The following is a 144,179-nucleotide window of genomic DNA, read 5'->3' on the forward strand; positions in this document are numbered from 1 at the left end:
TTTAGACATAAAGTATCACCACCCTGAAGTTCAAACCACCAGAGAAACTAGGATACAAGGAGAAATCTGAGAATTCTTGCAAGGTCCCTCACAGAAGGGGAAAGGAACAAGATCTCCTGAGCATATTGAGAGTGGGGGGGGGCTGTGAGTGGAGAGGGAGGTAGGAGAAAAAAAAGGGGAGGAGAGGAAAGCATGTTGGACTAGGAAGATTGAGTCAGGGGGATGAATAGACAAGAGAGAGAGATACCATAAAAGAGGGAGCCCCTATAGGCCTACAAGAATGACCCCAAGTAACAATGTTTTTATCAGTAGAAAGCCTATCTTAATTTCCTTTCTCTGATAATGAGATTGATAACTAAAGTATATGGCATCATAGAGACCTCAGCTGGTAGACGATGGAAACAGAAGCTGACACCCACAACTAAACACTGGGCCAAACTCTTGGAATCTAGTTGCAGAGAGGGAGGAGTAACAAGAAAATAGGGGCAAGCAAGACCATGTTATAGAAACCCACAGAGTCAGCTGACCTGAACAAGTGGGAGCTAATGGACCCCCAGACTGATAGGTAGAAAACCAGCATAGGACTGACTCAGGCCCCCTGAACATGGGTTTCAGAAATCCTGGGCAGTCTAAAGGATCTCTGACAATGGAACCAGGATGTATCCCTGGTGCATGAAAGGACTTTGGGAGCACATTCCCCATGAAGGGTTAGTCCCTTAACCTAGAGGCAGAAGAGAAGGCCTAGTCCCTACTCCAAATGACTTGACAGATTTAGATGACCCCTCCTTGAGTGCATCACCCTACATGTGGGGTGGGGAGAGGGGATGGAAGGGTGGTCAGGATACTTCAGCACACATGCACTACATTTCATAGGTCAGCAGGGAACTGAGAAGTGATGTGACAGATGCATGTTACGACATGTCAATGCTAATTGTTCACATCACTGGTTTTCTTTGAAGCCTCTGTTACTTTGTTCAGAATTATGATGGCTCCTTTTGGTTTAACAAGAGTTCTGTTTGGTTATTTTTGAAGCAGAATGCCCAACTGCTGAGGCTTCAAATTTCTTGTTGTGGGGTTTCCTGCTGCCACCTTCCTCCTCCCTCCCATCTTCTTTATGTGACCTGACCAAGAATCACACACTGTTTATCTACTGATGTGTAACCATTGCCACACTTTTTCCAGCACACCTTAACATAATGCCCCCAGGTGGAACCTAGATACCCCAGTCTGTCCCTTTTGTCCTTTCCCTGAGCTGGCTGCATGTTTATCACAAGGGGGCGCCCCGTAGCCGAGAGCGGCGAGGCCTGGCCGCAAGCCTTGCCGGTGTCTCTTTCAGTCTTTAGTTCTTCGATTCAGGTTTGCCTCGAACTCGTCATTCACTGGGCTCTCAGGTCTGCGTCAACACCCCAGCCTAAAATAGGAAGTCAAGAACGCAGCCAAGAACCAACTTCAAAGCTCCTGGTGACTCCGCCTCTCGCAAATCCGAGGGGAACTAAGGCTTCAACCTCTTCGTGGCTCCACCCTTTCCCTCCGCCCCACCCAAGCAGCAGTTTGCGCTCGCAGAGGCGTCACGTCGCCACTCCTGGGCGGGGCGCAGTATCTGGGAGAGGTGCGTCGCGTGACGGCCTCCGGCCAGCCAATGCACAGTCGCAACGGAGTATTTCAAATGTGGCAGCGGTATTTGTAGCCTGCGTGGCGGAGCAGGAGCAGGAGCAGGAGGACTGACGAGCTCGCCCGGTCGTGAATGCCCAAGGTACAGGGCCGGATGGGTGGTGAACACCAGGGTACCCGACCGATCGGACGAGGCCTTCAGCTCGCGGCGCGCAGTAGACAGGGCTTTTGTCCTAGCACACATCTTGTACGACTTTAGTTTGCTTAGTTACGGTAGCAAAAGATCTTTGCTTTTAAAGTATCTATTAGGGGCTGGGAATGTGACTCGCTGATAGAATTTTTCCTAGCGTGCACAAAGGTCCGGTTCAATTCCCTGCGCGTGGGGGCGCGCATGTACGCCCACGAGCTGTAATCAATTTTAACTCCATAATTTATTCATTCTGTATGACGCTCAGACATCTCCAGTGCAAATTTTAAAAACTTGTTGGTCATAGGCTGGCTTATGCAACCAATTTGTACCTTTAAAAAGTAGTCATATTTATTCTGTTAGACTCCCTCTCTATTGTACATACATTTGTTGAAATAAAGTTTTGAGATCTACAGTACCTGTTTATGGCCTCAGATATGCATGGAGGAAAATAAGTCATAAAGAAAATACTCAAGAAAGGAAAAGATTCAAGAAAACACTTAACTAAGAAGAGGTGAATGAGAATAGTCCTTTGTGGTGAAAATTATATGTACACATTGTGCGTGGCAGCAGTTTGCAATTTTGAAATCTGAAAGTTGTAGTCTAGGATACAAACTGAATGGAAAGTAGCCTAGCATATCTCTTGTTTGAAGCACATTGATGATTTAAGTACACGTGTTCTCTGCCCCAAATTAATAGAGAAAAGCTGCCAAACAGAAACCCAGATATCTATATAATTGCTTCTAAACTTATACTGCAATCCTAAACACTAAAAGTTGGCTGTAAACAGTGTAAGAAAAGTAAGCCAGGTGTGTGGCTCACATACATGGTTCCAGATACTCAGGAGGCTGGGAACATCAAAACCAGTGTGGATAACATAGCAATAGTCTGTGCAGATCTCATTGTGGTTAAAAAGTTGTATACCTCCAATGAGGATCTATTAGAAAATGAATAGTTGACACTCTCTAGAATTACTTACTACTTTCCTATGTCAGAAACATGAATGACATTGTAGGGAGGAGGAGGTTGGTTTTTTGAAGCAGGGTAGCCTTGGCTGTCCTGGAACTCAGTCTGTAGACTCAAACTCACAGAGCTCCACATGCCTCTGCCTCCTGAGAGCGCTGGGATTAAAGGTGTGTACTATTGTGGTAAATAAGGTTCAGGATAAACAAATAGGCCGAATAGATGTTTATTCAGGGAGAAATAACTTACAACCTAGACAGATGAACACCAGGAAATTCAACCCGATCCTCTCCTGTCCGAGTCACGCCAGAAAGAGAGAGCCTTTTCTGGCCCCCTCCGACCTCCTTCCACAGGTCACTTCCACCCATGGCTCCACCCCCCAATGGGTGTGGTCAGTGCCACAGAAGGACTATCTCACTACAGTGTACCACTACCTCCGCCTATTCAATGACTTGATTCTAAAGTCTGTTTTTGCTGATTTGTTTTTGAAATGAGTTGTATTAAGTAGCATGAATTCATGACCTGAGTGCCTTAGCCTTCTTAGTAGCTTGGATTATGCCACAACACCTGACTACTACTAATATTTTAAAGCTAAAAATATCAATATGATTGTCTTTTTAAAAGTAAGTTTACAATTTTAGTCTTTACTTAATTACCCCTTTTATGAACAGCTTGTTTTCATTCCTATTTTATATTTGAAAATATCTGAGAAATGGTAATTGTTTGTTTTTAATTCATAGACAAAGATGGTTAAGGAAAGGTGTCAGAAAAAGTCCTTTCAAGACAGTCTTGAAGACATTAAGAAGCGAATGAAAGAGAAAAGGAATAAAAACTTGGCAGAGATTGGCAAACGCAAGTCCTTTATTGTCGCACCATGCCAAGTACCCAGTGAGATTTTTGTGGTGTCTTTTTACAGCATTCTTATTCTGTGTGTTAGTGTGGCATTTGTTTGTGTAGTGTGCATTCTTCTGGGGCTGGGAAGCAATGTGTTACTAGAAAACTTAGAGAGCCCTGCCATTCCTCTGTTCTGTTCCCTGCAAAGGGTCTCTTACTAAACCACAAGCCCCAGAGATCCTCCTATCTCCACACCCCTCTAACACTTCACCTTCTTTCCTGCCCCTATACACACAGTAATTGGGTTACTTGTTTGCATGACTATACCTGGCTCTTTATATGGATTTGAACTCTGGGCCTCATTGATTGCTTAGCAAGCACTTTTATGCATTTAACCATCTCTCCAGCCCCTGTTTCACCTTCTATGTTTAGGTTTAATTGAAATTTTTATCTCATAGCTAACACTTCTACACTGCTGAAAACTTACCAAGATAACAACAGGTTTTTAGTTTTGGCTTTGGAAAATGAAAAATCCAAAGTGAGAGAAGCCCAAGATATCATCCTACAGCTGAGAAGAGAATGTTATTACCTTGCATGTCAGTTATATACAGTCAAAAAGAAGCTAACTTCCCAACAAAGTGGAGAAACTGACCAGGTATGTTCATTACAAAACTAGCCTATGTAGTTTTGCTGTATGAAGTGCAGCTTTATAAAACCCTTTATAAGTGCTCTTTGGAAAATCACTCTTTAAAAAATAATTTATTACATTCATTTAGATTGTGTTCAGACAACTTTTAGGTGTTAGACATGTGACATACATATATGTAACCTCACATGTAATATGTACATAGTACACAGTGCAGAAAATAATTGCGTTTCTAGCAGGTACTATTTCTTCCTGGATGTACACACCTGTGATCTTGTGATTCTAGAACTCGGCATGCTAAGTCAGGAAGACCCAAGTTATAGGCTAACCTGAGCTTTACAGTGAGTCTTTATCTCTAAAAGAGATTTTAATATTTAGATTACATTTTAAAGATTGTTTTCCTTCGTTTTTAATCTTTTTTCCCTTTATTCAATCAACTACTAGGGGATCAGCCTATCGGCATCTGAATCTCTCTGCTTCCCAGAGCTTTCAAATGATTCTTTTTGTTTTTAATCATATGTGGGTGTGTCTGGACATATGTGTGTTAGTGTGGATACTCCTAGAGCTATCGTTACAGGCAGTTTTAGGCCACTTGAAATGGGTGCTGGGAAACAACTTGGGTTTTTCCAAAGAGCATTCTCTTTTCCTGCTGCTTTCCAGAGTTTTTGCTGAAATTACAAAAACTGATATTCAGTGGCCCTAAAACACTGGGAAGAAAATTCTATTATTGTAGGCCCCCTAATGCCAGCTGTCATGCTTACAGTTATTATGTTGTTACTACTTGCTGATATAGTCTTAGTATTTAAAAGAAGGGGTTATTTTTTTTCTGTCACATATCTATATGTATCACTCGGTCTGAACCACTCTACTTGTTCTTCAGTGTTCAAGGGTTGATTTCTCACTAGTAGAAAGCTTAAAGTGCTTTTTCATTTGTTTATGATGGTCTCCATATATATACCATGCTGGGTTAAATGTGTACGTACCACTATGCCCAGCTTAAGATGTTTTAGTATAAGAACGTTTTCTTGGTCTGGGTCTATAGCTCAAAGGGTGGAAGGAATACCTGTCTAGAATGCATAAGGTCCTAGGTTCATTCATCTCCAATGCTGCAAAAGTAATTGTGAAAAACATGAAGATTTGGAGCCAGAAACATTATTGGGTAAAGGGTGTTTGCCACTTGATGAAAGCCTGACAAACTGAATCCAATCATTGGGACCCACATAGTGGAAAGAGAGAAAGACTCCCCAAAAAGTTGTCCTCTGGCATCCACACATGCCAGAACATGCCTGCCTACAAAATAAATAATGTTTTAAATATAAAAATGTAGAGACAAAGATGGGAAATTTTTAAGGCATTTTTTTTTCCTGTCAACATACTAACACTCCCTGTGCGTTGTAATAAATCTTTATATTTTTGAGATTTATTTTTAATTATGGATACAGGTGTGTGTGCACATGAATGCAGGTTCCCACAGAGCTCAGAGGCTTCAGATTCCCAACCCCCAGGGCTGGAATTGCAGGCAGTTATGAGCCACCCAACATGGGTGCTTGAGACCAAGCAGTGAGTGTATGGCTCCTAGCCACTAAGTTCTCTTTAGTCCCATAGTTAATATTTTAATTTTGCTGCTACTATACAACTAAATATTCTCTTCTCCTTTGTCTTGGATAATGTAACTACTTTCAATGTTAGCTATTTGACACCAAATTGAAAACTTTCTTCATAAGAACTCATTCTAATCATCAGTTTTAGCCTACTTGTTATTAAATCAATGTATGTTCAGTTATGATCTCTCACCACATAAGTCATGTGTTCCACAAAGGCCTGAAAGAAAAAGAAAACCAGTATTTGTTCATTAAATTCAGAAGTCAATTAAATTTATTAGAAACTCTTCTTAGTGTTCCATTTGGGACTCACCTTTTCAAAAGTAATGTGCAAAGCTATTCTATATGCTTGTATTTTTCCATTTTCTCCTGCTTTGGTTAACTCCCCACCCCCCAACACACACACACACACACACACACACACACTCACACACACACCATCATATTCTTCTCATCTTACCCCCATGAGAATGTGGATCTTCAGTATTTGTTTTCCTTCCTATGTTTCTGTATTGGATTACTATAGCCAGAAGTGTAATATCTACTAGTATCTCTTGCCTTTAAGATGAAACCTCTCCTGCTCAAGTTTCCATCCCTTTTTTGTTTTGTTTTGTTTTTTGTTTCCCCCTCACAACACAACTTAAAAAAAAAAAAAAAAAAAAAAAAAAAACAGAAAAAGGAAAAAGGAAAAAGAAAAAAGCTAGATGTGGTGTTCACACCTTTATTTTCTGCATTTGAGAGACAGAGACATCCAGATCTATGTGAGTTCAAGGCCAGCCTGGTCTGTATAGTAAAACCATGTACATATCTTCTGTCCTTACTATTCTCCATTGCTATGTGTCAAGATCACCAAAGCTTGCTCTTGTTTCTTAACTTTACAGTGATATGCAAGTCTCTTTACTTGAAACATTGATCTCTTAAGTTTCTTTCCACCTTGCCCACCCTGAGTTTTCTTCTTACTTCCTTGCTCTTCCCTGCTTGTTTCCTGTGTTGGCAGCTTCTTTATTGGTAAAGGCCAGTTGCCTTGAACACATGTGAAATCCTCTTGTGGTTATATAATTGTTTTTGGTGACTTTCAAATTCATATATCAAAGCTTGAACACAGAGGCAGATGTACACACTCAGAGCTACTACTTGATTTTAGAAAGCATCTCAAACAGACTTTATACAAAGCACAACACTTTGCTTTCCAGTTCTCAAGCATATTGTGCACCTTGGCCTTCTATTTATATATTTAGCTCTCTCTATATAGTCATACTAGCCCAGAACTCAGTCTGAAACCTGGCTAGCCTCATACTGATCTTCCTCCTTCCTCAGCACCAGAGTGCTGAGATTAATGTACTGCTGTGCTCAGATGCTGAGATCTTTCTCCAGTTCCTGCTACTCATCTCAGTAAAATAGCCTGTGCACTCACTCGAGCCAAACCTACTTCATCAGTGCCATCTCCCCCATCCATATTCAGGCCTTACACATGGAATTTTCTTTCCAAGTGTTCTCATTTAAGAATGACCATTGACAGAAACTCCATGGCAGGTTGCTTAACTCTGAATATGCCATAGCCCCCTTGGGTTATGCATGTTTTGCTAATAAGGCCATCCCACTGGCTTTACCACCATAGCCCCAGGCATTTGCTAACCTCCTAACTTTTTCCACTCTAAGTCCCTTTTAAGCTATGCTTTGTGTTGGCCAGACTCAACTTTTTTCTGCCTTACTTAATATTAAGTGAGTTTCCATCACACTTAGACTAACCTTTCCCTCATGGTCATAGGTCTCAAGGCTCTATGCCCACTGGCTAGTGTACACCTACCTCCCGCTGTTGTCAGTTCTTCAGCTATGGTGACCTTAAACACAGCTATGACTTTTCCTGTTTCACATTTGCTGTTTACACTGCTTTTTCTTCCTTCAGCTCCTCAACAGCTAATTAGTTCTTATATTTCAGGTCAGAGTCACTGTGTAATAGAGCTCTCCAGCTTAGCTGCTCTACATTCCCTCTGATAGCACCTTCATAGCACCTTGGAAATAAAACATGTGTCTCTCTTTTCATTGGAAGGAGGGGCACATGTGCTGCCACAGTGTGCATGTGAACATCAGAGGACAACTTTGATTCTTTCCTTCTACCATGGGTTTCATGGATCCAGCTGACATTATGAGGCTTGAACGGCAAAGCTATCTTACTAGACTATTTTTAAAATTTCTTTCTTTATACTAGATTGTAAGCTATAAGGGCAATGAGGGATATACACTAGAATGTAAGCTGTAAGAGGCAATGTGAGATGTACACTGGAATATAAGCTTTAAGAGGGCAGTGTGAGATGTACACTAGAATATAACCTATAAGAGGACAGTGAGGGATATACACTAGAATGTAAGCTCTAAGAGGGCAGTGTAAGATGTTTAGTAGAATATAAATTATAAGAGGGCACTGTGTGATGTTTCAACTGTTGGAATCCTAGCCCCTGAAACTGCATGGCAGGGCTGTTGACTGTCAGCAAGTATGTATTATTCTTGTTGTAGGCATATATACTTATTCAGCAATATATTCATAATGTAGAATGCATATACATACTTCATAGCAGTAAACAACTATAATGGTGTTTTCTTTTGATTTAATATATTAACAGAACCAGAAAGGATATCTCTCAGAAGTGGTCTCCTGTAGTGACAATACCATCGGTGAATTGTCTATGAAGACCTTACAGTTAGTGCCAAGTTCATTATTGTTTCTATTACTACTGATCCATTTGTAAAAGGAAATTGACATCACTTGTGTGTATAGTCTGAGGCTTTTTCTATTAGCAGTATACCTAAGAGAATTTGATATTAAAATACTGTTGTATGTGGAAAGTTAGAGCTTTCTATTTCTGTTTAGTTGCTTTAATGACTAGAGTTAGAAACTCACAAAGACTTTAAACTGTTTTCTTTCCATATGTTTTTATTGTATGTCATGATTTCATTCTGATAAGGAATCATTGTTAAAACTGTCCAATTTATTGGGAGGGGGTTGAACTATCACTTTTTAATACCTGTGTCTTACTGATCAGTTCTGATTCCGATGCCCCTTTTCCCTTCTTTTTGGCTATGTATTTTTTATGTTCTTCCATGAACTATTGAAATTTATTATGTATACCAAAATACCCAGCTTTTTTAATTAAATTTTCTTTCATTTTGATCATTTACTCCCCCCCAACTCCTAGATCCTCCCTTTCCAACTAACTTTGTGTTCATTCTCTCAAGAGGGGGAAAAAACATGAAACTCGAAAATGAAAATCAGAACAGTCAAAAGATCAATAAGACAAAAAATAAAAAAGCCCAAACAAAACAAAAAAATACACAGAAATACCACTGAATCTGATTTGTCTGATTTGTGTTGTCAAACTGCCCTAGAGTTTAGTTCATATAATCAGTGAATCTTCATTATAGAAAATTGATTTTCTCTTTGCCAGCATGAACGATTCTGCTCACTTACACCATTTAGTGAGTGTGACTAACATATATAGCTATAAATCCAAAACTTGGAAGGCTTGTGTAGGAGGACAGTCATTCAAAGATGGCCTGGGCTGTATGACTAAACCTTGGCTCATGACAAATAAAAATCTAGAAAAGCTACAGAATATGGCTTTACTCCACCTGAGTTGTGCTATGGATATCAGTGTTCATAGCCTCTTGGCCTGCACCACTGTGCCAGGAGCCACTCCTCCCCCAGTTGTGAGGACGAACAGTGCTTCCAAATATTGGCAGTTAGCCCCAAGTGTGGACTGACTGCCATAGACAGTGCTTTATAGTGCTTTTTACAGAAGGAGCCATAAATACTATAAATTTATAGCCCTTGAGATCATTGTTAAACTGTAGTAGTTTTAAAACTGTTGGATTTTAAGATCTGACATATGAAGTTAGATCAGATAAGGTAATCAGATTTTTAACTAGATTTCAAAGTAATCATTAGTTCTCTCTACTCCATTACCAAACCTATATTTTAATTTTTACAGCATAAACTGGAAAAGTTTTACAAAGAGTAAAATTGTCAATAACAGGTTTTGAGTGGAAGAAGTCTTGGTTAATGAAGCAAAAAAGAATGCAAGTTTAAAAGAAAACAGGGGGGGGGGGACACTATGCATTTTTAGAATCTATAGCTGGTATCATTAAAGCATCACCAAAAGCTGAGTGGCCAAACTTTATTCTTAATGATTTTGAGACAGTTTGGATTGACTGTTCTGTCTGTGGCATGAGGTTGTATTAAAGACCAGACCTCATGTAAGCAACATTTGGTTTAATGTGGTAGGGAACAAGGTCTGTGGATTTGGACTGGAATTGTGAAATGATGTAACAAGCTTATAGCCTGGGAAAACACAGAATTTTTACATAATTACTAAGATTCTGTTTTTCATTTTTATTCCATAAGGCAAACTGCTTTTAAAGACTGGCCATTCCAAACCAAAGGTAAGTTGAGAGAAAACTCTGATTTTTGTGAAGAAGTAACCTATGAAAGTTTTTCGTTTTCTTTCTTTCTTTTTTTTTTTTTTAACTTTTAAGACTGCTTATCTGTTATTCTGCTCAAAGTAACTTTATTTTACATACACTGATACAGGATTAAAATAACCCATGCAAAGCATGAGTGGTGGCTTATACCTATATTCCTAGCACTCAGGAGAGTGAGTATCCTAGTTAGGGTTACTATTACTGTGAGGAAACACCATGACCATGCACCTTGGGGAGCAAAGGGTTTATTTCATTCACAGTTCCACATAACAGTTCATCATCAAACACAGTGAGGTCAGGATCTCAAACAGGACAGGAGTTGATGTAGAGAACATGGACAGGTGCTTCTCATGGCTTGCTCAGCCTGCTTTCTTATAGAACACAGGACCATCAGCCCAGGAGTAGCCCCACCCACAATAGACTGGACCCTCCCACATCAAGCACTAATTAAGAAAGTGCCCTACAGACTTACAGCTTGATCTTATAGAGGCATTTTCTCAATTGAGGCTTCCTACTCTCAGATGAATCTAGTTTATGTCAAGATAACATAAAGCTAACCAGCTCAGTGAGGCAATGAGGTCGAAAGTTCAAGGCCATTAGAGTACATAATTGAGACCCTGTCAGGAAAAACAACAGCAATATACCTATTCATGGTATGTCTATAAGGAGTCTATAAAGGAGGAATTATGATTGTATCTGTAGCTGCAGTCAACTGCTATATGTTATAGCATTTTACATATGTTGTCTAAGTTGAACACTGCTGTAGCCTAGGAACACAATCCATTTTCTGTAGCCTCAGAGAAGTAAAGCATCTGACCAGAAGTAATTAACAGGGAGCGTTCACAAAATGAATGGAATTTGAGTAAGCAAAACCAGGTGAAAACCCTGCTGTTCCTATAGATACAGAAGATATTTATCTGAAAGGCCTAATTAGCAATTATCTAAATCTTAGTCACCTTCAAAAAATAATTTAATTTCTACTATCTTGGTATATGTTCTCACTTTAGAATTGGAAGTTCTCTTCTTCTGTGTCCTCAGAGATTAAACAGAGAAGTTATTCCTTTTTCTTTAAACCTTTGAACCAGAAACAAATAAAACCACTCTTATATACAAAGTGAGTATATATTTGCTTATGTTGGGGGGTGTTTTGTTCTTTTGAGACAGGGTCTTACATATAAAGACCTGGCTTTAAACTCAAAAGAGATCCTCTGTCTTCTGAGTGCTGGGATTAAAGGCAGGCACCAGACTTCAGACTTGTTTTATTTTGAAAAAGTGTCTTATTCTGTGGCCCAAGCAACTCTAGAGCTATGTGGCACATGCTGCACCTCACTTGATGCTCCAGCATCTGCCTCCTTATAGTATGAGCTACCACACATGGCTTTTCATTCCCACAGTATTTTTAAATGTTGATGTAAGCTATTGGTTGTTCAATGATGAGTAAACAGATAGTGATATTGAGCTTTCATTTTTATTTACTTATAGTAAATATAGGGAAACTATTGAATAACTGCTGCAACTTTCAATTCTAATGTTCTTGAAATGCAAAGTTCTGAAGCATAACACTGTTCCTCATTTGTTTCTTAAATGTTCAGAACCAAGTCCTGTTCCTCCAGACACACCGGGGAGTGATTTAGATTCAGGTAAAGTCAAGTCTACTGATGATGTCTTACCTAGGACTGTTTCTTTCCGTTGCCACTTAAAGAAAATTTTTAGCAATGTAAGTCACTCCACTGCTTTGGAGAACTGTGAAGCCAGTCATCAAGTGGGGCAGTCTTTGGAAGTTAGAAGTGGGTATAGAGACCCAACTATAACTCTGCACAGACTTGAAAATGTAGAACAAAATGGTTGTCTGTGGAACAAGGACCAAGTTAACTTATCCCCTAGATTGACTTACCCAGGAAAGAATGCTAAAACAAACGAAGTCATTTTACCATCTAAACCGGAACAAATGAAAAGCAAGCATAAACATGCACAAAAAAGAAGAGCAGAGCACAGAAGAGCCAACCAGAGATGCAAATCAAAACTCTCACTGAGGTGTAAGGGCAGCAAAGGCAAAGATGAGAACACTGCACACCCCACAAAGTTGAGTGGGTCTGCCGGCGCCAGTGATGCATATGATTTTAATCTGGAAGAGTGTGTGCACCTCACCCCTTTCCAACAAAAAGTGAGCAGTGGCTCCAGTGAAGAGATCAACAACAGTGAGTGGGAAGGGAGTGCTTTTGAACTGAGTTCCTCTGAGCATGAATGTGATGACTCCTACCTTCCTCCTTACAAGCACTTGGAAGACAATACACAAGATTCAGGCACAGCAGTTACCAGACCTCGGCCTAAAAGAGGAATCAAGAACAGGGATGAAAAAGATGCTGAGAAGGCTCTGCCAACCAGAACTCCTACCGGTAAGAGTGTGCTTATTTTCCTAGGTTTTGATGTTTCTGCTAGATGGTTGCCCCTGGTGCTGATGTAGTCTTTGATACTGTACCTGTCATATGTTACTCTGGGGGGGCTAGACTTCCCATATGTGCTTTCTGTAGGAGAAGTTATAGCCTGATTAAATAGTAGGGGTGGAAAATGGAAACAGCTGTGTTATTCTGACTTACTTTAAGCAAATAGGAATCTTACAGAAGTATGACTTCTCAGGATCTGATTCCTATCAGTAGAGACTTTTGGGCAAGGTGAAGAGAGGACAGGTTGTGGTTGGATTGAATTAAAAGATCTACTTTACACTTGTGATCACTTGGAAAATTAAAAAACAAAACAAACAAAAAAAGCCGTCATTTCAATGGACTTACTATATATATATAATTCAATAGGAACCATGATGTATTTTTCTAATTGAAGGTGTGTTTATGAGAGCTAGATATTCTTTTCTTATCTGCTGAAAACTATAGCTCAGAAACTGTTGTTTTTATTTTATCCAAGTGATTCAGCATTAGTCATCAGCCTGCACCTACTCAAAAAAAAAAAAAAAAAAAAAAAAAAAAAAAAACTCCATTAGGAATTTTGATTCTATCTTCAGAATGTCACATTGTAACAGCTCAGTCCGCATGCTTGATTTGCTTAACTAGGAAATTAAAGCCTGAAACAATTAATCAACTTTCCTAGTTGAACAGCTATACAGTATAGCTTGCAAATCTATTTTAAACTATGTATCCTGGTTATTCCTTCCAAAGGAATTCCTTCCACTTCCAGTAGCTGTTTCTCTTTTTCTTAATAAATCTGTGCTACTTCAAATAAAAATACTTTAATGATAGAATAAGTTGAGCAGGATTGGCAAACTGTTGATAATTACTGAAATTGAGTAACATGGGACTTAATTGAATTACAGTGAACACTGTTGTGTTCTTTTGAAACACTGAGATAGTTTGACCCCAGACTTCCACCAGTAGCATTACCTGAAAACAGCCATGATCACAGGTTCTGTCCTAGCCCTTGAATTAGAATTTGAATGTCTTTATAAGTTCCCCTGGGCCTTTATAAACATGGTTTGGGAAGCATTAGTCTACAATACAACAGCCGGTCTAATCCTGTTGCTTAGAGGTAGTCTACACTATTAATACTGGAATAGTTGTATATGTTTAATGGTGACAGGATAGTATCTGACATCTAGATACTCTGTAGTTTAAAAAAAAAAGAGAAAAAAGAAAACCCTGCTGGAGATTATTGTCTTTCAGTGTTCTTACTGTGCATAGGGTTAACATAGGTGGGAACACATTTTATCCTGCTTTTTGGGGACTGATTAAGAGTTCTTGTATGTTTACTGGAATGTACTGAAGGACCTTTGTAGTCAGTGGACCTCCAACAGTGTTACAAACTTTAGTCTTGAATGAGACTAGAGTCTTGATGATTCCAAGTATTAAAGTGTGACTAAAATGCAGTTTCCCACTTAAACCAACCCATGAATGACATCTAAGCTACTGAGGAAGAAAGTTAAGCTTTAGTAAGTAGTTCTATTGCAGCTAGCAATTCTTTACATCTGCCATAATTTCTACATTATCTAGTTTGAAAATAAGAAAAAGCAAGAGGAAGTTTTTAAAACACAGATCATGAAGTGCAAGGTATTTTGTGTGTTTAAAATATGTAATTGGAAAAAAAGGGAAAAATAATTGAGCATATCTTTATTTCTGTGGATTTTATCTCTTGAGTCCATATTCAATAAACATTGTATTGTAGATATTCCACCTAAGAATCAAAAGTCACCTGGTTGTAGCCTAAAGGATGTCACCAATATCCTGATGTGTCCTGTAGTGAGAATTAAGAAACATTCTCTGTCTCCGAGAAAGAATGAAGACTGCCCAGCAGTGCCTCTGCCTAAGCGCAGGTGCACCACCAACATGAGCTATAAAGAGCCTACACTAGCTTCGTAAGTACTGTGTGGACTCATCTGTAACAATCCTAATGGAAGGACTGAAGAAGGGCTTTAGCCTTGATTATATTTGAGACTAAGACTGGCATTTTTTAGAATAATCCTATGCTGAATTAATACTGCTCTCTTTGTAATCATGCCTAAAATCTCTTTTAACTGCTCTCTTTGTAATCATGCCTAAAATCTCTTTTACTTACAGGAAACTAAGAAGAGGGGACCCTTTCACAGACTTGTGTTTCTTGAATTCTCCTATTTTTAAGCAGAAAAAGGAGATTAGACGTCGTAAAAGAAGTACAAAGCTAACACAGTAACTCCTTTTGTTGGATGCTGTCAAATGTGATCCTTCTCTTTTGCTTAATAGTCTTTGAGACACTATGTAATGGGTAGAACCAACCCTTATTGGAATGTCCCTTGAACCTATTCTTTGTAATTGTGTGGATTGCCACCAACATCTAAAATTTCCCTGGCATCTTTACTTTTTCCTTAAGCAGGAGAATGTAGATCATAAATCCTTGATATCACAGTAAGATGTAAGTTGCTGATAGTCCCTTAATCTAATATCATTTTGATTCTTTGGATAAAATATATAGAGAATCATGATTAAGAGAATTGATGGGTTTGGTTCTGGGACAAAGTAACTGTTGTGAACTCTCAATGTGTGTGATGTCATTCCTCATTAGAATGATAACATGTTGTGGAACCCACACTAGCCCTTCATGTTGTCAAAAGTCTACAAATTTGTGAATAGTAAGGGTTTCTGGTTTTGATCTAGGTACAAAATGTAAATAACCCAGTTCAGAAAGTTTAACCTCTGCAGGTGTGTATGTATTTCTTTAAACTGAAATCACTGTAAGTGGTCCATGAAGTCCATGAAGTATGGCCATTGTGTTTTCCTTCTATTCTTAACTGTCAAGTAGTCTGATTACCTTACTTTCTGGCTTTTACCACTTCCAGCTTCTTCTGTCATTTTTGTCATGTCTGTCAACTTTCCTCTTCCCTTCACATTAGAATTGTCTTATCAACTTTTCCCAGAATCAAGACATTTCAGTTTGGGGCTCAGCAGTAGAACACTTGCCTCATCTGGACAAGGCCCAGAAATAAACCCTACTGCAAACAATAGATTTTTAAATATCAGAAGGGCCTTCTAGGCATCAGCCTCCCTGTGGAGTGGGGGGTGGAATGGGGAGGGTCGAGGGACATGGGAGAGAGGGAGAGGAAACTGGGATCAATATGTAAAATAAGAAAAAATAATATATATAAAAAAATAAAACTAAAAAAAGGGGGGGTTATATTAAGCCCAGAAAGGGGGGGGGGGTCCTTCTAGTGTTCATCACTGACTTTACCCACACCTTCATGACTTCCTCCATTTCCCATCACACTGAGAGCTCTTCACTGATACTCTTGTGCATCCTACTCTCCCATCAGTCTTATTTTCCCAGCCACTCTTTCTTAGTGCTGAAGACAGAGCCCAGGGCCCTGTGTGTGGTGGGAGCACAGCCATCCCTGCTTATTTTTTGTAGTGTCATAGAACCTCAAGAGTGACTGTTTTAGCCAAAAATAAATACAAGTTAAAAGTCCAGTTTCATCTCCGTGGACTTCACATGACTGTGATTACCACACTGCATCCTACACAAAGGTAGACTGTATCCTGGCCCACATTGAGCAAGCTGGCTTGTGGGTCATGTTTTGTACAATCTTAGTTTAGTTTTTTTATATTTAAAAAGTTGAAAGTAAATATTTGGATTAAATTTGTTATTTGGTCTGCAGCCCCAGATATTTATTTCCTGGTCCTTTTTCAAAAAAGTTTTCCATACCTGGTGTGATAGTGCATACCTGTAATATCAGCACTGTAGAGGCTGAAGGAGGAGGATCTTGTTTTAGTCCAGCTGTACTACATGATCGCAAAAAGCCAAAAAAGTATTTTTCTACTTCCTTTTATAGACACTTGTTTACTTCAAAGATCTGTGTGCCTTGTGTCAACCTTGATCCTCATTCAATGCTAGTCACTATTCTTCCAATTTTAGTATGTGTGCCGACAAAGCAAACACCAGTCACTGTTGTCTTAAAACTGCTATTAGACTTTGTCTTTTTCATGTTTCTGTATTCCTGGTATAGTGTTTATTCATAGGCTGCTGGGGGTTTTGTGTAAACATTTTTACCTGATAAGCACTGCACTGAATTGTGTGTGTGTGTTGAAGAGTTTGAGACTTACAATGTTGGTGGATATAGGTTATTTTTGTTGTACAGTATCTTAGATGTAAACCAGACTTAATGCCTTTTTTTTAGAAATAGTTGCCATTTTCTTGCTATTTTAAAGGTTACAGCTGCAATTACTATTCTGTAACTCTCCAGAGTCTTCTGTAAAGACCAGGTTCCTCAGAAGGTTGTTTCCTAATGTCCAACCAGGTCCTCTCACACATCAGTTTACAACCCAACCTCACATTAATAGCTTACCTCTGAATTCCCTAGTGTTCTATTCCTTTTCCAATAATAGTATTAAAAGCTGACATTTAACTATCCTGGTTTGTTATCATGTAAAAGCTGTTAAAAGAAGCAATTCTAGCTGGGTGTGGTGGTGCAAGCCTTTAATCCCAGCACTCAGAGGCAGAGGCAGATGAATGTTGAATTTGAGCTCAGCCTGATCTACAGAGTAAGTTCTGGGGGGTGGGGGTGGGGAAGAGGAGCAATTCTACAAGAAGATACATGTAACAAATAGCTTTGTTTCTAGAACAAATGGAGAGCTGTGGCTTGAAGGAGGATTTATTAGGTGTGCCACAACCATATAACAGCACTCAGTGGCTCTTGGCTTCAAATTCTGTTTGGTAATTGATCAATAAGGAATATCTGCCAAGAGATATAGAGTGGTAGAGCATGTGTGAGACCCCTGGCTTCACTACCCAACACCATACCAAAAGAATAAAACTAACATAGAGATGAGATGTATAACTTAAAAATAAATTATCAGTCAGTACATTGAGATCTGAAGAGGAGTGGGAGACAGTGAATACTGGGGACTGAAGCCAGTGAGATGGCTCAGTAACAGCACTTACCACCAAGATTAATCATCTAAGTTTGATCTACAGAACCCATATGGTAGACTCTACATCTCTACAACTCTACAAAGTTGTCCTCTGGCACCAAAAAATAAATATTTGAAAAAAAAAATCTACAAGGAGCCAGGCATGGTGGTTCAGTTCGTGTCTTAGTTCCATTATTGAGAAACATGAGCCAAGAGAACCTAAGTTTGGGACCAGCTTACACCATATAGTACAGTCGGGAGTCCTGTCTCAAAGATATGTAAGTATATTACCCATGGATAGTCCAGAACCAGAGAGTACAAATTCCGTGGTCTCATAAAATCAAAGTACAGGACTCATGTTTGGACTAGAAAGGGCCATGAGGAACTTTTCATCTGCCTTCTTTAGAGTAGTTGGTGCTGAGTTGGATACAGCAGTAAGATGGCATAACTGGTGAAGGTGCATGTTGCCAAGCCGGATGACTTCCTAATGCTATGACCCTTTAATACAGTTCCCCATGTTGTGGTGACCCCCTGCCATAAAATTATTTCATTGCTATTTCATAACTGTGATTTTGTTACTGTTAGGAATCATAACATAAATCCCTATATTTCCCAATGGTTTGTGGGGGTCATCACGCACAGGTTAAGAACTACTGCAGAAGCAGCTTCCATTTAGAGAATGTGAGATGGGCACCTTCAGAGAGGAGTGTGTGACAGAACATAGAGAAAGGAACATCAAGTGTGACAGTGCCAGATAACCACCATGAGAGAGGGATGTTTGACAGAACACAGAGAAGCTGAGTATAAAATGAGAGTTGTTAAGTCACAACACAGACTCAACATTGATTCTGTAAGATCTGTATGAACATACAGTTCACTCTGAGGAACTGTGGGTTTATGAGGCTTACTTACTGAGCATGGCAAAGGCAATAATGTGAAGGCCTCCAAAGCTGCTGCACTGGGAAGGCCTGCACTCATCATGGATCATGCCTGAACAAATGGAGGCCTTTCCACTAACCTTTCCAACCCATTTACCCTAGCATCTTAAAGATACATTCCCCACCTGGGTGCAGTTAGGGAAAAGTTGCCTACAATTGGCTGAGACAGGTACCTGAATATGCAGTCAAGGACCCTTCTGTAAGCAGTCCACAGATCATAGATTGGGCTCTTGGAAGCACACAACTGATCTGATAAAGATGGCTGCTGGTTTACTCAAACAAAATAGAGTTACCTGATTATATTAAAGGTGACTTCCTTTGTAGTTTGTAGATGTTCGATGTTCTTAATCTCTTTAAATTTTTTTTTTTTTTTTTTTGCTTTGTTGACTCTTACCTCCAAAGATAACCTAGAAACCTTCACATGCCATTTGTTCTAATTTCCTGCCTGTACTGTGATAAAACACCCTGACCCAAAGCTGCTTAGGAGAGCTGGAGAGCTGCTTTACAATTGCAGATTAGAGTCCATACCCAAGGGAAGTCAGGGAGAAACTCTTATCACTAGCAGCTTGCACATCTCATCCACAGTTGAGAGCAAAGAAAAATGCATGTACCCATGCTGCCAGCTTGCTGTTGCCCAATATTCATCCCTCCCTGTTCTTACACCATTCAGGGCTCAGCACATAAACTAGTGCCACCACAATGGCTTAGTAGGTCTTCCCACTTCATCCAATCAAGACAACGCCTCTCCAAACATTCTTATCCAGAGGAGTCCTCAATTGATTGAGGCCCTCAGATGATTCTCAGTTGTAACAAGTAGGCATTTAAAAGTAAGCATCAGGGCTGTTGAGATGGCTCACTGCAGTGAATCTGTTCACTATATACCCTATCCATTTTCTGCACACACATGCAAAAACACAGAGTGCTTTCTTCTTGAAGGCACAGTGGTAGTACACATCTCTAATCCTAGCCCATAGGAGTCTGAGGCAGGAAGACTGAGTTTTAGGCCAGGCTATGTATAGTGAAATTTATGGCAAAAACATGAATTAATTATCAAACAATCTTAATGTTCCAGCAAATGAAAAACTATGTCAAGTCAATTCCCATACCTTAAATAAAAGCTTGCAGTGATTTCAGTATCCCAGAATCAACATATTCTTTTTCTCTTGGGCATTTTTATTTGCCTAGAGGAGACTGATTAAGATCTAGAGCTCAGAACAATATGGAAAGGCAAAGGCCTGCAACCAGTCTTCATAATCTATTAAGTTAAAGGGAGGACATCTACTGTGAAGGACATCAGCTTCTAAACAGATTGTCAGCCTGTCCATGATACCTTAGTCTAATCTTCTATCTGCTTTTTCAAGAAAAATGTTAAATACCCAGCCATTTCAATTTGTTCTAATAAATGTAGCCATTTTCGCTTTTTTGTTTAATTGTTTTGTTTTGAGACAGGGTCTATGTAACCCTGGCTGTCCTGAAACTCTATGTAGATCTGTCTACCTCTGCCTCCCAAGCCTATACCATTGCAACTGGTTAAATGTAGCTATTTTCAATTATTAGCTGACTAATCAAAGCATTAGGGTAGGGGGTGGAGTGCAAGGTGGTTCATCCAGTAAAACCAGTTAAAGGCACTTGCTGCTGAGGCTGATGACCAGAGTTCACAGCCCATATCTTAGACTCACACATATATAAAATAATTAACCTTTAGGGAAATGATTCAGATGGTAAAGAATTTGCCATGCAAATGATAAGGGGCTTCATTTGGATTCCCCACCCCCACCCTGTATTGGAAACGGGGATGCAGCTGGGCACCTGGAGTTGGTTCATTGATTAACTAATGTTAGTAAGCCTAGGTTCAGGGAGATACTCTGCCTCAAAACATAAGGCAGAGAGTTATTGAAGATACCCATCACCCTCTGGCCTACACATACATATATGAATAAATGCACAAGAAATGGAGCTGTCTCCCACATGCTCCTCATCTATTTCTTACTTGGGAGAGACTCAACTAAGCATACTTGTAGATATGGGTTGATATGTCCATCTGCCCACTCTTCTCCCTCATTGGCACTGGTGGAGATGAACCCAGGGTTGTGAGCATAATAGGTGGTGCACAGCTCTCCTGCCTATGCTTCTGCCAAACCTGCCTTCACACCATTCATTGCTTTTAATACTATAGACAGCTTAAAGACCAAAGCCCTGTCCCTGGTTCAAATCTTTGAACACCACAGCTACTACTAGATCTTCACACCCACACAGTATATAATTCCTGTAGAATTTTAAGGATGGGAGATGTTTTAAAATCACATGTGTTTTGCTCTTACCTTCTTCTCTGACCACGTGCAAATTCTGTAAATGAATTTTCCTTAAATAGTGATGTTTTAGTGAATGACACAAAAGACAAAGAAGTGTCTTCCTCTGACACTCCAGCAGGATTTTTTTAAATTTTATTTTTAGTGATATGTATATGTTTGTATCTGTGTATGGATATTTGCACAAGTATGTATGGGTGCCTATGAAGAACAGAGGACATGTGTGGATATTCACACATGAGTGTGGGTGCCTATGGTGAACTGAGGTGTGTGTGTGTGTGTGTACTTGCATGTGAGTATGGGTACCTGTGGAGAACAGAGGATATGTCTGTATATTTGCATGTGAGTATGGGTGCCTGTGGAGAACTGAGTTGTGTGTGTGTGTGTGTTTGCATGTGAGTGTGAGAGCCTGTGGAGAACAGAGGACGTGTGTATGTGTATACATGTATATTTGCACCTGAGTATGGATACCCATGGAGAAAAGAGGATATGTGTATTTGCATGTGAGTATGGGTGCTGTGATGAACATAGGATAGCATCAGATCTCAAGCTGGAATTAGAGGCAGTTAATTACAAGCCATTAAATGTTGGTGCTGGGAATCAACCTTATGTCCTCTGGAAAAACAGAAGGTGCTTTTAACCCCAAGCCTTCTCTCTAGCCCCAAATACAGGGTTTGCTTTGTTTTGTTTATAAAATATCCTACAACTGCAGAATTCTACACATAAGCTTAAGAGCTAAGGATTAAGGGCATAATCAGTGCTCATACCAGCTGACACATTGCCCTGTTAACCTCAGACTGTTAGTGGAACAAAATGTAACACCAGACAGAGTTTTTCAAAATATAATTTAAAATTATTTTGTACCAGTACAATATATTAATTTTACAAATGTAAAGTTTTTATCGGCTGTTAAAGCATTTGCAAAAACCACACATTCTATTTTAGCTTTATTGCACAATATCTATAAGAAAATATTAATTTTAAATTAGAAAACATAAAAATGCTTTCAATATAGAAGAGACCATCTGATTTTAAAGACAACGCTCTATAACAATGTCTACCCAGGAAATACCAAGCTTTCACAGGATACCAAGCTGGACAGATGCTTCAACAAAATCCGGTTTTTAAAGTCTGAGATACTTAATGCAATTATTTCTTCATCAAGAGTCTAGATGCCACTCAGAGTATTCCTTGGAACTCTGAAAGTTGAGGCATCTTTAGTATGGTCTTCAGTGAACACTCTGAACCTATAGAATACCTTCCATGTCAGAAGCAGCACTCAGTAGCATTGCCAGGGTGTTTTCCTTCAAACACACTACCTCTGCAAGCTCTGTTTAATGGCTATTAGTAACCCATTATAATTTATGCTGATAGAAAACATACATTAAATACACTTTTAAAACCTCAGCCTTTACAAAAAAAATCAGTTTATAAATTTGCATCATAAAAATTAGTGTCGACCTTTGAGGTGGCCTTCATTTACTATGGTTGGTTTTCCCCAGAGCTGGGGTGGCAGGTGCCCCACTTCTTTATGTAGTGTAATCAGGAAATAAATCCAAGCCCTAAGCTTGAGTCCCCAGACAGATTGGTTGGTAAGATTGTACAGCGGTTGAACTGTAGTGGGATATAACTGTGGACTAAAGAAACGATGCAGGTGTTAAAATACTGGCATAAACTTTGAGAATTCATTTCAATTCAGACAAGCATAAATCTGGAAATGCAAATGGGAGATGTTCACACAGACATTGCTGATAGGGTTAAATGTTCCAGAAAGTACAAAGAATCCTTACCTATTTGGAGCAAGTATTTAGGACAAATGTCTTAACATTGACAAAACCTCCAATGTTTTCAATATGACACCTTTGTGGCCAGAGAAAGGATCTTTTAGAACTTAGAACCTGCCCAAGCATTAAATAGTGGTTGTGAGCTCTCAAGCCTGTGACAGTTAGATACTTATCAAAAGTCCAGTCCTTAGGAGTCAAAGCAGCTGCTGCTGTGGAAGTTGCATTTTTCAGAACTGCTCAAAGCACCTCATCTAACTGAGCGTTTTAAAAAATATATATTTGTAAAAGGTCTACAATGAGACTTCAAACATCACATAGTTCACCTTGGCAGGTGTACTGTGGACCCTTTTCTTAAAGTCCTTCAGAATAAAATAAACTCTCATGTTCCATTAGGGAAAAAATGGAGGCATTCATGGTCAATTTTTTTTTTCTAGATTCCCCTAAATCCTGGTACTGTGTACAATTTCCTCACATACAGGTTTTGAGGAAGCCCCTGATCACCTACCATGCAATAGTCAACTACTGGACATGCCAGAGAAAATTTACATGATAGTAGTAAATAAATTAAAATCTACTCCACAAAATAAAAGTTTTCTATGATTTCCATTTAAATACATCTCTGAAAAGCTAAAAGGAGGTTTTGTTTGTTTTTCAAAAGTGCTAATTATTACAAGTCTCTTCAACACATAATGTACAATTCTTAAAAACAAACAAAAACCCAAAACTTATACCACCTGCTTTAGGCACACTACTGTTGAGTGTCTAAGGAAAAGAAATCACTTGTCAATCAACCCTGCTTCCTTAATTTTACTGAAGAAGAACTTCTCCAGGATGCTGGCACATTTGTAGTACTCACTCTCAGGAGGGTTGTACTCTTTGCAGTTAGTGAACACTCTTTGCAAGTCCGCCATGAATAATTTCTTAGACACATAGTACCTGTTCCTGAGACGTTCACTCATGGTTTTCAGATCTGCACAGGAAACAACAACATTAGCAACTGTTGACTTCTACACAACAGCTGACAAGTGTGAGGTGAGAAGAAATGTACACACATTATTGATTGGCTTACATTTTTCTCACCCCAATGCCATGCTTAAGAGAAATTCCAGGGATTAAGAAAAATAATTCTTAAGTCTACTCTTCTAAAAAGGATTTGTATATAACACTACAGCCACACTAACATTAAAAGGACCATTAATACTCGTGTGCTCCCATCTCTTACTGTGCACCAGGAGGCTAAGGAACAGTAGAGGACCCAGGGATGCTGAGCAAGGCAGGCAGAACACTGTCACAGAATCTTTGATTGCTAAAAATCACAGGCTGAGCTAGTTTTACTAAAGCTATAGTTGTATTGGTGTGATACCAAGAAAGAAGGCAGTATCATATTTGCAAATGCATCAGAAAACTGCACATAAAATACTAAAAGTAAAACAAATTTTGTTCCAGGCTCCATCAATGAAATCAAACTTTAACTTTTGGCTTTCAACTTCACCAAATAATCATTTATTTACTGTTATTTTAACTGTATAAATACTTTGTTTATATACATGTCTGTGTCCCATATGCATGCCTGGTGCTCTTTAAGGTCAGCAAAGGGCATAGAATCTCCTAAAACTAGAATTACAAAGTGCTATAAGTGGCCATATGGGTGCTGGGAACCAAATCCAGATCCTCTGGAAGAGCAGTCTTAAGCGCTAAGCCATTGTTCCAGCCCAAAATAATCTGCACCCCATACACACACACACACACACACACACACACACCACACACACACACACACACACCCCAGGTGGAAAATGATGGGAAATCTTGTTAAGTAAGGTCACAGGGATACAAACTCTGGAGTTATCTTTTCTGTTGTACCTTCACATATGGCTGCTACAATCTTTCCCTAGCGGCTGTGAGAAATCTCCCTCTGCCTGTATTATAGTATGTTTATCTCATGAGTACATTCTGATCTACCGGGCATTTTTATCTGCAGATTATCAAGAAGATGATTCCTCCATAAGCTCTGTTATCTAATTGATATTAATGTTAGCTAATTCAGAGTTTTGATGAATGTCTTGGGAAGTGCCAGCTGACCTTAGCCTGAACTAGAGAATTGACAACACCTGAAGAGTCTCTTTGTCTAAAATATGGCACTCTGAGAAATCTGATAAAACCCAGAATTTACTACTCCTGATTACAGAATGTTAGTCCAAAATGTTTATATAACCATGGGTTAGTTTAAAATTTGCCTTTTCCCTACATGGAAAAACCCAGGGCAAAAGGACAAAATGGCTATCAGTCCTAACAACACTCAAAAGTATAGGCTGTTTTCTTACCTTCTTAGACTCTTCAGTAATTTATATTTATTTATAAGATTACCTCTCAAGATAAAAAGGTGATTGATTCTTTCTTTGCTACTGCAATTTGCAGCCTGCCAACAAAAGACTTTAAAAAGTAATGTTCCTTCTTTGCTCTGATATATTGAACATAAGTTGTCTGATAACTCTGCTTTTAATCATCCACTTAAGAAATGGAATGTGACTCCTTTGTGACACCTGTATTGTCTGATTCTGTTGGGGTATTAAAGCGGTGAGGGAGAGGGAACAAAGGAGAACAACATGAGATAATAAAGGAATTGTTGAGAGAATGAGACCCCCCCCCAACCTTCTCAGATAAAAAAAGTCTCAGTTCAAGCCAATGCTGCGGTTTTTCCCTTCAAGCTGTGTGCAGTCTTGAAGCTGGTCTCCCAGGCTGCCATAGCCAATAATTGTCTCCCACATCACCACCCAGTTTTATATCTACACTGAGAAAATTGTAATAACATTACCCATGGGGAACCTTATAACTTCATAATATCCTGGAGCTTCTGTTCTCTTCACAGGTTCCATGAAAGGCCAGGCGCTTTGATGGCTCTTGAATAAAAGAAATAAAAAAAGGTATCTTATGTGGAAATGCCATGTGGAAACCATTTCAAATGAGGTGAAAAACAGGCACCTACCTTAACCTGCTGCAGGATGTTCTTAAGGATGCTGTAAAGCTGCTCGGGGTCTTTGGGCTCTTTACTTGAAAGAAGAGAGAATAAAGAGGAAGGATTAGTGTTCATGCTCCAGGCTTGAACCACTCTGCTCAGCCTCTCAGGTCCCAGCCTAGGAACTGAAGCCCACTAATGCTATATACCAATTACATCACTTGGCCCTTTTCCTAGAAAGTGCTGGAAAGGGGGAAATCACTTCCATTAACATCCTCTAGCCCGGCTTGCTTACCTTTTCTCTTTTCCACTTGGTTTCCAGCCTGTCTCTCCTATATGTCAACAAAATTAAACACTAAATGAGAACTGCTCTGGGTCAAGAGAATAACATACTTACTACTTATTAAAAGCACCATACATGACAGCCATGTCTCAATAAAAGTCTGTTTGGGGAAACACTGAAATAGCATTTATTTTCTCTTTCCTATAGCTTACAACATAAAATGTTTTCCCAGACTGGCAGCTATATTAGTATATTTTGTTCTCTTAGTTGATTTATTAATTTTTTTTTTTTGTAGTACTAGTGCTAGAGATTAAAGCCAACACCTCACATCACTACTGAGGCAAATGTTCTATCCCTGAGCTATAATCTCAGCTGGTTAGTGTCTGCTAAGGCAGAAACTCTAACTCTTCAAACAATAAAAGAAAGGGGGAGAAGAAACCAGTACTACATTTTTAAACTGTAAGTCAGAAATCTTCAATTATCACACAACAAAATGCTGCTGTTATTTTAGCTCAGAACGGAGCTCTGTGCTGTTTTGTTTGGCCAAGACCCTGCTTGCAATGTAGATGGTTTATAGAGACCTGGTATCTGAGGGCTCTGGAGTTGATTCTTCCGTTCTCCTTAAAAAAGTCACTTTACCTCTCCCTCAGTTTACCTACCTACAAAACAAAACTACAGAAACTAGGTGGTATTAGCCCTTGTGACATTAGTTGATGTTTTTTAAAAAGTCCAAATAGCTAAACATTTGACAAAAGATGAAAAACTAATGATTTGGGAACAAATAAAAACAGAAGAATACCTGACACCACTAGGCATTCAACAACATAGGGCAGCTACTCTGCTATCAGCACTAACAACACAGGGTGAGACCCAGGGTTCAGCATCAAGAGTACTGGGATAACTGGGATAAGGCAGATGGAATTAAACAGCATCCTGACTGTTTCCTGGAGAATTTTATTTTTGTTGTTGTGTGCTGGGGTGGGAGGTGGGGTGAGTAGTAATTAGAAGGACTTAGGTTCAAACCAAGTAAGATTGCCAAATGATATTGTTTCCAGTCTACAAATCCCAATCATTTTGCATGGTTTAACCCAGCACAGTTTATTTTTAGCATATTAAAAGGAATTCCTAAGAAAGCTACTGTAAAATAAAATCTTGAAACAACTGATGTGACTTCCATCACACATGGAGAGGAGGAAAGAAGAGAAGTCAGGCCACGGGTTCATTCAGGTGACAGTGGGTTGTCCACAGCAGGCCATTTGGAGAGCAGAATGGATTGCTTCTTGTTCTCAACTTCTGCATGCTAACTTACACAACCATTTGAAGATGAGTTCCACAATTTGTTAACACAAAGATCCAAAGTTTCTATGTTATTTAATACATACTCCCATTGCCAAGCACTGTGTACAAGTGCTAGGCCTTAACAAATTATGTATATTAATAATAATTCTTTTAAAGGAACTCTGGGTTGAGTTAGGAAGAAAAGACATTAGAAAGTCTTTATTACTGCCCTCCCTATCCCCATGTAGTATCTCACTCTAGCCTAGGTTAACCTCAAATACTACATCCTCCTGCCTTAGTATCTCAATTCTGGGATTACAGGCAAGCACCCCACAACTACTTTGCTGCCCACTTCAAAGACCAGAAGTACCACACATGGAAAGGGGGCAGGTGAAAGCTTTTGAAATGACTGTACTCTGGTAAGATTTTGCTTTTTTTTATAAGTGTCTATACATACTGATTCCAGGAATGTTTTCTATAGGAATCTGCCGAACTCCATCTTTGAAACACGAAAGTCCCGGGTAGACTTTTCGAATCTGGGCTTGTTTTCTTTCTATCAGCTTTTTAATGATCTGAAAAGCATGAGGGAAAGTATGTTTAGTCAAACACACCCCACACCATAATTCAGGGCAGTCAGATAAACTAAGGAGACAACGCTCCTAATGCTGTACATGTGTTCTTGAGACAAAAATGGAGAGAAGCCAAATACAAATTACCAGATAAGAGGGAGAAGCATTTCAGGGCCTGTTACATGGCTCAGAAGGTAAAGGCACCTGGCACCAAGCCTGATGACCTGAGTTCAATGGTGGAAGGGGAGAGTTAACCCCAGCAAGTTCTTATCTGGCCAAAATACATGTCATTGAGTGTGTGTGTGCACCCCACATACAATATAATACAAAAATTTTAAATATATCTTTTAAAAGAAGTATTCTTTTATACCACACTCAATTAATGACATTAACACATATTTTGTGTGAGGAAAGAGAGGGGCTGGCTAGAGAGGTTAGCAGGACCCCTCCAAGTCCAGCCTCTTGTAGTCTCACATGTGAACTGAGATAGAAGAATCACCCTTCATATTAACCTACATATATGCACACACAGACAACTTTTACAGCTCCCTGCCTTCACCTTTTCTCTTGCCCGAGTCGTGCCCTTCTTTGTCATAGGACACATGATCTTACCTATTCTTGTGTCCATCATCTTATATATTGGAAGTGACCTGATCTTTGTTTATGCCACCCCAATTCATACAGGTATTCAGTGAGGCCACCTCACCTGTAGAGCAGCAGGCATTTCTCTCCGTCTTCAGCTGATTTTGACCAAGTACATATTCAGAGACTAGAAAAGTTCTCAATACACAGCTCATTCTCTGCTTTTATTATTTAAGGAGCTTTCCATAAGTAGAGTCTGGCATTTTAGAGTATTTCAGATTTTGGATTCTCTCATTGAATATGCTCAGTCATAAGTCAGTGGAAATAGTGGAGAAAAAGAAATAGATTCAAAAATGCTTGGGTCAGGAGCATTTTGGATAAGAGATACTTACCCTGTCTCTACAAGGACAGAATTTTGGTATGATGCCGCTCTTTTTTAGAAATGTAGTTCAGAACACTGAGCATAAGACTATGAAGGTAAAGACACAGATGGAACATCTTTATCAACATATCCTTGCCCAAAGGCTCAGAGAACATCAGTAGGAAGGGGCAGAAATAATTTAGGAGGCAGCAGACAGGGAGGAATACTGTGAAAGGGTGGCCTAGACACCATTCGGCTGGTGCAGACACACATGAACTAAGAGTTAAAAATCGCATCATGAACAGGGTAAGAACTCCAGATGCCCTGGAGAAGGGAGGGAGGGAGGGAGGAAGAATGGCTTTTCTTTGCTGCTGTGGCCATTGATAGGTTGCCGATGCCTGGGTGGATAATCCCCTCTCGTGCACATGGACAGCTCTAATTGGACTTAGTGATTTGGGGGTTGTTTCTTCAGTTATAAAGTTGGGAGTCAAATGGAAGATATATTGGGGTGATAATGGAGGGAATGAGTAGAGGGTGGATATGACCAAGATACACAGTATATGTGTGTGGAAAAAAAAAAAAAAACTAGGTTTACACTCTCACACTCCCATTTAATGGTATGTTTTTAAGAAAAGATGACCCACAAAGAGGGAGAGGTAAAAGAGAAAGGGGGAAAGGAAGGAGCTGAGAGGGAACAGAAAAGAGGAGAGAGAGAAAGAAAGTCTTATCTTTCAAAAAGTGAACCCTATTTTAGTCATCTGAAACAGCTCTGTGCTTCTGGCTTTCCCCTGGGTATTAAGAGCTAACATTCCCTCAGTGGGAATCCCTTCAGACCAAGGGATTCTTGACACTAGGGGCTAAACCCTTGTGGCTGGCAGAGGACTACAGAACAAGCAGGTGACAGCACAGTGCCAGGGTCATCTGGCTAGCAGCCACCAATAGACCAAAGAACTGCCAAGTCCAGACCTGTTTGTTAAGCCCTAGAGAACACTGAGGGAAGTCATCTCTTCAAAAAGGCAAGTCAGATGCACCTGCTGCATTAAGAATCCTTCCACAACCCTATTTGGAACTCCTTATTGGGTAGACATCTTTGACTATGCAATAGAGGTGGTTTGATTTTCTAACTTAAAATGCCTACTTGCTCACATCTATAGCAACACATGCCTGACCCAACTTTAAATAAAATACTCAGGGAATAACAGCTGTCACGCACAGTATAAACTTTCTGGATATTATATGGGTCACATGTAGTAAGCAAAAGAATTGGGCCTAAGAATATCAGTAGAAAGATGATGGATTTAAGGCAGATGTGTCTTGTCAATAGAAAACAGCAGATTAACAGTTCTGGATGGAACTGATGTCTTCCACATACCAACTCCCACGTCGTGGCCCTGACCTTTCCACAAAGGTTATTCATTTCATAAACAGTCCTTGTGGACTTTCTTCCTTGCCATTCTACCTTTTTAAACATGTTAAATCACTTCATACTCATATCTGAAGCCTTCTCTGTTATTACTACTTCTTATTTGTAAGCATGAAGGATGTCATACCAATACAGATAACAAATTAGTTATTACCTGGGTGGAAAGAGCTTGCAGTGTAAAGGGGGAGAATAATGGACATTAGAAGAAATGCCTCTATGATAAATGATTAAATGCAAGTGGATGGGTCAGACTAATGCCACAGAAGTTCAAAGGCAGCCTGGAACAGAATCTGAGTGACAGGGAATATGAGCCAGAGGGATAAAGCATCAGTGATATGGGGGATGAAAGCAAAGAGAAAAGACTGCAAAGGGGCCAGAATGCAAATGTCGCCAGTGAAGCTAAGATGTCATCGCACTGTATACATGCTGTATTTCACACAGTTTAGCACACACTGATACGGAACCCAGTGAAATACAGCCCACCCCAAGGCTGGCCTGGGCAGGAGTCAGTAGCTCACCTCCTTCTGCTTTTTAATGATAACAGAGAATTCCGTGTATGGGATCTGAGGATTCAGCTCACATCCCATCAAAGTGGCTCCTTCATAATCCTTGATGTACCCGACATATTTGGTTTTAGGTATTTTGATTTCTTTGGAGAAACCCTACAAGGCAAATCAGTTCACTTATCAGGATGCTGTGCAATAACACCGTCCACCTAGCTGCTAAATGCTGGCTCTGGACCAAGCCTGGTGCCAAGGATTAAGATGAACACTCTTCCCAGAATTGTTGCACTGCTCTGAACAGCAGCCACACAGCTGATCCATGACAAACAAAATCATCAAAAATTTAACAGTACCAACAGGAAACAAATTTAAATTAAGTGTCTGGAGGTGGCAATGTGTACACCACTTATTCCAGCTGGAGGATTGTAAGTTCAAGAGTGGAATGACATCCAAGTTACTAGGACTGGAATCCTTGGCAGACTTTGTCAGAAATGAACATTTTCCAGAAGTTGAATCAATTTCCTTTAATTTTTAAAAGAGATTCAGATTCAGTGAGAGATCCTGCCTCAAAGCAATAAAGTAGAAAGCAATAGAGGAAGATGCCCAATGTCTTGCTTTGGCTACCAAGTGTACACAAATAGGTGCATGCACCTGGACACACACATGAATGCACACATGCACAAACACAGGCTGAGGAAGCAAGGCTTCACTGGGAACTGACCTGCTTCTTGAAGTAGCCAATGGCATACTCATCTGCATATGTGAGGAAGTTCAGGATGTCATGCTTTATGTGGTATTCTTTGAGATGGTTCATCAGGTGTGTTCCATAGCCCTGGTGGAAGTAAAGATTCTCAAGAAATTCCAAAAATATGACAGGAAATGGTAGCTCACAGTTTTAAATAGTTTTCCACCCAGGGTCTTTTTAGAAGAAGCTATTATGTTAACAAGCCTTTCTTGAATGCTTAAATTTTGAAAAGGAATCACAAAGATAATTCAAAATTTGTGGTTCAAGACAAAGATCATCACTGGGAAATACTAGTTCCTGGTTCTTTGAAAATAATAAACCGAGACTCCAAACTCAGTCCTAAAATCCTTTCTTGCTGATGCCAGATGCTTTTAGAATGAACAATGATGGTGAATTTAATCTTGAACTTTTTAAGAAGCTGAGATAAAAGGAGGTAGGAAGATGAAAGGTGCTGACCCTCATCAGCATACCTGAGATATGTAAATAAGCCATACAGATCTTCACTGGGGTATGTACTGATCCATTTACCTGTGCCAGGCACCAACAACCCTTCTAGCAACTGCATCACAGTCAGGACTTACAGCTTGGTTTATCTGACCAACAAAAATCTAAGAAGCCTACAGTCTGAGTCAGTAAAAAACAGTGGAAACAAAACTATGGACAATGTTGAATAAATGAATGGTTTAATATATGAAAACAGGACCAGTGTTCTGGTGTACACTTGTGATACTAGCACTTGGGATGCTGAGGTGTGATGCTAGCACTCAGGATGCTGAGGTGAGAGGGTGTATATTTGGTATATAGCCCAACACTGTCTCCACAAAAAAAAAAAAAAAAAAAAAAAAAAAAAAAGGCCAAGCAGTGGTGGCATACTTCTTTAATTCCAGCACTTGGGAAACAGAGGCAGGCAGACCTCAGTGAGTTCAAGGCCAGACTGATCTACAAAGTGAGTTCCAGGATGGACAGGACTATTACACAGAGAACTCTGCCTCAAAATAAATAAATAAATAAATAAATAAGATTTAGAGGGGAAGGGACTGTACACATGTGTTAAATTCTCAAAGAATTAATAAAGATGTGCTTTAAAAATAAAGAAATGAAAACTGAGTGGTTTAAATAGGAAAAATACAAGTACTGACAGAACCTCATAAAAAGACAGGAATTAGAGCATCTGGGGTAACTGTCCTCACACAAAGACTTCATCCACAGAAACCACCACCTCATAGAATCACAGCACAAAATAAAGGATTTGACCCTCACTCTTATTCACTCCCACCCGTCAAGCCTCAAACTGAGCAGTATCCAGGCCAGAGTCGCTCTTTGCATGGCATGACTGGGGGACCCCTTAGCAATCTAAGCACTTTTCAGGACTTTCTCCAATATGCCCTGCTACAGCATGGCTTCCAGTTGGGGTGCTTTGTCCAATAAAAGTCAGCAGCAGCATCTCCCTTTTTTGGAAATTCCAGTGGTGTCACCCAAGGACATTTTCCCCACACTGCAATACCAAAACACTATGAGTCTGGATATAATACAACAAAAAAACAAGTGAAACATCTCTCCTAGATGAAATCATAGTGACACAGGAGAGAGAAACAGCACAGAATTATATAGTATGGACCTGCACTGTTCAGCATGACAGCTTGCTAGTGCCAGTTGTGCTGTGCTACAAGCATAAAATGAATATACATTTTATACTTCCATGTTGACATATCATAGCAATATTTTGGACATATTAGGTTAAATACAAACTTTAAACATTTAACTTCATTTATTTCTTTTTACTTTGTACTATAACTACCAGAAAATTTTATTTTATTTACTCATTTATTTATTTGGTGTTTTGAGATAGCCTGGCCCGGAACTCACAGAGACAGACCTGCCTCTGCCTCCCAAGTGCTGGGATTAAAGCCACTACATGTGACTTAGGAAAAGAATTATATATGAAACTTGTATTTCTATTATGCAGTGTAAATTCGGAACAATGTATTTGAGATGGGTAAAAGGAAAGGAGTTAGACTGATTAAGTGATGTATTAAAAAGCATTTGTCAAATGGTTGGGGCTAAAGAGATGGCTTAGCAGTTAAGAGCACTGGTTGCTCTTCCAACAAAATTTTTGCAGCCACCATTGACTCCTGAGCTGCTTACAGTTCATTATCACAAAATTTTATCGCTTCTGCAATGGTTCTCAGCCCGTGGGTCTTGACCCCTTTTGGCGTCAAATATCAGATATCCTGCATATCAGATATTTACATTATGATTCATAATGGTAACAAGACTATAGTTATAAAGTAGCAACTAAATAATTTTATGGTTGGGGGGTCACCACAACATGAGGCACTGTATTAAAGGGTCCCAGAATTAGGAAGGTTGAGAACCACTGCTCTAGAGACTGTACAATGCTAGCAATATAACCTTCAAAGCATGAAGCAATATCCTGATAGAAGTAGTGAAGAATATGACAGATTTCTAGAGATGAGCTCTTTCTGCCCAGCACATCATTCCAGGCAAATCAAAGGCAATCCTAAAAAAGCAGGCCTTAGCTCCCAGGAACAAAGGTCCTACGCCAGTGACAACATGGCACAGGGAAATGAGAACCCCCAGCAAGATGAAAACCCACATGAGGGTAGCAGTTCTACAGCAAAGTACTAGAACAGCATGTTCAAATCTCTTGGTTCAAGAGAATGCTCTGATCCAGTTAAATTTCTTGTAACTTCTTTCTGTTCCTTTATTTTTAGAAAGGCTATCCTGGAACTTAATAGGTTGACCAGGTTTGTAGTGAGATATTCACTTTGTCAGCACCTATGGCACAGACCACACCCATTGGGGGTGGGGACAGGGGCAGATGTTACCTGGGGGAACTAAGTCTGAGGAAGGGGCTCCGGGAGCCCCTTGCTTGCAGCACAGAGACAGAACATCTGGAGGCATTCTTGGGACCAGGAACCTGCTGGTGTTCATCTGTCTATGTTGTAAGTTATTTCTCCCTGAATAAACATCTATTTCTATCTGTTTCTCCTGGTTCTTATTAAACCTCAATATAGGTTGGCTTCAAACTCACAGAGATCTGCCTGTCCTTTCTAAGTACTAGGCCACCACACCCAACTCCTCCTAGAATTTCTTTACTACTTGTCTGACTTGATACACAAGGTCATGCTGAAGTATGAGATAACTATATATATACATATATATATATATATATATATATATATATATATAAAATCTGTCTGTGTCTATTACATGTAAATTAACAACAAAAATATAATTTCAAACCTGTATCTACCATCCTCTACCCTTGGGATACATGCTAGGATGTGTGGTGTTCATGTACTCTGCCTGAAGGCTGAACAAAGCCTCTATGTACTAGAGTACACATGTAGTGAGATAGTCCTTCTGTAGCACTGACCATGCCCATTGGGGGGTGGAGCGATGGGCGGAGGTGACCTGAGGAAGGAGGTCGGAGGGGGCCAGGAAGGCGCTCTCTTTTTCTGGCGTGACTCGGACAGGAGAGGATCGGGTTGAATTTCCTGGTGTTTATCTGTCTAGGTTGTAAGTTATTTCTCCAAAAATAAACATCTATTCGGCCTATTTGTTTATCCTGATCCTTATTTACCGCATTATCTGGTGTCAGAAGTGGGATATCTGATCAGCACGGGAGTTTTGACCTGTTCCGTTTGCGACCTGGGCCGGTTCACCCCTCCTTAGGCAACCTGGTGGTCCCCCGCGCCTGGCTACTTGGGAGGCTGAGACAGGAGGATCGCTTGAGTCCAGGAGTTCTAGGCTGTAGTGCGCTATGCCGATCGGGTGTCCGCACTAAGTTCGGCATCAATATGGTGACCTCCCGGGAGCGGGGGACCACCAGGTTGCCTAAGGAGGGGTGAACCAGCCCAGGTCGGAAACGGAACAGGTCAAAACTCTCGTGCTGATCAGAGCCTAAATCTTTTCTTTAGACTAAAAGGGGAATTGTAGTGAGATAGTCCTTCTGTAGCACTGACCACGCCCATTGGGGGGTGGAGCGATGGGCGGAGGTGACCTGAGGAAGGAGGTCGGAGGGGGCCAGGAAGGCGCTCTCTCTTTCTGGCGTGACTCGGACAGGAGAGGATCGGGTTGAATTTCCTGGTGTTCATCTGTCTAGGTTGTAAGTTATTTCTCCCTGAATAAACATCTATTCGGCCTATTTGTTTATCCTGATCCTTATTTACCGCATTATACACAAGCTGAGGCTCTGTCCCCACAAATACATTCGGCAACAAAAGACTTCTAGGGAAGGCCTGAACTTCACCTGGAACCATCTCTGGGCCCAGCCCAGAGGGATTTGCCATGCTCCACAACTTCAACAAGAAGGCTAGCCTCTGCTTTTGTGCTAAGATCCAGGGATTCTCTTACCTTGACTTGTTCATTTGAGGTAACTGCACAGAAAACAATCTCTGTGAATCCCTGGGATGGAAACATCCGGAAACAGATACCACCAATGACACGGCCATCTTTAATTAAAGCAAGGGTTTTGTGTTTCCTGAAAGAATAAGGTTAAGTCTGAGCTTTATCTCTCTTGGTATATAAAACATTTTTGGAGATGTTTCTTGTTGACTAAGAAGCCTTGGTGGGGCAATGGGGGGACGTTCTTTCATCTAGACACCAGATCACCAGACAGCCATTTTCCTGTACTCTTCAGGGCAAGCCTACTTCAAAGCTCTCACCAAAACAAAGAATTTCCTAAGAAGAGCCTGAGTCTGAAAGTATGTGCTTAGAGCAGCTCAGGAACTGGCCGTGGGAGCCAGAGGAAGAGCTCAAAGTGATCGGCAAGAGTGGCACACATTTCTGAAGAATCCACACAGCGATAGTAATGTTACAGCAAAGAACATAGCATCCACATGTAGGAAGTGTGGAATCCCCACCAGACTGTGTCACTCTGAAATCACATTTCACATAGGCTGTCTGGTTAACTAGCTTAAAGTATTGCCAAATGGAGAAGTTTAATTCCTCGTTGTGGTTTTTTTGTTTGTTTGTTTGTTTGTTTGTTTTAAGATTTCATTTTTGGTTTTGTAGTATTGTGGACTGAACCTAAGGCTTTTTCATGACAGGTGAGCCTTCTACCAGTGAGCTATATCCTCATACTTTGATTTTTTTTTTTTCCTTAAAGTATTGGATTGTCTACGTTAACCCATCCTAAATGCCAATAATTTTCCCAATGCTTATAGAGCACATTGCATGAATAGGTTGTGCTGTACTCTGTACTTTGCCTGAAGATCCAACAAAACTTTGGTGCAACCTTACCTGTGGGTATTTTGGCTACAGTGGTACCTAATTAATACAGTAAAACCAAGAATCTATTGACTGTGAAGTAAAACACCCTAGTATTCCTATATTCTCATGGCTGAAAGGAATGTGGTACAGAAGAGTCCTCAGCTTGTTATTTTTTATTTCATTCTTTCATTTGTTTATTTGTGTTTGTAAGCATGTATGTACGAGTGCATGCCAAAATGCCACTCTTTCCCCCTACCCCTGTGTGTATGTCTCTCTGTGTGTATGCCTTTGTGTGTGTGTGTGTCCACGCGCGAAAACGCATGCACACATGCGTACAAATGCATGCCACTCGTGTGTGAAAGTCAGAAAACATTTCAGGGGAGTTGGTTCTCTCCTTCGACCATGTGAGTCCCAGAACAGAACCCACTGAGCCATCCCACAAACCCCAGCAATTTGAATTATAAATCAGTCTAATAATAAGGACATTTAAGATTTATTGACAAATTAATCTTAGTGATTTTTGACATGAAAATTATATCAGTATGACTATGTGTCCATATCAGGATAAGAAGCAGCTAGACTCAAAGGACTAAGTGTCACTAAATAGATCTCCCTTGCATTAAAGACAGAATTAAGAATGAGCTGAACTTACGGGTCAAAGACAAGCCGTGTAATGTACTCCTTGGGCATTCGGGGCAGCTGGTGAGAAAACACATTCTGTAGGCCCACCAGCCACATCAGGATCTTCTTGTTTGGTCTCTGGTTCAGGGAATTGCCCACCACATGGAATTCAATGACACCCCTGCGCTCTTCCAGCCTCGCCGCCTCATCTCTAGCTGAATGTGCTGACAGAAAATTGGTCTGGGATCCAGGAGACAAGAAAAGATTTCAAAGAGCACATCTCTGAAAGCAGTGGACTGGAACACAAGAAAGCTTTCCCTCTTTGAATAAGATGCTGGTATAAATTTCAGAATCTTAAGCACATGTGCATGAGAACACCTGTGCATCCACCCCTAACACCCCCACATACAGACACGAACAGACAAACTAAAAACATGGATTAAGTGTAGACCACTCAGTGATTATGAGGGATCCTGTGCAATCAGGGAGACTGGAGTTCCAGAATCCATGCAACAAGCCAGGTGCATTCGCTGTACACCTGTACCCTAGATTCAAAAAACTTGAGAGTTATAGAAAAAGATACTAGTCACCCTCTTCTGGCCTTTATGTGTACATAGGCATGGGAAACCACACACACACACACACACACAAATAAATGAATAAAGTAAGTAGGTAAAGCATTATGAAAAGATAGCATTGTATGGATTAGGCATCAGCAAACTTTTTTTTTTTTTTTGGAGACAAGTCTTGCTGTGTCATATAACCTGGCCTTGACCTACCATCCTCCTGCCTCAGCTTCCCCAGTAATATGAGATGTATACCAGAACTTCAGGTTAGGAAAAATTTTAAAAACAAGAACCAATAGAAAATATTTTTAGAAGAGCTGAAGAGATGGTTCAGTGACTAAAGGCATTTGCCTCACAATGTGAGGACCAGGGTTCAGATCCCCAGAACCTACAGAAGTCAGAAGTCAAAACAGTCTGGTGGTCTACTTGCAATTCCAACACTACAGCAAGCTGGCTTCTTAAGAGTAGTCAAAAAGCAAGTTACATGTTTATTTGAGAGAATATGGCACAGGCACTCATGTGAACACACAGATGACTGCAATTATTATTTGTAAGACAATATTTTAGGGGGCTGGGAAAGTGGCTCAGCTTTAACAGCATGTACTGCTCTTAGAAAGGACCCAAGTGTGGGTCTTAGCTTGCATATTGGGTAGCTCACAACTTCTGGTAACTCCAGTCTGGAGAATCTGACATGCGTCTCTGGCACCTGCACTCACACATAGACACCCTCCCATATGTACATGTAACTTAAACAACCAAATATTCTAGACGTTTTAAATACTATAGTCTCTCTTAACTGCTCAATTGCTGTTATAGCATAAAAGAATAAATAGAAACACTGGTAAGAAACACTTGGCATGATGTTCCAATAAAACTTCAAGGAGGGGGAGTGTGCTAGAGATAGGTCTCAGCACTTAACAGTGTCTGCTCTTCTGCAGAGGACGCAGGCTTCATTCCCAGCACCCATATTGGGATCTTCACAACTGCCTTCAACCCCATGCCCACTTCTAGCGACACATACCTGGCCTATAGTCAGACACAAAGACATTAATAAAGAGAAATATTAAAATTCTGAACCGGGGGGGGGGGCAGCGAGAAGGCTCAGCAGTCAGTAAAGGTGTGTGTTGCCACCCTTACTAGCTAAGTTCAATATCCCAAACTGTGTTAGTCAGGTGTGGCAGGAGATCCTTGGAAGCATTGCTTCTAGCTTGCATTCTGGAGTGTTAGCATGGAGACTTTGAACTGCCTTTTTGTGATGTTACCTTTTGTTACTGATACCCTTTGAGGTTCCTGAACCTTATCTGAGTTCTTCCTGAAGCTGTGGTAGAATGTGATTTTAAGGTGTGTGACTGTTGTTTATGCTCCATTTGTTTAATTCAGTGAAGCTGTGATTCTTTGCCTGTCTAAAACACCTGCTATTTTACAGGCCAATGGTGAGGCAGGAGCAAAGATAGGTGAGGATGGCAGGCAGAGTATAAATAGAAAGAGAACAAGGGAAGGAGGGCAACAGGGGCCGGACACCCCGCCTGCTATGGACTAAATGGACTAAAAGTGAAAGTAAGGTACACAGGAATAGAGAAAGATAAAAGCCCAAGGTCAAAGGTAGGTGGGATAATTTAAGAAAAGCTGGCTAAAAACAAGTAATAATAAGACTCTGTGTTATTTATTTGGGAGCTGGGTGGTAGGCCCCTCAAAAAGCCCAAAAAGCAAAAGAGTAAAAATATTTCACACAACATGAAGCATTCAAAGCTTTTGTAAAACTTAGTTATGGGAGGACTTAGAAAATCCACAAGCCTTGTGACTGAGAACTGCTTTGGCATCTGTTTCCTTCAAGGAACTTCAGATAAAAGGTTTTGGTATGTGGAAATTGACTTGCTAATGTGTAAGCTGTGTAACAGTAAAAACAGCACTTTGCAAATCAATGGTCAGTCAGTTCACCAGAAGCTGACTACCCTCCCTGCTGTTTAGCTAAACCTAAAATTCATCCTGCAGTGAACCATCTCCTCCATTCAACCTTGCAAAACAGAATATTGACAGTCGGTTTCTCTTGAGTCACTGAACTTATGAATCTCAATCTCAATCTCTCTCTCTCTCTCTTTCTCTCTCTCTCTCTCTCTCTCTCTCTCTCTCTCTCTCTCTCATGTGCGTGCAGGCGTGCATGCATGTGTAGAGGGAATTTATTGGAATGACTTACAGGCTACAGTCAAACTAAACCAACAATGACTACCTGTGAACAAAAAGCCCAAGAATTTAGTAGATGCTCAGTCTCATAAGGCTGGGTGTCTCAGCTGGTCTTCTGTATGTGTTGGAAACCTGAAGAAGTAGGCTCCAATACCAGTGAGGGAATGGATGTATTAACAAGGTGAGGATAAGCAGACAAAGAGCAAAACCTTCCTTCTTCCATGTCCTTATATAGGCTTCCTGCAGAAGGTACTGCCTAGTTGAAAGGTGTGGCCCACTTCAATATCCCTATCAAAGGTGGGTGTGTTGTCTTCCTGCCTAAAGATCCAGATCAGTGTTACAGTGAAAGCTTCACCCCAGCCCTTGGCACCCATGTACCCAAAGAATCTAGGATGTTATGGTGGAAGCTTCATTCCAGCCCCTGGCATCCATATACCCAAAGAGTCTAGGATGTTATGGTGGAAATTCCACCTGAGCCCCCCTCTCCCTCCAAGTTCTGCTGCATCTCAGAAAGCCTGCCAAATGATGGCCCCTCCCCCAGAGGTGCTCAAGACCACTCCCACAGGATATTTAAACCGCCACCCAGAAAAAGGACTTGTGGTTTTTCTGGTCTCTCATCCCCATCTCCTCTCTGGGCAGCTTTAAGGCCATCTGGGAGCACTGTATTCATTAAATGTGGGCTTTTTGTAATTTGTTTTGATTTGGTCTGATTTGGATTGCAGCATCGGCTGAGAGGCTTATCTGGGTGTAGAAATTTTTCACAGAGGTGTGTGTCTTCCTACCTCAAGGTCTGAATTAGAAGTGTATTTACCCACTGCAGACCAAGCAGAAAATCTCTCACAGATGTTCCCTGCATCTCTGGGTTGTGGTTCATTCCAGATATAGTCCACAACCCAGAACAGCCATCACACATACCAAGGCCCATTTGATGGCAGGAGAGAAACAATTCCTTCAGATGGCCTCTAAACTCCATACTCATACCATGGCACAAGTGGTCTTGTCCAACATGGGGTAGCTTTGAGGGTAATCTGGTATCACTGTGCTAAAAGCTACCCAGATATTTAACAACCAGCTTACAAAGACGTCTGAAAATGTTGCAGCTTTCTGGGCATGCAAGTACAGTACTAACTGTAGCACCAGATTGTGAGATGGGTCACTACCTCCCCACTTTACATCTAACAGACATGAGAAGTTATGAGAACCCTAAACAGAAGGAGCTCAGCTTTAGGTCCCCACAGACCTGAGAGTCCAGAAGGAAAGAATGCAGCACCCCATTCTCTGAATTATCCTTGGTATTGATAAAGAACCACAGAAACAAAGCAGTGTGAAACTTACTGATTTAATCGAGCAGAGACATATGGAAAAAACGGAAGTTGTATATAAACAACTACTCAGGCTATGTCTTCATTTCATGGAAATGTCTGGAGCCTTCCCTCCCTGTTCCTTGATGTCTTGCAATAAGATGCCAGCATCACTTTCAAAAAAAGTTTTACCCAAATTGATCTAAACTATTATATAGATCCAGAGACATTATGCAGAACTAGTCAACAAGACTCCACAACAAAGGCAACATTGCAAGAGAAGAGGAAGAGCCTGGAGAGCAGTTTGGGATTAAAGGAGACTAGAGACTGGACCATGGCTCAGCAAGGTGCTTACTCAGCATGCAAGAAGTCTGGGATTTGAACCCCAGCACCACATGAATCTAGTTTGAGGGTTAGGGTTATAGTTCTGACTATATAGTGACTCCAAGGTGAGCCTCCTACATGACACCTGTCCAAAAACAAAAACAAACAACAAAAAAAGGACACTGAAGAGATGAAATGAAAACTAAGTTCCATGCTTGGTTCCTAACTGAGCCTCCAACAACAGCACAACAGCAATACATGTTATGAATGGTGTTATTTAGTAAGATGGTCATTGGATATAGGTTGCATATTAGGTCATGGGTCAGCAAATTTTTCAGTGAAAAGTCAAGTGATGAACATTTTGTTTTGCAAGACATACAGTCCAAGCCACAACTGTCCGATTTTTCTGATATATGCAATAGTGTACAAATAACAGTCCATAAGAGCTGTTACTAGCCTAGCCTACTGGATCAGCAAATTTTTCAGTGAAAAGTCAAGTGATGAACATTTTGTTTTGCAAGACATACAGTCCAAGCCACAATTGTCCAATTTTTCTGATATATGCAATAGTGTACAAATAACAGTCCATAAGAGCTATTACTAGCCTAGCCTATTGGGATCCACCTTTACTCCTGGCTAGCTGGGAGGCTGAGTCAGAAAATTTACTTCAGCCCACAAGCTGAACAGTAGATTTGACTGGTATGCTATAGTTGGCCAACCCTAAACCAAAGAACCTTGTAACAAAGCTAAATTTACTGAGTCCTAACTCATGTGATTATGCAAAAGAATTGCATTCAGGAATTCAGGAAAATGAACTAGGTGTGATTTTAAATGATTTTAAAAGGTCCACAGGAGAGGCAAAAGAAAATAAACAAAGGGAAATGGCATGTGATCACCACTGAATCTCCAGGTGAAGTCCATGGATTTTCATCACAGACTTACTGATGGAGGTTTGACACTCGTCAAGAAAAGGCTCCAACTATTTGAAACTGTAGTTTGTGACCTTGTAATTGATATTCCTCAAGGGGGACCATATCTTGATTTGCCATTCTGCCCTCCTTACAATGACCTCCAGTTACTGATAACTAGCAGTGTATACTCAGCACCCCACTCTCATGTCTGACAGCGGGTGTGGCTGGCCAGGAGGCCCTCCCAGCTGCCTGCCTGTTTCCCCCTGCTGACCTCTGGTCCAAGCATCACTGCAGGATCTGTGATGGTAGACATGACCTCATTGATCAGTTCCACAGGAATATCCCCCATCACTCGGGATCTCTTGGCTTCCTCTGGAGCATGAGGATTGTTCATTTTCCTCTTTTCTCCTGTGATGTTCAAAAAGTAAAAACAGATGGTTTGAAATGGAAAATACATTTTGATGAATCTAACTTATTTCGGGAAGAGGATGTGGGGGTGAGGCAGGCTCTTATCATGTATCCCTGTCTGGTCTAATACTCACTATTTATAGCTCAGGTGAGCTTCAAAATTGTGGGAGTCCTGCTTCTACCTCCTGAATGCTGGGATAGATAACAGGTGTATGCCTGTTGTAATAGCACTGATGGTGAAAGGATGGAAAATACAGCCTAACAGCCCTTGAGTACGTGATCCTGGCCTAGTAAGATAACAGGAAATGAGCTGACTAACCACTTATCTGACTTCGGTAAACTGCTTGTGAAACCCCTGCCCCAGTCCTAACTGCCATCTGTCACCCCACCCAGGAGCCCGCACAAATGCAAACCTCTGGGGCAATAGAAAACTGATTGATCTATAAAACGCGGACTTGGATGATTTAAAATGATTGGTCTAGAAACTATAGAATGGCTTAAATTGATTGGCCTGCACAGCATGGCCTCTTGATGCTACGGGATTATTGGTTTGCAATGTGTAGGCTTTGTTGTAAACCCTATAAAAGCTGTCTCCGTTCTGCATCTGGGGTCCTCAGTACTCTACCCCTGCGTGGCATATGACTGTGCACTTGGAATAAAAATGTCCTCATGCATCAAGACCGCTTCTCGTGAGTGATTTGGGGTGTTGCCTTTCCTGAGTCAGAGCGTGAAGGTCCTCGCTCTGAGGGTCTTTCAATGGCTGCCACCAGCTTTCTCTCTTCCTCTCTTCTTTCTTCTCTCTTTACCATATCTTCTCCTACTCTCTCCCCTTCCCCAGTAAACTTCCCAGGTAAGTTCTGCCTATATGATATATTTGTCTCTCACCCGCCAAGGGATCTACCAAGGTCTCCCTCATGCCACATACTGTAATAGTTTGGTCTGATTATTTCTCCTTATAATCCTACTTATCTCCATTTAAACACCACACAATAGGTGTACACATGCATGCATGTGTATTTTATCAAAGTATCTTCATATATATTTGGAAAATATTAGTAAATTGTTTTATTTTTAATAAACACAATATCTGGGGAAATGACTAAGGTAAAAGAACCTGCCTTGTCACAACTGGATGATGGTGTGTAGAAGACTACAGATAGACCCATGTCTATCACCATGCACAAAACTCAAGTCCAAATGGATCAAACACCTCAACATAAATCCAGCCACACTGAATCTCTTAGAAGAGAAAGTGGGAGGTACCCTTGAACAAATTGGTACAGGAGACCGCTTCCTGAACATAACTCCAGTACCACAGACATTGAGATTGACAATAAACGGGACTTCCTCAAACTTAGAAGCTTCTCTCAGGCAAAGGACACAGTTGGCAAGACCAAAGGACAGCCGACATACTGGGAAACAATCTTCAGCAACCCTACATCTGACAAAGGGCTGATCTCCAAAATATACAAAGAACTCAAGAAACTAGTCAACAAAACACCAAATACCCCTATTAAAAAATGGGGTACAGAACTGAATACTGAACTCTCAATAGAGGAAATCAAAAAGGCTAAAAGACATCTCAACATCCTTAGCTATCAGGGAAATGCAAATCAAAACAACTTTGAGATACCATTTTATTCCTGCCAGAATGGCTCAAATTAGAAACACCAATGACAACTTATGCTGGAGAGGATGTGGAGAAAGGGGAACACTCCTCCACTGCTGGTGGGAGTGCAAATTAGTACAGCCATTTTGGAGATCAATATGGCGGTTCCTCAGGAAAATGGGAATCAGTCTACCACAGGACCCGGCAATCCCCCTCTTAGGCATATACCCAAATGATCCACATCCTTGCAACAAGGACTGCTGTTCAACTATGTTCATAGCAGCATTCTTTGTAATACCAAGAACCTGGAAGCAACCTTGGTGCCCCTCAACTGAAGAATGGATAAAGAAGATGTGGCACATTTACACAATGCAATACTACTCTGCGGAAAAAAACAATGGAATCTTGAAATTTGCAGGAAAGTGGATGGAACTTCAAACCATCCTGAATGAGGTAACCGAGTCACAAAAAGAGGAACATGGTATGTACTCGTTTATATATGGATTTTAAACATAGACCAAAGAATCACCAGCCTATAATTCGCACCGCCATAGAAACTAGGATACAAGGAGGATTCGAAGAGATTCATATAAGGTCCCTCAAAGAAGGGGAAAGGGACAAAAGCTCCAGAGTACATGGGGGGGGGAAGAGCAGTGAGTGGAGAGGGAACTAGGAGAAAGAGAAGGGGAGGAGAGGAAAGCACGTGGAACTATAGAAAAGAGGAGAGAGACAGACAGACAAAGAGAGAGAGAGAATGAGAGAGAGAGGACATAAAAGAGGGAGCCATTATAGGTTTGAAGAGAAAACTGAATCTAGAGAAATGTTCAGAGACCTACAAGACTGACCCCAACTAACAATTTGAGCAACAGTAAAAAGGCTACCATAAATGCCCTTCCCTGATAATGAGATCAACGAATAACTTATTCACCATTATAGAGCCCTCATCTAGTAGCTAATAGAAACAGAAGCAGACACCCATAGCTGAACACTGAGCCGAATTGGAATCCAGTTGCAGAGAGGGAGGACAAGACCAGGCTGCAGAAACACATAGAGACAGCTGACCTGAACAAGGAGGAGCTAATGAGCCCCCAGACTGATAGCTGGGAATCCAGCATGGGACCGACTCAGACCCCCTTGAACATGGGTCTCAGCTAGAAGGCCTGAGCAGTCTAAGGGACCTAAGACAGTGGAACCAGGATGTATTCCTGGTGCACAAAAGGACTTTGGGGGCATATCCCCCATGGAGAGATATTCCCTTAACCTAGAGACAGGAGAGAAGGCCTAGTACCTACTCCAAATGACTTGACAGATATAGATGACCCCTCCTGGAGGGCAGCACTCTACATGTAGAGTGGGGGGTGGGGGTGGGCGGTGGGAGGGCATGAGAGGGTGAAAGAGAGAGAAAGAGGGAAGGAGGGAGGGAGGGAGAGGGAACTGGGATCGATATGTAAAATAAAAATTTAAAAAATTAATATATAAAAAAAAGAACCTGCCTTGCAAATGTGTGCATCAAAATTCAGATCATCAGAACCCATAAAAGGCAGGTAGGCAAGGATGACAAACTTAATTCTAGCTCTTGCAAGGAGGAGCCCAATGTCTCCACAGCAAGCTGCCTAGGTAGACTAACCATCTGTGGGCTTTGGGTTCAGCTGAGAGACCCTGCCTCAAGGGAAAAAGTGGACAGTGATGGAGGAAGAATGTTTTTGTTTTGTTTGTTTTCCAAGACAGGGTTTCTGTGTAACCCTGGCTGCCCTGGAACTCCCTCTGTAGACCTGGATGGCCTGGAACTCAGAGATTTACCTGCCTTTGCCACCACAACCACCTGGCAAGGGAGACTCTTATCATAAGCCTTGATGATCCATGCACATATGCACTACAAACACTCACATGTATACCCTACACATATACACAGGAAAAATAATAAAAAGTTAAATAAATCATTTTAAAATGGATTATTATACCTTAAAAAAAATTATACTTCACAAGGTTAGCAAGGCCTCTGGTTGGGAAAGACATGCAAAGGCACAGAGAAGTTTCTCCAATGTTCCTACTGAGAATGTGGAACACAGAAGCTTTTTCTTTCTTTTAAGGCATGTAAACCTTTCTCATGTGACCCTGCTGGAGGTTGACTTGCTATGTAACCTAAATTAATCCTGAAATCCTAATCCTCCTGCCTCAGCCTCCCCAGTGCTAGGATTATAGCATGTACTACCACACACAGTTTGTTGTGACCTTTTCTCCTTTCTATTCTCATGCTTGGTTTTCCTGGCCTTTTTTTTTTTTTTTTTTTTTTTTTAACTATTATAACCTGCATTTATTTTTTTCATAGCTGGTGTGTGTGTTGGTGTTGTTGTTGCTAGAACCCAAGGCTTTGTGCCAAGCAGGCACTCTACCATTGAGCTAAATCCCCAGTCCAATAACTAAAAGAAAAATAAGAATAGCAATTTAAAGTCAGGCACAGTGATGCATGCCCTTAATCTTAACACTACAAAGACAGGCATATCTCTGTGAGTTTGGGTCCAGCCTGGTATTCACAGCAAGTTCTAGGACAAAAAGGATACACAGAACTACCTGTTTTAAGGGGGTGAGAGGAGAAAGTGGAGGAGTAATTTTTTTAATGTCTAAATGTACTTTGTTCCTTCACTATGAAACGCAGTGACCACAATTTAACACACTCCTCAGCTTCAAAAAGCACTATACTTTCAAGTACATACAGAAAAGTCTACATAACACTGTGTCTGATCCACTGCATGGTTCCAATTGTACCATCTCTATGAAAGTTGGTTTTGGAGATGAATGAGGGCTATCTTTAGATATCTGACCAACAAGTCATCATAGTACATGATTTTCATATGAACTTCGAAGGAGTTGCTAATGGCATTTCTTTATTTCTCCCCAGATGTGATTCCAAGTGCATCCATCTGATTTGTTGTTGATAACAGAATGAGGCAGCATCTCCACCTCAAGACACTGAATATTTCCTTCTTCTCAGAAAGAAAACAGATTTATTTAGTGTACTGTAATGATTGTGGGCTGGGCAGCAACAAATGGTGCTGCCTGTAGACAACACTGTATATCTCAGACTGACCTGTGGTGATGCCTCTGTCACAAGAATATATTATATGAAGTACAATATCCCCAGAGAAGGAAGATAACACACATGGAGGACAGCTGTTCCCCCCTCAGTGCTTTGGCCAAGTCACACCCAGAATGAAGACCACAGAGTTGTGGGTCAGTCTAACCAAAACTGACTGAAACTAGTTGAAGTCTGAAGGCTGCCAAAGGACATACCACAAGGGTGCCGTAATAACAAGTTTTTTATTTGCTTATTGGTTTTTTAGTTTTTTGAAACAAGGTTTCTCTGTGTAGCCTTAGCTGTCCTGGAACTCACTCCATAGATGAGGCTGGCCTCAAACTCGGAAAGATCCACCTGCCTCTGCCTCCTGAGGGCAAGTTTTCTATAATTATGGTTCTGGCACTATGGGTTTGTTTATTTTCAGAGCAATACACCCTCAAAGTCTAATGCAAAGTAACATCCAGCCATTAAAGTCATGAGGAAACATAACTTTGTGGGTCTGAACCTAGCTCTGGGGTCCAGGTGATGCTGAGTTCCCAGTGTAAGCTGCAGCACTCTTATTCCCTCCACAGCTTACCTGGGTTTGCTTCAAGCCCAGAAAAGCCTCTGCAGCCAGGACTTATTCTCCCTCCATTGATCTTCTCATGGGAAAAAGAGTTTGAACTGAAAGATCCTGTCCCAGTAGCAGGAGGACTGATCACTGTTCCAAGAGAAGGAAAGGAAGGTATTAGTTGATTCTTTCTTAGACAACAAGAAGCCCTGTCCATGTGAGACCATGAGGCCCTCCTATGACTTCCCAGCACCATAAAAGCCATGCTAAAGTAAAACCACAGAGAATCGAGATACTAGAGTAATGGATTATAACTCACCCAAGGCTCGTGGTGCTATTTGGGGAGGTTATTTAATACTTAGGTGCAGTTTTGCTGAAAAAACTACTTCAATGAAGGCAGGCTTTGGAAGTTTCCAGCCTCATTCCACTCCCGTCCTGCCTTCTCTGCTTCCCATGAGAATAAAATGTAATTGGCCAGCTCCCTGCTCCTGCCACCAGCTTCCATACTTTCTCAGCAATGATAGGCTCTTGCCCTCTAGAACCATAAGCAAAATAAACTCTTCCCTCTATAAGTTTGTTTTTGGTCATGGTGTTACATCATAGCAACGGAAAAATGGATACAGTGGGGGCGTGTGTGTGTGTGTGTGTGTGTGTGTGTGTGTGTGTGTGTGTGTGTGTTGAGATAGAGGGCACACACACATGGAAAGTGAATGGGAGGAGAGCAATTCTTATTTATTGTGTGTCCTATCCTAAGGCTGGAATGCCTTGTTTTAAGCTTGTAATTGCTCTGCACATCTGACTTTTATTTCCAGATAAACAAGCTGGAAAGATGGCTCAGCCATTAAAGGCTAGGCTCATAACCAAAAAAATATTTCCAGATAAACTGTGCTAGTGGTTTCCATCACACATTGTAGTATGTTGCTTTGCTGGGTGTGCCACTGATTTGTAGCTAAACACTCTCAATAACACTGTAGCACAGGTACCCAAGGAGGTCATTCACTGAGGTTTCTTGGGCAGCAGTTACTCATTCTGCAGATGTTAGCAGCAGCCAAGTCAGGGGATGAAATAAGCAAGCCAGGTGACAATAAGCCACCAACCCCTGACACTTCTACCTGTAGGCAACTGAATTACAATAAAAAGGAGGTACAATAGCAGCACCTGCAGTCCCAGATACTTGACAGAATGCTGCTTCAGCCCAAGAGTTTAAGGCCAGTCTGGGCAACGTGGAAAGTTTCTGCCTTCTACACCTCTAAAAGGTAACTCAAAATGTGCTAAAGAGCAAAGCTGGCACATGGGCTTCTGGATCACAAAGTATCAAGAAGCAATGTGAAAAGAAGAAGCTCTAGGTACCCTGAAGACACTGGAGTAGCTGACAGAACTTCAGAGTCAGTATTACGACAGCAATTTATTGTGTGCAGAAATGGCAATGTAGGTGATTACACGCTACTATCCCAGCAAAAAACACATTGTAATTCGAGCAGAACAGGAAAGGGCAGCTCACATCTGACTGCTTCATGTAACACTAAAGTATATAATCTAGCTTAAGGGTACAACCTTAGCCACAGAGACAACCTCTGCTGTCTATCTGGTGCTATGGCAGGTAACTTGGCCAGAAGTGAAACAGAAGGGGAGAAGTTTAATTAGGCAAAAGTCATACAGAGATATATGTCCCAGAGATCTTTCACCAAAGAACTAAGCAGCAATGGTTACCCCAACTGTACATGTGCATGTATAAAGATGGACTTGTAAAGACAATAGGAAGAACAACCTGCCCCAGTTGAAAACTACTTTACATACTGAAACCAGTATCACCATCTTTCCCCCACCATTCCACCATTTTTCATAAACCAGATATCACAGTTGAAAACACCACATTGAGACTTGATTCCTGGGTGAAGCTTGCCAGTGACTACTATTGTGGTTTCAATGTGAAATGGCCCCCATAGGCTCATGGAGTTGAACAACTGGTCCCTAGCTAAAAGTGCTGTTTTGGGAGGTCACTGAATCATTATGAAGTAGACCCTTGATTGAGGAGATACATTCACTGAAGGGAGACTTTGGGATTTTATGGCCTGACCCCTGTTTTTGCTCTCTTGACTTCCGGTGTGATGAAATGTGATCAGTCAGCTTCCTATATCTGACACCATGCCTTCTCCAGCCTGCTACGTGGCTTCCTGGTCATGATAGACTATTCCTGTAGAATTACAATCTAAAATAAACCCTTTATCCCCTAGATTGCTTTTTGTCAGAGGATTTTCTTATAGCCACAGAAAATAAGATGAATACAATTGCTAATAGAAGCATCTTCAAAGAAGCCTGCATTTAATGACAGAGCTGTGCTTCCTAGAAATTGATCTTCCACTAATTGCACTATGCAAACTAAGACTTAACGAGACTTTAACTGTTTGGTTTGTGTTTGCACTGCTCCTCAACATAGACACATTTACATAATGTGAGTTAGAACTGACTTGTTCGTCATTATAGTAATGTAGATAGAAGACTTACTGGCTCGTCACCCATTTCCTTATGAGAAACCCTAATAAATGCAAAGTGAACTACAACTAACACTCTTCCTTGATGTTCCTGGTTGCTTTACAATTTATGTAAAAGGAAATGTACCTGTCTGGATTCCTAGTGGGCTGGTTCTAGAAGAAGCTGAAAGAAAATCTTGATCCCAGATAGGAGAGTTTTGACTATATACTTCTTCTTCCAACATGGACAGAAACCTAGGCACAAAAATAAAAACAAGAGTAAGCTTCTAAAAATTATAAGTTTTCCAAGGTTCCAAGACCATCTTTGAAGAGGGAACAAAAAGATTGTAAGAGCAAGATATCAGGAAGGACTAGAGCAATACACTGTCCTCTCTGGACATGACAATACCACTGCACTCAGTAACTCACAGCATCCATGGCTGGCTGCCCAAGACTTGCATAAGAACAAGCTAGTCAATATTCCAGGATAGAAAGAGGGCAGGTCTTAGAAATCCCCACCCCAGCTGAGGAGTTGTTGACAGGTTCCTGGGGAAGGGAAAGTCAGTTTTAAGGGTGTGTCTCTTGGTAAGTCAAACATGCCACAGTGGATGGGCCCACAGTGATAGGTATAGGAACAGCACAAATTGAACTTGATGGGTCATTTTGAAATAAAAGATGACACAAAGGGGAGTAGAGAGGTGAGGGTGGACCTAGGAGGAGTTAGTAGAGATGAATGTGATCAAAGTGCATGAAATTCTCAGAATTAATAACAATATTTTTAATTAAAAACAGGAGCAGGCAAAATGACTGAGTGGTCAAGACCTTCACAATTCTTCAAGAAGACCCAGGTTCAATTCCCCGCACCCACATGGTGGCTCAAACATCTGTAACTTCAGTTCTAGTGGATCTGATGCCCTCTTCTGGCCTCCACGAGCACCATGCATACACTAGGTGCACAGATATACATTCAGACAAAACACCTACACAAATAAAATTTAAAACTTTTTAAATAAATAAAAAATAAACCTTTAATTTATTACCAGAAAACAAAAGCCTCAGTCTCTCATAGTAGCTATCCTAGAACAGGGTTTCTATTTCAGCCTAAAATTTATTAAACTGATGACTCAAGTGATGATTTCAGATGAGCATTCCTGCATATTCAAATACAGAAAAGTGTTTCTACAAACATCTCCCTTTTATTGTGCCTAGCACTGGCTACAGAGCAACAATGCACTAAGCATATACATCCTTGGTGAAGTCCCCAGCAGACAGATGCCAGCTCTCTGTGTAGCTGTCATTGGCATCACCACTGCCAGTGTTATTATGTAATGATTAGGCACCTGCATTGCTTCTGGAGCTTCTGGAACTTCATACTGAATCACCTCACCACCACTGTGAGCTATGCATCTCCTTAGCACACATCTGTGCACAACTCTTACTACTTGACAGTGTTGTGAGAGATGGATGCCCTTGCTAAGCTTCATGAAGCTACTGTAAAACACTACACCCATGGAAACATGGAAAGTGCACCCATGACTAACTGAAAGGCAGGGTGCAAACAGACCAATGGTGAATTATTCCCCAACCCACTATAAATCACCCACATCTCGAGTTTTGGAGACCAAAAGCAACAGATGCCCCAATGTCACCACAGATTACTTTTTACCACTTCCGATTCAGGAAAAAGAAATAGAAATAGAGAAATAGAGAAAAGAGAGAGAGAAACTAGTAAATGCAGGTGTAGGAAGAAGAAAAGGAGGAGGATGGTTTTTTGTAACAATACAGAGTGATGAAGAAGGCACAAGTTAAAACCAGTACAAGAACCCAGGACTAGCAGCACTGATCTATATTTCCAGCTACTCAGGAGGCAGAAGTAGAAATATCACCATTTCAAGACGAGTTTGGACAATTCAGCAAGGGACTCTATTTAAAATAACAAAACAGCAACAAACATGCATTCATGAGTACACAGACACAAGAAAAAAGGAAGAAAAGCAGGGGAAAGGCTAGGGATGTGGCTAGCATGCATGAAGAAGTCCTAAATTCAGTTCCTATACCACAAAAATTAATATTAGCTGGATATATGCCTTTCGTCCCAGCACTGGGGAGGCAGAGGCAGGTGGATCGCTGAGTTTAAGGCAGCCTGATCTACAAATCAAGTTCCAGAACAGCAAGAAATTGGGGCTACACAGTGAGACTGTTGCATGAAATAAATAATATGGGGGAGAGGGGAAACTAGGAGGAGTGGAGGGAGGGGAAAATGTGGTCACGATATAATGTATGAGAAAAATAAATTTAAAAAAAAAAAAAGGAAATAACAAAGGCAACCAGTGAAAGAAAAGGCGACATATAAAGATAGGAAGAAGGGTATGAAATTCAGGAAAGAATCAGAGTCCTCACTGTGTGCTGGGAAAATAGGTCCTAGCTCTCTATCTGACACATACGGCCAGATTCAAAAAGCACCTTAGACTCACAACATGTGTGGTTCCACAGTCAAAACTGTAGGTATAAACTTCCAAGAGCTTTGAATGTTGTCATACACTATGAAAGGGATTTAAAAGAAGTGGGCGGTAGTTTTACCCTACCATTAGTAACAGACAAAGGAAAGAGAGCAGCCTTGATTTCTCAGCTCAGTGCACAGGCATGGCAGAACTGTGACTTGAGAAACAACACACTATAATTAGCAAATATCTACAAAGAGCAATATAATTTTGCTATGGGGAAAAAAAACATGTCACTATACAAAGTAATTAAAATCTCTCCATTAGCACTGTAATGGATATGGAGCTCAGGGTCCCTCTTAATTCTTTGACAGAGATAAATAACTATGGTCTGAAGGCAGAATGTTTCTTAAGGATCAAATTAGAAACATTAGTGTGAAACGGTTCTAACATGGAGGAAAGGAGCTAAAAGGACTGAAAAGTGGCTTCTGTGAGGCTGCATGATCAGAATCACACTCCTTCCATACAGCATGCAACCTATACTTTCATCCGGAATCCTTCTCATATGTGAGTTTTCTTAGTAAAAGTCGATAATGCAGATGTTGTATACTTGGTTCCAGGCCTTCAACATTATCCACAGCATTCCCAAAGCCAGCCTTTGGATGCAGAGCAGTTATGTAGAGTCCCATAATCTCAATCAGAAAGCAATCTCTATTGTTGTTCTCTCTGTATGTGTGCATGTGTTTGTGTGTGAGCACATTCATGAGTGTGTGTACATGAGCACAGTCATGTGCACTCCCACACGTGTGCACGTGTGCACCTGTGTATGTGTTTGTGTGTGCTTACATTTGAGCATGCAAGCATATGTAATGCTGGGAATGTGTGTGTGTGTGTGTTTGTGTGTGTGTGTGTGTGTGTGTGTGTGTGCTTACATTTGAGCATGCAAGCATATGCAATGCTGGGAATAAAAACCCCTGATAGACAAAAACTCTGTCACTGAGGGGCACTTCCAGTCCTTGGATCTTTTTGTTTTAATTTTTTGTTTTGTTTTGTTTTTGCTACTTTACTTTTACTTTTTAAATTAGCTTCAGACATAGACTTTTGATACATATTTCAATTTAGCTGACCCTTAGCCCCCAACCCGGGACCTACCTTATAATTAAAAATTAAGAAAGTATGTCTAGAGCCAGATTTGGTGATGCATACCTGTAATTCCAGCACTAAGAAGGCTTAGGCAGAATAAAACTATAAATTCAAAGCTAGCCTAGATTACAGAATGAGTTCTTGTCTCAAAACAAGAACTGCTAACGTCTTTCCTGAAATACAAATTGGGTAATTCAATAACAATATCTTGATAATAAAACTCAGTTTTTCTGTGGTTGAAGATATGGCTCAGTAGTTAAGATACTGCTCTTGTGAAGAGGACCCATGGGGCAGAGAGATGGCTCAGAGATTAAGAGCACTAGTACTGGCTCCTCTTGCAAAGGACCTGAGTTCAGTTCCCAGCAACCACATAGTGGCTCACTGCCATCTATAATGAGATCTGGTGCTCTCTTCAGGCATGCAGGCAACATGCAGAACACTGTATTCATAATAAATATTTTTTGTAAAAAAGAGGACTCACGTTCAATTACCAGAACACACATTCAGTGTGTTCACAACTGCCTGCAACTCCAGTTCCAGCAAAACTAAGCACCTCTGACCTTCTCAGCCATCAGTGCTTATATATACAAACCACACAAAGGCACATACACATAATTAAAAATCAAATAAATCCAAATATTAGTTTTTCCAAAAGCATAAATTCAATAATCTTTGATCAAAAAATACAAAACTGCCTCTCTCACTATGTTCCAAATGGATAGTTTCCAGTGGAACAGGGAAGAAATGCTGGGTCACCCCTGGTGGGACAGTGAAGAAATGCTGGGTCACTCCCTGTAGTTTTTGAATCTTTACTCTTCTCCACTATGTACCAAACTAGGAAGATTTTTTTTAAAAATTTTCATCCACCCCCCCCCAAAAAAAACGCAACCATCCCATTCACACCTTGCTGTCTTTGCTCAATAAACTGTGAGCTGTAACCTCACTTACTTTCAGCCTTAGCTTAAACTCATGGGGATGTAGCTCACTGGCAGACTACATGCCTAATGTGTGAGAACCTAGGTTTAGCCCCAAGCATTGAATAGGGAAACAAAATCCTTATGGTCCCAAAATCAGAATATAGCACTTGAACTCCTTTTTGCTATATTTTCTGAAAAAGTATGTATCCACCAAAGCAAGAGCCAAGAGTCACAGAGAGTATGCATTCAATAAGCAATGGCTCAGTGGTACAAAGCTGAACAGAAGGAAGCTTCCAGCCCATCTCTGGCAGGCTGCTTTTGAAAGGGTGAAAGCCAGGAGTGAAGAGACTGGAACTTCACCAGGACTCAGGGAGGACTGGCCAATGGGTTCTTCTGTACACCCTGAATGGACAGAATGCTCCCCCTCATCCATCTTTAGCATCCTTGTAGCTGAAATACGTAGAGCAAAATAAGGGCTTGGGCCTGCACAAGACTAGCCCTCTCAAAAGTCAGTCACAGAATTAGACACACCTCACTGATAAACTATCAGTACTGAGAGACTCTGGGATGGAGACACACTGTCTTCAGTTATGTGCCCACTGGTAAACCCACAGAATACAATGGATAGTTTCAATCCCATGACCACAGACAGTCTTGGCAGAACACAACAGGGTACTACTAAACAAGAAGATGTGAATGTGGAAAAGAAGTTAGTATGGAAGAGGGGCTATGCAATACATTATATGCTTATATATAATTGTCAAAAAACAAATTTGTTACTTTAACAAGAGATAGTCAGATGTTGTGGTGATTTGAAAGAAAATGGACTCAGAAGTGTGTCATTGTGGGGGACAGGTTTTGAGATCTACTATGCTCAAGTTACAAAGTTGCTTCCTGTTGCTTACTGATCAAGATGTAGAACTCTGAGCTCCTTCTCCAGCACCATGTCTGCCTGCATGCTGCCTTGCCTCTCACATGCTTCACAGTGTGTAAGCCTGACCCAATGAAATGTTTTCCTTTATGAGTTGCTATGGTCATGTGTCTCTTCACAGCACTAGAAACACTAAGACAGAAGTGGCAGTACACACTCAGGAGGCTGGGGCAGGCAGACATCTGTGAGTTTGAGGCAAGTGTGGTCTATATAGTGAATTCAAAGACAGCCAGAAAATACAAACAAAAATAAAATAAGAACAGGTTTGCTGTATGAAATGCAGAGAACTCTCCTGGGAAGTGAGAGTCCTTCCTCTCAGGACTCTTTCTCTGATGTTCATGATTTTGGCTCTAAAGTAGGCTTTAGCATTTTCTCCACAACCTCAGACCCTGGGATAAAGGAAAACCTCACAAGCAACACACCCTCTTACTTTGGGAAATGTGTGAGGATTAGCGTGCGCTTCTCAAGAGGCAATTTGTCTTTTTCCTGCCTGGCTTGCTCCAAGAGTTGTCGTCTCATGATGGTGAAGACTGAGCGAAGCAATGTTCTCCCAAACACCTTTGTGGTTTCATACCGAGGTAGGCTGTCACAGAACTGGGGTACATTACAATAGCACAACCACCTGTAAGAAGAGCAGATAAGTGCCATCAGTGGTCCACCAAGTCCCAGTCATCCAAAACACCCAATCACAGAGACCTAGATGATGGAGCTTAGCAGAAAGAACTAGGCCTTTGATGACAGCCAACAAGATCACTACCAGGTAGTGCACCTGGGATGAGAGCAGCTGGCCCTTATACACACACCTGTGACTCCACCCATGTGGGACTCCTCCCATTCTGTCATCATGCAGGAAACCTGAAATCCAATACTGTCAACATGGAAATATTACATTCTCCCATGCCCAGTTCCTTGCCTATAAAACAGGGACAAGTCATAGCTAATTCACTGGATTTTCTATGGTATGAGATAGCATGTTTAAGGTACAGAATGAAATTATAGTTCAGGAGCTATGGCCTACAAACCCAGCACTCTGAATGCTGAAGTGGATGAGTACTGAAGATTGTGCCCAACATTCCTGCATGCCTACAGGGAAACGCCTAAGGGCCATGGAAGAAAATTTGTACCTAACTCATTGAACACCAAGGGAAGTATGGCCACCTGCCTGGGTCACTGAATCTTGGGAATTCAAAAATGCAGCATAATCAGATGTGCTGTGTGGTATAATACTTTCACTGGTTCATGTAAAGTAAGATTGATAGATCACATCAATTAGAAAACATATTCATCTGTTACTATTTTTAATAATAGTAAGCATTTGAAAAATGCACATAATATCAAATCTAAGTGGCCTAAATGACCTTGTCTAATTGCAGAGAGTTTAGAAATGACTGCTTTCTATAAATTATTTGGTAGGTATAATATATTTTAATAGTATAAAGTACTTAATTTATGTTTAAATTAAAGAAGGAAGTATGTATATAAAGCAAGGTTTGGGACATAGCTCAGAGGGTACAGTTTTCTTAACACAAGCAAGGCCCTGGGCTTGATCCCCAGAACTGAAAAGAAAAAAAAAAAAATACATAAACTGTATAAGTGGTAAAGAAAGAGGAAAAGCAACAGAGACATTCCCATTCATAAGATCACTCAAGGGAAGTCACATGCTGCCTGACAGCCAAAGTTCCATCCCGAGACCCAGATGGGAGAAGGAAAGAACCAATTCCTACACACTACATAAATATAATGTAATAGAAATAAATAAATACCTATGAAGCTAGGCATGATAGCCCAGAACTCAGGTGGCTAAGGTAGGAGTACCACTAAAGTTTGAAGCCAATCTGGGCTAGCTAAATATTAACACTGTTCCCTTACACACACACACACACACACACACACACACACACTTTTCTTTCTTATGATATATGAATGAGTGAATGAAAAACATGAATGAATTGCCTAGGCAACACTCTTTTACCACTGAAGCTGTGGGGAGAAGGTAAAGAGTTTTAAGACTATTTAAAACCCAGTCAAGTGTAGGAAGTAGTAAGCTTTGAACAACTGTTGCCTATGAATACTCTGTGGAGGATGGGAAAGGAACCAGGCTTCCTTGATCTGACCACAGGTCTGCAGTGAGCTGCCAATAGGGGCCATCTGATTTGGAAAACTCCTTCCAACACTGATGCTAGAGAATGAAAAGAATCAAAAACAGCCCTGTGTCAGCAGACACAGACCGCATCTCGCAGGAACAGCAACAAGCACAAATCATGGGAGTCCCAGAATGCAGCTCTAAACTAGAAAAACACCTTTGGAATGTGTCATTTTGCAAACCATCCTCTCTGTCCTCCCTTTAGTGAGGCCACCACATGCAAGGTGAAAGAAGATGGAAATGAGCAGCAAATCACTGGGCACATCTGTGATCTCGGGTTTTTGTTTTTGTTTTTTCACTTCATCCTGTACCTAACCCCCATACTACAGAATGGGTAGTAGCAATGGAGCAGTAATGTTTCACTTTGGAGAAAGACTTTCATGACCATACACACCTATAATTTCCCTTATCTGGAAGGGTAAGGCAGGAAGGTAGCAGGTTCAACACTAGTCTAAGCTACACAGGGAAGTGGGAATGGACAGAAGGATGGAAAGAGAGAAGATGGGAGAAAAGAAGAAAGAGGCTTTTTGCTTGCTCCCCGTCCCATAGTCATACTCTATGATCTAGCCTGGCCTTCAACTCACAGCAATCCTGCTAGCTCATATACCTGGGTACTGGGGTTACAGGAAACTAAGAAAAAGTATTACAGACAAATTTCCCTCATGAACAATGCTGCAAAAACTTATTAAAATACTGGCAAATTGAATCCAAGAAAATGTGGTGTACTACTCAGCGTAATAAAACAATGACATCTTATAGAAGCAGATGCAGAGATCCAGAGCTAAGCCCTAGGTCCAGCTCCCAGAGTCAAGTCAAAGAAAGGGAGAAGTGACAATATGAGCAAAGGAGTCAAAACCATTTTGGGGATACCCACAAAGACAGCTGACCCGAGCTACTGAGAGCTCACCCACTGACTCTGGACTGACATCTTTGGAATCAGACTCCTGAATGCAGGTGACAATGGGTGGACTGTTTATAAGGCCACTGATAATGGTCCAAGATCTATCCCTAGTATATGAACTGGCTTTTTGGAGCTCATTCCCTATGGAGAGATACTTTGCTCAGCCTAGACACAGGGGCAGACTTCACTGACTCCCCATGGAAGGCCATACCCTCTGAGGAGTGGACAGGGGTGGGGGAGGGGAAAGTAAGGGAAGAGGGATGAGGAGAGGGAGGTAGAACTTGGATTTATATATAAAATTAAAAATAAAAATTAATTAATTAAAAAAAGGAGTTGCAGTGGTCATAGGGTCTCTTCCAGCAACAGAACCATAACTAAGACAGAAAGAGCATCTGGGGATGAGAGGAGCTGGTGATAAACCTTAGTAATCAGAAGTCCAACTCCTTGTAACTCTGATTATCCTGACACTATTTATGATTTGACATTAAAATACAAGAAAACAGGGCCAGAGTTATAACACAGTTTGTACATTGCTTGCCTTGCATGCAGGCCCAGAATTCAGTCCTCAATACTGCATAAACCAGGCTTGATAACCTTCATAACGTAACACACTTTTAATCAAAGTAACTGGGAATTTTCCACATTGATCATATAGATAGATGGCAATATTTTTTTCTTTTGTTATGTTTTGGTTTGTTTGTTGTTTATTGAGACATAGTTTCTCTATGTAGCAGTCCTGGCTATCCCAGAACTCACTTTGTAGACCAGGCTAGTCTCAAATTCTGCCTCTGGATTTCTTGGATTAAAGATGTATATCACTACGCCCGGCATAGATAGCTATACTTTTAGTGTTCTTACTATCTCAACTCCTCAGAGTTTCATGCAGGCTTGTCTTGAACTCAAAAGCCTCCTGCTCCAGTCTCCTGAGTACTGGAGTTAAAAGCATGCACCACTGGGAGGTTCATTTTCCCCATATCTGTGTGGTTCTGACTTACATGACAGCCAGCTGATACTCTATGAAGGTGGCATTTCTGTTACAAGGATGGCAGGTAATAAATACAATAAAAATTTTAGTTGTGTTTTTTTTTTTTTTTGTTAGTTTGTTTGTTTGTTTGAAATAGTCTCTCTTTGTAGTCCTGGCTGGCCTGGAACTAGCTAAATGGTAGAGACTGGCTTCAAACTCAGAGATCCATTTACCTCCCAAGAACTGGGATTAAAGGAGTATGCTACCAGGACTGGCTAAGTTGAAATTTAAATCTTGAAATATTTTTTTCTTTTATTCATAATGGTAACAAACAACACTGTTAAATCTGCTTCATTTAGTTTGTATATTTAGGTAGGGTCTCCTGTAGCTTAATCTGGCCTTGAACTCCTGATCCTCCTTGTTTTTACATGCTGAGGACTAAAATTACAGGTGTGTGTTGCCACAGGTTGTTTTTTGGTTTTTTTTATTATTATTATTGAATAAAGCTTTACAGGTTACTCTGAAACAAGTACCATCATCTCTGAATCCAGTATCGCTAAAGAAAATACCATTTTGCCACATTTCCAAGCTAATGTTATATTCAATGAGTATGGGGCTTCTTATTTTAGCTCCCAACTTTGCTGGGTTCTTCTCCCCACTTGGCTTTCTTCATCAAAGGACATGATAGAAAATGCAGGGAGTTGAGTGAATCTACCTTCATTTCCTGATATTATGAATAGAGGCTCTTGGTCTAGAAATGAACAGGTCCCAGTGCATGTGGGAACTTGGGCTGCCTCCACCTTTGCCTGTAGGCTATGGATGATGAGCACCAAAAGGTTCCTCTGCTGTTTCTATCAGATGCCATCACAGCTTCAAAGATCACATTCAAATACTCACTATAGACACAATTTTTTGGGGGCTACCAGCTCACAAAAAATGACATGGAGCCTTATTAATTTTGAAAGCTTGACCTATAGCTTAGACTTGGCCCACTAGCACTTACAATTTAAATTAACACATTTATTTTAATACATGTTTTGCCTCATGGAATTTTACCTCTCTTCCACCTTGCACCTCCTGTTTTCTCTGGCATCTCTCCCTCACCTAAATTCATCTCCTCTCCTTCTCCTGTGACCAGAAGTCCCACTTAAACTCTTCCTGCCTGGCTATTGGCCATTCAGCTCTTTATTAAACCACTCAGAAAGTGCCTTGGCAAAGACACATGTTCACAGTGTACAAAGAGATTATTCCACATTTCCCCTTTATGTCTAAATAAAAGAAAAAAAACTTTCAACTCTAATATAATAAAATTATAAACAATAAGAACAATTCTCAGATAAAAATTATATTCACAATGTCCAGGTCATCTGCATGTGACAAATTCAGAGAAAACATTCCATTATCTATCCAATCTTGGTGGCTCCAAAGTTTTATTCCTTGAAGAATTCACTTCTTATCCTAACTTGTATTAGGTCTATTTCTTTAGACCTCAAACTATTTTCTTAAACTTCAAAACATTTTCTTAGATAAACAATATAAGCTTTTATGTCTCTCAGCCTTGTACACTTTACACCTCTTTTGTGGGTATCTTTTTTTTTTTTTTAATTTAGTAACAAAGGCAACTATAACAACTATTTCATCTTCAACTCCATCAGGGACCCAAGAAGGATATACTATTACTTGAGTAAATAGGGAGTGCAACTTTCACCACTATAGAAATGACAGCAACAACTGGCTACCTGGACAGTCCAAAGGCTCCTCCACAGCCTACAGGCCTAGAGTTCTGACAAACATTTCTGTGAAGCAGGAAATTTGAAGGATTGTACCACCTTGCCTTGGCAAAGTTTGGCAATCTTATTCCTTTGTGTTCTGCTTGTCCAGTTTGTACAGTATGCTGTCAGCAGTCAAAACAGCTTGCCCAAATGGCTAGCTTTGTCAAAATGAAAGTAAATTCCATGTTGAGGTCCTTTAGTGCCCATTATACTTTTATGAAGTAGACAGGTACTGCCAGGAGCAGATGTGTCTCACTGTCATAAAAAAACCTTAGGTTATTAAAACATCTTAAATGTAGGACTCTGAACTGTTTGGAGACCACCTATCTATCTACAATACATCAGTTTAACTGTGAAAACATCCCTAACATAACTACAAGTTTGATTGTCATAAATGATTAACTGTTAACCTGTCTTTCTTATTATCTGATGGGGAAGGTCCTTCTGTATGTAGTTAATATGTTTCTCTTACTGGTTGATGAATAAAACACTAACTGGACAGTAGCCAGGAAGGAAGTATAGACAAGCTACCAGACAAGGAGAATTCTGAAGAGAGGATACAGAAAGAAGACGCCAGGGAGACAACATGTAGCTACCGGAAAGATAGGATGCAGGACATTTTCCAGTAAGTCAAGACCACATGGAAAGACAAAGATTAATAGAAATAGGTTAATAATTAAGTAAGCTATTGGCCAAACAGTTCTTAATCAATATAAGCCTCTGTGTATTTACTTGGGACTAAAAGGCTGCAGGATCAGGTAAAATAGAAATGTCCATCTTCAGTTATCCTTAATAGCTTTCAAAGACTAGAACTTTACAGTATATGTTTAAATGAGCTGCATAGATATAATGCCTTGAATAAGAACAGAAACATATACAGTATAACAAAAATAACCTTAAATTTGTATCAATATATGAAAATACCTTAAATAAAAGTAGAAACATATATAGCATAACAAAAATAACCCTATATTTATAGTAATGTAAAAAAATCTTAAAACAAGGGTATAAACATATATTTATATATAGTACAACAAAAATAACCCTAAATTTGTATCAATATACAAAATCCATATCAATGTAAAATATTTGAGATTAATAGTTTTTTGTTTTTTGGTTTTTAAAGGTCGTTATTGGTTTGGGGTTTTTGGTTTGTTTGTTTGTTTTCTTCCAAAGTAGATTCAATGATTTACCCTTTCATCCTATTATTTCTATATCCCCCCTTTTCTATTCAGAACAGGATCCCTGAATCTAATTTCCTTTGTTTGGTGCCCTCCCTGACTATGTCCAATAACAACTGTAAGCAACCCTACCAAATGATGACAAACCACCATCATATGACCAAAAATCATCCACCCCATGTGGATGTTGTGATCTTATAATCAGTTCCTGTTTTCTGGGGAGTGATGGCATCTTTAGGGGACCCTGAAAAAAAATTGAAATAAATATATGGAATGCTTCAATGAATGAATGTGTGTCATCATTGCATAGTGGCCATGTTAATCTTCTCTGTATCGTTCCAGTTGAAGCGTATGTGCTACTGAGGACACTCTTGTTCAGTTCTCCATTATTCTTGTTTATCATATAGCTACACAATCCCCAGATTGGCAGACTGTGTTTTAGACAGCACTGTGTATGGGTGCAAATAACTCCCAAAATCTTCTCTGCATCTGTTTTATGCAAGACAGCAGTGCAAATTCCCACAGAATATAACTTCATGAAAGAAGGAACTGCATCAGGGAAGAAGAGATGGGTCCACAGCTCACAGAGGTAGAGAAAGAGACAATCCCTAGGCTCACTTGGAACTTGCTATTCCCTAAGTATCTATTAATATGTTCTACTCATTTCTTGATAGTTCCCAATGCCACCCTCTATTCTTTACTTTTATTTTTTTGTTTGTTCGTTTATTGAAAACAGGGTTACTCTGTGTAGCCCTGGTTGTCCTGAAACTCACTCTGTAGGTCAGGCTGTCTTGAACTCAGAGATCTGCCTGCCTCTGCCTCCTGACTGCTGCCATCAAAGGTGTGTGCCACAACACCTTGTTTTATTTTGTTTTCTAAAATATGGCAATGTCTCTCATGTTGCTTTTACACTTAATTATTTCCCTCTTCACTCCCTTCTACTCTAAACTCTCCTCTTAAAGACAAAGCTTCTTTCTATGTAGTCTATAGTCCAGGTTGGCCTGGGACTCACAGTCCTCCAGCCTCTGCTTCCTGAGTACATAGAATCACGGGTGTGCATACACACAGTACCTCTTCTTTTAATTATCTGATTTGTTTTTGTTTTTGTTTTGTTTTGTTTGGTCTCTCTCTCTCTCTCTCTTTTTTTTTTAATTGATGAACTTGAATTTTCTTCTGTAAGAACTACAAAGACAGGCTTGGTGATGTACAGCTGCCATCTCAGAATTCATGACACTGAACAGAGAATCCTATGTTAAAAACCAGCCTGGGATATAGTGAGTTCAAGGCTATCTGGGTTACATGTGCCCTCTCTCAAACAAACACACACAGTAAGAATGTCATGACATAAGATAAAATGGATAATCCTGGCGAAGGATGCTTAAATGAAGATAAATGAAGGTCTTTTATTTTGTATACTGAATGTGCCAAATGGTTTGTTTTCTAATTTACCCTTCATGTCTAGTTTGTTCAGTTTGTTATGTGATTTTATACCCTTCTCATTAAAATTAACACAAAAGGGTTAATTATTTGTAAAATACAATCGATACATTAGCTCTTACATTTTTTTCTTCCTTTGAGGCAGGTTCTCATTTATATAGCTCTGATTGACCTGAACTCACTAATGTAGACCAGGCTGCCTACCAAGTGTTGGAATTAAAGGTGTATGCCACTGGCATATAAATGAGATAGTAGCCACATTGAAGAAATAAAAAGTACAAGTTCAAATAATGTTATTTAGTTTAATATATCCAAAATACTATCAGGGCCAGTGAGATGGCTCAATGGGTAACAGTACATGCATCTAAAACTGGGGACTAGGTCACATCCCTCTGTATCACACACTAGAAGGAGAGAACAAATCCCTACAAGTTGCTTTCTTACCTCCACACAAGTGGCACGGCAGTGAAAAAATAAACAAATAAATAAATAGCTGATTTTAAAAAACAAGCTAAGAACTTGAACATTAAACTACACAGGGACGTTCTCTGAGTTGGTGGAATCACCATAATAACTGGACTTCCCTGCAGAGGCAAATAGTAATTTCATGTTTGGAGCCAAAGTACAGTATCTCAGCTCAATTACCTTGTGTAGTTCTCCTTGTATCCAGAGATGTCATCATTGGGAGACCGTAGTCTCCGCTGAGATGGAGCTTCTAGGTGCCAGTAGTTGATTCGGTTCAGAAACATCTTGGCCAGCTCTACTGTTGTCTGCCTCTCTTTTGATGGCAAATGACTAAACTTGTACTGTACAAAGTTGTTCACACCCTGAAGAGAATGGAAGGAAACATGCTCATGTAGCCATATAACCACACTAACACTGAACACACCCAGTTATCTCAGTAGTTATTAGCAAAAGAAAAGACAATTCTCAGTCCACAAACATGTCTTCCCTTCCCTTCAAAATAAACAGTACTGCCAGGGGAAATCTCCCCTCTGGTCACAGTGGTAGAAAAAGTAACAAAACAGACTGATTCTGTTACCACTTCAATCCTGGAGCATCAAAAGAGAAATTCATGGACACAGATGAAAAGGGCCAAAACCCCTTAAATGAGAAAACATGCAGAATGAGATTCTTGGATAAATGTTTCTATCTGTGAAATTTTTAAAACTTTGCTACCTGATCCTTCATTAAACTAAACACTAAAATATATACCTTTATTAACACTGTTTTAGTTTTAGCTAGGATATCAGAGGAAGAAAAAACATGCAAAAATGTGCACTTTCCCAAGAGAATTGTAGATTAATCTAAATTTTCTATAGAATATTCTCATCTCATCACAAAAAAAAAAAAAAAAAAAAAAGAACTCTTATTAGTTTAGAATCAACATGAAACTTACTTTCAGTGGTGGCACACACCTTGAATCCCAGCACTCAGGAGGCAAAGGCAGGCAGGTTTCTGAGTTTGAGACCATCCTGGCCTACATAGTGAGTTCCACAGAGAAACCCTGTGATGGGAGATGTCATTCTGTAAATATGTTTCTCGTATTGGTTAAAGAATAACGTACTGTTGGCCAATAGGAAAGCAAGACAGGTGGGACTAGAAGACAAGGAGGATTTGAGAAGTAGTAGGGAGGAGATTCAAAATTTAGGACCAAGAGAACAGAGGTCCCTATCCTCTCTCTGGTAAGATAAGACCACGTGGAAATACTCAGATTAATAGAAGTTAATATTTAAGACGGAGCTAGCCAATAAGTAATACTAGTAACAGGCCAACAGCATTATATCTAATTCAGCCTCTCTGTGTGTTATTTGAGGCTGTGGGACCAGGCCTGCTCGTAACAACCCTGACTCAAAATAAAGGAAGAAGGAAGGAAGGAAGGAAGGAAGGAAGAAAGGAAGGAAGGAGAGGAAGAAGAGAAAAGCAAAGAAAAATCTGTTCTCTCGGAAAACTAACTTACAAAAATGTTCATTTATTTATAAAGACTCTGGTATAATTTTGGGATGATTAGCTCTGTCAACTTGATACTAGAGTCACCTGGGGAAGGAGACCCAAAGAGTGACTGTTTACATTGGGTTGACCTTTGGGCACATCTTCAAGGGGTGGTCATAATCGAGTTTATTGATATGGGATGAACTAAAGGTGGCACCATCCCCTATGACTGAGGGGCTGATCTTTATAAGAGTAGAGAAGCCAAGCCCTTATGCATCCATTTCTCTCTTCTCTTGACTGTGAATATAATCTAATGAGCTTTGTGGAGCTCCTGCCATGTGACTTCCCTGCTATGAAAGACAATAACCTGGATTGTAAGCCTAATAAAACCCCTTTCTCCTCTGAAACTACGTTTTTAAAAAGTATTTTATCACAGCAACAGAAACAAAGCTAGAATGACAATTAACTGACCACCCCCCCCCCATACAATGTTTTCTACATCATTAATGAATGCCTTCTCTCTTCAATGGGCTTTTCAGACAATGCCGAATAAAACACAATGACTTAATTTTAAAACATCAAGAGCAAAAACAAGGCACATTTTATGAATTCCTACCAACTACATGTTTTATGCATTTTCCCCTACATACAGAGTGGAGTTTAAGTGCCAATACACTAAGACAAAAGCCATATTATTTATTCAAGTGAGCATGACTGTGGGAGTCAGAGTGTCCTAGGTGATTCCACAATCTTTGTGTTAACACCTTAAGTTGGGTGGGATGGATGCAAGACCTATGGAGAAATGTGGAAGCAAGCTCAGAAGTTCTCAAGCTAGAGTGTAGTTTAACAGTGTATGCTGACTCTTCACAAGGTTCCAGGTGTGAGCCCCAGCACACAAAAACTTGGAGGGGCCTTTCAGCCTCAAGTTCATTTAAAGAGATCCTCAAAAACATTTACCTGTTCAATACTGGGCTTTTCAAACGGGGGCTTCTTCTCCAATGAGCCTTCAACCACAGGTTTTCCTCTTTGTAAAATAGACTTTCTCAAGAGCTGCAAAGAAATCATTTTTTTTTAACAAACTTTAGTTTGAAAGGCTTTTTATGGTATGCTTCTGGGTATGTGGTTTATAGTTTTGGTTTTCTGAGACAGGGTCTTCTCTATGTAGTCCAGGCTGATCTTATACTCATGACCTTTGTCATCCTTAGCTTCCCAAATGATAGAATTATTAGTATTTACCAACATAACTGGCACTTGAAACGCACACACACACACACACAGAGAGAGAGAGAGAGAGAGACCATACCACACATACCACACCACACAAGGTCTAGCAGTTACCACCTCACATGACTTTGCTTAAAGTCTATATTCTACTTAGTCACATAAGAACTAACCTAGACTGCATAGAAAGACCTAGTCAAAAGAAAAGAAAGGAAAAAAGAAAAGAAAAAGGGATGGTTGGAAGACAAAACTGTGATGTGGCCATCTTGGATTCTGATTTCCGAAGCAAGTATGTCTGTGCTGTTGTTTGAAGATGCAGGGGTTGGGGGAAGGGAGCAGGGACCACAGTGCTATGACCCAGGGTAATAAGGGTAATACTGCAAGCCACATGACTACAGGATAGAAAGTCTACCAGCACCTTCACTTGGCAGAGCAGCAAAAGCTGCAGGGGGCACTTGCTCTGAGAGAAACAGCAGCTGCAGCTATGCAGTCCTTGTTCTCCCTCAACTAAGATCTTTCTCCAAAGCAGAAACAGCTTGAATCTGCCCAGATGCAAGCAGATGACTCAAACCTCACAGCCATGTCTGCAAGTTGCCACCTGACGGGCCCAACATGATGACATAGTGTGAATCAATCCCCCACCCACCCCATCTGTGAATATCCCAGTAGTACCCTAAAACTTTAGAAAAAAAAATGAATTCTCCTTGTCCCTCTGTCTTCTATTTACCCCCAATCCCTCAGTTAATATAAAATAAGAGGAAGGAAGGAAGGAAGGAAGGAAGGAACGAAGGAACGAAGGATCACAGAGCAAATGTTTAGAAGACAAAAACTACAAGAATTTCTGGAGAGAATCCCAGCAGACACACAAAGAGGGAATTTCATGGCTAACTCAGCTCTCTGTGTCACGCAAAACAAGCTGAGGCTAAAATACAGCTCAATAAAGGACTTGTCTGGTACATACAGCCCTGGTTTCAATCCCCAGTACCACAAGGAATAAAAACTAAAATTAAAAATAAATGTAAGTTAAGCATAGTTGTTCTTATTAAAAGAAGAAAGTTTTGTAGTATATGTCTTGCACTCATGTGATAAACAGACATACATGCAAGCCAAACACTCACACATAAAAAAAAAGCACTATAGAGAAAGAGAGCAACCAGGGAGGGGAGGTTAGTTGGTTTCATAAAAATCTATGGAAATAACTAGGCATGGGGGCCTGTGCTTGTAACCCCAGGACAAGAGTGACGAGACAGAAGATTGTGAGTTCACATTCAGTCTGGAAATCTCAGAGACAGTATTTCAAAACTAATCTTGTAAAACAAAACAAACAAACAAAGTGAATCCTGAAAGAAAATACAGACATTGGCACACGTTTCCTGGCCATGCCTTCTGCTTTGGTATATTTCCTAACATTTTTGCAAGGGTTGTGCAATACAATGTCATCTGCAAAGAAGCACAGGTGGTTCACTTCCTTGTGTGTGTCTTTATAAGATGCTGAACCCAAATGCTCACCATGGAGCCATCTCTCCAGTCCCAGTGCTCATGTTTTAATTGTTCTTCTGCCACCTCCTTTAGGAATCTGGTTTTGGCAAATTGCCCCATCAGCACCTGTGAACAGCTGTTTGTTGGGAGGAAAGGCACAAAAAGCAGCAACTCCAGGGAGTGGCAGCAATAATCAGTGACATCAAAGATGTCCCCAGAAGCAAAAGAACCTCAGCTTGGCTTCCTTCTGTTGACACCTCCATCCAGGCTCTACCTGGAAGGCCAGTGCCATGCCTGCACACCACAACCTCTCTAGTGTACAAGCTTCCTGAGCAGGAATTGGCTCTTTTCCCCTCACAGGTTTTAACATTGCAAAAACATCTCCTTGACTGACAAATCCATAACAGAACAACTATGTCTCATTACAGTTCTGTCCCTCAAGATAACCCAATGCCATCTACAATTTCAGGCTGTGATAAACACTTATTTGGTGGATGTTAAATCTATAAACATATGTGATGGAGAGGTTCAATTTTGTACACACATGTGAAGGTATTCACAGAGCTCATATTAGACTCCTGAAGAAGCAAAGCCTCAGGAGCAAACCTGAATGTCTTCCACCCACAAACTGCACATGGGTTTGGGCTGGTCTAAACTTTTGCTTTAGAAATGTGAAAGTCTCACCTCATACAGGGCACAGTGGCCTATAACTGAAATGCCAGCACCTACATTCTAGGTCCTAGAAGGTAAAGGCAAGAAGGTCAGGCATTTAAAGCAAGCCTCAGCTACACAGAGAGTTTGAGGAAAACATAGAATGTTTCAAAAAAACATTGAGGGCTGGAAAGATGGGTCAGTTCATTTTCCAACATCTATGTTAGACGGTTCACAACTGCTTATAACTCCAGCTCCAAGGGATCCAATAGCCTCTCTGGATTTTGCAGGTACAACATTCATGAAAGGTGCTTGCTACCAAAGCTGACAACCTGAGTTAATCCCTGTAGCCCCAATGGGGGAAAGAGAAAAATGACTCACACAAGCTGTTCTCTGATCTCCACATGTGAGCTATGACATGTGTGAGTACAGGTGCATACATACACACATACAAATAAGTAATTAAATGTAATAAAAAATAAATAAAATGTTAAAAAAAATCTCACCTTGAATAGGTAGAAATAAACTTGTTTGGTATCTGCATCTTCTTCTTTGTGGACGCAGGTAAAGAGGTACTCCACATCCAATACAATTCCCAGGAGTCTGTTCATTTCCTCCTCTGACACATTCTCCAAGTGGGAAACATGAGCAGCTTAAGGTGAGACAAAGGAAGAGGTGTAAGACGAAAGATGCAGTCACAAACATTATCCACAGTAAAACAGAAGGTTAACACCTAACATGGTGGCACTTGGCTATAGTCCCAACACTTGGCATGCTGAGACAGGTGCAACACAAAATTCCAGGCAAGCATGAACTACAGAGCAAGATCCCAATAAAAAAAAAGATAAAACAGTGGAGCCATCAAGATGGCTCAGCAAGTGAATCAGCTTGCCACACAAGCCTGATGACATAAGTTCAATCCCAGAACCCACACTAGAAGAACACAATTGACCTCTGACCTCCTTGCATGTACCATGTTATGTTCACCCCACACTCACACACACACACACACACACACACACACACAATAATAATAGTAATAATAATAACAATAATAATAATAATAATAATAAGTAGCCAATCATGGTGGCTTTCAATGAGCTGGCTCAATGGATAAAGGTATTTACTGCCAAGACTGACAACCTCAGTTCAAGCTTAGCTCACACAGAAGAACCAATTCCAAACAGTTGTCCTCTGTCTCCATAAACACAGTGGCAGACACACACATATACACAAGTACACAAACACACCCATACACACAATAAAAATTTCAGAGGCCAAAGCAATCCTTGTAATCTTCTTACCTGGATAAATCTAGTGGACACATCTGAATTCACAAGCATCAACACTGCATCTTTGCATTATCAAATTGAAAAGCAACTGATTAGCTAGGCATGGTGGAGAACATTTGCCATCCCAGCCCCCAGGAGGCTGAGGTAGGAGAATGAAGTGTTTAGGTAGAGCCTGGATTACTGAACAATGCTCTGACTCAGAGAGTCCTGGGTTAGACTAAGAATAGTGGTACATATGTATGAAATTCCATAATGAATCCCATTACTATATGCTAAGTTAAACTTAATTACAAAAAGGAAAACTTCAGAAGTGCCCCTGGGTTTGAGGTTTGTGGCTGCCGTGGATGAAATAGGCTGTTTCCCAGGCTAGCACCTTGTAACCACACCTTCCATCACTTCACTGGCCGCCACACTGACAGATGTCAGGTTAGGCACTAGAGATTTACATGCTGAAATTTACTGATTTTTATCTTGTTTTTTTTTGGGGGGGGGGGATGGTGCAGAGAAGGTTGGTTTTTGTTTTGTTTGAGACAGAGTCTTACTACATATCCCTGACTAGCCTGGAATTTACTATGCAGACCATGCTAGCCCTAAACTCAGAGAGATCTGCCTGCCTCTGCTTTCATCTTTGCCTCTATGTGTGTGTATGAGAGAGGGGGGGAGGTGGGGGGGGGAGAGAGAGAGAGAAGTCTACCCAATTGTGGCAATGAGAACATTTAAAATCTACTTTCTTGGCAGTTTTCAAGAACACAATACATAAAGAACAATCTTTTTCTTTTTTTGTTTGCTTGTTTCAAGATAGGGTTTCTCTGTGTAGCCCTGGCTGTCCTGGAACTCACTCTATAGACCAGACTGGCCTTGAACTCTTCCTCCCGAGTGCTACCACCACTTAGCCTTTTTCTTTTAAAAGTTATTTATTTATTCTTTTGTATGTATGTTTGCCTGCATGAACAGATATCCCTATCTGTTACCCAAGAAGTCCAGAAGAAAGGGTCAGACACCATGGCACTAACATTAACATTTATGAGCTAGAAATTGGACCCTGGGTCCTCTACTAGAGCTGAAAGTGTTCTTAACAATGTCCCCAGTCCTAAGAAAGCATGCTTGCTGTAGCATGACAAACAAATGCCCCACAGACTGATATTGGGGTTTCAGCTTCAAGGTGAAGATCAGAAAAGTAAAGCAGCCGGCTACTAGCTCTCACCTCTACACCTCAGGCTGAAAATCAATCCTGGCTCCACTAAACCTCAGACTGTAATACCAGATTCCTGATGTGGTTTCATGCAGCACTTGCCTAGAGTGCTTGAGGCCCTAAATTCAATCCTCAGCAGACACACACACACACACACACACACACACACACACACACACACACACAGTTTAAAAAAGAGAGAAAAGAATCTAAGGATGCCTATTTACATCAAAAAAAAATCTTCTTTAGAAAAGATTAAGGGGTCTGAAGAGATGGCTCAGCAGTTAAAAGCACTTGCTGGTCTTCCAGTGTCCAAGTTCAATTCCTAGTACCCACAGGAAGGTTCACAACCATCTGTTAACTCTAGTTGCAGAGGATCCAATGCCTTCTTCTGGCCTCCACAAGGACCAGGCACACATGTGGTGCACGGACATATAAGAAGACATCCATGCACATAAAATAAAAATAAATATATCTAAAAAAGCGCCCCCCCCAAAGAGTAAGGGTTTCTTTTAGTAATGAGTGAGTCTTTGGGCATAGCACAAGCTGCTATCAGTGAACAGTTCTGCTTTACAGTTAGAGGTGCTGGCAGGAGTGGGGAATGACTGAGCGCCTGGAATCCAGAGATAAGCTTAGCATGTCCAGTTCTAACAAACAGCCCCAAAGTACTGTAGGTTTAAATGTGAGTGCATTTGAACATTTGCAAACCAAAGCAAACACATCCTCCCTTTAGTCCCTTTGAAAGATGTTAGAACAAGGAGACAGTAACTCAGACAAGTGATCTCAGGGTCTTGAGAGATGTGGCTGTTTGAGCAAGGCCATTATTAGACTACCTGGAGACAGACAAGGCAGTCTGGAATGTAAGGAAATGCAGTGGCTCTGGAAGGTGACAAAGAAGACTGAATTGGTGGTTGATGGAGAGGAATACAAGGACACAGACAGGACTGCTGTCATTTCAGGATGACATGTCACATTTATCTTAAAGTCCAATTTGCTCTGCTGGTGGTACTCTTTTATGTTTTGGAGGTAAGGTACCAATAGATTGACATTTGAAGACGCTAGCTGGTGATGGGAACTTGGTAAGAACACACCTATAAACTCGAGGAAGCAGAATGAAGAGCTGGAGGCCAGCCTGAGCAGCCAAAAAATAAAAATGATAAAATGTATTATTTCTGCAATTAACTGACATGAAAATTTTTAGCCTAGTTATCTCCAAAATGAGGCCAGTCCCTTAAAGGCTTCCAACTGACCTCAAGGAAGAGCCTGCCTAGACATCAGAAAAAGTGACCTGACAAATGACCTCTTCACATGAAGTCAAAAGTGACAGCCACATACTGTTGTTGAATATAAAATAACATTTTCAAAATGTACTTAATTAATTTTTTAATTTTATTATATTATTGTTTGAGGCAGGATTTCCCTGTGTAGCCCTGATTGTCCTGGAACTAGTTTTATACACCAGGCTGGCCCCAAACTCAGATCCACTTGACTCTGTCTCCTGAGTACTGGGATAAAAGGCCTATGCCACCACACCAGTCTATTTCTTTTCTTTTGAGACAATGTCTCACTATGTAGACTAAGCTGACCTAACTCAGAGATCTGCCTGCTTGGATATGTGTGCCAACATATCCAGCTTGGATGCAAACTATGTATAGTCTTAGAAATAATGGAAATTCCATCAGTTCCTTTTCTGGGGTGGTGTTTGGTTTATTTTCTTGAGAAGGAGTCTTATTATATGGCCCTGGTTCCCCCTGGAACTTGCTATGTAGACCAGGCTGTCCTACTGGCTTCAAACTTCTGGCAATTCTCCTGCCTCTATCTCCCAAGTGCAGAAATTGCATGCAAGCACCTCGATGCCCAGCCCTTCCACACACACACCCCACACATATATCCTCAAACCCCCCCCCCCGCCCCTCCTCCACCCCCTGGCAATGTCTCACTGTGTACTTAGTTGTCTTGGCTGGCTTCAACTTTATAATCCTGCCAAGTCCCAGCTCCTGCCAAACCTGGCTGGGACATAATGTTTTAAGCTTTGATGGCTGTTTCCTGGCTCCTCAAGAAGTTTTCATCAGGACAGTGTAGCAATAGTGTGGGAGAATCTCCTGTTCATAACCACTGCCCTTATCTGGGCTTGTTCTCACAGTACATCAAGCTGTAGAACAGAATGGCTGCTAGTGTTCTATAGATGCCCTAGGTGTTGTTCATTACTTTCGACAACATACTGCTCTCTCTAGTACTGACATTTCCTCTGACTGCTTTTTGAGGATACTAGTGTTTTCCTTAAAAGAACTGAGGTACTAATGGTCCATCTGCCATATGCTATGTAGAGGGTGTCTGAGGGCCTGAGTTTAGGTGATATAGAACTTTTAAATTTGGAGGCTAGAGAAACAGCTCTATGACTAAGAGTACTGGCTGTTCTTCTTCCAGAGGACTTGGGTTCAGCACCAACATGGCAGCTCATAACTGTTTGTTATTTTCATCCGGGGTGGGTGGAGTGGTACTACTACTACTATTATTACTACTACTATTACTAATCATTATTATTATTATTATTATTATTATTATCCTTCTTCCTCTTCTTCCTCCTCTTCTTCTCCTTCTTCTTCTCCTCTCCATGGACACACCACATATGCAGTTCATATATACATATTCCAGCACAAAATGCATGGTGATCAAAAAGAAATTTACAGTCAGGTACAGCGGCATATGCCTTTAATCAAACTGAGTTCCAGGACAGCCAGAGCTGATACATAGACAAACCCTATGTCAAAAGACAGACAGACAGAGAGAGAGAGAGAGAGAGAGAGAGAGAGAGAGAGAGAGAGAGGATAGAATCTCCCCCAAACACTTTGTTCTTTCTGGAGAAAGGTCTCTCTATGTAGCCTTGGCTAGTGTGAAACTTGCCATATAAACCCCAACTAACCTCAAACTCACAGAGGTCCTCCTGCTCCTGCCTCTCCAGTGCTAGACTAAAGGCATGTTCCTCCACCCTAGCACTTTAATTAGTATGTTTTCAAATTTTAAAACACGCCTCTCTGAAATGTCACTATCACTAAGAAAATGTTCCAACACATCTCCCATGGAGGGATAACTGCCTTAACCTAGAGACAGGAGAGAAGCCCTAGTCCCTACTTCACATGACCTGTCAGATCTACATGACCCCAACTGGATGGTATTCCCCTACATATGGAATTGTGGTGGGGGGATGGGAGGGGAGGGTGGTTAGAGTGCATGTGAGAGGGCAGAGAGGGGAAAAGTAAGGAGGGGGGAAGGGAGAGGGAACTGGGATCGACATGTAAAATAATAAATTAAAAAAAAAAATGCTTTGACTCCAAAATTTAAGTTGAAAGACAAGTTACTGGGGAAAAGGATTTCTATTTTTGTTTCCACAGAAAATGAAAAGCTGTGGATTCCTTCCAGACTAATGTGGTTTGATCACGCCAGACCACCTGAAACAGAGTACAAGGTGATCCTACATTCAAAACAGCTGGACAAAACAGCCCTACAGACTACAGCTAGGATATCTGAATCTTCTTCGAATCCCCCATGACAGCGCCCCTTACCAGCAGGAAGTAGTTTGGAAAGAACGATGCCCAAATTCCCAAATATTGTCTATAAATGTTTGTTTTCATTTAAATGGACTTGGTTTTAAAAAGAAATTGAAAAAAAAAAGATTTCTTAGTAATTCTATATCTTTGTTAAAATTCTACTTTCAGGTCTTGAATTGTTTTCAATATTTCATTCAAGTATTTGTATTTTCAGTATTTATGAAGGATTTTTTTCATATCCTCAAATATATTAAAAATTGCTTTTTAAAAAAAAAGAAAGACAATGTTTCAAATTAAAGAAGACTAAGACAAAACTATTTGTGCAATTCTACATTGGATATTTAGAGGACAGGAAAATGTGTTATGAAGGACATTTTTAGGGGGATAGCTGAGAAAATCAGGCACACATATTTTATTAATATTAAACTTACTGAAATTGTAAACTGAGCAGAGATTACATAAAGATATAGCTGTGATGAAACAAAACCAAAAGCAACTTGGGTTAGAAAGGGTTTTGTTTTGTTTTGTTTAAGCTTATGCTTCCACTGAAGGAAGTCAGGACAGGAACTCAAACAGAGCAGGAACCTGGAGGCAGGAGCTGAAGCACAGGCCATGGAGGGTATTGCTTACTGATGTGCTCCTCATGGCTTTCTCAGCCTGCTTTCCTATAGGATTACCAGTCCAAGAGTGGCACCATTCACCATGGGCATTTTCTCAATAGGAGTTCCCTCCTTTAAGGTAACACTAGCTTGTGTCAAGTCAACATAAACTATCCAGCACAGGGGTGTGTGTGTGTGTGTGTGTGTGTGTGTGTGTGTGTGTGTGTGTGTATAAAAAGTAGAACAAATAGGAAAGCAAATAACTAAAACCTAGGGGAAGGACATATGAAACATTCTTCACCCTGTTCTCATGACTTTAAATTTTTATGACTTTTTTTCTTACTTTAATTTTTTTTTCCTTTTTTTATTTAAATTGGAAACAAGGTTGTTTTACATGACAATCCCAATTCCCTCATCCTCCCATCCTCCCCTATTACCCCCACCAAACCCCAGCCCATCCCCTTTCTGCTCCCCAGGGAGGGTGAGGCCTTCCATGGAGAATCTTCAAAGTCTGTCATATCATTTGGGGCAGGGCCTAGGCCCTATCCTATGTGTCTAGGCTGAGAAAGTATCCCTCTATGTGGGATGGGTGCCCAAAGTCCATTCATATGCCAGGGATATGTACTGATCCATTACTAGAGGCTCCCTAGACAGCCTAATCCTCCTAACACCCACATTCAGGGGGTCTTGGTCAGGAATTTTCTTTTTTGAGACAGGGTTTCTCTGTGTAGTTCTGGTTGTCCTGGGACTCACTCTATAGACTAGGCTGGCCTTGAACTAAGAGATCCACCTGCATCTGCCTCCTGCATGCCTCAGCACCACTAAGCCATTTACAGAATTGAAGAGATGGCTCAGCAGTTAAGAGCACTTGCTGCTCTTGCAGAGAATCCAGATTCAGTTCCCATCTCCCACATCAAGGCTCACAACCACCTGAACTCAAGATCCAGGGGACCTGATGGCCTCCTAAGGCACCATATGCATATGGTACACACACACACATAAAATAAATAAAAATAATTAAAGTTATTTCCAGGTGTGATAGCACAGACCTTTAATTCCAGCGTTGGAAAGGTAAAGGTAGATCTCTACGAGTTCGAGGCCAGCCTGAACTACATAGGGAAACAAAGAACAAAGTTATTTCCAAATAAGTGTTATTTTTATTTGACAGTTTTGGTTTCATCTTTGTTCTCCTACTTTGGTTTCCTTAGTACTGGAATTAGAACAGTGTACCACATCCAGCTAATTATTTTTAATACATCTAAACTTAATAGTCAAATCTATTGGGCCTTGCTTTAATTCAAATAGTCTTCCAAAAGCCTGTTACAAGATATGGGTATAATTATGTCAAATTGTCCAGGGATACAGGAGGCTGACACTGAAGAATCATGACCTTAAGGCCAGCCTATGATGCAGAGTGACACCTTACCTGCAAATCTGACTAAAAATAATTACTCAAGACCGGCCACATCTTAACTCCTAAGATTGCCCACTTAACTGGGGGCAATCACACACTCTAGAATCCACTGTGTGCAGAGTGGGGAAAAGGTGAGCCTCAAAGTTCAGGGGAACTAGGCATCTCTCCAGGAGAGTGCACCTCTCAATGCTATGTCACATTACAGACACCTGAGAACTATGAGGGACCTGCCCTGTGCCTGTCACCTAGCAGGAGACCTATTGTCTCATGGTCCCTATGTGCTGTGTGCTGTGACCCTTGCAAAGTGCCACTGATTAATTATACTTCCCTGTACTTCTCAAGGCTGGCCTGATAAGTTTTTTGAGGCCTGTTAAACTAGAAGCAAACACACAGTATCTGCATGGTTTGTAAGCATCATAAATCAGTTTATTGTGGTCAGGTGTTGAATTTTTAGTTTTTGGGGGTTTCGTTGTTGTTTTTAAGGGCCTCATCATGTAACTCTGACTGGCCTAGAACTTAATAAGTAGGCCCAGCTGTACTTGAATTCACCTGTGTCTACCTCCTGAGTACTAGGATTAAAGGCATGTGCCACCACACTGCCTAAAATCAGTTTTTCTCTTTAGAAGAGGTAAAATCAATGTGTACAATGTCAGAAGGCCAGAAAACTAAGGCCTGAAATGAAAACTGTTACCAGACCAATGGGCAAAAGGCTCATTGATCATTTAAAACTTGTTTCTCTTTCATAATAACAGATTTGAAATGGAAAAAGGGAAGTCTAAGAGTCAGAGCCCACTAGAGGATTGTGATCAATGGAAACCCATGGGAGCCGGCATGCCGATTTAAATGTCCCATAACTGCACTAAAAATGGTAAAGGAAAGTGATATGGCAAGCAGTCACTTGTGGGCCAAAGCAGGTTCAGGCAGTCCAGACCAACCTAAGCTACAAAAGCCCGTTTGAAAATAAAGCAAAATAACAAAAACCAAACAAACAACAAGTCAACAATTAAACGTAAAGATACAGGAAGAACAAAAAAGAATTGTAAATATGGCTACAAAGATTAAAATGCAGGTTTCACACAAGCCTGGACTCGAGGCTCTTGGGGAACTACAACAAATAACAAAAACAAGAGAGATCTCATCTCAGTAAAGCGAAGGTGATGGCCTACTCAGAACATCTCCTCTTTTCTTCTTATACATGTACATAAACATGCAAACACAAACACAATAAATGAGTAAATGGCTAAAAAGCATGCTCCAGCCCCCAAACATTAAAAAGTTAAAGGAAGACAGTCTACTTTAATCATATGTTTAACTTAATGTATATGAAATTAATGTATATATTAAATGATACTGTTATTTTATATACTCCCTATTGGGAAGTTATTGTGCTGTCTGAATGGGAATGGCACCGAAAGGCTCATGTTTGAGCTTATGTGACTTTGTAAAGATTAGAAGGTGTGACCATGTTAGAGAAGATGTGTCATTCGTGGGAGTGTAGAAAATGAGGTTTCAAAAGACTCTCTGCCTCCTCCTTGTAAATCCAGATTTGAACTCCCAGCTGTCCCTGACACCATACATTTGCTCCACTATCATGGACTCTAATCCTCTGAAACTGTAACCTCAATTAAAAGCTTTCTTTTAAGTTGTCTTGGTCATGTTTTATCACACTAGTAGAAAAGTAACTAAGATAATCACATCTATTTTACATTCATTTGCTCTAGTTCATCTTCAACATAAGTATGCATTTTATACCACAAATTCTTATCACTGTGCCACATTTTAAGCACTATTAGGCACACAGGACCCAATTTTAAACACTGTACCTACAGAGTCTAAGCCATGAAACCACATCTGTAGATCAATGTCGATCAACACAGCTAGCTAGCCCTCTCTTTTGCCTTTTTACCCTCTCTCTCACTCGCTCTCTACCTCTATCATCTATCTGTCGGTCTAGCTATCTCTTTTTAAAACATTATTGGACATCGAGAAATTAGAAATTGTAATGAATATAAAAATTATTGAATTTAATACTAGCAGTGAAGGAATAAACCCAATTTTACAAAGGAACTAAATATACTCTGAACTGTCAACCTTTAATCACAGTCCAGAACAACAAAGTATATATTTATAATTATTCACAGGGAAGCATCCAGCAGACCTTAAAGAATACCTTTACTTTTTAGCACCGTTAGGCTTGAGAGAATAAGAATTTCTTGACAGCAAACAAAACAAGCCATTGGTGGTGACACACACTTTTAATCCCAGCCAGCCCTTGGGAGGCAGAGGCAGGTGAATCATTGTGAGTCTGAGACCAGCCTGGTCTACAAAGTAAGTTCCAGGACAGCCAGGACTGTTACACAGAGAAACCCTGACTAAAAAAGAAGGAAGGAAGGAAGGAAGGAAGGAAGGAAGGAAGGAAGGAAGGAGGGAGGGAGGGAGGGAGGGAGGGAGGGAGGGAGGGAGAGAGAGAGAGAGAGAGAGAGAGAGAGAGAGAGAGAGAAAGACAAAACAAAGGCATAAGGTGTGGGCAACCAGATCTGAAGCTGGAGAGGAAGGGCATGAAGCAGCCTTCAGGAAAAAGTGTTCTGCAGGAGGGTGGGAAGCCAAGCTGACTGATCTAGCCTCTGACCTTGAGCCCCTACAACCTGCATGACTGGATTCACTTCCAGTACAACTGAAACTGAAAGGTGGTTGGGTGTGACTATGTACATTTTTAATCCCTGAATTTGGGAGGAGGCAGGAAAACCAGAAGTTCAAGGCCAGCCAGGGTTAAATGAGACCCAACCTCAAACAAACAAAACAAGACTTATGTTTTATTTTTCAGAAAGAAAAAGTGCCCCCACCTAGTGTCTATCATTTCAATAGTAGAAGTTGAAGCAAGAGATTATGATTACAAAACAAGACTTTAGAAGCTACCTCTACTTTCCTTAGGAAGCACATAGATAAAAAGATGAACATGAAACACAATAACAAAGAACTTTCACTTGTACTGAAAATGTCAATCCACACTGGTGACACTAGTGGCTGAAAAACAAGTAAAAGCAAGTGTGGTGGGTGGCACATGTGTATAATCTCAGAACTAGGGAAGTGGAGGCCTCGGCTTCCTGAGTATTCCAGGACAGCCAGAGACCCTGGCTCACAAAGAAAGCAAGGTAGTTCTAGGTTGTTGGCACACACCTGCAATCCCGTTACTCTGGAGGCAGAGGCAGGCAGAACTCTGTAAGTTCAAAGCTAGTCTGGTTTACATAAAGCATAAAGGTCTGGGCCAGATGGGAATGAATACATGGTGTGACTGTGTCTCCAAAAAACAAAACAAAACAAAACAAAAAACAAAGTAGACAATGATGTCCCTGAGGAAGAACATTAAAGTTGATTTCTCATCTTTATACACACACACACACACACACACACACACACACACACACACACACACACACACACACACCCTCACAAAACTAAAAACTGGAGGCCAGTTAAGATCATGTGCTGCTCTCCCAGAGGAAACTGGTTCAGTTCCCAGCATCCCGTGGCAGCTCACAACTGACAGGACCTACTTCCAGAAGATTCAATGTCCTTTTCTGGCCTTCAAGGGTACCATGCACATACACACATGCAAAACACTCATTGCACATAAAATTAAAATAAATTTATTTTAAAAAACTGACAGCTTATCACTAGTGGAGTTTGATCCTCAGCAAATGGCAGTGTTCAGAACAATAAACTCCAAAACAACAGAAATTCCAGGTGTACGAGGTTACTTGGTGTATCTCTTGCTTCCTAGTCTTAAAAACAGGCTTCTGTATAAATGTACAGCCCCCAATAATGAAAATTTTGTTTTGTCAGGACAGATTCTCATGATAACCTGGAACTCACTATGCAGACCAGACTAGTCTCATATTTACAAAGATTTACTTGCTTCTGCCTGTCCTACTGCTGGGATGAAGGTACACAGGCTTGCCATACACACACACACACACACACACACACACACACACACCCGTACCACCTTTTTTCCTTTAAAAGGCAGCCTTTTTTCCAGAACAATATGACTCTGTGAACCCAAAACTCACTGTTTCAGCTAGGCTAGCTGGCTGGCCAGTGAGCTACTGAGGTCTCCTATGTCTGCCCACTGACACTGGGGTTACAGGAACAGATGGGCATGCCTAGCTTTTAAGTGGAACCTGTAGGTTTGAACTCAGGTCTGTTGCTTTCATGGCAAATGCACTTACTTATCCACTGAGCCACCTCCTCAGACCCCAGGATGCTATTTACAAAACTGAGGAGAAGTGGTAGGAGATAAATAAAACAAACAAAAGTTAATGATCAATATATGGGTGATGTATCCAAGGTAATTTGCTAAACTAGTTTCTATGAATGAAAATTTTAAGCATGGGGAGGGTGGTTTTCTAAACCCTGACCAATGAATAAGCTAGCATTCCAGCAACAATCCCAAGAGTTCTTGGAAATGTTCAGATATTTCCTTTAAGAAAGCTGTCTAGAAACAGGGAGTGATGGTGAATTCCCAGGGCAATGACATTGGGAAAGCTGTGGCAGGGGGGATCACATGAAAGTACCCTATCTCAGACAAAAAGGAATAAATCAAAATGTTTATGCTTTCCTTTACATCAGAGGTTCTCAACCTGTGGGTCATGACCTTTAGGGGTTGAACAACCTTTCCACAGGAATCCTGTATCAGATATCCTAAATATCAAATATTTACATTGTTACTTCATAACAGTAGCAAAGTTACAGTTATGAAGTAGCAATGAAAATAATTTTATAGTCGGGGTCACCACAACATGAGTCACTACTAAAGGGTTGCAGCATTAGGAAGATTGAGAACCTGTTCACACTGTTCTATTTTCTAAACTATTTAAATGGAAATGTACCCAGGAAAGCCATGGTGTTCTAGATAGTTGCCCCTGCCTTTTGGAAGGACTGCTTTCCATGAGACTGTCTGAGAGTGGAACTCAGGGTTGGGCTAAGAAAGGCAGGGCTCCAAACAAGCAACAAATTGTTTCCCTTTTCTTCATGACACTTTTTTTTTTTTAAATCACTGTATGTGTGGGCATGCACATGTGTGCATATGTGCCATGATACAACACACATGTGAAGGTCAGAGAACAAGTTCTGGAAAGGTGGTCCTTTCCCTCCATCATATGGGATCCAAGAATTGAACTCAGGCCATCAGGGTTGTACAAAGTACTTTAACCAGGAGGTCATCTTGTCCAGTTCTTTAAATACAAATAGTGCTATTAAACCAGAACTTTTTCCACATTCCTGCAGGCAGCACTAACTGAACTCCACAGGTTACAAAGAAAGAAAGGACATGGAAGTAGAAGGCAGATGTATTTGAGGAGATGGGGGAGCCGGAGGGAGAGCTGAGACTGGATATGGCCAAAATATGCATACATGTATGAAACTGTTAAAGTAAATAAAATATACTTAAATAAGTATATCTTTCACAAAATATTTTAACTTAATTTCAAGGTACATCTTAATTTATGCATAGGTTAATTTCAGGTGTTAATTTGCAAGTATAAAGGACATGAAGCAATACAGGTACATACATGCAGGCACACATATACACTCTCTTCTGGAGAATAGCTCAATAGCACAGTACTTACCTAATTGACAGAATGTCTTCAGCTAGAATTCTAGCACTGAGAATCATAAATTTAAATTAAATTAAATAACTGCATACTTATTTTTCCATTCTTCACTATGTGTTTAAAAAAGCGGGGGGAGTAATCTGCTGCCAAAGCTTGTTCAGAAATATGAAAGGAAAAAAATCAGCTGGTTTTTGTCGTTCACACCAATTCTGGCATACATGTGTGCTTATGTGTATAGAACCACACAATACCCGGCTAAGGTAGAAAGAAGTTTTTGTTTTGTTGTTTTATTTTGTTGGTTTTTTTGTTTTGTTTTGTTTTTTGGTTTTTTTTTTTTTTTTTTTTTTTTTTTTTTGAGTGGTAAATAATTTGGGATAACAGGATTTCCCACTCAATATGAACATAGATTTCTTGAACTCCACTATTAATTGCATTACATTTCTCAGGTTATTCAATTCAAAGGACACCCAGTCTATTAATCCACAGATGGGTTATTATAAGCTAGGACATCTCTGGAACTTTTGGAGTCTTTCCTTTGCACTGCTAAAAAATAATACAACAGCCTACAGCCTCAAACAAGATGTATTTGTAATGAAAGTATTTTTCTTTAAATCACAGTTTATTTTAGTTTATTTTTGACACCAGTTCAGTCAACACAATGATGCACTTAATGTGTACTGATTTCTTCTGTGAGATCTAGGCTCTGTTTCCTTTTGAGGAGTGTTCTAGTGCAGGTCTTCCAGGGAAACTGACATCATTGTCTACTTTTTGCTTGGCAAGTACTGAAATATCAATACTGAAATATCCTCTAGCAGAGAACAAAACATCAGACTCAGCTTAACAGGAGGCTGACCTCAGAGGTGGGGACACGCCATTTGAGTCAACAACAAACTCTGAAAGACAATGCAAACAATGCCATCCTTTTACAGATGGTGGGTAGAAGAGGTAAGAGAGGATTTGGTGATCCCTTTTGCCCAATGCTCGGTCCTTGCCATACTAGACAATAAACAAGACGTATTTGGCATGGGCAGCCCAAGGGTAATACGTGGGGTCTTTCCAACTAAAATGTTGCTATCTAAGAACAACCAGTTTCCCACTAAACTTGATCACAAACAGAATTTGCACACCCATGATCCTGGCACTTGAGAAGTAAAGCCCATCATGAGGTTTACAGGTTGGCTATTCAGTGAGACCTGAAAGGCAAGCTAGGTGAGTGTGTGTAAGGGGGGGGAGGGGATATGCACTCCTCGTGCAAGAAAGAAGGAAGATGATGGGAGATGTCGTTCTGTATATGTTTCTCATACTGGTTTATGAATAAAGCACTGTTGGCCAATAGGAAAGCAAGATAGGCGGGACTAGGAGACAAGGAGGAAAGAGGAAGTAGAAAGGAGAGTCAGGATAGGGAGCCTGGAGAGAACAGAACTGCCATTCCTCCGCTCTCGGTAAGACCACGTGGAAATACATACAAATGGGTTAATACTTAAGACAGAGCTAGCCGATAAGAAAGTAGTAACTGGACAACAGTATAATATCATATACAGAGTCTCTGTATGTTATTTGGGGCGCGGCGACGGGACCAGACCAGGCAGCGGTTGGAAAAAACCTTACTCGTTACAGGAAGACAAATTCATCTAAGGCTAAAGTTGTACTTCATTGTCAAAGCATGTGCTTTACATGTGAAAACCCTGGTTTCATCCTCAGTACCAAAAAGAGGTGGAGGAAATTTATCCTAAGACTAGTGTTAGGGAGACTAGAGTGAGGCTCAGCTGGTTAAGAGCATTGGCTCTCCCCAAGAGGGCCAGGATTGGATTCTCAACACCCACACGGCAGCTCACAACCTTCTGTACTTCCAGTCCTAAAGGATCGATTACCTTCTTCCGTCCTCCACAGTCTCCTGCACAAACGTGGTACACACACACATACTCTCTCTCTCTCTCTCTCTCTCTCTCTCACACACACACACACACACACACACACACACACACACACACACACACAATAAATGTTGCTGGGTAGAGCATGCCTTCAATCAATGCACTCAGGAGGCTGATCTGGGGACTTACCAAGGGCATGGCTACAGCTGCGGCACGATTCGGTCAGACTGACAATTATTTGCTGGAGGTCTGCTCTTGGTGGGGTGGGAGAGGGGTTGGGGTTCTTCCAGCCATTGCATTTACAGGACTCCTCTGCCTAGAAAAGGGAATAAAGAGAGAAACACAGCTATATAATGGGCAGCCATGGACAGTTTTACAAGACAACCAAGCACACCAGTTATCTGACAGGAACTCATATATATGCTATGTAAATTTCTATGTATGTAAGAGAAACAAAACAAGAGGAAAGCAAAGGGAGTGCTTTTGGGGGGGATTAATTTTTGCTTCTGCTGGTGGTAACTGCAGATCAGACATTTTGCTATTGCCTTACCCAGGGTATTATTCAGGGAATGGGCAGTTCCAAGACAGTCCGAAGCTCTAGCTTCATAAAACAAGCCACATTCCCATACAGTGATAGGACAAGCAAGAGCTTGCACTACTGATATCAATATCACGTTTCCCAGAAGACCTCCTTGGCTCTGTAGGGAAAATGAAGCTGCCTTACTTAGCCTCTGTGCAGTGACCTAGGCTATGAAAGACAGAATAAACATGAAGGATGCATGATTTATACTATAAGGCTTGCCATCATACATGTGGCTGGGAGGCCTTCAGCTAAGTGTCCTTACACTGAATGATCCTGTTCCTCCTGGAAAACCCCATTCCCTCCCTGATACCAGTTACCAGTAGTACTGGCTAGTTTCAAGTGTCAACTTGACACAAGCTAGAGTTATCACAGAGAAAAGTGCCTAAATTGAGGAAACCCCTCCACAAGATCCAGCTCTAAGTCATTTTCTCAATTAGTGATGAATGGTGTGTGGTGCCATTCCTAGGCTGTTGGTCCTAGGCTCTATAAGAAGATGGGCTGAGCAAACCAAGGGATGGAAGCATCATCACCCCCATGGCCGCAGCATCAGCTCCTGCCTCCAGGACCCTGCCCTGTTTGAGTTTTGTTCTTGATTTCCTTCAGTGATGAACAGCAAAGCTCTGAAGTGTAAGCTGAAAAAACCCTTTTCTCCCCAACTTGCTTTGTATCATGGTGTTTCATCACTGCAATAGAAACCCTAACTAAGACACTAGTGCTCTCAATTTGTCTACTAGCCAAAGCAGTAGGCTCCAGCTGCAATGAAAGACTATCTCAAAAGATAAGGTGGACATCTCCAGAGGATCTGACACCCTCATCTGGACTCTGCCAGAACCTGCACTTGTGAACACACACACACACAAACACACGTGCGTGTGTGCTCTCGCATCACATCATTAATTTTAAAAATAAGATGAAGAGAAACTGAAGAAAGACAATCAACCTTGAACCTTGGCTTCCACCTAGCCCCCTAGACTTGTTTGTCTCTGAGGACAGGATACTTAAAGGCCAGAACCCCCTTCCAGGACTAGTCAAAACTGCTGGATCTAAAAGGGCAGGTAGACATGCCAGTCTACAACTCCATTATAACACCACTTCAAACTGGCATGCCCTAGCAACAAGACAGTTGCCAGCTGCCACAGCAACAACTAGAAAGGCCCAAAAAACAGAAAGAAAAGAGTCAGAGTTTTTGTTTGGTTTGGTTTTTTGAGATAAGCTTTCTGGAAGTTGCTCTGTAGACCACACTAGCCTCAAACTCAAAGATTCACCTGCCTCTGACTCCTGATTGCTGGGATTAAAGGTGGGTACCACCACCAACTAGATTCTGCCAGAAAACCTCTGCACATTCCCGGAAGATTACATGAAGTTTTCTCCCCTTCATAAGCCCCTTCTTTTACTGTGTCTCTATGAATACAGATAGGTTGACTCTTAAGCTGACCTTACATTTCTGCCCTTGGATAAGAACAAAATTCTTGCTTCTGCTCAATTGGTATCATAGTTGCCACAATTCCGAGAGGGAGGAAAACACCAAGTTGAGATGCGAAATTGCAGCACTTTTGCTATATGACAGGAAACAAAGAGCCTTTTCAGCAAGCCACCAGGCAACACAAAATGAGCAAAATACACTTCACAGCATCAGTGTTATGCAGAGAGAAGGTGCGCTGTAAGGAAGCCAGAAAGAACAAAAAATGCGGGTCCTCAGGGCTGGAGTGCAGCCTGGAAGGTAGAAAAGCAGGGATGAGGGAAGATGGTGAAAGGAAGAGCACTGGGAGGCTACATGTGCAACCCCTACCCTCTACCTGGACTATGATCAAGCCTCTCGCTCAAACACAAACTCCAGGGTTTACAATGGTAGGTGCCCTTCACCCTCCCTGCTTTCTCCTATATTCACCCAGTCCAGCACCCAAACTTTCCCTCCTTTGATTTGAGGGTGGAAAGGGACCTCTCTACATCTTTTATTTTAGGAGTGTCTACTAACTCACCTTATTTCTGTCTTTAAATTTCCAGTTCAGAACCCAACCATGCCTTCTGTGACAAAGAATACAGCAAAGATTTAAAACCTTCTGACATGGAAAGAGCACTAATGCTTAGACCAAAAAGAGTCGACAAGTATGAGACACATTTAAAACTAGAGAGCACTGGAGCTGGGTGTGGTAGCACACACCTTTAATCTTTTAACCCCAACACTCAGGACACAGAAGTGGGCAGATCTCTGAGTTCAAGGCCAGCCTGATCTATAGAACAAGTTCTAGAACAGCCAAGGCTACATTAAAAAAAAAAAAAAAAAAAAAAACCTCTCTTTTAAAACCAAAAAAAAAAAAAAAAACAGAGACCATTGAATTCTCTTTGAGTTATCGCAAAGATGGCAGGTGCTCTGAACAAAGTTTTTGTTATCAAAAGACCCCAAAGTCTGCGTTGGTTAGCATTCCGCTGAGTAGGAAACAGAAGTCTGAACTCCAAGGAATCAATCATGCCACTGAAGTGTTTCACTCATCATGGTAACCACACTCATGTTTTCTAAAACTTCTTCGCAGAGCTTTCTACTGTACAGTGTCGAGCCTCGTAACTAACTTTGTACAAGCTTCACAACCTCACGGTCTGAGACACTAACAACTATAACCTACATCTTCCTCCCCAGAAGACTGCTCAGGGAAGTGTGGGAACTCTGGATGGACTAGCACAAAAGCAACCATAACTAACTGATGTCATTTTGCTGAAGATGAAGAATGGGAAGCTACATCCTTGTCAAGCTGCAAATTTAGCAATTCAAAGCTAGGCATGGTGGCACATATCTGTCTTTACTCCTAGCCACTTGAGAGACAGAGATAGGTAGAGCTCTGAATTTGAAGGCAACCTCATCTACATAGCCAGTTCTGGAGCTAAACAGAGACATTGTCTCAAAACACACACACACACACACACACACACACACAGAGAGAGAGAGAGAGAGAGAGAGAGAGAGACAGAGAGACAGAGAGAGAGAATTAGTAAGAAACCTTGTGGTGCAAACATGAGGACCTGAGTTCAAATTCCCAGCAACCATGTAAAAAGCTAGGTGTTGAGATGGAGAAAATAGGATCAAAAGTGTAGACTCCAGGTTCAGTGAAAGTAATAGAGCCCTCTGGCCTCCTTGAATAAGTGTGCACATACATACACCGAACACATACACACAATTTAGCCAACAACAACAATTGAAGGACCTGGATGGTTTGGTGGCACAAGCCTGAATTACCAACTTCTCAGGAGCCAGACAAAGCAAAAAGGTTGTAAACTGAAGTTCACCAGAGCTGCAGAGTGGGTTCAAGGCCAACCTGGATAATTTAGTGAGGCTCCTTCTCAAAACAAAAATTTTAGATGTGGCTCAGTGGCAGAGCACTTGCCTACTATATTAGAGATACTATATTAACCCCCCCCCCCCAGTATTAGATGGGGAAAGAGAATTCAAGGATCCAAAACTTGTCTCCCTGTGGGGTTGCTTATAAAAACCCACCTGCACATAGTACACATCCATGGTACAGACAAAAAACACCCATGTGCATAAAATTAAAAATAAATAAATACCAATAAAATAATTTTAAAGGGCTAGAGAGATCACTCAGCAGTTAAGAGTACTAGTTGCTCTCCCAGGGGACCTAGGTTCAATTCCCAGCACCCACAAGGTGCTCATGACCTTCTGTACCTCCTCCATTCTCAGGGGATCTGACATTCTTTTTTGGCCTCCTCAGCAACTGATATGCATGCAAGCAAAACACTTAAATGCATAAAAAAATAAATAAAAATAAAAAAACAAATAAAAACTTGCCTTCCTCATTGAAATTCAAGTGAACAAATAACCACCTTTTAATCTTGGGTAAGATCCTGAAAACTTACAGGCCAGAGAACACAGCTTCATTACTGCAAAGCACTTAGTGCAATCAGCAGAGAAAGACAAGATTACACCCTATTTGCCCCTACATAACATAAAATAATAGTCCTGTTCACCACGGCTCATAAACCTCAAGTCACAATTATCAGAGGATTTATAATAATCAAGTCTTACATTTCTCCGATGTATCAAAATATAAACCATACTTATTTAAGCCACCGAGATAAAATGCTGAGTCAATTCTACCACACAATGAATACTGCCACTTAAACTTGTCTGGGGATTCAATATATATATGGCTTTCCTTGCAAAATTGGCTAATTTTACTTTCCCACCAAATCTCAGGACTTCCATAGTTTTTACAAAGTCAATTCTGGTTTATGTGTTCAAAATGCGTGGGTTGTGTTTTTGTTGTTGTTGTTGTTTGTTTGTTTATTTGTTTTTCAAAAAATAAATAGAAAACTCCAAAAGCAAAAGAACACAAGAAGGAGAAGGCATGAAGCAGAACAATGACAGCCCAATGGTTTGTGGCCCCGTGGCACCCAATAGGGCAAGCCACAGGATAGCATGTCCAGGGAAAGTGACAGCCTTCTGAGGATGTGGTTCAATGGTACAGCCTTGCATGTATAAGGCCCTGAGTCAACACCTAGAACAAAAAAGGAAAAAAAGCAGACACGGTAGTGTTCACCTATAATCTGAGCACTTGAGATGATTAAGACTGGAGGGTCATGAGTTCAAGGCCAACTGGGCTACATATTAAGACCACCTCAAGAAAACAAGCAAACAAACAAGACAGGTATGGCAGTGGCTGCCTTGAATCCCAGAACTATGGAGGCAGAAACAGATGACTCTCTGTGAGTTCAAAGACAGCCTGGTTTATATACTGAGTTCCAGGACAGCCAAGGCTACACAGATAGACCCAGTCTCAAACCTAAACTAAAAAGAAATAAAGAAAGAAGTGAAGGGGCTGGGACTATTGTTCAGTATTACAGCACTACATAGCATGCTTGAGACACTGAGTTTAATTCTGTAACTGGGTTTAAATTCCCTAGCAGTCCAAGACGAGATATGTTACCACAAACAATATTAAAATATATGGGGCAAGCAAGATGGCCCAGTGGGTGAAAGTACTTGCTGAAAGTCTGATGACCTCACTGTGATCTCCCAGACCCACAGAATACAAGAGAATTAACTTTCACAAGCTGTCACCTAGCCGTCACAAAGATGTTGTAATACACTCACAGACACAAATATATAGATACATACATGCTAACTGAAAACAAATTTTTAATCTTACTAAATTGAGTATAATAACTCTTATCCATAATCCCAGCACTTTCCTATAATCCTGGTACTCAGGAGACTGAGGAAGGATGATGGTGAGTTCAAAGCCAGTCTAAATTACACAGCAAGAACCTACAATAAAATAATCATTGGGACAGCCAGATGACTAAGTACAATCCATGGAACATACACACAATCCATGGAAAAGTGGAGGGAGAGACTCAAAAAGGTTTTCTATAGACAAGCACTATGGCATGCATATACTCCCACACAAACACAGATAAATAGTGTGTCAATTTTAAATAATGTTTAATTATTTTATATTCACTATATATTAAATAACTTTAATAAGAGTACCATTCGGGAAAAAAAAACATTTAATTTAATGAAATTTAAGTTCTAGTTTCTCTCTCTCTTCCTCTCTTTCTCTCTCTCTCTCTCTCTCTCTCTCTCTCACACACACACACACACACACACACACTTAAATTTATGTAAGTCTATACAGAGAGACATATATAGTTATCATATTATACATACATATGTGCACACACATACCCCGTCCTCTTGCTGGGGATCATCCCAAGTGATTAACATATTAGAGAAACCCTGTACAACTAGGTCATACCCCAGCCATACCATTTCCTAAGTGATATTGTGGGTTGAATAGTGGCTCCCCACCACAAAGCTCAAAAACTTGGACACCAAGACCCAAGCTGGGAAAAAGACAACTGAAGACAGAGACAAAGACTGGAGAGGTAAACCAGGCAAACAAATGTATGTCAAGGGTTGCCAAAAGATGCCACCTGCTGAGAGGGGGAAGAAGAGGAAAGGCTGGGGAGGGAGAGTGGGAGGAAAGGGGATCTTTGGGGGAGGTCGTTAGAATGAAGGAGGAGAGCCTCTAGAGAAATATGCCTTGCTAATTCTGCCCCTGACCTCAGCTTCCCAGAGCCAACACAGAAGCTATTATTTTAAACACCAACTTTTCGATCATGTGTTAGACAGCTCTAAGAAACTGAAAACATGAAGTAACTAGAAAACGACTTCACTATTGACATTATAGTTTAGGGTAGAAAGGTCCAATATTCCTAAGTGGTTAAGAATACCCCATGACACATGGGATTCCCTTGAGTTATACTTATTTCTGAAGATTTCTTTTCTGGGTCAGGTATAACGAGCACTTCTGGCATCTGTGCATACCCAGGAAAATGTCAATCTGAGTGCACACTGTTGATAATGCATGTGATGTATTGTCTACCCTAAAAGGGGTAGATGGCCTTTAAGAAACGGTCAGTGATAGCAAGGGATGTAGGTCAGTGATTCGGTGTTTTCTTAGAACATACAAGGCCCTGAGTTCCAACCCCAGCACCAGAAATGAAAATAAATAAATAAATAATGTGCTCTATCGTCCTTGGCTGCCAAGAAAACATTTCTGACATGTGCTTTGAGCTACAGATTCCATGCCCTCCACTTTGGCCTACATTCATCTCCCCTTCCAAACGTTATAGCCGGGCTACTGCTCTCAGAGATAAGTGGTCCCCTTGGAAACACCTCTTCCATAGCTCTTGGTAGTTAGGCATAACAGCTACTGCCTAAGAGAACTCCTAGCAGCGTTAGCCTAGTGGCCTTAACTGAATAACAGCTGAAGGACAATCTTTCAGGGAGCTTCTGCCAAGCCAATTACAACTGGGAACCAAGGAGGAGCCAGCTGTCCAGGTGATATCATCTCCCCAAGAGCAGTCAGGACATATCCAGGGAAGAAAAAGGTGATCTCGAGAAGCCTGTGACAAAAAGTGGTTTATTCACATAAGAGGATCCTGGGTATGAAATGAATGCAATGACTTTCTTACAGTGACGTGAAGACATTGGGGCAACTCAGTTGGATAGACATGTGGTCACACCCCAGATGACAGACAAGAGGGGCAACAGATTGCACTTTGCTCAGCGTTAATGTTTAAGCATTTGGGATATTTGGAGACCATATGGGGAGAAAAGGAGAAAGATAGGTCATGCTATCCAACAGAATTCTGTCATGTGAAAATACTGGACTAACTCATGTTGGTAGAAAACTCAGGAAAAGCACACTGATGGCAAATAAATGGTAAAATCACTTCTCAGCTCTCTGCCTCAGACCAGGTATATGACAACCATGGAGAAGAATGATGAATCGAACATCTATGTACCACTACACTGGGAGAAGTCTGCATTTCTATCTTCCCCTCACCCTATATGGGGAAGATATGAGCTATTCACATTGCTTAGAGACAAGCTGAGGCTGGGAACTCATGTCCACCATGCAGACAAACAGACCCTGTTCTGGCAGGTACCTGGGTTAGGAGAGGGGGTGGAGGGGCAGCGGGTCCTGTGTTTCCTACCTCTGAGATCTGAAATTTGACCAAATCATCCTGTTTAAAAGTCACAGTAGACCAGTGAGATGAACCTGGTCTTTCTGAGCACCTGCACATATGGCATATATTCACACAGATACATACACACATACATAAAACTATAAAAAGTCTTAAAAAGCATGAAAACATGCCCATTATCATTAATGACTAAGAAATACAAACATAAACTACTGAGATCCCTCTCACCCCCAAGAGCATGCTAGAAATGAGGCAGAAAGCACTTCAAGTGGGCACTGTCAGCATTTCCATATGATCCAATAATGCCACTTATGAGCATGTATTTTTAAAACCTGAAGCAGTAATATGCCGGCCTAGATGCATGAAGCCTTGGTTGGGTTCAAGCCTCAATAATCATGGGGGGGGGGAACAATTATAGGGAATCAAAACAGATATTTGTTCACCCACATTCTAGCTGCCTTATTTATTTAGCACAATAGCCAAAAGTCAGAAACACTGCATGTACAGGTAAATACAACCTGGCATATGTAAGAAATTCTATATATGTATGTGTGTGTGCCTATGGGCATGCCTGTGTATTGTATATGAACACATGCATGTATGCATGAGTGTATGTGTTTATATATACATATACATAAGCACCTGTGTGACTTGATCTTGAAAGGAAAAGAAATCCTGACACTTGCTACAATGTAAAACTTGAGGACAGTTCAGTAAGTAAAATAAGCCAGTCACAAAAAGCAAACACTGTTATGACTTCACTTCTATGAAGAGCCCAATTTGTATAGATAAAAATACAGTAGTGAGTGAATAATAAAAACACAGTATATACTGTATGAAATATCAAAGAACAAATGAAAAACAATCTTAAAAAGGAGAACATGACTGGCAAGACAGCTAAGCCGGTGACTGCAGTGGAAGCAGAGCACCCTGAGTCAATCCCAGGATCCCACATAGTGGAAGTTGATGCCAAAATGTTTCCTCTAACCCCACAAACCATGTGCCCACACTCACCCCTCTCTCATGCGTGCATGCACACACACTCACACACCCCAGTAATATAAAAAATTAAAAATAAGCCAGGTGGTAGTGGCACACACCTTTAATCCTAGCACTCAGGAGACAGAGGCAGGGATCTCTGAGTTCAAGGCCAACATGGTCTACTAAGTGACTTCCAAGACATCAATTTTAATTAATTAATAAGTAGATAGCCATTGTCAGGAGTTAGAAAGAGGAAAGAGTGTTTAATAATTCCCAGACTTTAACCTTCTCACTATCAGTTTTGCAAGCTGAGAATTTTTCTTTGGTGAATTACAGAAATAAGACTCTACATCTTCAGAAGTTCTCTGGCTGTGGAGAGGAGGTTCAAAGATTATGGGCACGTGCTGATGATCTTGCTTGGGTTGCCAGCACCCACACCACATGGTGACTCACAACCACCTGTAACTTCAGTTCCAGGGCATCTAAAGCCCTCTCTGACCGCCATGGACATTAGACATGCAGGTGGTGCATATATATTCATGCAACCAAAACACTCAAATACACAAAATAAATCTTTAAAAATTAAAAACCACAGAGGTAGAAAGCCTGTCTAACATAGATGGAACTTAGTTTCAATTCCAAGTACTACCAACACAATAAACAGTTTCCTAGAAGTTTTTTTAATTTTATGTATTGCCCAGCAGGCACACATCTCTAATCCCGGCATACTGAAGGGAGAGAAGGGAGGATCTCTGTGAGTTCAAAGCCAGCCAGGTCTACCTGGCAAATTTCAGGCCAATAAGAGCAACACAATGAGACCCTGTCCAGAAAAATAAAAAATAAAAAAACAAACGACAGGGTAAAACTAAAATTTTAAATGTAATGAAATATCATTATGTATGTGTATGTATGACACACATATATGTGTGGAAACAGGCATGTCACAGCACACATGTGGAAGCCAGAGAACAACTTTGAGCTGATTCTTCTTTTCATGTTATCAGCCATGCACAGCAAGCACTTTCACTGTATCACTGACCTCCATGTAGATTTCTCAAGTGACATTTTTAAAGTCTGTTGACAATTATATGCATAAATTAAATGTTGTGACTATATTCACCCCCATCTCTCTCCTCACTGGGCATTGGATCCACGCCTCAAGTTTGCCAGCCAGTGAGCCATATCTTCAGCCCGGGAAACCATATCTTTCTCCTCTTCCTTCTCTTTTCCCAGTTCTGTCTTTGTTTTCCTTTGCTTTGCTTTTTGTCTGAGATTGGTCTCACTGTGTAACCCAGGCTGGTGCTCTTCCTGGCTTAGCCTCTTAAGCTGCACAATTACAGGTATGAGCTCTAAGCCTAGTTTCCTTCTTGATTTAATGTTGGCAAAGTCTAGGAGAGATCAATGCTACTGATGTTTCCCTAAGTGGAGATGAAGCCAAATCACCTCCTAAATATTGTGTTTATATTCATGGATAGTGCTGCTCTTAGCCTAGTTTTAAAAAGCTTCTTTTTGCAGAAAATCACAGCTAATGCAGAATCTTATAATCATTAACTGAATAGGTAACTGTTGAATGCTTGGTCCTGAGTTAGACATCTATATCACCTCCTCCAAGGCTCTCTAGAGCACCATGGAAGAGAGTATGACTGAAGAGTTAGAACATAAAGGTGAGTACCGCTGAAACACTGTCTTCTGGATGTGCCATGGCTATAGTAATCATGAACATGAGTTCATGGAGCTGTGGCTGGTGTGCTGGAAATTAAATCAAACATGATGCCTACCACCACTAACACATATACAGGGTCTCAGTATGTAGCCCCAGCTAGCCTCAAACCTGTGATCCTCCTGCCTTAGCCTCCCAGTTGGAATTCTTTTGGTGGGGGTGGGGTGTTGGAGGGTGGAAATTTGACACAGGGTCATATAGTCGGGCCTAGAACTCACTATGTAACCCAGCAATCCTCCTGCCTTGGGGTCCTGGATGGAGATTGATTCCAAGTATGCCAGCTTTCAATGGGATTTCTTCAGTTCACACACACACACACACACACACACACACACACACACACACACACACACACAAACACACACTTGGCTTTTATATGTGAAGATGCTGAAGCCTCCAGCTGAGTTTTCAACTCTGTGAATAGCCTCACCCAACTATCTGGTTGGCATTTAGACATACAACTGATGACTGGAACATCTCCCTCCCCCACCTTCTGGTGGATACCAATGAAATGGGATGAGCAAATTCAAGCCTTCCATGCAGCTGCTTTGGAAGCTCATGTTCTCCTGAAGGACACATAACCAGCTCAACCTGTGAAACAGATCTTGCAGTACATATTCCCAACTGCCTACACCGGCTTTCTGCCCAAAGCTGTACAGCAGGGTTTGTCTTCAGTACCGAAGCCCCTTTTCAAAGGCCCTAGCCCTTCATTCTATGGGCCTTCTCCTATGGTTCAATTAACACTTTAATTCAATTCCTCACCCACTACTTCAGATTCTCAGACTTGTAACTTCTGAAGTCTCATTTGTAGACCTCCTTCAAGCCACTATGGTTAGAAAGACACTTCCTTATCACGGTTAAATAAGAATCAGGATAAACAAATAGGCCGAATAGATGTTTATTCAGGGAGAAATAACTTACAACCTAGACTGATGAACACCAGGAAATTTCACCGGATGCTCTCCGAGTCCCGCCAGCAAGAGAGCCTTTCCCGGCTCTCCTCCAACCTCCTTCCACAGGTCGCATCCGCCCATGGCTCCACCCCCAATGGGCGTGGTCAGTGTCACAGAATGACTATCTCACTACACTTCCTCTCTTCTCCCCAAAAATCCGTACTCCCAACCCTTCACTTGACAAACACACACACAAATAAATAAATAAATAAAATTTTAATGAAAATCTGTATTCAAAATGCTCTAATTTTTTAATTGAAGAAAGACCAATAAAGGACAATATCAGACAGTGAGGATGGATGAAAAGAACTCAAGTTGGAAAAGAAGATAAAAAGGCAGCTTCTCTAATTTCAACTTGTGTTTTCTCCTCCTCTTCTCTCCTGTCCCCCCCCCCCTCTCTCATGGTGGTAATGGTTAAGTCCATAAAAATGCAATTGATAGGGCAAGTCTAAGACCAGAAGTTCACTGAGATCTTAGTTTGGGACTTAGCAGGTAGTTAAGCAGCTGCCATGATCCAGCTGTGTGATGTTTCTGTGAGTTCGTTATAATAAAGTACGTTTCTTTTTAGATAGAATATGTAGCTCTGGAGACCAAGCTGGCCTTGAACTCAGAGATCTGCCTGCCTCTGCCTCCCAAGTGCCAAGTGCTGGGATTAAAGGCAAGAACCATCACTACCAGGCTAGTCTTTTTTGCTCTTGTTGTTGTTTTGTTTGTTTGTTTTTAATCTTACTTAACCAACAAGTAGAGCATTTGATTCTTTTCAAGACAACTATGGTGTAAATCATCTTATTTTCTCAACAATAACTCAGTGATAGAAAAAGGCCTGAGTTTACATAGCTGGCAAAGAGCAAGAGGCCAAAACCAATACCAGAACTCAGCTCTGGCACTAGAAAATATCTTGCAGCACGTCCTTAAAGTGCAGGGACCTGTAGTACAGCACTCAGTAGCTGAAGGCAACAGCACCAGGGGTTCAAAGTCATCCTGGCTACACAGGCAGTTGGAGACCAGCCTAAGCTACACCAGACCCTGTCTCAGTTTGTCCCCTCCAGAAGAAAGTAACTATCGATGAATGCAGCCACATGTGTGAATCTCAAAAACACTGGCGAATTAAAGAGTGTATTGTGTGCTGCTCTTTTTCTGGTGACCAAAATGCCACTAGGGGTAGAACCCAGGACCATTCCACCTCTCAAGATATAGCTCCAGCTTTCTTTTCACCGGTGTTTCTTTGAAACCAGATCTAAGTTGTACCCAGGCTGGCCTTAAATTCATTCTGTGACCCCAGTAGGACTTGAATTTTTTATCCTATTAATGGAGCAGCTGAAGTTCCAAGGTCTCCACCACTGAATGACAAAGCTCACAGTTTTGCAGCTTCCTGGGGTAGGGGGTGGGGTTGAAAAGGAAAGAGCAGTAAAAAGGGGGTCTCCAGAATGACAGAAATGTTCTTGCCTCAGCATGGTGAAACATCTGTAATTCAGGCACTGGCAAGATCAAGGCAGGAAGACTGCCACAAGTTCAAGGTCAGCCTACATACCTTACATAGTTAGTTACAGGCCAGTATGAGCTTGGGGTATAGCTTGCTTAGAATGTATGAGGCCCTGGTTGAATCCCCAGCATACTCCTCACTTAAAAAGGGTCCTCCTGGGTATGGCAGGAGGGAATTCCTCAGGCACTATCAACACCTTCTCTGTCTTCCTTCTGTGTGGCTCTTACCACATTCTGTTATTTTCTTTCTTACCATCTGTTTCTGCTACCAGAAACCAAGCTCTATGAGAATAAGGACCCATCTGTCACTACACCCCCAAAGCATCTACATCAATGCCTGGCACTCTAAGTAACAATGCTGAGTGAATGGAAAAACTGGGTTAATCCACTATGGAGCACAAGCCTGGGAACAGTAAGAAGCCTCCCTGGGCCACCCAGATGCAAAGCATGTTGGAATTTGAATGCAGGTCCATGTTCTAACCACCCTGAGGTTTGGGTCCCTTCGCTTCCTTTCAGTCAGTTCACACCACTTTCCTCTACATTTCCAACTCAAGATGGTTCTCTGTGGGAACTTTAAATTTGATTTTTCACATTTTTCTCTTCTCCATTATTGTCTCTCTAGCAAAAGACTCTGTCCATACCTGTTGCACTGACCACACCCATTTGGGTGGGGACAGGTGCGGACGTGACCTGGGGGAACTATTCAGCCTATCTGTTGTCCCTGTCCCTTATTTTTCCATAAGTTTCCTGTGGTCTTGGCCTCCTTTTACATAAGTAGTAATGCTTGGCCCAGGCACTGTTCAAATGCAAGAAGAGCCAGGTTCTGTGGGGATGTGCAATCCTGAGTTGCACGACTCACTTGCTATTTCAAAGTATGCTGACCTTGGCTTTCTTGGCATCCTGCCAGCCAGTTTCAACACCAGCTTGTTAGAGCAGATGCAAATTAGTGCAGCCACCATCCATCACTGAGCCAGTGGCTGACATTCCTTGGTCTGGGCACTGCCCTGGAATCTCCTGCACAGCAGGGAGTGCGGGGTGAGGGGTGGTCCCAGAGGACTGCAGCAAGGCATATACCAAATGGGGATTGGGACCCATGGTCTACATGGACTTTAGCACCCTGAGGCAACCGAAGAGATGAGTCTATGCCTCTTTCAGAGATCGGGTGATGTTCATTCCAAGTGCAGGGTTCACCTTTTTCCAAAATCAACATACTGGTGATTTAAAAATAATAAAGCTGAGCATGGTGGCCTATTTCTGTAACACCAGAACTCACAGAGGTGGAGGCAAGAGGGCCAGAATTCAAAGTCAGCCTTGGCTACAAAAAAAGTCTGAGCCCTAACTGGGTTCATATGTCACCTGGTCTCAAAAAGTGAAAGGGGGGGGGGGGCAGGGCAGAGGGAAGAAAGGGAGGAAGGGAGCAATAGTTGGCACCTAAGCAAAGAGCAAAAAGCAAAGACAACCCACTGTCAACTTTAAAAAGAGTGGAGTACAAAAACAGTATGAATGGGAGCTATGCCATGTAGTTTATACACAATTCATGTCTCTATTTCATCAATAGTTTCTGCAAAGACCCTTTTTTGTGCTGTATAGGTTTATTTTGGTTGGTTGTTTGTTTTATTGAGACAGGGTTTCTCTAAGTAGTTTTGACTTCCCTGGAAAGAACAAGCTGGCCTGGAACTCCCTGAGATCCACCCGTCTCTGGCTCTGGGTGCTGGGGTTAAAGGTGTGTACTACCATGCCTTTCATAATGATGGTATTTTCATGAAAATATGATTCTAATATACAGATAGATAAGAACACAGGAATTGCAGAAATTCACCCTTTTGTTGCTGTTAGCTTTATTTATTTATTTATTTATTTTTTTGACACAAACTCTTCCTTTGTAGCCTAGGCTTGCCCTAAACTTGAGACCCTTCTGCCCCAGCCTAGATGGGATTCCAGGGTTGTGCTATCTCACCTGGTAGAAACTCACAGAAGTTGCTCAGAGAAGAATTAAAATGTAGTTCTGACTTCTCTTTTTTGCTCCTGTAGCAGAAATCCAGGCAATGAGAAAAGCACTCTTTGTTATTGAATCCATCCCAAGGCCAGATGACACAGCAGGAAGAGGAGTTTGAGGCAAACAGAAGCTATAGAGGAGACCCTGTTCTCAGCAAGAACCAAGAACAACAAAAAGCTGGACAGGTGGCACAAGTCTGTAATGCCAGCAGTGAAGAACCATGGGCCAGCCTATCTGAACAGAAAAAGAAAAGCCAGTCATGAGTGAAGAGAACCACACTTGGAGATGCCTCTTCCCAGCTGCCAACCCCTCTGCTTTGAAGCCATAGCTACAAAATCTCTTACAGCCTCAGTTTCTCATTTCTTTTGTTTCAAGATAGTCTCACTCTGCAATCCAGAATGGCCTGGAACTCACTATGAAGCCCAGGTTAACCTCAAACTTTAGGCAGTCCCTGCCTGAGAGCTTAAAGGAGTAAGCGTCCACATATGGTTATTTGTCCCATCTTTAAAAGTGTTTTCTTACCAGGTATGTGATGGGGATGTCCTTCTGTATGTATGTTTCTCTTACTGGTAGATGAATAAAACACTGATTGTCCAGTAGCCAGGCAGGAAGTATATGTGGGGCTACCAAATAAGGAGAATGCTGGAGAGAAGCAGAGAGAATCTATATAGCTGCCAGAGGAATGACATGCCAGATTACTGGTAAGCCACAGCCTTTGGCAATACATAGTTTAATAGGGGTTAATAATTAAGAGAGACCTAGCCAGTAAGAAGCCTGAGTCAAAGGCCAACAGTTTAATAATTAATATATCTCTGAGTGCTTATTTGGGGCTAATCAGCTGAGGTACCAGGTGGGACAGAAACACTGACAAAAGGTATGATGGTGTACAACTTCAATCCCAGCACTCGGGAGGCAGAGGCAAGCAGATCTGTGAGTTCAAAGCCAGCCTGTCCAATAGAGTGAGTTCCAGGACAAGCAAAAAAGAAGTGTTTTCTTTCCTGTAATCTCACAAAGCCTCTGAATATAATATTTTTTATTCACTAGCTATTTTTTGGGTGCCCCGTATATATGAATAGCCTTCCTGCTATATGAAATAAATCAAAGTTCATGGGGCTTAGAACATGGGTAAGAAATGACTTTAAACTTTTGATTTCTAATGATGTACTTCAGGGAAGTACTTCCCTACTCTTCAAGAATACATACATACACAATTATTTCCAACTATTGATAAGTACAGCAAAAAATTAAAAAGTATGATTAATATTATAGAGTGATGGATGGCATGCTGCTATTTTAGATAGGCAAGGGGGAGGATAAGATGTTGAAATTGGAGAACATATCAGAAGAAATTTAAGAACAGGATACAGAAATACACACAGTAAGAGACTGAGATATAACTCAGTGGCAGAGCACTTGCCTAGCACTCACAAGACCTCCAGAGTTCGAGTTCCAGCACAGAAAACACAGGAAAGAGAGGAATGTGTGTTTATGATATCCCTGTTCATCTGCAAAGAGATTAAAGCAACCTAACACATTAGGGATTCAGAACCACAGATATGGCTCAGTGGACAAAGGTGGCTATTGATGGAATGCACGCAGAACAGGGAAAACTGCTCCAGTGAGTTTTCCTCTGACCTCCACATAAAAACTGTGGCATGTATTCACACGTATGCACACAAAATAAATTAAAAATATGTAATTAAAGCATTAGATGCCAGTTAAGTAAGTCTAAAAATCAAATGGTCTATAGAGTTAAATGAATGGCAGCAATACGCACTAAGTCATTCCAGCACTGAAAATCACACTTGGTGAACAGTGCCAGCTACAAAGAGATGGTAGCCACTGGAGTCCTTCAGAAAGCTCATTTTAACTCAATCTCAATTTTAGTTATGGAAAAGCTGTGAGAAGCTGTACAGAATCCCACTTCTCAGTGCCATTGCTGAGGAGAAGATGGCATCCAGGAGCTGAAGAAAATGTACTATTGAGTGTTCTCTTTCCAGAATCTCCACCATAGGTCAATGTCACAGAGGTGCTATTGCCCTCTAGCTTTGTATGCTGGCTTTGGTCAGCCTTTCAGGAAAGCTGCCACCCTGCCCAACCCCTCTAGTTCAACACAGCTTCTGAAACACACTGTAACAATCCTAGTCACTTTCCAGAACCAGGAGCGGGGCAGCAGAACTTTATATGATAGTCACCACTTTTGCACTCACCACTGCCAAAACCAAGGACAAAGAACCATGACATTCCACCACCTGTGACGTCACCTCTCTCACCTACAGCCCATCAGCTATTTCCTAGCATTCCATTCCTACCCATATCAGAGTGGCCAGGCACACCTTAACCACATTCCTGCCTTAACCACAAGGCATTCTCAGTACATCTGAATGTCAAACTCCCATCTGTTCTTTCAAAAGCCAAATTAAATTCCACTGTAGGAGCCTAGGGGGTGGAGGTGACTCAGACCTATCATCTCAGCAACCACTGGACTGGGTCAGAAGGGTTGTGAATCCCAGGTGAGCTTTTGCTTCATAACCACCTCAAAAGACCAAACAACTAAAATTAAGGTTTAAAAAAAAAATTAAATCAGTTGATGAAGATCGCCTTCTGTCTATATGTTTCTCTCATTGGTTTGACCAATAGAGGTAGGAAGATAGGTGGAACTAGGAGATGAGGAGAATTCTGGGAAAGGTAGGCAGAGAGAGGAGGAGCCTTGGAGAGGAGGAGCCTTGAACAGACGCCATGTAGCCGCCAAAAAAAGTAACAGATCCAAGCATTCTCTGGTAAGGCAAGAGCAGGTAGAAATACATAGATTTATAGAAATTAGTTAATAATTAAGACAGAGCTATCCAATAAGAATCCCTAGCCATTGGCCAACAGTTTTATAATTAATGTAAGCCTTTGTGTGCTTATTTGGGGCTGGAGCGGCAGTGGGACCTGGAGGAACAAGAAACTGCAGCAATAAAACATCAGTTCTCTGACATTTCTATATCCATTGACTTTTATTTTGAAAGTGGCTGGCAAATTTAACTGTGTTTTTTAACTTAAAACACATGTTATCAAGTGGTGGTGGCACATGCCTTTAATTCCAGAACTCAGAAACAGAGGCAGGCAGATCTCTGTGAATTCAAGGCCAGCCTGGTCTACAAAAGCAAGTTCCAGGACAGGCTCCAATGATAAAGAGAAAAAAAAAAAAGGGGGGGGGGGAATGGAAAGATGGCTCAGTGGGTAAGAACACTGGCTGGTCTTCCAGAGGTCCTGAGTTCAATAGTTCAATTCCCAGCAACGACATGGTAGCTCACAACCATCTGCAATGAGATCTTGTGCCATCTTCTGGCTTGCAGGTATACATGCAGACAGAACACTGTATATATAATAAATAAATCTTTTTTTTAAAAAATCATGTTATAAATTACTGCTACATGTGAGGTTGTATTGACAGCTCAGCAGTCAAAAACACTCAGTGATTTTGAAGAGGACCCAGCCTTGGTTCTTACTGATCCAGGTTGCAAACGCTTGGTGCACATACATTTAAGCAAAAAACTCATACATATGAATTAAAACAAATCTTACACATGACAACCTGGCTGCAATCACAAACAGTGCATTGAGACCAAATGATTCTTTTGTATATGAACAAAAGTCAGGGTCTTATGTGTCCTAGGCTGGTCTCAAATAACAGATAACCTTAAACTCCTCATTCTCCTTCCTCCCTCTGCTGAGTGCTAAGTTTATGAGCATGAACCAATGTGAACTTGAGGTGCTGGGGATGAAATCCATGGGCCTGGTACACACAACAGGCAAGTCCAACCCCATCCCTGAGATGATTCCATTGTAATCAGGGAATTTTAGGAACAGACAAGAATAATTTCTGTTAATAGTCATGAGGGTAACCAGAGTGGGAAGATGCAGCGTCTGGTGCACGCTGGAGAGATCCCTCTTTTTCTGAGGACAGATACACAGTTGTATACGTACTTGGATACTGAAAATCCACTGTAGTGTGAGACTGTAATCACAGCACAGAGGCAATAGTACACTTAGACTTCACAGTGAGATCCTGTCTTTTTAAAAGGGGGAGGCAGGTAGCTTAGCAGTGAAGAAATGCTTCCTGTTGTTTCAAAGGATCCAGGTTTGATTCTCAAAGCAGTCCACAGTTATCAATTACTCCAGTTTCAGGGGATTCAATGTTCTCTTTTGACATCAAAAAGTACCACACACGCGCGCGCACGCACACACACACACACACACTCACACACACACACACACAGTATACATACAATAAAGAAATCTTTAAAAGAGAAAAGGGAAAAAAAGGGAGGGAGTATTGGCTCAGTAGTACTCTACCACTAACAAGACTCTGGGCTCGCATCACAGCAGCACACATACAGAAGAATCTGTGGGTCACTAACCTATGACTTGAACACAATACTGTTTTTTCTTGTTTGTTTTCCTTTTTGGTTTTATTCAAGACAGGGTTTCTCTGTGTAGTGCTGGCTGTTCTGGAATTTACTCTTCAGACTAGACTGACCTCAAACTCAGAGATCTACCTGCCTCTGCCAGATGCTGGAATTAAAGGTATGGGCCACTACCACCTAACTTTGGACACAATATTGTATCTATAGTAAAGATGTTATTTACTGGTTTGTTTAGAGATTGTATCTCACAATGCAGCTCTGACTGGCCTACAGCTCTCTGTAGAGAGCAGGCTGACCTTAAACTAAGAAAACTGCCTCTTGAATGCTGGGATTAAAGGTGTGTGCCACCTTTACTATTGCCTCTGTGACCCTTTCCTCTTTTTAAAGTAGGACTTGGTAGCATATACCTATAACCCCAGAACTTTGGAGGCAAAATCAAAGATTTGGAAGTTCAAGATCATTCTCAGCTACATATTAAGTCCAACCGGGGCTACATGAGACTCTATAGAACGAGAGATATAAGTGAAGAGAGAGGGAGCAGAGGTAAGGAAGGAGGGATTGTTTTCAATTACTTTCCCTCTGTTTGTGCTAAAACCTACCACAGTACAGTCTGCAGCCCCAGAAGCTGCTTAGGCTTCTGGGGTCTCCAAATTAAACATTTGATTCCTGGCCTTCCTGACACACTTGACACCTACTTCAGCCTTCTGCCAGCAGTCTTGCCTTGCCAGTCAGCGTTAAAGCCTTCAGGACCCTGCACATGTTCACCCAATACTGTTTTTGTTGCTAGCCTGTGCAGGCCCCACAGCAAAGGAAGCCTTTGGCCACACCTCTCCAGTTAAGGTAGGTGAGAGCAGAGTGCCTGGAAGGATGGAATCTTCCTAGACCCTTTTAAAGTCAGGGTTGTTCTCCACCTTGAGAAATGGCTACAAGAAGAGGCAACCTGATACCCAGGAAAGAGACTCCACATGAGCATGGACTTTACAGAGCCACTAAGCAGCTGGAAGTATCTCACTTCTCTGGGTAGTAAAGCTACCTGAATGCCTTTAAAAATAAAACAAGGGGTTGTGAGAGACTTTGTTTTCTATCTAAGGTAGTTCACTGATAAGGGCCCAAACATCCTAAACCTCCCTTGTCCTCCTTTTTGCTGATTAGATAATAGAGTCAGATTTTCAAGTTAAGATCCCAGTGGGATGAGATGCAGTCACCCCCATTACAGGAATGAAAGGCAGCATTGTGGCTCACTCTGCTCACTAGTAGTTTGGGTTCTGGAGCACCTTTTTCTGCAAAAAGAAACTGCCTTGCAATGTCACTTTCACTTTGTTCCTTTGTGAAAAACCAAGATTATTATTCTCTCACAAGGCTCACAGACAGAGGTGAGTTCAGCATACACGTTATACATACACATACAATAATAATATTAAAAACAATTTAAAGAAAATAAGTGTGGTAGGGCATGCTTAAGTTCGATCTGGACTAAGTAGTAAAAATCAATCTTGAAAAACATAAAACAGGCTGGACCTTTAATCCCAGCACTAAGGAGTTAGAGGTAGGAGAATATGAGTTCAAGGCCAGTACTACCTACATAGTAAATTCTGGGACAAACAGGGCTATGTAGGAAGAGATCCTGTCTCGAAAGCAAAAACAAACAAACAAACAAAAAAGCATAAATAAGTTGGATAAGAATTGTAGTGAGCCCTGGTAGCTGTCACCTAAGAAAGAGGTATCAACTGTTAAAGTCTATCTCACACAAAGCACAGCATGGTGGGTCACAGAGTGGGGGTGGCTGTAGTTTAGTTGGATGAGTGCTTACATAGAGCTCATGTTCTGGGTTTAATCAACAGCACTACCTAAAACCAGGTGAGGTGGTTCAAACCTACAATCTCAGCACTCTGAAGTGGCTTCAAGAAAGAGTTCAAAGCCATCCTCCGATACTTACTAACTTTGAAGCCAGCCTACACTACATGAAACTCTACCTCAAAATAAAAAGGGTATGGTGGCATGTGCCTTCATCCCACCACTGGGAGAGGAAAGGTAGGCAAATCCCTATGAGTTCCAGGCCAACCAGGGCTACATAGTGAAACCCTATCTCAAAACAAAATGTTTGAGCACAGGCCTTTAATCCCAGCACTTTGGAGGCAGAGATAGGTTTATCTCTTTGAGTTTGAGGCCAGCCTGATCTACAGAGGTCTTACAGGACAGTCAGGGCTACATAGTGAAACCTTGAATGACATAAACCACTATTTACAAATGCAGTCATCCTAAATCCAAATAGCCATCAGGATATCTTGTTGTTTTGCTCTATAAACCTGTAAACTTTCTCAGATATACAAAACTACATACAAATTACAATATGAAGTTTTCGTAAGCTTGAAAATTTTTTGAGAACACATAAAAATATTAATTTTTTTTCCTCCAAACATTTTTGTTCTGTACCTGCCTGTCTGTGTGCTAGGCTCTAATATTTGCCAGCCTTTGGAGGTGTCACCTCCAAATGCTATATATTTACAGCTGAAGACTAATCTTTCAAGCTAGGCTTGGTAGGAGGCAGAGGCAGCATGCTCACAAACACCTGAGGCTGGCAAGGGCCAAGACCAGGGAAAGAGAGGAGAGGGGTTCTTATCTTGGTTTTTCATTTGTTTGTTTGTGAGACAGGGTCTTTAATAGCCCAGGCTGGCCTCAAACTCAGCATGTAACTGAAACTGGCTTAGAAACTATCTTCCTGCCTCTACCTATAATTCAGAGATCAGAGGCTTAGGGCCACCAAACCCAGCTGACAAACCTTTTAAGTGACATTTTATCTACCTTTATCCCTGTTTTGCATCTTTTTGTAACAATGCTGCCAACTTGAAGAATGTCCAAAGTATACTTTTAATTTGGTTCCAGTGTTTAAACCAGCAAGGACTCAGACTCACTGTGCACATCTTTTTGGCTGCAATGATCCTTGAGTAACATGGAAATAATTAAGATGCTTGCTGGATAGGCTTACTGAGGCTTTCTGGCTGCCAGCTCAGCTCCCGGTTCAATGAGAGTCTGTCACAAAGCATGATAGAAAAGGGCACTGGATGTCCTTTGGCACTGACAAACACATGTGCAGGATCACCACACACACACACACACACACACACACACACACACACACACACACACACACGAAAGAACAGTGAGTAGCTGGGCAGTGGTGCTACACACTTCAGTCCTAGTAGTACTTGTGAGGTAGAGACCGGCAGATATCAGAGTTTGAGGCCAGCCTGGTCTACAGAGCAAGTTTGCAAGTTCCAGGACAAGGCTACACAGAGAAACCCTCTTTTGAAAAAAATGAAAGAAGGAGAATAGAGAAAGAGAAGAACAGTGAGCTGTTCGTTCATAAATGTCTATGATTTACAAAGGGAAAGTTTTCAGGTTCCTAGTATTGTTTAAACTAATACTAAAGGAACTAATTTCGCACACTGCTAAGGTGTTTATGAGACTTTTGAATATGATTCTCCTCCAAAGCAGAATTTCAGTTCTTGAGTGCTGACATTTTGAGACAGATAATTCTTTGTTGTGCTGTGCTCTGTTTTCTGTCCCTCCTCCCAGACACAATGACAGAAAATGTTTCTGTTTCAGGACATAGCATATGCCCCCAGGGAGAATAGCTAAATGGCCCTCAGAGGGGCTGAAAATTTAAATAGAAAGTTGCAGCCTGGAAATCAGGGAGGAGCCCTGATTTTCATTGCTCCGGAAGTGGAAGGAGGTCAGGCATGCAGAGCCACTGACTATAAAAGAGCAGTCTCAAAAAAGGCAAAGACTAACTAACACACACAGGTGCCATTGCTGTCTATGTGGAAACAAGGTTTGTTCAGTTGTGATGCATACCAGCCTCAGCCACAGGACGACACATTTCCTCATATGAGAACACACCCCTTCCTATACCACAATCAGAGCTACTTTATAATTATTTTTAATTTGTATTCATGTATGCATGTGAGTGTGCAGATGCCTGTGGGAGACAGAAGATGCTCCGGGGCTATACTGAGAGGCCTATTGTGAGCCATTCTGCATGGGTGCTGTGAACCAACAGCCACTGCCACCATTACCATCATCATCACGGTATGTTGTGCATGATGGGGGAAGGCACACATGTCATGCACACATATGGAGTCAGTGCTCTTCTTCCACCTTTACATGGGTCCCATGATCAAATTCCCACACACTTCCTCTCATTTGTAGAAGACACACTCCTGCACAAGTCAGTCAAGGTTGAGTAAGATGTCTCAGTGGGTAAAGATGTTTACTGAGCAAGACTAAAAGTATAAGGAGAAGACTAGCTCCAAATAGTTGTCCTCTGACTCTACATGAGTGTGCATTCTGGTGTGTGTATACACACACACACACACACACACACACACACACACACACAAACATACCCCCCAATAATTTTTGAAGGGTCAGTGGTAGCTTTTGTCTTTCAGTAGGTTGTTATATTGGACAGGAGATACATAGGCAGGGAATATGTCAAGATGTATGCTTGCCCAAGATTGAACCTGATGGTAAACGTGATGAATTGTGGGGTCTGCCTTTTTTATAAGTCCCCACAAAACATGACTCATGGCCATTTCCTATGAACCCAGGTATGGACCTGGCCAGTATTTTATTAAAGCTAGCTTCACATTTGGTTTTAAATCATGGTAGTGGCCTTATTTTTGTCAATGGGATTAACATTTTCTAGATGCCACCAACAAGATTCAGACCACCCACTCACAAGTTCTAAAGCTAGACCTTCACACCTGAACTCCATGGCTGAGAGGCCACTTCACAAAGCACAAACTTTGAGACATTCCAAAGGTCAAAGGCTGTCTTTGGTTCAGAGAGTGAACTTCTGTGCTGAGAAAAGCAGCAAGCATCTACAGAAGCCACCTGGTGAGTCACAGATATCTATTCTGTAGGATCCCTAGATGGGATATGGAGGAGGTTGAATAGGACCTCAATATTCTCCCTTGAAGGGCAAATAGTGAGATGTCACTGGCCTGCCTGTTTTTGGTTGAATGGAAAGTTTTGTCCATCTATTTCATGCAGAAAGCTTTGTCTGTATTTTTCATACTTGGACAGGTCTGTGTTTTCTGGTGTGTCTGTAAGTTTTGTTGTAAAATGTATGAAGCATGAAGGGTGGCCACATGTTCTGTTTCTGGCTGTTCTTCTTTGAGTATAGGAGTTTTCTGTGTTTCTTGGTTATATTTTTGCTGTCTCTGTTGCCCCCAGCCACCATGGCTGTGTTTATAGCCAGAACTCAGAAATTACCACTAAACTGTCTGGTCACTGGATTTGGGTTAGCAGGAATTCAGATGTCTTTTGGGTGTAGCTAACATTGAAGTAGTTATTCTTCTATATTATTGGAAAGCTGGCCCTTTTGTTGGGTTATGGCTCTCCTTTCTCCAGGCCCAAACCTAACTTAAAAGTTTCTTCTCTGTCCTATGTCAGCCAAGTCACCCAACATTGTGACAGGGAGAAGAAAGCAAAACGGAACAGCCAAAACTTAGAGTTGCTTTATGTGAACATTCTATATCTCAAGATTTATGTTTAGTTTGTTTTACTGGGTATGGTTAAAAAATCTCTAAAATCTGTGGGAAAAAATAAAAAGTTAACTTAAAACTTATAATAGGAAGCCAGGCACTAGTGGCACATGCCTTTTATCCCAGAAATCTCTAGAGGCAGAGGCAAATGGGTCTCTCTGAGTTTAAGGACAGCCTGATCTACAGAGCTAGCTAGTTCCAGAACAGCCAAGGCTATACAGAGAAACAAACAAACAAACAAACAAATAACTTGTAATATAGGGTTGACCTTTAAAAATCTATGAATAGGTAATCTTAGAGGAACCATATAACATAATTTCATTTTGGAATATAAGCAATACATGCCTTGACATCTTTAGGCAGCCAATTGTTTGAGGGTTGGAGTGGGTAGATGTCATGCAACTTCAACACCATCTTTGACAGCCATCTTTGCTAGCATTAGAGAAGACGGATCTCATGTCTTGATGAAAGGTGACCATGTGACATGGACCAACCAAGGAGGCAACAAAAGGTCTCCACAAAATTTTGGATTAGGATGGATTTTTATATGATAATTTCTGTTCTGAAAACAAGGTTTATGAAAGATAGGATTGAAAACAATGCATGCTTAGTAAGGTTTTAAAGCTGCACCTCCATGCATTCATATCCAGCAAGAATGTACTTTGCTGGAAGTAAAACTTTGTAACATTAGAGTCACCCAGGTAGTATCCTGTTTGAGAAAAATGAATGGGTCATGGAGAAAAGCTGAGGCTGGCAAGTGAGTGGAAGGGTTAGAATGGACCAAAGCACTTTTGGAGATGCCTATTCCATGTGACAATCACTAGAAATACCAGCTGCAACAAAATGGAACCAAATGGGATCTAGAAAACAGGCTGTATATGCTGCCAAGGGTAGACAGAAGGGTGACCCAAGCCCTTTGGGAAAGCCCAAAGGATAGTAAAGGAATCCCAGACATTGCACATTAAATTATTTGCACTAGTGGAGGGTGATTTTGCCTTGTGAAGATTACAGTTATGCCATGTGTCTTCCCTGCTGAAGTAAAAAAAGTACTTTATTTCCTGATATTGCAATAACACACAGTTGACAGATTATAAATGTTTTTAAGAAGAAATTTAGAGTCTCACAGAAAATTTAGGTTAAAACAATTGGGTATTTTTTTTTTTAAGGTACAGCTTTTAAAATTATTTAACCTTATAATACCATAGGACATTCTTAGTTTATAAAACTTTTCATAGAAGGGTTAACAGTTAGGGCCACAGCTATGAGCACCAAAAAATAAACACCAGAAACTGAAATATTTCTAACTTATGATGCCATTAGAAAAATGACCTAAACAGTGTGGCAAAGAGCTTGGAGCCGTTCTCACCCTGTTTGTTTCAACCCTTTGATGGTTGAGACCTTTTCACAGGGGTAGCCTAGGACTACCTGCATGTTGGATGTTTGCATTGCAATTCCTAACAATGGCAAAACCACAGTTGTGACATGGCAGTGACAGTGATTTTAGGGTTGGTGGTCACTACAACATGGGGAATTTTCTGAAGGGTCACAACATTACAAAGGTGGAAAACCACTGGCTTAGAGAATGCCCCTCTTTACCTGAGACTTAAGAATGTATGTCTAGCCTCCTTATCTTTGCTAACTTTAAGCTTCAGCTGTTTTGATAAACTGAGTTATATCAAAAAACTGTTATATTCTGTGATGGTGTTTTATACAAGGATTATGAAAGACTCCAGTCTCTCTGCAGACTGTATTTACAAAGATTTGTTTTGACACTGATTTATTTATCTTTATTTTATACGCCTGCCTAGATGTCTGTTTGAGGGTGAGGTATAAGTCTGCTCAGCTGTTTTATAGACAGCTGTTATCGACTTTTTCTACAATGTGGATTTCAGTACAGATTACAGGAGATGTCTAAAGCTTTTATCTCTTTTTGTAATTGAAAATCTGTGTATGCTTCAGGGAGCCAATGATGTCACAAGTCTTGTATCCACCTGCTACAGGTCAAAGGGATTCCAAATAAGTACAGCCTAAGTTTCCCCACATGACTGTTCCTGAGGGTAGGATTTCTCTCCTGGTCTTGGGACTCCTTCCATTCCCCAATTTCAGAACTATGGGCCTGAAAGTTCCAAATGTAAGATTGTCCTTTAAGTTCCTAAACTTTAACTTCCGTCCCTAGTCTATATCAGATTTCCACTTGCGTGACAGACAAACACCATCCAGGAAACAGCTGCTGACTACAACCTGCTCCAAAGGACTGCCAGCCCTGGTGTGCTTGCTCCCTGTCTCTTCAGCTGGCTCAGCTGGCCCTTGACAACAACATCCTAGTTTCAGCAGGAAGTAGCTACAGAAGGCAATGTCTCACCCCATGTCTTCAACCAGGCTAGAGTGTTAGAGCAAAAGGAAACTCCCTGGCACAGTGGAAGAAATGGCTATTGGCTACCAGGGAAGGCACCTGTTAAAACCAATCAGATCCAGACCTATCAACAGGGAGATACATTTGCTAAAATAGTTCTACAATATGATAGGCAATTGGTCTGCTTTATGCAGAAGGAAGTATTATTCAGTTTTAACAACAACAACAAAAAAAGTTATTTCTCTACAAACCATTCAGGAATCATTAGAAATAATCTGACTGCCCTCAAAAAGCATTGCAAAAAAAAAAAAATAGACCTCAGATGGAATAAATTCTCATTTCCCAGGCTCCTCCTAGATCATACTCTATGTCAGCTTTCATAGGGCCTTTGGCCCTTCTGTTTCTGCTAAGTACAGTTGCCTCTTGCATCACTGATGCCTTAACTAAGTGATAATTTCTATCTGATGGTTATTAGATCCCAATATAAACACATATCCATCACAGAGTCAAGGATTTGACTCAGGATACAACTCAAGGGTGGAAAGTGAGAACCAAAGTTAAGTGCCAGAGACTACTGTTTATGCTCCCACTTCCCTAAGCAAGCTTGTTTGACCCATCTGCACAGTATGTGCTTGATCATGTGGGTGGGAGGAAATCGTCAGCATGTACACTTGCCCTTGATTGGAATGTAGGCAGGAGGTATATGGGCAGGAAATACACCAGGATATATGTTTGCCCCTGATGGGAAATGTGGTGAATTTTACAGTTTAATCTTCTCTTCTCCAGTTCATTCATTCTTTATAGAATCCAGTCAGCTGATTTAAACAGAGCTGAAAATTACATTTTGGGGCAGGCTTATAATTTCAGCACTTACCAAGCAAAAACTCTGGAATCTTGAGCTTCTATTCAGCCTGGATTAAGATAAATTATTAAGGCTGGGCAAGGTGGCATACACCTTTAATCCCAATATATTCAGGAGGCAGAGACAAAAGGATCTTTGTGAGTTCAAGGTCGATGTGGTCTACAAATGGATTTCCAGGTAGCCAGGACTACAAAGAGAGCCCTTATTCAGTAACTAAGTAAATCATATCACAATCAAATCTTCAGGTATTTGGATAATTCCCAACAATGTTGGCTAAGGACAAAGACAAGATATCTGAGGTAAAATGGAGGGGGGGGATAATTTTTTTTTTTTTTTTTTTTTTGTTAGAGTTTGGTATGTCCTGAAAGGGCCTTGTGATAAGCTGCCTCCCCATGACAGGGAATTAATTTTCAAAAGGGAAGAAGAGTTTTCAGATCCCAAAGGGACCGTTCAAAGACCTGAGATAGAAATAGAACTGTTTAACATGGCCCTGAGACATCAGCCAGGCCAGACACAGAATATGGACTCAGGAAAAGGTAACTGAAGGACCAGAAGTCGACAAGGTCTAAATTATATATTCCCTACCCCTCTGGCTGTGTCATACAAGCCAAGTGGCTCTGATGCAACCTTTACCAGGCACACACAGTTCAAAGAACTCTAGGCTGGAGCCTGTAAAACAAGTTTGTTTGTTACACAGACGTTTCCCTTTTCTCTGGGCCAGATCTTGTCTGGGTCTCCAGGCCTGCTCTTCTTCCCTTGGCCCTAGGGAAACTGTCTTCCCAGACTCAACTTTTCCAGCTTCCTTGCTCTCCCACTGGGCCTGGAGCCATTGGCAAAGATTGAGTTTTTGTGACTAGCTCATTTTAAGTACAAAGACAAACTGGAAAAAAAAAAAAAGCCACAGATTGTGCAGGAAGCCACAACAGACCCAACTAACCCAGTCTAAAGAAAATGCAGTAATCTAAGCACTCATGTGCACACACATAATTGAAAAAAAAAAAAAATATATATATATATATATATATATATATATATATATATATATTTTAAATCTAAGACAATGTCCCTCCCAGGTTAGTCCTGGATCCCCAAGTATCCAATAGGCCACACCCACCCTTCCCCCCAACCCAGTGGCCTCAGCAAAAGGCAGGCTCTGGCTGGCCTAGTTCCAAGCTTTCAAAACTTTCAGTTTCTCTTCACAGCAAGAAACCCTACCTCACCCAACCCCAGGCAGCCAAAAGTTGTAAAATCAGGATGGCGCATCTCAAGGAAGTGACCCACTGGAGCTATTGTCCCTGAGTTCCCCAACTCCCAGCCCCTACACTCAAAGGCTACACTGGACTCCATTGCAACTGGGGCACTGCTTTTACCCAGAATCTCAACACCCACACTCCATCAACAACTCCAAAGACAGAGCCTGGTGTCATAAGCCCAGCCTGATCCCCAGTTAGAATTCCTCATAGCATTTACTGAATAAATCCAAATAAGAACACACACTTTCAGGCTGACGAGATGACTCAGGGGGTAAAGGGTTCATCTCAAATGCTGAATCCAAATCCCAGAAGTAGAAGGAAGGAGAGCTGACACACACCATACACACACTAAACCCCCATACTAAGCTTCTCAGAACGGGCTTAAATAACAGGTTTTCCTTTTCTATGAGTTTGTCAGAAAATATGACCAAGAAATATTAAAGTCATACACTCGATAGTATGTTTCAATGCTCAAGATAATGTCAAGGCCAGTTAGAAGTTCAAGGCCATCTTGGGCTTCATAGGGAAACCTGGGGAGGAGGAGGAGGGAGAGGAGGAGAAAAGGAAAAGGGAAAAAATGCCTGGGACATCAGGAAAGTTTCAGATGCTACACAACAGCAAAGCTGTATGGAGGATGATGGGAATGCAGGAAACATACTGAATCCCAGGCAGAAGTGATAGCTGACTGGGTTTCTGAATGAGCCCGGTACGGCTGAGTTCTGCCTTCCACTCTCTCTTCCTTGTGCCTTCGTGCTACACCAGAGGTCCCCATTCCTTAGTCTGTAGCTATTTAAGTAGAACGCCAGACCTTTCCCATTGCTTAGCCGAATACTCATGATTCAACTTTTTGCACGTGACGTACTTCACAGCTCCTCTACAGAATTCAAAATTAGTAATATACTTGCTTCGTTGAAAGTATCAATTACCACTCTCATCTTCCGGAGCTTTGTTAGAAACACAGGTCCTCAAACGCCCACCCCAGACCTGATTCAGCATCAGCATTTCCACCAGCTCATTCATCAATTCCAGTGTACATCACTGTGCATAAAGCACAGCGCTAGAGCGTCCTCAGGAAGGCAGAGCGGCTGCAAGATCTAAACAAGAGGTGGCCGCATGGAAAAAGCCCGCAGGAGACCAGCCAAGGCCCTCCAGTAAACACTGCAACCAGCATTCCCCGGGAGGAAAGTCATCTACTATGCTAATCCACCCTCGAGGTGGGGGGGTGGAGTGGGGGGGATGAGAAGCGGATGCTGGGAACTTGACCCCTTTTGAGCCGGCGGGAGTAGCAACAAGGGAGGTGTGAGTGCGCCTCTTCCTGGACCCAGCTACAAGAGGCCAAAGCTGACAAGACCAAGTTCCCGCCCCCTTCTGCTGTCACCCTGTCAAAACAAAGCCGTCCCGCGGCTTAGGGAGCCGAGCCCCCTACACGTGCATTTCCAACAGAAGACTTCAGGATGTCCGGAGCCCTCGGGGAAGAAGAACAGCAAGAAATCTGTCTTCAAACTGAGAAGTCCTCGCCGCCCGGGCTGTCACCATGCCCCAGACCTTATTTACACCCTAAACAGCCAGGATGACTCTTTCACTAAACAAGTAATGACACAATAATGACAGGACTGTCGCCGCGCGGCCATGGCCGCCAGGCGCCAAAGGACCAGGGCTTGGGGCTGTGTCCACTTCCCACCCCGCGCTCCGCCCCTTCGCTCCCGCAGAGCCAGAAGATTCCGGGACTCTCAGGCGCGCTCACTCCGGAACCCAGCTCCTCCTAGCGGGACACAGTGGGGAAGGCAAGCTCAGGGAGACACACTCAGATCCCCCACTCCAAAAAGATGCTTCCCAGCAGCGACTGGTTCACCACACCAAGCACAGTTCTGCTACCGGTGAAAGGTCTCCCGCGAACTCCTACAGAGCAACAAAGCCCCAGGGTAGCCCCGGCACTTGGAACCCAAAACTCGTCATTCCCAGAAGAGGGAGACCTGCAGATCTGGATGACCCCACCCCCACCCCCGCGGGACGCTGTGCAGGCCGCAACGGCGGAACGCGCGCAACGAGTGCAGCACTTCCGCGGTGCCCGCGGGAGGCCCGAGCGGGGTGGGGGAGGGGAGAGGAGGGGTCCGGGCCCAGCTGTGACCCCGCGATCGCGATCGAGCGCGTCCCAGCGGGTACCTTGCAGGCAGAGTACACGCCGAGTTTCTCCAGTTTCTTCGCCCGCGGAGCGGAACGCAGCTGCGCCTTCTTCACGGCGATCCGGGCCGAGCCGCCGCCTCCCGGTCCCTCGGCTGTGCCCGCCGCGGCCACGGCGGTCGCTGGCCCGCAGGAAGCAGAGCTCCCAGAGGCGGTGGCCAGGGTCCGGGGGGAGCCGTGCGGGGGCGCGGGCGGCAGTGCGGGGGGCCCGGCCCCGCCAGCCTCGGCCATGCCGCCCCGAGTATCACCCGCCGCAGCCAGGGTCCCCGCGGGTGCCGGTGGCGGAGCCGAGGCCCCCCCCCCTCCGCCCCGGCCGCCGCCCTGAGCCCTCCCCGCCCCCGCTGCTCTGCGCCGCTGGCGATCCCAGGCCCCGGAGCGGCCCGGGGTGGCTAGGACGCTAGCGGGCCTGAGCGCCCGGGCCGCGCTCTGCTCCCCTGGGCCTCCGGCATGTTGCTGGGACTGTGGCCACCCGCCTGGCGCGCCAGGGCCCGTGGGTGACCCGCGACCCGAGAGGCCGGGCCGCTGCAGCCTAGGCACCTGCCGCCCTGCGCTGCAGCGTTGCTGGGCCTGACACCCTCCTGCGGCGAGACCCAACTTCCTCCACCCTAGCGGGAGCCGAAGGAAATTTTTTTTTTCCAGAAGTATCCGTCAGCGGCCAATCCTCCTCTTTGTTGCTAAATTCACTGAAATCATGGCGTGAGGGGTTCCTTTTCTTTCGTTCTTCCTTCCTTTCTTTTTTAAGAGACTTTGAATCAAACTTTCAAGAATTCTTCCCCGGGTAATTTCTGAGCGGAATCTGCCCTAAGAAAAACTCAAATGGGTTCTGTTAAAAATACACATCAGAGAAACCCTGTCTCGAAAAACCAACACACACACACACACACACTCATTGGTTAGAGAACGTTACGGGTCGCCAAAATGAAAGCTAAGTGAGTGAAAAAAAAGTTTGAAACGGGTCTGCCTGCAGGGTTCACCCAGGTCGGCAGGATTATGTTCTGTTCAGCTGTTAGATTCTTGTTTTAGTTGAACCCGGGCGTGTATGTTAACTGGGAAGACATTGTCGGGAAATGATGCTGATTTTGACTTAAACTAAATAAGCAAAACTATTGTCTCTGTCACTGACGGCAGGGTGTTTAAGGTTTTCATCGTGGGTCCACCTTCCTTAAAACCACTTGAAAAATCAGCACCACTGGCAAGTGCCCTAATTCTGCAGAGCGAGAACATGGGCATAAAGTGGGACATGGGTCATAATGTGTTTGTGATTGGTTGTCTCACAAGCTTGATGGCTCCTGACAAACTCCTCGCTTGCCCATCCTGTTTATTGCAAATTTGTCTTTCAAGATCCGCTTCCCAAATTCTGCAGCCTTTTAACAAGGGTGATGGTACACTAGGGAAAAAGAAATCCCTTCTCTTCTGCAAGCAGTGAAGCCTGCTTCTGTGAAATGGCAGCCTCTCACTAGGTTGCATCTGACCAGTGTTCCTTTCTAGTCTTGGCCTTAGCCCAATATGGAGGTTCATGCCTATAATCTCAGTACCTGAGAGGCTGAAGCAGGAGGTTGGCCATGAGTTCTAGGGTATTCTGGGTTCCAGACATAGTGCCTTACCCCTTTGATCCCAGAACTACAGAAGCAAAGGCAGACCAGTCTATGTGACTTCAAGATAACTACATTAAGGAGTTCCAAATCAGCTAGGCCTACACAGAGAGACCCTGTGTATAAACAAAACACAGAAAACATACAAAAAGACTGGTTTTTGCAGTACTTTCCTTTCTGCTCTCTGGTTTTCTGGGAGTTTTTTGTTTTTGTTTTTTGTTTGTTTTTACAATAATGTCATTAAACCATGATAACTTTACTGGGGAATCCTGGTTCCCTTATATGTTCTTAGTGACCTTCATGTAAGACTTTTTAAGTGGATAGGAAGCTTGAGGTCCATTGTATGCTAATGATAGGTAAATCCTGAGAGCTGCCCAGAAAATGAATCAGAAAAGGAGGAGGAAAACAGGCTTCTTTTTAGTTAGAACTCAGAAAAGTAAGCCTATTCTGCAACTGGGGTGGGGTGCAAATAGCTGTATTACAGGATGGGTAGGGAGGGTGCATCTTTCAGAGAAAAGTGGGGAATGCTCACCCAGAGCATCAGGGAAAATATGCCTTTGCTTTTGGCCATAACTTAAGATAGAAAGGGTGGGAAAATAAAAGATAAGCCTTCTGAGTTAAAGGTCAGAAATTCAGGCAAACTTTGAAATGCAGACCTGTTAGTATCTGCACAGACAGAGGGATTTATGGGTAGGGTAAGAACATCATCTCATTTAAGGGGGTGAGAATTTTTCCAATATCCTTAATATGTTGTGGGTATGTCTGAATTCCTAAGAGATGATCATCTGGTCAAGTGATTTTTAATAGGTTTTCTGTACCATAATAGATTTCTCTGTCGATGCAGTAAACCAGAATTAGCCTAATTGAAAAAGGAAAAGAAGAGGTTTATTTGAGCAAAGCAACTACTGGATGAGTTCTCTAGTACCAGAGATAGAGGCAGGAGAGGTCATATGCCTAAACTAAAAAGGGAGTTTATATAGCTTGTATGTGAGGTGTGATGACATGTCCTCCACAAGCTGGGTTTATGCCCATATTAAAAAACTGAACACTTTAGACCTAGACTTGACTGCTGACAACTCAACTTCAGGGGAGGACCTTCTGCAGCGCCAAGAGTTTGTAACTGGGCTTTTTAGCACAAAAAGCCATCCTAATCCAAACTATCTTGCAGACCTGTTGTCTTCTTGGTTGGGGATGCCATGTGTTCACCTTTAATCAAAATGTTGGTGATGTCATATGACATCTGTCTTTCTCCAGCATCAGCAAAATGGCTACCATACACATGGCTGCTTAAAGATGGCAGCAAAGTCACATGTTACTTATATCACAAAATGGCATCATGCCACATGGTTCCTTTAAGATTGACTATGGCATCAATTGTAAACTATCAACTCCTTGTCAACCTTTCCTGTTTACAGAAAATAAAACAAACTTATAAAACTTGAGGTGAGAAATATTCACATAAACCAACTTTAGTTTTTGGCTGTTCTGCTTTTCTTTCTTCCTCCTATCAGTGTCAAGTGTCTCAACTGACACAGGACAGAGAGGAAACTTTTAAATAGGCTTGGGTCTAGAGGAAAGAGAGCTATAACCCAATTCTAGAGCCAGATTTCTAATAAAATAGAACATCATAAACAACTTTAATGTTATCCACACTCAAAAGACATCTGAACTCTGACTAACCCAAATTCAGTGACCAGAGAGTTCATTCTGAACCCTGGCCACAAAAGCAGCCATGGCAGTTGTGGTAGCTTGAGACAGCAAAAATACAACCAAGAAACACATAAAACTCATAGATTCAAAGAAGAGCAATCAGAAACAGAACATGTGGTGGCCACCCTTCACGATTCATACATTTTACAACAAAACTTACAGACCTGTCCAAGTATACAAAGCAGACAGACAAAGCTTTCTGCACAAAACAGATGGACAAAACCTTCTATCCAACCAGAACCAGGCAGGCCAGTGACATCTCAATATTTGCCCTCTGAAGGAGAATATCAAGGTCCTGTTCACCCAACCCCTCCACATCCCAACTAGGGATCCTACAGAACAGAAGTCTGTGACTCACTAGGAGGCTTCTGTAGATGCTTGCTGCTTTTCTCAGCACAGTTTACCCTGATAGTCTGAGAGAACCAAAGATGCCCTTAGACCCTTGCAATATCTCAAGGCCTATGCCTCTTGAAGTGGCCCCTTAGCCCTAGAGTTCAGGTGTGAAGGTCTAAGTGGGTGGTCTTGTATGGCTCTGCATGGACCCCTGAGGCACCTTGAGAAAGCTTGAAGCTGTTGGCCAGAACTCCTTGCCCCAGAGGTACTTTTCCAGTTTTGCTAACACCTTGTGGGGAGGAGCTAAGCCTGAAAATCCTGTTATGTTCCACTGTGCTGTAAGTCAGTATTTAAGTCTGCTCCATCCTTTCAATAAATAGCATTTGGCATTCCAACATTGCCATTCATGGAACAGAGCAGGTGCTACATGGTCTGAACTTTGTTGGGGACCTCCAGAAAATGTTAATCACATTGGTCAAGAATAAGGCCACTACCATAATTTAAAGCAAGCTTTAATTAATACTGGCCAGGTGGATGGGCTCTAGCCAGGTCCATCAGGCCAGAATTCCCAGAAAATGGCCACAAGTCACAATTTGCAGGGGCTTAAAAAGGCAAAGCCAACAATTCATTAAATTTATCAGGTCCAAACATGGGCAAGCATACATCTTGACATATTCCCTGCCTTTGTACCCCCCACCTACAACCAGTCAGGGGCAAAAATACATCCTGATGTATTTGGTACCCATGTACCTTCTACCCACATTTGATTAAGCACATCTGATGAGGATTCATCAAACAAACAGGAACTTTTTTTTCTCCTGCTATTTCTTTTTTTTTTTTTTACACTTTTTTTATTAATTTTTTTACATTCCAATCCCAGTTCCCCCTCCTCCTCTCCTCCCACACCCCCACACCCCTCCTTCCATCTGCCCCACAGAGATGGTAAGGCCTCCCCCAGGAAGTTTATTAAATCTGTCCCATCATTTAGCTGAGGCAGGACCAAGGCACCTCTCCACCACTGTGTCTAGGCTGGGCAAGGTATCTCTCCATATAGAATGGGCTCCACTATGTCAGTTTGTGCATTAGGATAGATGATAGAATATTTTCTTTAAATCTTACTAAATGCTAATGGACTAAATATTGTTAACAGTGATTCTTGTTTGACAACTGTTGTGTGATATATTTTGCTATGCTAAGGTTAAAAACCTTTTTATTTTAGACCGAAAAGAGGAGATGATGGGAGATGTCATTCTGTAAATATGTTTCTCATATTGGTTAATGAATAAAGCACTGTTGGCCAATAGGAAACCAATATAAGTGGGACTAGGAGACTAGGAGGAGAGAGGAGGTAATAGGGAGGAGATTCAAGATAAAGGATGGAGAGAGAGAAGTACACTGGGCCCTCTCTCCAGTAAGATGAGACCACATGGAAATACTTAGATTAATAGAAATGGCTAAAGTTTGGCAACCTGTCTTTGGCCTGTAACTTCCACATGTGAGTGACTAGGCAAGGCCTGATGTAATACTGCCCCCTGCCTATCTAATGGTGGCATATTATTGGCCCTTTCTCCTAAGATCTCCGTACCCCATCCTAAGATTCCTACCACCTACCCCAACCCTATATAAGTCATTGCTTGATGTAATAAACAGGGATCCTCCAGGTTCAAGTGTGTGTTTCTCCCTAGTAACAGTGACGGTGGAGGTCTGAGTCATTGACACTTACCATCCAGCTCAAAACCCAGAAGGAAATTGGCTGGACTGGTCCTTCTCCAGCCTACTTGCCAGAGGGTATGGCACCTTGTATCACTATTCTCTGCAAGACCTTTATCATGAAGGGGCATTTTCAGCATCTATCGAGATAATGTGGAGTTTTTTTGTTTGTTTGTTTTTATTATTTCTTATTTTTCTTGTTGTTTTGTTTTGTTTTCATTCAATTTGTTTATATGGTGGATTTCATTGAAAGATTTTTGTATATGGAATCATTTCTGCATCTCTGGGATGAATCCTACTTGGTCATGGTGGGTGATATTTCTGATGTGTTCTTGAATTCGGTTTGCCAGTATTTTATTGAGTATTTTTGCATTTATATTCATGAGGGAAATTGGTCTGTAATTCTATTTCTTAGTTGTATCTTTGTGTGGTTTGGGTATTAGGGTAATTGTATCCTCATTAAAAAAAAAAAAGAGTTTGACAATTTTCCTTCTGTTTCTATTGTGAGGAATAATTTGAGGAGTATTGGTATTAGATCTTTGGACATCTGTTAGAATTCTGCACTGAATCCATCTAGGCCTGGGCTTTTTTTGCTTGGGAGACTATTGATAATTATTTCTATTTCCTTAGGGGTTACAGGTATATTTGAGTTGTTTATCTGTTCTTGATTTAATTTTGGTATGTGGTACTTATCTAGAAAAATTGTCCATCTCCTTAAGGTTTTCCAGTGTTGTGGCATGCAGGTTTTTGAAGTAGGACCTGATGATTGTCTGGATTTCCTCGGTGTCTGTTGTTATGTCCCCCTTTTTGTTTCTTATTTCATTCATTTGAATGTTCTCTCTCTATCTTTTGGTTAGTTTGGATAAAGGTTTGTCTATTTTGTTGAATTTCTCTTTGTCTCACTCATTCTTTGCATTGTTTTCTTTTTTCTATTTTATTGATTCCAGCCCTTAATTTGATGATGTCTTGTCTTCTACTCCTTCTGAGTGAGTTTGCTTCTTTTTGTTCTAGTGCTTTCATTTGTTCTGTTAATTAATTCAGTAGTGCGGAGTTTTTTCAGCTTCTTATGTAGACATTTAGTGCTATGATTTTTCCTCTCATTGTGCCCCATAAGTTTGGGTATGTTGTGCAGTCATTTTCATTAAATTTGAGGAAGTCTTTTACTTCTTTCTTCATTTCTTCCTTGACCCAGTGGTGGTTCAGTTGATGATTGTTTAATTTCCACATGTTTGTGGGCTTTGTGCAAACAGAACTGTTATTCTTTTTTCCTTTTTTGGTCTCACACTACTCTCCATTATACCAAGTTTTAGAGTGGTAAATGAAATACATGTTCACATTCCTGCTAAGCTGAAAAAGCCCTCTTCTTGTCCTTCTCAAAAAATGCAGTACAGACAGTTCCCAGCATTTCATACCTGTAAACCCAGCACTATGGAGACAGAGGCAGAAAGACTGCCATAAGTTCTAGGTTTCCAGGGTCCACAAAGCAAACTCAGGGCTTTCAGTGAGGGCACAGTGAAATCACCAAACTGGATCTCTCCATGGGTAGAAGGAAGGACTTATTGAGGATCAAACTGACAAGGATATCTCATGGGGCTGGCAGGGCAGCTGGTGGCAAAGCAAACAGGTTTCATCTGAGTCAGTTGGATGGGACTCTGAGTTGCTACAGGTTGCTAGGACTAGATGACCTTGCCCTAAGTAGTTGACCTTTGAGGTCAGATTAAAGAATAATTCTGGTAAACAGAAATGAGTTTTAGGAGATGCTAAAGAATGCAGAATTTAGGCTTCTGTTTACTCAGTCAGAGACCTTCAGTTTAAGACATTGTCACCAGCACTGCCACTTTGGGGGGACTGTTTTGGATCTAACAAGGTGTGGAGTCTTGCTTCTAACTCTAGCACTCAGGGGAAAGGTAGGCAGATCTCCATGACAAAGAGGTCATTGTGTCCACATAGTGAGTTCCAGACCAGCCATTGCTACATAGTTAGTTCCAGGCCACCAGGGTTACACACAATGAGACTTTTTCTCAAAAAAACAAATAGGGGCTAGAGAAATGGTTCAAAGGTTAAGAGAACTGAATTTTATGACAAATTTTTCCTGGGGAGATGCAGCCCTGGATAGGGAATCTACAAAAGACCAAAGTGCTGAAACTACCAAAGTCCAAATTGGTGAGCCAATGAGATTTATTGAGGTTATTGACAGGATACCGGTGAGGGTTTACTCACAGGGGCAGAAATGACTCTAAGTCAGGTGCAGCGCCTGCTCAACCAGAATACCAAGCTGGCAGAGGGTTCGGGATTGGAGCACTCAACAGACCACCATGAGAAGTGAGGAAGAAAGTCAATGAACACTAACAACCTTGTTTGCTTAACCTTGAGAACACAGAAGTTCTACAGTGGGGTGGGGAGGAAAAGAGCTGTAAGGGACAAGTACACAAATTTCCCAACAGTTCCTCCCTTTTTATTTTTTAAATGAAGCAATCTCTGTCTTAGGTCACCTGGGGAACAAATACCTCACCCGTCATGGGGAAATGCTCTCATCCTTCCCTGTCTTAGGTGGCATTGATCCCGCTAGGAGTTGCCCATCATTGGTTATCGCTTCTCCAGCATCTGCAACCATACTTGGGCTGATTCAGGTTACACTGCCAAGGCCATGGGTGTCTGTCAGGCGACTTGCCTGTCTATTGTACTGGTTGCAGAATCAACAAAGAATCCAGATGCAGGCACCTACCCAGGACCCCGAATAAAGATAATGCAATAGACCCTGACAAGCGCTATACCCATCCCCCCCCCCAAATAGGACATGAAATTTCACCAATAACTAGCTTTTACAGGATCCAGACAACTGGCATTAATTACCTTAATATTGTGGCTCAACTGGGTAGTGAAATTGACAAAGGTAACATTCCATACCCCACTCATATAGGCGTTCAGCTCATGAAGGCAAGCAGAAGCATTAACAACATTTCCAGGAGTCACACAAACAGAATGATAAAATGAGGAACAAGACAATTGTTGATGATACCATAAATAATCTGTTCTTGAGCTTGATTCAAAGTCGATATTCCTAACTGAATGTGAGTATTTAAACTATTTTGGAGGTCCAAAGCTTGGCTAACTTTCTCTGGGAGTTCCTTTACAACAGCTGCGGTCTGGACATTTTGAGAAATGGCAAATCCTGCTGTAGCAGCAGTGGTGACAGAAATGGCAATGGTGGCCACAATTGCAGTGGTAATTCCAAAGTCTCCTTTTTGTCGATACAAAGTCATTGTAGTCCTTCCATCATCTAGAACAGGCTATGGAACCACTGCAGCCACAGGAATGAATACCACCATGGCGTTATCTTCATGAACCCAGCAATTTGTCAGGGAGCAGTTTCTGGAAGAACAATTAAGAGACTCCCCCCTCCCCGACCGGTTCCAAACAACAAAGTAAAAGGGGGATGGAGACATGGGGAGGAGTTGATAGAGAAGTTTTTCCCAGCAGTATGATTAATCTTAATAGATGCCTCTCTGTGATCTCAGAAATGGATTATTTGTAGATACAAGAAGAATCAATACTAATTGAGCTATCTGGTATCCTTGGGGTACAACTAACGCTCCCCTATCCACTGTTGTAAGAATTTTAATTTCTCCTATATAATCAGCATCTACAATCCCAGGTAAGATGTGAATACCCCTTAAAAGAGCGCTACTGCATCCTATAATTAACCCTATGGTTCCCTTAGGTGAAGGCCCATGAACTCCAGTTGGTAAAGTCTGAACCCCCATCTGAGGCATTAGGACTATTCTGGCAGAAGTACAAAGGTCCAATCCTGTGCTCAACATGAGCACAGGGATCGCTTTGCAAAATAAATTGAATTCTCCCACTGCCTAATGGTAGATTCATTGCTCTGGACACCTGTTTCCCGATGACAAAGGCCGTCCTTCTATATCCATCTTAGACCGGCAATCATTGGTGCCCCTTCCTACACTTAGGACATAAGCCTGGCCCAGCAGCTCTTCGGTTGTTTTGTGGGCAGTCTTTACGGAAATGACCAGGCTAGCCACACCCAAAGTAATTCTGATCGCCAATTCCATCTAAGCGACTTCTTTTTGTTCTTTGACAAAGGGCGATGGCTATAACCTGCCCTTGATGATATGCTCCATCAATGTCTCTGCATATCCTTATATAGTCATTTAAACTCTTGCTCTTATGTAGCCAAATAGCTTCTTTACAATATTTGTTAGCATTTTCAAAAGCCAGTTGCTTTACAACAGGCATAGCAGTATCAGCATCTCCAAATATTTTACCTGCTAATGCTAACAGCCTGGATATGAAATCCTGGAAAGGTTCAGAGGGGCCTTGTAAAACTTGTGATAATTGATCTCCAGTTACCTTGTTAGGTAAGCTCTTCCAGGCCCTCAATGCTGCTGCCGCAACCTAGGCATAAACCCCAGGATCATAGCTTAACTGAGCTGTCAGGTTAGCATACTGCCCAGCTCCTGTTAGCATATCGATGATTCTTTGCGGGAAAACAAGCCCGCATTCACACAGGCTATTTGAAGACACTCTTCTTGTTATTCTCCTCTCCATAGCAAATCACCTCCAGAGAGGCATGTGTGACAGAGCTGTTGCCAGTCACTGGGATTAAGATTGAGGGCCATGAAAGATTCAAACATGAAAACTGTGAAAAGTAATAAAAGGCCCATAAGAAGTAACTGCTTCCTTCAATTGTTTAATTTCCTTAAAGTTGAGGAGGACATGCTGATGGATGACTTGACCTGGATTGTTAGGATTAGGAACCTCTATAACAGGGTTAATTTGCAGAGATGGGTTTTTTAAAGTCACCCCCTGTGGGTGTTCATTTGAAAAAAGACCCTCACGACCATGGCCCCCATGAGGGGTTTTTTTTGTTTTGTTTTGTTTTGTTTTGTTTTGTTTTTTATGACAACACCAAAGCTTAAGGCAGAGTTCTTCAATTTTCTTTATTAAAGTTTCCCCTCCAAGTCGTCCTCCGACTCAGACTCAGAAGATGATAACTTTTCTGTATCACTCTCTTCACTGGGGATCTGACTGTAACTTCTCTGTCTTTTTGTTCTGACAGATCGTCTAGTTTCCTCTTCTTGGACCTTTCTAAAAGCTTCCTTAGTTGCCTCTAGTTGTTCTTTCACTTTAACCTTGTCTGTTAGTAAGGCATCTTTGACTAACCTCCACAAAGAGAAGGTACTTTAAGCAGTTCCCATATTGTTGTATGTACCTTGCTTACCCCAATGCACTCTTGCCGGCTACAGAGCAACCCCCTCCACGATTCTTCACTTTCCAAATCTCGGTGGGACCCTCGGTGAGGGTACTCTGGCCCTCACCACCAGAGTACCGAGCTGGTGGAGGGTGTCAGGATTGAAGCACTCAACAGACCACCATGAGAAGTGAGGAAGAAGCTCTTTATTACAGAAAGTAATGGGCTTATATATGCAAGTCAGGGAATGGGCTAAGCATAGGAGGGAGTCATTGCTACCCACACCTGGGGTCAAGGTATGGGCACTGCGTACCAGGAAGTCCTGAGAAAAATCGCAAGCCAATGAACACTAACAACCTTGTTTGCTCAACCTTGAGAACATGGAAGTTCTACAGCGGGTTGGGGAGGAAGAGAACTGTAAGGGACAAGTACATAAATTTCCCAACAGACAGGTGCATTGCTAAAACCCACCCCAGCACCAGCAATGGCTCACAAAGCTGGAAAACTGGAGCAAAATATATGACCTATAGTGAGCTCAATGTTAGAGGGTGTCCTTTCCAGGTACCTCAGTTGGTGTAAACCTTTTCCAGGTAGTGGGCCCAGTGTGAAATTCTTATTTGCAGCTCTGGTAGGGAGAAGCCTAGTGAATCTGCTCAGTTTCAGGGATTTCTGAAGGAGCTTTGCTGCAAGGCAGAATGTTTCAATCTTGGAGGAAACTGATACTTAAAAATTGGCTATTCTCGAAGAGGACCTGGGCTCAACCACATCAAACACCCATGTTCTTGTTTTGTTTTTTCAAGACAAGGTCTTACTTCCTGTCCTGGGCCTCCCTATGTAGACCATGCTGGCCTTGAACTCACAGACGTCCAAACATTTGTGCCTCTGCAGTGCTTGGATTAAAGGTGTGTACTGCCCAGCCTCCTCGTTTGTTCTTAATGCTGTCTAAAATGTTTAGTTAATTCATGTTACTGGGAATGGCAAGGCTTTGCCCATGCTAAGCTCATGCTCTCTCATTTGTATAGATTTTTTAAAATATTTTCTTAAAATATTAAAATGTATTCATTTATATTAGGATGTCATGAATGCAATTGAAAGATCCGCAGAGCATCTACGCTCTGACTCAGGAAAGGCAACACCCCAAATCACTCACAAGAAGTGGTCTTGATGCAAAATGCAGGAGGACTTGTTTATTCCAAGTGCACTGGGGTCCACAATCATATGCTATGCAGGGGTAGAGGACTGAGGACCTCGAGGGCAGAATTGAGACAGTTTTTATAGGGTTTATAACAAAGCCCATACACCAAACTAATCATCCCAAAGTGTCAAGATCCCACGTGGTATGAGCCAATCAATTTAAACCAATTTTTGTTTTTCTATAGCTGTATTGGTGTGGACTCCTGGGTGGAGTGAAAATTGCAGTTAGGATTTGGGGCGGGGGTTCCGCAAGCAGTTTACTAAGGTTAGATATGCAGCTGGTCAACTCATCTCCTATTATCCTTATTCAGTCAGAAAGCAAGGCCTTGGGACAGTTCAAAACTTGAGTGGTTATGTCTTTTTGAACAGGATGACCCATAACAATTTCCAGAAACCAGACTGTTGTTGAGAATAACAACATTGCTCAGAAACTAGGTGGTTATAATAGTAAAAATTCCCAGAAACTGGTCATCATGACCGGGCTATTTCATGTGTTCCCTTTTTCCTGAGCTTTGCATGTAGCTGGTGGATATTTTTAAACTTCTAACTTCCAGTTGTCATTGGAGAGTTAGGCTGTATTTTCATCCTTTCACAATGACATGTATGGAGGTCAGAGGGTAACTTAATGGAGTCAGTTCTCTCCTTTTACTGCTATGTATTTTTCATTTTGATTACATGTATTTATTTATTTTGAATACTGGTCTGTGTATGTGTGGACATATACCCACATATAGAAGTCAGGAGTCTGCCCTCCCTCTATTGTGAATTCCCAGGATCAAACTCAGGTTATCAAGCCTTATAACAAGTACCTTTACCCAGTGTCCTGTGCCAGTAGCCCATCTTTTTTTTATTTTGAGAGAACATTTTGCCAACTATGCCTAACTGGCATAGAACTTGCTATATACAACAAGGTGGGCCCTAACTTGCATCAATCCTCTTGAATGCTGTCAACTTCTCTGTTTATTTTAGCGAAAGGGTTTAATTCTGTCATGTAGGCTGGTATGCAACTCACTAGGCAGTCCAATCTAGCGTAGACTTTAGGGAACTCCTCCCACATCAGCATCCAAAATGCTGGGATTACAGACATGTACCATTAAATCAGGCTCCAGCATTTTTTCATGTATTCACTGTCTTGGCTCTCTTTATCCACCAAGTGGGCCCTCAGCTCAAACTCAGGGCATATGGCTTGGCAATGAACACCTTTATCCACTGTACCATCTAACCCACTCCCTCTTTTCCCCCTTTTCTGGTTTTTTGAGAAAGGGATTTAGCCAGCATGGTGGTGCATGCCTTTAACCCTAGCACTTGGGAAGCAGAAGCAGGATGATTTCTGAGATTGAGGCCAGCCTCGTCTATTGAGTGAGTTTGAGGACAGCCAGGGCTCACACAGGGAAATTCATAAAGGAAGGGTCTTGTTAGGTAGGCAGACTGACCTTAAACCTTAGTCCTGCCCTTTGAGTGATGGGATTGAGAATATGTTTTTACTATGGTGGCTGTGCTCCCCACTTAGAAAAATAAAACAAAGCAAAATAAATAGTCTTCCTAAGTCTGGGACTCAGACCTATAACTCCAATTATTCAGGTAAGGTATGGGAATGAAAGCTCAAGGCATTTCTTGAGCTACAGAGTGTGTTCAAAACCATGTCTTAAAAAATGAAAAATGTAAAAAAGTGTCCTGAGGTCCAGATTAGTGGTGAGGTACTTGTCTTAAATGCATGAAGCCTTGAGTTTGATTCACAGAAAGAACCCTTTGATTATGGATTGTTTTATTTATTTTTAGGGTGTTGGGGTAAATCTTAGAGAATGGTAGACAATCGCTTTGAACACTGCATGACTACCTACAGTCTTAACTGAAACTCTGCTGGAATGCTCAGTGACCCTCCTATACCCATGTCCCAAAGCTGGCTTTACTGGTGCCTTCCTGGGCCCTGCTCAAAATTAATACTTAGAGAACTGTGTCTCTGAGCTCAGACAGTGGGACCCTTCTCTGGGACACATAGTTCATAGAGTGCCTTGTGTTACATGGAAAAAAAAATCGGTGGATGTGGGGGTATCTGTCATTTCACATTCCTTTCAGACAGGGCAACCTCATAAATCTAGACACTCATGCTCCTACCCAAGTGTTATTTTCATTACCTCCCCACCCCACCCTGGGTGGTGGAGTACACTTCCATCTCTTTGTCCTAAATCCTCAAGACAAAAGACTTCTGCAATGATGTGTTCAGTTTTCCATCAAGAGCCTAGCTTTGAAATGCATAAAGGGTTTGAGTGGCAGAAGTACTTAGGTAGGTAAAAAGGCAAATTAACTTGTCAAATCCTCCTTCTTAGCATGAATGTGAAAGATTCTTGCATAACAAAGTATAGTTCCCAGCATGCCAAGCAGCTCTTTCTCTTTTCTTTTCTTTTCTTTGTACTCAATTCATAGCCCTGCAGATCTCATGAATTAGTCGTCTTCAAGCAGTAAGATTGAACAGAATGGAGCTGGGGAACTGTTGGAAAGATGGATTCAATTCACCTTCAGCAACAGAGCCAAAGCTTCATACAGGAAGCCTGGTAGGTAGGAGTCCTTGTCTTGTTTGGCTAGTCCAGGAATGATGATGGTGAGATCAGCTGGCTTTGTAGAACTGCTATAGTAAAAGCCAGTGGTGTACAGCTGAGCTTAAGTATCTTTTGACCTGACTCAAAATTCTAGGTTTTTGTATTTTTATTCATTGTTTTTCTTTATGCTTTAATTGAATTAAAAATGTGATAATGACTTAACTACAATTTAATTTGCAATTTTGATTTTTGGAGTTTTTGATAGACAGTTTTTGAATACTTCAATTGCCCTGGTTTTTTGTTTGTTGGTTTTGTTTTTTTTTAATCTCTGTATTATTAATATTACTTCTTATTTTACATATTGATCCCAGTTCCCTCTCCCTCCCATCCTCCCATGCCCCCCCATTCCCCCATGTCCCCTTATCCCATTCCCCACCTACTCCACAGGGAGGGTGAGGCCTTCCAGGAAGGATCATCAAAATCTGTCAAGTCATTTGGAGTAGGGTCTAGCCCTCCCTCCTGTCTCTAGGTTAAGAAAGTATCCCTCCCTGGGACATGTGTTACTAAAGTCCTTTCATGCACCAGAAATACATTCTGGTTCCACTGTCAGAAGTTCCTTAGACTGCCCAGGCCTTCTAAATGAGACCAATGTTCAAGGGGTCTGGGTAGGTCCAATGCTGGTTTCCCAGCTATCAGTCTGGGGTCCATGAGTTCCCCCTTGTTCAGGTCAGCTGTCTCTCTGAATTTCTACAGCCTGGTCTTGACCCCTTTCCTTATCACTGCTCCCTTTACAACTGGATTCCAGGAGTTAAACTTAGTGTTTAGCTGTGGGTGTCTGCTTCTATTTCCATCATCTACTAGATGAAGGTTCTAGGATGGCATATAAGTTAGTTATCAATCTCATTATCAGGGAAGGGCATTTAAGGTAGCCTCTCCACTGCTGCTCAAACTGTTAGTTGGGGTCATCCTTATAGGCCTCTGGACATTTCTTGAGTCAGTTTTCTCTTCAAACTTATAATGAATCCCTCTATTATGGTATCTCTTTTCTTTCTCTCATCTATTTGTCCTCGATTCAATCTTCCTGGTCCCACATGTTCTCCTCTCCTCCCCTTCTCTTTCTCCTAATTTCTCCTAACTCCCTCACCACTCACTGCCCCCCCACTCCCAATAAAATATGCTCAGGAGATCTTGTCACTATCCTCTTCTGTGAGGGATCTTGTATGTATCTCTTAGGTTCCTCCTTATATCCTAGGTGCCCCTCAATTGAAGAATGGATAAAGAAAATGTGATACATTTACACAATGGAGTACTACTCAGCAGAAAAAAAATGGAATCTTGAAATTTGCAGGCAATGGATGGAACTGGAAGAAACCACCCTGAGAGAGGTAACCTAGTCACAAAAAAGAGGAACAATGGTATATACTCACTCATTTATGGATTTTAGACATAGAGCAAAGGATTACCAGCCTACAATTCACACTGCCAGAGAAACTAGGATACAAGGAGGAGCCCTGTTTTTGTTTGTTTTTTAGTTTTATTGTTTTGTTTGGTCTTTCTGTGATTCTGACACCATACCCACACACGCTTGCTGGGTACAGATTTCTGCATAGTTCAGGACAAGTCAGGGCTGGTCAGGGTTCTGCCATTGAGCTAATTCCCCAGTCTTGACTTTAAATACTTCAGAACATTTCTTTGTTGTTTTTTTGAAACAAGTCATACCATGACCCATGAAAGTAAGCCTGGGCTGGCCTTAAAATTGCTATAGAGTATAGGCTGACATTAAACTCTGCCTTAGTACTGTTCTACGGCTGTGAAGAGACACCCTGACCAAGACAACTCTTATAAAAGAAAGCATTTAACTGGGAGATGGCTTAGTCCATTACTGTCAGGTAATGGAGGGTGCTGGAGAAGCTGAAAGTCCTACATCCCCTGATTTGCTGGCAGCAGTGAGAGGAAGAACAGGGACTGGCATGGGCTTTTGAAACTTTGTAGTCTAACCTCAGTGACACACTTCCTCCAACAAGGCCACACACCTTCTCTAAACCTTCTCCAATAGTGCCGCTCACTGATGACTAAGCATTCAAACACATGAGCACATGGGGGTAATTCTTATTCACACCACCACAAACTCTATTTCATTTTTATTTTTAATTGGGCTGCTGGGGATCAAATCAAGCCCCTGTGCACACTAAGCAGATGCTCAACCTAGGAGCTACATTCCCAGCTCTGATCTAGAGCTCTCTTACTTCATCATCCTCTTGAATGCTGAAACTGGAGGTATTTGCTGCTCCACCCAGACTACAATTAAGTTTTAAGCCATATAAACATAGTAACACTTTAACCATATGTCATGATATTTTGTTTGTGTTCTGACAAATAAAGTTTGTATGGAGATCAGAGGGCAGAGCTACCCACAAGCTAACCATAGAGGTCTGGAGGTCTGTATTATAATATGGCTTGAGGTAGGACCATGGCAGATGCCTTGGCAGGTGAGGAACAAACATACCATCTAGTAGAGCTTACATGGGAAGAAAGTTTTATTAAAAATGGAAGGGAGTGGGGGAACAGAGAGAGAGGGGGTAGAGAGAAAAATGGAGAGAGACAGAGAGGGAAAGGAGAGAGACTGAACAGACAGAGCTGTGTCTGCCTCCTCAGAGAAATAGTGGAGGGGGGGGAAGTGGGTGGAGTATGCCTCTTAAAGAAAACTTTGCACCTGGGTGCAGATTATATAATAACATAGCCCCCATAGGAACTGGACTGGCCAGGACACTGCCTGAGTGCTTTCTGCCAGTTGACAGGGTCAGTTGACTGGGGGCAGGCCAGCTTAATGCCTGAATCCTAACAATCTGTCCAGTGAGGAGACAGGAAGTGACCACACTTGGGAGAGACAGGGCATGATAAAGTGGGGTATCCTTTCAGTCTGAGGGTTCAGAGAGGTAAGAAGTGACTATGGCTGCTCCTTTGCTTCTCTGATCTTTCAGCATTTACCTTGATTTCTATCTGACTCTTGGCTTTGATTGATAAATTGTGCTCATTTACATTTACACATTTACATAACACATTTACAAAATGTGTTAGCCATTTACATTACTTAGAATTAAAGTACATCCATTTACTAAGAATTAAAAATTAAACAAACACAAAGAAAATCTATTATTTTTGAAGGCTAAATATGGCTATGCTCAGATAACTGAGAGTGGAGAATTTGTTGAGCCCATGAATTTGAGAACCACCAGCTATGTCAATAACAACATGACACACGTGCATGCACTCACACACTGGACACACAAACACATACGCATACCCTCATGTACTCATGTACCATGCATGCATGAATGTTCATACATACACACAGACACATACAGACACCCAAACACATACACACACACACACACACACACACACACACACACACACACACGAGCATATATGCACACTGAGTCAGAACTGGTAATGTAAATCAATTGGTAGAGTGCACACATGAAACCTTGGATTCAATAGTCAGTTACTGCATAAACTGGGGTGACATACACATGTGATCTCAGCAAGCAGAGGTGGAAGCAACAGGATCAAGAAAGTTCTTCAAGGGCATCGTCACAGAGTTTGGGCCAGCCTGAACTACATGGAACTGTATCTCAATTAATTCACCAAAAACTGTTTCTAAAATGGAAAAACAAAACCAAACAAATTAGGCTCAGAGCCATGTTTAGAAATAGTGGATATTCAATAAATATTGGGGGTACTCTAATTTGAAATTAGCTAAAATATGGCTTCTCTTCTTCCCTCCTTCCTCCATACATACACACATAGCTTGTTTTGAACTGAGTTTTCTTTATCAAAACAGGTCTGAGAAAGGAAGACAACACAGCAGGCTAATGAAGTCAGCTGACTCTTGTTAGCAGAGCTTTGGCTTCCAACACAGACCAGCTACTTGCTGAGCTCATAAGGGGTTCTAGCACTCATACATGTGGCTGAGGCAAAGGAGAAGCTAATTCTTTTTAGACAGTGTGACTTCATGTTGGTTTGCCAGTTGCTGGCAAAATGAAGGAAAGTTCTGGGCATTTACATTGCTGCTTCCCTCTACACATCCTCAGATACACATCTGGAATATCTTCAAATCTGAAATCTAATTTCTGAAGCAATTTGTGAGAAAATAAAGCAATAGCAAAATAAAATCAGAAAAAGAGCTAGCTGAGGTATCTCAGTGTGACCCCAGCATCAAGGAGGCAGGGATTGGAGGACTGTCAGACAGGTCAAAACTAGCTTGGGTTCTGGCTATTACAAATAATGCTACTATAAACATAGTTGAACAGACATCCTTCTTGTATGAATGTGCATCTTTTGGGTATTATGTCTAGAGTGGGATTGCTGGATCTTGTGGTAGACTGACTCCCATTTTCTTGAGGAACTGCCATACTGATCTCCAAAGTGGCTGTACGGGTTTGCACTCCCACCAGCAGTGGAGGAGTGTTCCCCTTTCTCCACATCCACTCCAGCATAAACTGTCTTTGGTGTTTTTTATTTTACCCATTCTGACAGGAGCAAGATGGTATCTCAGAGTTGTTTTGACTTGCATTTCCCTGATGGCTAAGGATGTTGAGCACTTTCTTAAGTGTCTTTTAGACATTTTAGATTCCTCTATTGAAAATTCTCTGTAACGAGTAAGGTTTTTTCTGCCCGCTGCTGGTCTTGTCCTGCTGCTGCGCCAGCCCCAATTAACACACTGAGACTCTGTATTAGATATAATTCTGTTGGCCCGTTACTTGTTTCTTATCGGCTAGCTCTGTCTTAAGTACTAACCCATTTCTGTTAATCTAATATTTCCATGTGGTCTTCTTACCGGGGAAAGAGGCCAGAGTCTTGTCTCCCCAGTCTCTCCATCTTGACTCCTCCTTACTACTTCCTCTTTCTTCCTTTTCTCCTAGTCCCTCCTATCTTCCTTTCCTATTGGCCAATAGTGCTTTATTCATTAACCAGTATGAGAAACATATATACATAATGTCATCTCCCATTAATTCTCTATTTAGGTCTGTGCCCCACTTTTTAATTGGATTATTTGGTGCTTTTTGTGACTAGTTTCTTGAGTTCTTTGTATATTTTGGAGATCAGCTCTCTGTCAGATGTGGGGTTGGTGAATATTGTAAGCATTTTGACAGCTCAGATGGGATGGACAGGCACTCCAGAGCCAGAATACTGAGTGTTACAGCTCAGATGGAAAGGTATTCTGGTACTCGGAGCCAAGGAATACCACAAGTCACAATAAGCACAGCAGCTTACATCCCTGCTTCAGGGAAAGGCTTCTCCAGTATATCAGCCCTGCCCTGGCAGGAGACGGTTTCCCAGGTGAAGTTGTCACAGTTTGGCTCTAATGCCCTGGAGAATATAACAACTTCTCTTTGCCGCTCTACTCAGGGTTGTCTCTGCTCTGGCAAAAGCAGAGAAAAAAGGTCATTCACCCAAACCTCATTCAAGAGATTTATTTGGAGGGAAGAATCCAGGAGAGTGGCTGTCCTTTGCCACCCAAACAGCCACAGGCTCAATAGACACAAGGTTTATATAAGGCTTCTTAGAGGGTGATGTTTTCCCAAGGAGATTTCCAGGGTGGGGTTTGGTCAGATTCTAATCCTCAAGTTCAAACTGGCTAGATCTCATGCTCAGGGATTGGTTGGTTTTCTGCACAAGTTTAGGGTCAAATTTGGCTCTGGTTTCAGGGCCAAAGTGTATTTTCTTCACTGGTTTTTTTTTTTTTTTTTTTTTTTTTAGCCTTTTGGCTCAAATTTTAGGACCAGGGTGTATTTCTTTCATTGGCTCTGATTCCAGGGGCAAAGTGTGTTTCTTTGACACTGGTTTCAGGGTCAGGTTGCATTTCCTTGGCTCTGCTCAGGGTATGTTGCTTTAGTTGACCCTTTTCCTTTACAAATATCTTTTCCCAGTCTGTGGGCTGCTGTTTTGTCTTGTTGACTATGTCCTTTGCCTTACAGAAGCTTTTCAATTTCAGGATAGCCAGAACCTGGAAGCAACCTAAATGCCCCTCAACTGAAGAATGGATAGAGAAAATGTGGTACATTTACACAATGGAGTACTACTCAGTGGGGATGAAAATGGAATCTTGAAATTTGTAGGCAAATGGATGGAACTAGAAGAAATCATCCTGAGTGAGGTAGCCCAGTCACAATAAGACAAACATGGTATGTACTCACTCATATAGCAAAGGATCACCAGCCTATAACTCACACCACCAAAAAAGCTAGGAAACAGGGAGGACTCTAAGAGAGACATACATGGTCCCCTGGAGAAGGGGAAAAGGATAACATCTCCTGAGCAAATTGGGAACATGCAGGGAAGGAAGAGGAAGTTAGGAGAAAGAGATAGGGAGAAGAGAAGGGGAGAGTAAAGCATGAGGGAACAGGAAAATTAAGTCAGGAAAAGAATAGAGGAGAGCAAGAAAAGAGATACCATAACAAAGGGAGCCATTATAGGTTTAAAGAGAAGTCAGGCATATGGAAATGTCCAGAAATATATAACAATCTAGCAGTAGTGGAGAGGCTACCTTAAATGCCCTTCCCCAATAATGAGATTGATGACTACCTTATATGCCATCGTAGAGCCTTCATCTAATAGCTGATGGAAGCAGAAGCAGACACCCCCAGCTGAACACTGAGCTGAACTCTTGGAATCCAGTTGCAGAGAGGGAGGAGTGATGAGCAAAGGAGTCAAGACCAGGCTGGAGAAACCCACAGAAACAGCTGACCTGAACAAGGGGGAGCTCATGGACCCCGGTCTGATAGCTGGGAAACCAACATAAGACCAACCCAGACCCCATGAATGTGGGTGTTAGTTAGGAGGACTGGGCAGTCTATGGGGCCTCTTGTAGTGGATCATTATTTACCCCTAGTATACAAATGGACTTTGGGAACCCATTCCACATAGAGGGATACTTTCTCAGCCTGGACACATGGGATGGGAGGAGGAGGAGGACAAGGGAGGAGGGGAGAATAAAGGAACTGGGATTGACATGGTAAACAAGCTTATTTCAAAATTAAATTAAAAAAAAATTATCCAAAAGAAAAAAAAGAAAGGAAGGAAGGAAGACTAGGTTGGGTTACTTGATGAGTTTCAGGCCTTTCTGTAGAAAACTGTGGAAGGAGAGATAGATGATAGATAGATAGATAGATAGATAGATAGATAGATAGATAGATAGAACAGACAGAGATAGAAGAGATTTTTGTGGAATGAACTTAACAGGTGCTTTTTTAAAAGATTTGTTTTGTTTATTGTGCCAGAGTATTTATGTAATATTCATGCAGTGCCTAAAGAGGGCATAAGAAAATGTAAGGTCCCCTGGAACTAGAGTACTGGAGTTACAGGTAGTTGTAAGCCACCTGTGGTGTGGATTCTAGGATTTGATCTCCAGGTCTCTTTGAGAATAATAAGTGCTCTTAACTGTCGAACTGTTTCTCTAGCCACAACAAATGCTTCTTAAATTTTTAAAATTGAATGTCAGTATATGAGTGTGGGCTAACTTGTGCCACAGTGCATACTCTCCTTTCTGTCAAGCCATCTCTTCACCACTAAGGCCTCCTTTTCTTGTGATTGTTTTGTTTTGTAGTGCTAGGGATAAACCTCATGACTCACACATTGTAGATAAGCTTTCTAATAATAAGCCAAACAACAAAATTCTTTTACTGTTGGGCATTGCAGTTGTTTTTGTTTTTGTTTGTTTTTTCTGATCAAACCCAGAACTGCCCTGAACTGCCCTAAGCTAAGACAACACACACCCTCACTATATTTTTGAGTTTGTTTAGCTTTCTTGTGGTACCAGGGGTTGAAACTAGGTGGGCCTCCTTGCACATATGGTGCAAATGCCTACCACAGAGGAACATCCCAGGCCTTGTTTATTTTTTATTTTGTGTCAGGTCTCAGTAAATTACCTACTCTGTTCTTGAACTCATTCTATAATCCAGACAGGCTTTGAATTTGGGGGTCCTCCTAGCTCAGACTTCCCCATAGCTGAAACTTCAGGTCCAGATAAAACAATAAAGTTTTAAAGAGCAATACGGCTTGGTGTGTGTGTGTGTGTGTGTGTGTGTGTGTGTGTGTGTGTGTGTATGTGTGTGTGTGTGTGTAGTGTTGTATATACAAACATTCTAGAACACCTTTCTGGATGTGCATCCAGCAACTCATCTTATAATTTATGTTTAATAAACATAGTCTGGAAAGATGACTTAATAGTTAAAAGTGCTTGCTGGGGGCTGGAAAGATAGTTCAGTGTTTAAGAGTACTGGCTCCTCTGTCAATAGACCTGGATTCAATTCCTAGTGCCCACATGGTGGCTCACAACCATTTGTAACTCCAGTTCCAGTGCCCTCTTCTGACCTTTGAGGGGACCATACAAACATGTAACACACAGACAGACATACAAGCAAAATTTGAGATGTGGGGAGAGGAAGAGAATGAAAGAGGGAGAGGGAGAGAGAGAGCAACAGAGAGAGAGAACACTTGTAGCTCTTCCAGAGGACCTGTGTTTTGTTCCCAGCACCCTCATAGCCACCTTTAACTCCAGCTCTAGGATAGCTGACTCCTTTACTGGCCTCTGTAGGCACTACACTCATGTGCATATATAAACTCACACAGACACATAAAAATAAATCTTAATACCCAGTTTTAAGTTTACAGATAATTTGAACACAGTGCAGCAGCTACTCACATGGGGTCCTTTCTCCTCTCTTCTCTTTCTCTTTTCTGAATATTAGAATTTTTCATAATGTACCACCTTTGGTGTTATACCTAGTCATTGCTGCCTCCCATGGAGACCAAGGACTATTTACTAAGTCTTTAATGTTGCCTTTCAAAGAATGCCAGACAGGAATGTAGAGTATGGAGCCTTTACAGGCAGGCTTCCCTAACTTGGATGCATACATTTAGAGTTTCTTCATGCCTTTTGTGCTGTGCTAGCTTACTTCTTTTATCATCACATAACATTTCACTAGTGTAATAGCTTACCTCCTTTATCACCACATAGCATTCCACTATATGAATGTACCATTTGCTCATCCAGTCATTAAGGAAGGGCTATGGGTGCTTACAAGGATGGACCTTTGTGAATGAAGCTGTTGGAAACATTACTTTGTAGGTTTCATCTTGCTTTGAAATAATTTTATTGTAGCCAAGGCTGGCTTTGAACTCTTGATAGCCTATCTTGTCTCCAGTTCCCATGTGCTGGGAATTCAGTTGTGTGATGCCACACCGGGCTTGCTTTTCAGTATTTTGTGTGAACACGAAGTCTGAAATTCAGGTCAGTGAAGTGGCTCCACAATTAAAAGTGCTTGCTGCCAAGCCTGAAGCCATGTGTTTTATACGCAAGTTTCACTTGGAAGACAGCCATCTTCTACAAGTTGTTCTCTGATCTCCACACATGCACAGTAGTGTATACACACACACATAGACACACATTTATACACACACACACTAGATAAGCAAGTGAAAACATAATCTTCCCTCAGTTTATTTGTATAAATACCAAGGTGTATGATGACTTGTCATATGCTTATATCATTTAGTTTTGTAGCGAACTGTCAAAAATGTCTTAGACAGTAACGGCACCATTTTGCATTTCCACTAACAATGGATGCGAAACTCAACAGCATTGTGATTGGCTATTCTGATAGTCTGTGTTGTTATTCAGCTGGCTTTAAATTTTTTATAGATGCAATAGTGTATACGTCTAGCATCTTTCCATATGCTTCTGTACCATATATTTCTCTTCCTTAGTGTCTCTTCACATTCTAAGTGTGTCCATGTGAAACTAGATTGTTGTACCTGGTGGCCCAGACCTATAATCCCAGCTACTCGAGAGACTGAGACAGAAAGGGCCTAAATTCTAGGCTACAGAGTGAATTCCAGGTCAATACAGAGAATCTACTAAGGCCTATTTCAAAATAAAACTAAGAGGTATATACACGAATTAAATAAATAATTTTGAAAAATAATTATAAGTCAAAACAAAAATAACATACTCATCAGGCCAGCAAAATAGTTCAGCCACAAACCCTAATTTCAATCCCCAATATCCACATGCTGGGAGAACCAATTCTTGCAAATTGTACTATCTATACAAATGGCAGAATATGTATGTAGCCCCCAACATAAATAAAAATAGTCTTAAAAAGCAAAAGGAGCTTGATACACTACCATATGAAAGGAGAGGCTAGAGGATCAGGAATAAGAGTCTAGCCTAGGCTTTGTGTTTTAAATAAAAAACAGGAAGCTGAAAAGATGGATCAGTGGTACTTGCACCTCTTGAAGAAAGTCTGGGTTCAGTTCCCACCACACACAGGGCAGCCCATAGCTGTCTGTCACTCCTGTTCCTTCTTCCAGTCCCAGAAGGTACCAGGCATACACCTGTTGCACTGGCATACATACAGGTAAAACACCCATACACACACAAAAAAGACAAACAAAGAAAAGAAAAACAAAAAATGAAGGCTGAAGACATTGCTTGGTTGGATGCTGCTTCCCTATTTAATAGACAAGACCCTATGTTCAGTCTTCAATAATAGAAGAAACAAAATTAAGAGCTGGGAGGGGAAGCTATGGATGTAACTCAGCAGGTAGAGTAGCACGCAAGAGGTGCTGGATTTGATCTCCAGCACCACATAAACAAGGTGTGGTGGTACTTTTCTAGCTCTCAGGAAGAGAAAGTATGTCAATCAGAAGTTTAAGGTGATCCTTGGAAGTACATAGTTGCTAACGTGGTCCAAGAAAACATGGTCCAAGAATGGAGTCGTGGGCAGGGAATTCTGAGTGCTTGTGAGAAAACTCCAAGAAAACAAGGTGAGTATTGTGACCCCATTTTCTTTAAAAAACAGTGCTTTTGTGCCCTCCCCCAGGAGTAGTGGATAAGAGGGAGTTTACTTTAGATTATTCATTACAACTGGCTATTGTTACTGTTTTCTATGAAACAAAGCAAAACAAAACATGTTTTTTGCCACATGTAGCTAGTCCTTGTAATTATACCCTGATGATGTTCTGAATAAAGGTGGCTATCACATGAGACTTTCTTCTACCTCAATTTTAGTCATCACTCTTCCAGGTTTCCATGACCAACTGATGACCAGCCTGACACCATGTTAAGATTCAAAGCTATCTGGTTACAAGCTCAAAACAAGTTCTTTTTTTTTTTTTTTTTTTAACATAGGTTGGAGCAGGTCTTGACCCATTTTCTGGAATTTGATATCCCATATCCTGACCACTACCCTTACAAGGTGGTCTGCCAAATCCTTTTGAAACATTTAGTTTAGTTCCTATGTAACTCAGATTCTTCTGGAAATATCCCAGCCCTTGAAAACCTCCTAGCCTTACCGTTTTGGGAGGAGCTATATAAATCCCACTGTGTCCTATATTCACTGCCAGTTTCTCAAGTCCTGTTTTAGAGAGATAGCCATGTCTGCCAAAAACTAAAGCTCACTTAATTTGACTAAAAGAATTTGGTTAACACGATTAACACAACTGAGCAGAAAAGACTTCCAGACCAGACTTTCCCTTTCTTCCCTCCAACCTTCCCATGCCCCCCTTAAATTCATGACCTTTTTTTTATTATTGTTTCATATGTAGTGACAGTTGTACAAATATCTAAAACAACCTGCTAGGTCTATTTTTGTTGTTTGTGTGTATATGATTTCAGGGCTGATCACTTTGTATTGGAGAACAAATTAAGGGCCTCATTCCTAGGAGAGATTCATTGCCCCTCTTTCAGGAGGCATTAGTGCCTGTACATATTTGTGTAGTAAAATCTCCCTTCTGTAAAATCTCCTTCCTTCTGAAATAACATTTCTATTAATATTGTCACTGGTTAATTATTACTGTAACAGGGTCCCAGACCTTAGTAGACTTGCAAATCTTAGCAACTGATTCTATGATGGAAGTACCATTCAGGCTATAAAATTCAATATATAGACAGTTCCACCTGCCAAAACTAAATGGTCAAATCCATCAAAGTCCATATATCCTGGGAAAGTCTCAAAATGTGCTAACCTTGGGTTTTTGCTTCTGTGGTTCCACTTCTGGATAACTGTTCTTGTTAACTGAACAATGTCAACCCAGAACATGTTTGTTTGTGTGTGTGTGTGTGTGTGTGTGTGTGTGTGTGTGTGTGTGCTACATACATAAAAGTCTCAGTGCTACACTGGGATTCTGAACACCTAGTACCATTGATGGCCACCTAATAAAGACTTTGTCTTAATAAACCCATGTCTGAGTAGTCTTTTCTGGTGAGCATTACTAAGACGTCATTTCTAGGACACCTAGTCTCATAACAGACTTCCTGGCCCCTCTGCTCTTACAATCATTTTGTTTGTTTGTTTGGTTGGTTGGTTGGTTGATTAGTTGGTTGGTTGGTTAGTTGGCTGGTTGGTTGTTTTTGTGAGATATGGTCTCTCTATGTAGCTCTGGTTGTCCTAGAACTCTCTATGTAGGCCAGCCTGGCCTGAAATTCAGATCTGCTTCCCAAGTGCTGTGATTAAAGGTGAGTGCCACCACATGCAATTTTTTGATTTTACGATCATTTTGCCCTCTCTTTCTACATGTTTCCTGAGGCTCAGGCATAAGAGTTGTGTTGTAGATGTATGCACTGGGCCAGGCTCTCCAAGACTGGTTGATCTCTATTGGTGTTCAGTTGTGGTGGTTTTGTAACCATCTCTATTTGATGTAAAGTAAAACAGATTTGAC

The 144,179-nt window shown here is 41.5% G+C and overlaps 2 protein-coding genes and 1 non-coding gene across 8 annotated transcripts; 1 reads left to right on the top strand and 2 right to left on the bottom strand.

Annotated features, from left to right (window-relative positions):
• Nucleotides 1-3,505: 3,505 nt before the first annotated feature.
• Nucleotides 3,506-15,290, top strand: Sgo1 (shugoshin 1). Its single transcript, XM_051204194.1, has 7 exons — nt 3,506-3,649; nt 4,054-4,250; nt 8,464-8,540; nt 10,242-10,279; nt 11,911-12,714; nt 14,489-14,678; nt 14,881-15,290. Exons 1-7 carry the CDS (start codon nt 3,508-3,510, stop codon nt 14,990-14,992), a joined length of 1,560 nt encoding a protein of 519 aa, XP_051060151.1. The 5' UTR covers nt 3,506-3,507; the 3' UTR covers nt 14,993-15,290.
• A 6,485-nt stretch (nt 15,291-21,775) lies between these two features.
• Nucleotides 21,776-117,421, bottom strand: Kat2b (lysine acetyltransferase 2B). 6 transcript variants are annotated; one of them, XM_051204203.1, is made up of 18 exons: nt 117,148-117,411; nt 85,521-85,647; nt 70,307-70,452; nt 67,407-67,499; nt 65,163-65,344; nt 56,550-56,741; nt 50,836-50,942; nt 48,244-48,366; nt 42,845-42,981; nt 37,322-37,530; nt 35,812-35,938; nt 31,408-31,518; nt 30,702-30,845; nt 27,706-27,820; nt 25,983-26,019; nt 25,718-25,781; nt 25,547-25,631; nt 21,776-23,701 (listed from the first exon to the last, which is right to left on the bottom strand). In XM_051204203.1, the coding sequence occupies exons 1-18, from the start codon at nt 117,394-117,396 to the stop codon at nt 23,508-23,510; spliced, it is 2,442 nt and encodes an 813-aa protein (XP_051060160.1). In that variant the 5' UTR covers nt 117,397-117,411; the 3' UTR covers nt 21,776-23,507. The 6 variants fall into 6 exon arrangements, with proteins under 6 accessions (XP_051060160.1, XP_051060163.1, XP_051060161.1 ...); XM_051204206.1 differs by lacking the exon at nt 117,148-117,411 and adding an exon at nt 115,969-116,019; XM_051204204.1 differs by lacking the exon at nt 30,702-30,845 and having other exon boundaries at nt 117,148-117,414.
• On the bottom strand, nt 63,343-63,449 carry LOC127236522 (U6 spliceosomal RNA). The gene has a single exon (XR_007835779.1). It is a non-coding gene; the product is annotated as a U6 spliceosomal RNA (small nuclear RNA).
• Nucleotides 117,422-144,179: the final 26,758 nt, after the last annotated feature.

The sequence above is a fragment of the Phodopus roborovskii genome, unplaced genomic scaffold (genome assembly GCF_943737965.1).
Source record: "Phodopus roborovskii unplaced genomic scaffold, PHOROB, whole genome shotgun sequence".
Lineage (NCBI taxonomy): Eukaryota > Metazoa > Chordata > Mammalia > Rodentia > Cricetidae > Phodopus > Phodopus roborovskii.

Excerpts from the sequence above, each read along its gene's own strand:
- Kat2b (XM_051204203.1), bottom strand. The coding sequence starts at position 117,396 with ATGGCCGAGGCTGGCGGGGCCGGGCCCCCCGCACTGCCGCCCGCGCCC. Across the intron at positions 37,531-42,844 it reads CAGTGATGCTTGGACCAGAG|ACCAATTTTCTGTCAGCACA; the intron begins GTCAGCAGGGGG and ends CCTGGATCCCAG. Across the intron at positions 35,939-37,321 it reads ACACGGCTTGTCTTTGACCC|GAAACACAAAACCCTTGCTT; the intron begins GTAAGTTCAGCT and ends TTATTCTTTCAG.
- Sgo1 (XM_051204194.1), top strand. The coding sequence starts at position 3,508 with ATGGTTAAGGAAAGGTGTCAGAAAAAGTCCTTTCAAGACAGTCTTGAA. Across the intron at positions 3,650-4,053 it reads CGCACCATGCCAAGTACCCA|CTAACACTTCTACACTGCTG; the intron begins GTGAGATTTTTG and ends TTTATCTCATAG. Across the intron at positions 12,715-14,488 it reads GCCAACCAGAACTCCTACCG|ATATTCCACCTAAGAATCAA; the intron begins GTAAGAGTGTGC and ends ATTGTATTGTAG.